Source organism: Oncorhynchus clarkii, chromosome 20 (genome assembly GCF_045791955.1).
Source record: "Oncorhynchus clarkii lewisi isolate Uvic-CL-2024 chromosome 20, UVic_Ocla_1.0, whole genome shotgun sequence".
NCBI classification, from domain to species: Eukaryota; Metazoa; Chordata; class Actinopteri; order Salmoniformes; family Salmonidae; genus Oncorhynchus; species Oncorhynchus clarkii.
The window spans coordinates 64,659,776-64,803,954 of record NC_092166.1 but is presented as its reverse complement, the minus strand read 5'-3'; the positions used below and the strand labels follow the sequence as shown (position 1 = coordinate 64,803,954).

The following is a 144,179-nucleotide window of genomic DNA, read 5'->3' as shown; positions in this document are numbered from 1 at the left end:
AAGTTCCACCTCAACCCAGAGTCAGTGAAAATAACATTATATTGAATATGTTTGGCCTAGAATTCACTGTTGCACTATTTTTATTTAATTTTGTTGGACAGCTTTGCAAGAGTCTAGCCATTTTTGAGGTAGCAGTATCCAACCGTATCAGTGGATCACCAGTTTTGCTGTAGCGCTGCAGTAGGATGTTTGGCAGTCTATTGATGTCTTGGGCTGACAGTGTTCTTTCCCTGTACCTAACTCGTATTTATGGTCTTGGCCAGACGTGGCTGAGTGTTTGGCAGTCAGTTCCTGATGACAACGATCATACACTTGGGTGCTCTTTGATTTTCCATCCTTTCCACCTGTGCTTTCAAAGAGACCCATCTCCTTTGATCTCAGCCTGTGAGACTTGGAAAAGCCGCCATAGCCACTGGCCCAGTGTCAACCAAGGGTTCTGCTTTTCTGAGAGCTTATTGTTTTAGTGCATATATTAACTTCTTCCTGTGAGGTCTGGTCTACCAGCCAAGCCTCAATGACGTTAGAATACGTTTTGTCTGCCACTTGTGCCAAAGGCTCTGTGGATGTGGTGTTTTATGTCACAGATTCAGAACTGATTAGGAATCCTCTGGCTTTTTCTAACTTGGGGATGTTTTGTTCTCCTAGGTTGCCTACGTTGTTCCTGTCAGAGTGTGTGCTGGTCTACATGACTCCAGATCAGTCATCCAAGCTGGTGAACTGGGCCTCAGTCACCTTCCACACAGCCATGTTTGTCAACTATGAGCAGGTAAAGGATGAACAAGATCAGACTCTGAACTATGGCGAGATAGAATGCCTCTGCTGATTCCATCTATATTGCTGAGAGTCTCTGCTAATTATTTCTCTCTCTTTCTAGGTGAACATGCTGGATCGTTTTGGCCAGGTGATGATTGAGAATCTTCAGCGTCGTCAGTGTAATCTGGCTGGAGTGGAGGTGTGTCAGTCACTGGAAACGCAGGTACAGCACCCTCAACCGTACAGCAACTTTACAACAACACTTTAAAACACCTTTGTATTAGATCAGAAGTGACGTTACAGAATTAGCTAAATAAATCTGAAGGCAGCAGTGACTATGGAGCACAGTTAGATAAGGTTCACTTTGTGATGCAAACACGGTGTATACACGCTGAGTGGGTGTGATTAGAAGACTACAATTGTGTATTTACAGCAGCTGTGTCAGTCTCCAGATCTCTGTCTGTGGATCCAAACTTAAGGTCTCAGGGCCGAAGACTTATGAGGTCACTTGGTCAAGAGTTTCGCTTCCTTTTGAAAGTTTCACAGTCATAATGACTTAAATCCTTTGCTTGTAAATATTCTGTATTGAAACTTGATCAAATGTCACCCCAAACATATATATGTACTCAATCATGACAATTTAAACAACAAATCCCAAGTGTTGATTTTGTGCAAGACATGTCCTGAAGTGAAACATGCTTGCATTTGTAGAAGGAGCGCTTCCTAAAGACGGGCTGGGAGAATGCAGATGCTCTGGACATGATGACTGTGTACAGTGTTATACCTCAGGACGACGTGGCAAGGTAAGACACTTAAGTGTTAATGCTAGAGAAGCCAGTGTTTTGGAGGATATATTGGCACGGGTGTTGTTAGTCGAGGGCCTGCAAACCGTGCCGGTATATCCTCCAAACACTGGCTTCAAGGGCATTATTCCTTTTATACAACATATTCAAATAATGATGTTTTCAATCAAAATGTTATTTTGATAAATTGATTCATACAATTTCATCCTTCCACAAGAATCACTTTTATAATGTTTACATATTTTGCATCACTCATCTCGTGTGTGTATATACTGTATTCTATTCTACTGTATTTTAGTCTGCCGCTCCCACATTACTCATCCAAATATTTATATATTCTTAATTCCATTCCTTTAGATTTGTGCGTATTGTGAAATTGTTAGATATTACTGCAGTGTTGGAGCTAGAAACAAGCATTTTGCTACAACCGCAATAACATCTGCTAAACATGTGTATGTGACCAATAAAATTGTATTTTATTTATATAGTCCCGAAACAAATATACGGTTGCAACCCAATCTGACTGGTCGTTCGTTCTATTGGTTCGGTTGCCAGAGACGCGGCCCAGTCGTTCAGTCTTTTCGTTCTGTATCTACAGACACGACCCAGTCGTTCGTTCTAAATGTTCCATTGCTATACCTGCTGGCAACTTTCTTATCCCTTGCTGGTTAACATAGTCACGTCCAACAGTGCAGACAGAATAACAACAGTAGCTGCATTTGTTAAAGCTGTTTTCTAGTGACATTTATTTGGATACATCCATAACAATGAGCTAATGAGGCACGATTTTACCTGGCATAGAAAATGTGCTCTCTTGTCAGGACACTGTTCAGAGGACACAGCTGACACAACTTCAAACTGAAGCAGGAAAGACTACAAACTAGCTGCACTTCGTTTCATTTGACCTTTTTTCGATTGTATATTCTTTGTATATATATCCATAAAATGATGCCAGCTGATTGCTTTAGACTGGCTGAGAAACACTGCCTGCCTCTCTCGTCCCGACCCCTACACATTCATTACTATGGGACAGTGGGGAATCTAAATTAGAACATTTCGGAGAGACCGACAGCAAGGTTTATACAAATCTCCGCTGTTGAAAACTAAATGTTAGTCTGAAAGAAATGTGAGATAATGAGATAATGTTAATACGTTTTTATAGTGCAGATCAAGTTTCTAACTTCCCTGGCTGGGCTGATGAGACAGTGGATTGTGCAGTCAGATGGAACAGAGTAAATAGGCATTTTAACGTCAAAGATTTAGCCGGTGGTAACTTGTGGAATAGACACCGGCTGGAATGCGCTTTTAACCAATCAGCATTCAGGATTAGACCCACCTGTTGTATGAAGTCTTTTCAATACATTAGGCATCATGTTATTTCTCCGTTGTCAGTTTCACATTGTTTAGCTCAAGTTTTTTAATGTAATTTTTTTTCCAACTCTTTATTTAGTTTCTCCATCTTTTTTTTAATACAGAATAGAGCGTCTGGAATTTCTGGATGAGAAGGAACTTCTGCAGCAGCTCCTCCAACATTACAGTATCTGCTGGGCCACCAAGGACAAGCTCAAGCTAGGTACATATGGGTTAGAGTACTGCCACAAAGTTTATTTTTAAGTCTTTACATTTGGATACAGAACGTTGTTTTTAATTTATATCACTGTTCTTTATAAGATCACCAATGACACTATTGTCTGCTTGTTCCAGGACTCTCACAAGTTGCTTTCTGAACCTGGACTGTGGACCGACTGTCTTAAGCTTGTTTCTCTGTGATCAACACCACCATGTAAGGAAGAAGGAACCCGTTAACATCAGACTCCAGTCCTGTCTGTCTTTGCTTCAAATAAAGTCTGGGAAACTTCTGGCATCAGTAGAATTCTACTTAATGTGTTTCCTTTGCATCCCATAAGTGCACCCACGGCCTCCCAGCATGTTTTTGGGAAAGAAAAGATAAGTTTGTGCTGGAAGTGTGATATGACTGACAAGACTTTGGAAAGGACAGTATCCCTAGACTTCATTTCATTGTTTCTAATGTACCTTCAGACCACATTGAGAAGGTTTGCTGGATGTTGGAGAAAGTACGAGCCAGGTACCGGTCAAGTTTTTAATGTGCCATTGTGTATGTATTATTAAAACTCTAAAAATGTATTGCCAAGACCGATAGTGTCTTACGAATAGAAATGTAAAGTTAATACATTGAATGCACTTAAAGATTTCTTTGATTCAATTAGGAAATTGCTGGATTTAAGGTAGCAATAGATACATTTGCATGTAACAAGGATTCTAGTCAAAGAAATAGGAGTGGCATTTTCAATCAGAGCAAACTCATTTCAAGTTCTTGCAGGTGATACAACAGTACCAATGACACGACAATGCAGGTCTAGAGGTTGAATAAAGTTGTTAATATTTGTGTTTGAAAACCTGACCTCCATTTCATTACCTATGGTCAACAGACTGCATTAGATGCCATGAAAGTCGATGTCATTTCCACATTGAATAGTTTGTCACCCTCTGAGACCCTTATGTCCTTCTGGTCAGATCCTGTGTTTTACAGAGAAACATTAACCCAATATGACCTTGTGTACAGTGTGGTATGGATACAGATAGCAGCACTAGAGCACTGAAGACAGTGATAGAAGAGAGATGTTTTTAACACATATACAGTGTCTAGTTAGTCTACACACCCCTTGCACAGTCTTCACATTTTGCTGCCTTAAAACTTAACCCCAAAAATGGATTAAATTACTTTTTTCCCTACCAATGTACTCAACACTACAAATTATAGAACATTTTCCAAATGACTTGTAAATAAATAAAAAGTAGTGTGACATACAGTGGGGTTTGAACATTTGTACACCCTTCATAGAGATGAGCAATAATCACTGCATAAAATATTTCAAACATTGAGCTTTATTGAATGCTCATAATATTGTGGAATTGTTTTCTACTAATATAATTTCTCAGAGAAAGAAATTTTGTTTAACGAGTTATCTTTTTTTCGTCAAAGGGAGGGGGGTCAAAATGATTGACACCCCTAAAGAGTCTTATAAAGTAGTTATAGTTCAGTATTTGGTCGCATATTCCTATCACACAACGACTACAAGCTTGTGACTCTACAAACTTGGATGCATTTGCAGTTAGTTATGGTTTTTCATCTTATTTTGTGCCCAATAGAAATAAATGAGTAATTTGTGTCACTTTTTTAGAGATTAGAATATGTTTCTAAACACCATGTGGATGCTACCATGATTACGGATCATCCTGAAAAATCGTGAATAATGATGAGTAAGAAAGAGGTCAAAGATCATATCCCCAAGACATGCTAAACTCTCACAATTACCAATAACGGGAGGTTAGCATGGGGGTATGATCTTTGAACTCTGAAACACAACCAAAACGAAATGCAAATGCATCCAACAAGCTTAGAGTGTCACAAGTTTCTATTCATTGCATGCAACGAATATGGGACCAAATACGTTATTTATAAAAATCTTTAGGGATGTCAATCATTTGAACCCCTACCTCTTCGGGAGAAAAAATATATTACTTGAGCAATTGTATTAGTATACCATCATGTAATTTCACAAATTTATCATACAATATCTCAGTATTTGAATTATTTATTTTATTGAGTCATTATTGCTCATCTTTATCAAGGGTGTTAATAATTTCGAACCCCACTATATTCATTGTTTTTGTCAAAATTGCTCAAGCTCAGCAAATTTTGTTGGTCATTGAAGGACAGCAATATTAAAATCTTGTCTTTGATTCGCACACCGATTTATGTCAGGACAGAGACTGGAACATTCAGGAACACCACCTATTGGAAAGCCATCTGGTGTGTCTTTGGCATTCAACTTTGTGTAATTGTCCTGCAAAAATAAATTCAGGAGGCATGGTTTCTTTAAACGTTTTATCTGGACTTTGCTACTTTCATATTTATTTTGATCTTGACAAACTCCACAGTCCCTGCCAATGGCAAACATACCCATAACATGATGCTGCCATCACAATGCAGGAATATGGTTGTACATGGTTGTTGTACATGGTCCTTGACAACGACAACAAAATGTCCCTCTGGTGCCAGAGTCATGAATTAGCCACAACTGTCATTGGCAGGATACTGCCTGCGGCTGACGTTGGTGACTCACCACTCAGGCAATCAAAGTATTTTAAATTGCAAGGCAATGGCTACCACGGTGAAGCAGGAGCGGAGCCCATTAAGGATCCGTAGGCAGGGGCAGGCTGGGCCCAGAGAGGAGGTCAGGAAGTTTCCCAGGTGCAAGGGACAGAGGGTATTTTAGTGCAGGAGGAGGGCAGCCACCCAGAGGAAACAGCAGGCCCCCTGGGTCAGGAAACAGTGGGCCCCCCAGTTCAAGGGGCTGATAGAGATAGAGGGCCTAGAACTAGGGTAGGAGGTTTAGCGCGTAGCTGACTGCTTGCTGACTGAGGCTGGAGGCAGCTGACCAACTAAAGGCAGAGAGTGCAGACCTAGTGGGGCAGAGAACCTAAAGCCTGGCGGAGCAGCGGACTAGGGGCTGAGTAAAGCTGGAGACAGCGAAACTAGAATGGCTGAAGGGTGGGAGCCTACTGTTGTGCTGAAAACTTTTGTCCTAACAGGAAAACTCTCTGGGCTAGGAGAGTGGGAAAACTCTGGGCCTACTTGGAGAAACTGGAAGCTCAAACACTAGGGTGACAGCTGTGATTAGGATCCCGATTACTGAATTGTTTTATTCTGTTAAGTGAGTGTGGAAGAGGTGAAAAAATTATTGACAAGCCACCTGGGTCAATGACAATGACAAGCCACCTGGGTCTGACAACTTGGACAGAAAATTACTGAGGATAATAGCGGACGATATTATCATCCTATTTGCCATATCTTCAATTTAAGCTTACTAGAAAGTGTGTGCCCTCGGGGCTGGAGAGAAGAAAAAGTAATTCCGCTTCCTAAGAATAGTAAAGCCCACTTTACTGGTTCAAATAGCCGACAATAAGCCTGTTACCAACCCCTAGTAAACAAACAAATTGACAACAGACTTTTAGCACGCTTATAGGGAAGGACATTCAACATGCACAGCACCTACACAAATGACTGATGATTGGCTGAGAGAAATTGATGGGGGGCTGTTTTGTCAGACTTCAGTGCAGCTTTTGACATTATCGGTCATGATCTGCTGCTGGGAAAATGTATGTGTTTTGGCTTTACATCCCCTGCTATATTGTGGATGAAGAGTTACGTGTCTAACAGAACACAGAGGGTGTTCTTAAATGGAAGCCTCTCCAACATAATCCAGGTAGAATCAGGAATTCCCCAGGGCTAGGCCCTTTACTCTTTTCAATCTTTACTAACGACATGCTACTTGCTTTCAGTAAAGCCAGTGTCTATGTAAGCCGATGACCCAACACTATATACTTCAGCTATTACCAGGGTTGGGTAGGTTACTTTCTAAATGTAATCCGTTACAGTTACTAGTTACCTGTCCAGAATTGTAATCAGTAACATAACTTTTGGATTACACAAACTCGGTAACGTAATCTGAGTACATTCAGTTACTTTTAAATTACTTTCCCCTTAAGAGGCATTAGAAGAAGACAAAAATGTATGTTACCAATTGAATGACATCTGTGGCAGGATAAATCAATGTTAAAGTTCACCTAACTGGCCATATATGGATGTAAAATGTTAATTTATGGATTGGTTATATAGGCTTCTTCTAACCTATCGCTTTCTACTCCATATAATATGACAAAATTATATCTTTACATTAAAAACCAAAGTCTATCAGAATTCCAGTCATTCCAATAAAATGTTATACACCTTGATCTTCAAGACCAGGACTTGGAAATATGGAAGTATAGATTAGCCAAATTGTTTTACCTGAGCATAACCCCAAAACTATGGACTTATTAGCCAGTCCTACTCTGTTGTTTATGATTTTGTTGTCATAGAGGATTTATAAACATATGGAATCACGTGGTAACCAAAAATATATTTTATATTTGAGATTCTTCAAAGTAGCCACCTGCTGCAATGATGACAGCTTTGCACACTTTTGGCATTCTCTCAAACAGCTTCACGAGGTAGACACCTGGAATGCATTTAAATTAACAGGTGTGCCTTGTAAAAGTTAGTTTGTGGAATTTCTTTCCTTCTTAATGCGTTTGAGCCAATCAGTTGTGTTGTGACAAGGTAGGGGTGGTAAAAGACCAAGTCCATATTTTTATTTATTTAACTAGGCAAGTCAGTTAAGAACAAATTCTTATTTACAATGACAGCCTACCAAAAGGCCTTTTGGTAGGGGGCTGGGATTAAAAATAAAATATAAATATAGGACAAAACATACATCATGACAAGAGAGACAACACAACACTACATAAAGAGAGACCTAAGACAACAACATATCACGCCAGCAACACATGACAACACAGTATAGTAGCAACACAACATGACAACAACAACATGTTAGCAACACAACATGGTAGCGGCACAAAACAGGGTACAAACATTATTAGGCACAGACAACAGCACAAAGGGCAAGAAGTTAGGGACAACAATACATCACGCAAAGCAGCCACAACTGTCAGTAAGAGTGTCCATGATCGAGTCTTTGAATGAAGAGATTGAGATAAAACTGTCCAGTTTATGTGTTTGTTGCAGCTCATTCCAGTCGTTAGCTGCAGTGAACTGAAAAGATGAGTGACCCAGGGATGTGTGTGCTTTGGGGACCTTTAACAGGATGTGACTGGCAGAACGGGTGTTGTATGTGGAGGATGAGGGCTGCAGTAGATATCTCAGATAGGGGGGAGTGAGGCCTAAGAGGGTTTTATAAATTAGCATCAACCAGTGGGTCTTGCGACAGTATACAGAGATGACCAGTTTACAGAGGAGTATACTGTAGAGTGCAGTGAGGAGTCCTATAAGGAGCATTAGTTGCAAATCTGATGGCTAAATGGTAAGGAATATCTAGCCGCTCGAGCACACCCTTACCTGCTGATCTATAAATGATGTCTCCGTAATTTAGCATGGGAAGGATGGTCATCTGAATCAGGGTTAGTATGGCAGCTGGGGTGAAAGAGGAGCGATTACGATAGAGGAAACCAAGTCTAGATTTAACTTTAGCCTGCAGCTTTGATATGTGCTAAGAGAAGGACAGTGTACTGTCTGGCCATACTCCAAAGTACTTGTATGAGGTGACTACCTCAAGCTCTAAACCCTCAGAGGTAGTAATCACACCTGTGGGGAGAGAGGCATTATTTTTACCAAACCACATGTCCTTTGTTTTGGAGGTGTTCAGAACAAGGTTAAGGGTAGAGAAAGCTTGTTGTAGAGCATTTAACACAAAATCCGGGGAGGCCAGCTGAGTATAAGGCTGTATCATCTGCATATAAATGGATGAGAGAGCTTCCTACTGCCTGAGCTGTGTTGTTGATGTAAATCAAGAAGAGCGTGAGGCCTAGGATTGAGTCTTGGGATACTCCCTTGGTGACAGGCAGTGGCCTGTCAGAGACACCAGACACCTGTCAGAGACACCCCTCAGAGACACCAATACTCCTTAGCCGGCCCACAAGAATGGAATGGTCTTCCATATCAAAAGGTTTGGCCAAGTCAATAAAAATAGCAGCACAACATTGCTTAGAGTAAAGGGCAATGGTGACATCATTGTGGACCTTTAAGGTTGCAGTAACACATCCATAACCTGAGCGGAAACCAGATTGCATACCAGAGAGAATACTAATCGACATCATGAAAGCCAGTCAGTTGATTATTGACAAGTTTTTTTCAACACTTTTGATAATCAGGGCAAAATAGAAATAGGCCTATAATAATTAGTATCAGCTTTATCCCCCCCTTTAAATAAAGGACAAATCGTGCCTGCCTTCTATGCAATGGCAACCTCCCCAGAAAGGAGAGACAGGTTAAAAAAGGTTGGAGATAGGCTTGCCGATTATAGGGGCAGTAACCTTAAAGAAGAAAGGGTCTAAACCATCTGACCCAGATGTTTTTTGGGGGTCAAGTGTCTGGAGCTCCTTTAGCACCTCAGACTCAGCGACCGCCTGCAGGGAGAAATGTTGTAGCGGGGCAGCGGAAAAAAAGAGGGAGGAGCATTGGAGCTAGTTGCATTAGAAGTGGTGGGAGATGAGGAAATGTTGGACTGGTACGGAGGCATGGCGGAGTCAAATAGGAATCCTGACTTGATTAAAGAGCTCAGCCATCTGCTTCTTGTCAGTAACAACCAAACCATCAACTTTAAGGGACATGGGCAGCTGTGAAGAGGAGGGTTTATTCTCAAGGTCTTCAACCGTTTTCCAGAACTTCTTGGGGTTAGACCCACAGAGAGAGAACTGCTCCTTAAAGTAACTAACTTTGTCCTTTCGGATAGCCTGAGTGCACTTATTTTTCCTTTGCCTGAACGAGAGCCAGTCAGCCGAGCCTTTCTCCAAATGCAATTCTTGAGGTGGAGTAACTCTGCAAGATCACGGTTGAACCAGGGGCTGAACCTTTCTTTAATTCTCATTTTCTTTATGAGGGCGTGTTTGTTAACAATACCACTAAAAATATAAAAAAAGAAGGTCCACGCGTCTTCGACAGAGGGGATCAAGCTGATTCTAAACCATTTTACAGAGGCCAGTTCATGAAGGAAGGCTTGCTCATTCAAGATTTTTAGCAAGCGCCAATGACAAATCAGTAGTCGTTTCACTGAGCAGCCATTACGAAAACAGAATGTAAAACAGTGATCACTAAAGTCATTACAGAAAACGGCAGACTGATACCTATCAAGATTATTTGTGAGGATAACATCAAGAAGAGTAGCCTTTTCTGAGTGTTAGGGAGTCCCATTGCTTTAGGACTTGGTCAGGTGGTTTAAGCATGTCCCAGTTTAGGTCACCTAGCAGGACAAATTCAGACTTAGTGTAAAGGGGCCAGGAGAAAGCTTAGGGCAGGTAGAGTAGAGGCCGGTGGTGATGGAGGACGATAGCACCCAGCAACAGTCAACAAAGAGCTATTTGAAAGTTTAATACTTAAAACCAGCCAATCAAATTGTTTGAGGACAGACTTGGTGGAGACAACCGAGCACTGAAGGTGATCCTTGGTAAAGATTGCCACTCCCCCAAGATCTGTCTTGCCGAAAAAGGTTATAACCAGAAAGGTTAACATCAGTATTCAAAACACTCTTCCTTAATCATGTCTCAGTAATGACCAACACATCTGAATTGGAGCTGTGAACCCACACTTTCAATTTATCAATTTTAGGAAATAAGCTTCTAGTGTTAATGTGCCGAAAACCAAGCCTTTTACGAGAGCAGAAATCAGTGAAGCAGATATCAGAGCACAAGTCAGAATTGTGGCTAACAACAGTAGATGGGCCAGGGTGTACATGCACATTTCCAGATATCATCAACAGTAATACAATGAAGGCACGGCATAGGACAGTGAGTGCTCTGCAGTGCTGATTTATGACATCTGAATGTGCATCAGATGGCAACAAGATCATATTGTACAGCAATTTCATCAGGTAACATGAATACAAAGCCGGCGAGAGGTGGTTAGAATGGGATGGGAGGTCAAAAGACTGTGTAACCAATAGAGTCCCAAGTGTGCGAACAAACATAGTCTGTCCCACGTTTGGGTAAAGAAAGTTTGTAGTCAACAAAGCATGCAGGAGTCATGAGGCAAATATCGAAATAGCAAAAATGCAGACCGGTGGAAATCTGCCCTTTGATCTGATGAGTCCAAATGTGCGATTTTTGCTTCCTGGTCTTTGTGAGACGCAGATTAGGTGAAGGGATGATCTCTGCATGAGTGGTTCCCACCATGAAGCACCGAGGAGGAGGTGTAATGGCGTGGGGTTGGTTTGCTGGTGACACTGTCTGTGATTTATTTAGAATTCAAGGCACACATAACCAGCATGGCTACCACAGCATTCTGCGACATGCCATCCCATCTGGTTTGTGCTTAGTGGGACAACCATTTTTTTTTCCAACAGGACAATGACCCAACACACCTCCAGGCTGTGTAAGGGCTATTTGACAAAGGAGAGTGATGGAGTGCTGCATCAGATGACCTGGCCCCCACAATCACCCGACCTCAACCCAATTGAGATGGTTTGGGATGAGTTGGACCGCAGAGTGAAGGAAAAGCAGCCTGCTACATTCAGATATTATAAATGTTTAATTTTGTCAGAAAGTCATTTTTAGTTGAAGCGTACTGTTAGCTACTGTAGCTAGCTAATCTCAGCTGGCTGACTTGCTAGCTAACGTTGTGTATGATCTGTGTAGTAATATTATTTGTATCTCAGAGCCATTTGTACACAAGTTATAGCCTAATGTTAGCTAGCTAGCTAAAAAATTTAACCTGGTTGCAGGACAGTAACGTTATGAGTTGGGATTATGGCTCATTGTTTAGCTAGTTATCCAGCTAGCTACATGTCTAAACAAACTATGCAAGTAACCATTGCCCTGTAACATTTACACTTTCTGTAGCACTCACACCTTCTGTATCACTCACAAACATAAGCTATTTTCTGTAATTGGCTCGCCATGAACTTATGATAAATAATGATCTTGTTGTGAGTTTATTTTCCTGTAACAATTAATACAAATGAGCAAAAGTGAAGACGTTGTCAGCTATATGAAATGGTCATTATTTGAACTGGCTAGCCAGCTAACTTAACGTCAGCTAGCTAGCTAACAAGCTAGAAACTAACCAAAACTTTGTTTAGAAAGTTGCTTTTAGTTGCCTGGTTTTCTAGATTGACATATAATACATTTATTTTAAAACAGGTGGGTTAATTGGTGTTAAAATACACCAGTTACGCTATTTTGGACGACCTGGCTGTTGATGTCATGCAGCCTGTAATTTTTGTGTTAATACTTTTTCATAATGACAACGACAAGTTTGATGTCGGACGACAATAGAATGTTCAGGTTACTGTGACAACTATCAATAGACATAGTATAAACTAGCCTTTAGTCTTGAAATCTTTGGTTGTTTAGTACATGGCCTCACATGTGCATACTTAAAGAGATGGGTGAGGCTAAGGCTTAAGAGAGTATGAACAATGCTGAATGGGTGTAGACAAAGGAGAGCTCTCCAGTAGGTGTACCAAAACAATCAAGGGCCATCTTTTCAAAAGTGGGGTTACAAGTTTATCAACTTTCAAAGCAGAATTACTTTCCCCATTGTTCCTCGACTGTAGTGTATGATGTAGCATTTTCTAGCTCCGAGTCTCTAAAAAAAATCTAATGTTTCTATATAAGACTGCTTTCGAGCTGGTCGGTCACATATTTGGTGACTGTCATAAGAAGAGTTTTCTATAAAGAACAAATCGACAAATCTCTGAACCATTTAAGTTATCAAGAGGGACAAGATAGGGATGCCCTTTGTCCAGTTATTTATTTGCTTTAGCCACGGAACCCCTAGCCTCAATAAATAATAACTCATGGCTCAATCGTTAAAAGCGCACAGAGCATCATGAAGAACAAGGAACACACCAGGCAGGTCCGAGATATTGTTGTGAAGAAGTCCCCATCTCCACAGAGGAACTCTAGAGCTCTGTCAGAGTGACTATTTTTGGTCACCTCCCTGACCCTTCTCCCCTGATTGCTCAGTTTGGCCAGGCCACTAGCTCTAGGAAGAGTCACGGTGGTTCCAAACTTCTTCCATTGAAGAATGAAGGAGGCCACTGTGTTCTTGGAGACCTTCAATGCTGCAGAAATGTTTTGGTACCCTTCCCCAGATCTGTGCCTGGACACAATCCTGTCTCTGAGCTCTACGGACAATTCCTACAACATCATGGCTTGGTTTTTGCTCTGACATGCACTGTCAGCTGTGGGACCTTATATAGACAGGTGCGTGCCTTTCCAAATCATGTCCAATCAATTGAATTTACCACAGGTGGACCCGAATCAAGTTGTAGAAACATCTGAAGGATGATCAATGGAAACAGGATGCACCTGAGCTGAATTTTGAGTCTCATAGCAAAGGGTCTGAATACTTGTGTAAATTAGGTATTTTTGTTTTTTATTTTTAATACATTGGCAAAAAAATATCTAAAAATCTATTTTTACTTTGTCATTATGGGGTACTGTGTGTATATTGATGAGGATTTAAAAAATATACATATATTTTTTGACAAAATGTGAAAAAAGTCAAGGGGTCTGAATTCTTTCCGAATGCACTGTATACATATTTTATAAAATATGTGTAAAAAATATATAATTTCTGCGGGAGCACTGATGTTGGGCATTTAGGCCTGGCTTGCAGGTGTTCCAATTCATTCCAAAGGTCAATGGGGTTGAGGTCAGGGCTCTAGAATGTAATTGTATGCTGTATCGTTAAGATTTCCCTTCACTGGAACTAAGGGGCCTAGCCCGAACCATGAAAAACAGCCCCAGACCATTATTCCTCCTCCACCAAACTTTACAGTTGGCACTATGCATTAAGGCAGGTAGCATTCTCCTGGCATCCGCCAATCACACATTTGTCCGTTGGACTGCCAGATGGTGAAGCGTAATTCATCACTCCAGAGAACGCGTTTCCACTGCTCCAGACAGTTAGGCTGCACCCCGCCACCAGCCTAAGAATGATCCCCAGGGCAACGTGCTGGAGAGGTTAAGTTAATACTCTGCCCGGTTTCTACAATAGAGGGGTAGTTGCTGGCCTTTTCACCACTCAATCAGTTTGGAGAAGAGGTTGAGTTTGTCATATTAGTAACAGTTGGCAGCTCAGGGCTCACAACATAACGGATTTTGGACACAGATGAAATGATAGGACTTGTGCACAACTGAATACTTATAGTAGCATACTGTGACATGGTTTCATAGCCATGTGAAACTGTTGTGGGGGTTGTGATTTCTTTCATTGACGAGGGTCTGCTAATACAGGACTAGAACAGGCCCAGTGCACTACTTTTGTATACTTGTACTCACACACTCCCACAGGTCTGCTTTCCACATCACACACACTCCTGATTCAATGTTAGTTAAATACAGTGAGGAAATTATTCGTATTCCAGCAGTCCTGTCTGTTCACCCTGAGCCAGTGGCACAGCGCTGAAGGTACATTAAGGGGATACTCTGAGCACTCAGGATACGGTTACACTAAAACACACCAGGATTATCTGGGTATGGCAACTTGGATGTCTCTCTATACTAACTACACTGTCATTCAAAAGATGCCAATTGGAAAGAAGTACAGAGTAGCTTAGCCTTGCAGATCTTTTCTAGAATTAGAGCTAGGCACTATGAACATTGTTTCTCCCCATAGAATTAGAGTTTGTAGAACGGATGGACATTCCAATTCAACGCTATGTTCCATTCCACAATCCACATGTGGCATTCTAGGTGACTTTTGATCCTTAGACCAGAGCAGAGAAAGATTCCCCAGTCTGAGATATTATCTTGGCTGTGTCTCAAAACTTTGCAATTGCTTCCTTTCCAAGTCACCTTTTCTCCATCAGCACTGAAAGGACTGGATAGGTTTCCAACTTGTTCTTTCACCTATCATTATGTTCTGCCAGATCAGAGATCATGGCAGTAGGAACATGAAGCTAGTTAAAACCATTAGAGCCACAACCGTTGCGTGTTGTGCAATGTGTATCATCTCTGGTCATGTGTTCACTCAGAGAAGCCAAGGAGACCTTCCGTACCATCCTGTGCTGGGCTCTCCCCTAGCCCATAGCTAAATGTTATATTCATACTCCCACGCAGTACCCCTCACACTTCAGCCCCACGTAATGATAACAGGCCAGGGCCCGGTTTCCCAATAGAGATGGAATTTAGGTGTTTTAAGGATGCATCTTTCCTACAACGGCCGAAGATGTAACATGCGTTTCCCAAAACACCATGCAGAGAGAAAGGTAGCTAAGTGCGTCGTTAGAGAATATGTCGGTACTGATAGGATCAAAAGAAAGGGAGCGCTGCTCTCGGATCAGCTTTCTCAATTCAGATCTTTCCTTAACATTATAATTATTTCAAAACGCTGATCAGCTCCTGGAGAGATAATATCACCTGGCTGCAAATATTGAGGGGGCTTATTCTAATGATTACTCAATAAAAATTCACTGAATCACAGATTTGGCACATCATTGCGCACATGTAAGGCTACACATCATGAAATATATTGAGACAAATTAGACAGTGGCCTACAAGTAGCAAAATAAAACTCAATTGATTGAACATTAAATGTATTTCAATATGATTAAAATAGGTGTCACGCCCTGGCCATAGAGAGGCTTTTTATTCTCTATTTTGGTCAGGCCAGGGTGTGACTAGGGTGGGCATTCTATGTTCTTTTTTCTATGTTAGTATTTCTTTGTTTTTGGCCAGGTATGGTTCTCAATCAGGGACAGCAGATATCTTGTGTATAAAGTGATGCGGGAGAGCAAACAAAGCATCTTACGACACACTTTGCTGTTCTACAAGTGGTCTGAGGCAGGCGTTAGATTACGAGTGTTTTCAAGTGCAACATTAATAACGATGGTTTTGGGAAACCACTCAGATATTAAACGATGCTCCTACGAAGGTTCAAATGATGAACCTAGCCTTAAGATGCTTTTGGTAAACCTGGACCTGGCCAGACAACAACACTGGCTGTGTATTCTACTAGCTACAAGGCAGGGCAGTCCTCCTTTTCAAGGATACTGTTACAGGGAGGTTCTATATCTCTCTCCATGGATAAAAGCCTATGGAATTAGTGATTCGTTGACAAGATATTGCACTTATTCAATGGGCTGCTCTCAAGGGTAGTTCCATTACTGGTGATTGGGCAAGGGGCCCTAGACTATGTTTGAAAGTGAGAAGAGACATTGAAGCACTATCGTGTCACACTTATCTCAAGTATTAGACACTATCTTGTTTAATGCATTAAATCTTGCTGACTGTGTGTAATTTTGTATGCCAAATGCAACTCTAGACAGTTTGAATTGGCAGTTTCAGTTTTAGTCTGAGGGAAAGTGGAATGGAAGCGTGACTCCATTATTTTATTGTGTGAAGTGTCCCCTCCATAAGTACTAGAGGTGAATCAATCTGGATCAATCTGGTGTTGGAAACTTCTGGCATCAGCAGAATTCTACTTAATGTGTTTCCTTTGCATCCCATAAGTGCACCCACGGCCTCCCAGCATGTTTTTGGGAAAGAAAAGAGAAGTTTGTGCTGGAAGTGTGATATGACTGACAAGACTTTGGAAAGGACAGTATCCCTAGACTTCATTTCATTGAATCCATTTGTCTGAGATTTCACGGCCTGTTTCTGGGGTGGCAGGGTAGCCTAGTGGTTAGAGCATTGGACTAGCAACCGGAAAGTTGCAAGTTCAAATCCCCGAGCTGACAAGGTACAAATCTGTCGTTCTGCCCCTGAACAGGCAGTTTACCCAATGTCATTGTAAATAAGAATTTAATTGAATAAGAATTTGTTCTTAACTGACTTGCCTAGTTAAATGAAGATAAAATAATGTACCTTCAGACAACATTGAGCAGGTTTGTTGGAGAAAAGTAAAAGCCGGACACCGGTAAAGTTTTTAGAATTTAGAAATCAAATCAAATGTTATTGGTTAGCATATGTTAATGCGAGTGTAGCGAATGTAGCGAAATGCTTGTGCTTCTAGTTCCGACCGTGCAGTAATCTACCAATTCCCCAACAACCACAAATCTAAAGGGATGGAATAAGAATATGTCCATATGGATGACCGAGCAGCATAGGCAAGATGCAATAGATGGTATAAGATACAGTATACATATGAGATGAGTAATGAAAGATATGCAAGTGGCATTATTTAAAGTGACTAGTGATCCATTTATTAAAGTGGCTAATGTTTTGAGTCTGTATGTAGGTAGCAGCCTCTCTGAGTTAGTGATTGCTTTGAGATAGAAGCTGTTTTTCAGTCTCTCGTTCCCAGCTTTGATGCACCTGTACTGACCTCGCCTTCTGAATGGTAGGTGAACAGGCAGTGGCTTGGGTGGTTGATGTCCTTGATGATATTTTTGGTCTTCCTGTGACATTGGGTGCTGTAGGTGTCCCGGAGGGCAAGTAGTTTGCCACCAGTGATGCGTTCGGCAGACTGCACCACCCTCTGGCGAGCCCTGCAGTTGAGGGTGGTACAGTTGCCGTACCAGGCAGTGATACATCCCAGAACGATGCTCTCAATTGTGCATCTGTAAAAGTTTGTCAGGGTTTTAGGTGACAAGACAAATTTCTTCAGCCTCCTGAGGTTGAAGAGGCGCTGTTGCACATTTTTCAACACACTATCTCTGTGCGTGGACCATTTCAGTTTGTCTGTGATGTGTATGCCAAGGAACTTAAAACTTTCCACCTTCTCCACTACTGTCCCGTCGATGTGGATAAGGGGGTGCTCCCTCTGCTGTTTTCTGAAGTCCATGATCATCTCTTTTGTGTTGACGTTGAGTGAGAGGTTGTTTTCCTGACACCACACTCCGAGTGCACTCACATCCTCCCTGTAAGGCTGTCTCGTCATTGTTGGTAATCAAGCCCACTACTGTTGTGTCATCTGCAAACTTTGTGATTGAGTTGGAGGCATGCATGGCCACGCAGTCATCGGTGAACAGGGAGTACAGGAGGGGGCTGACCACACACCCTTGTGGGGCCCCAGGGTTGAGGATCAGCGAAGTGGCGATGTTGTTTCCTACCTTCACCACCTGGGGGTGGCCCGTCAGAAAGTCCAGGACCCAATTGCACAGGGCAGGGTTGAGATCCAGGGCCTCAAGCCTAATGATGAGCTTGGAGGGTACTATGGTGTTGAATGTTGATCTGTAGTCAATGAACAGCATTCTTACATAGGTATTCATCTTGTCCATATGGGATAGGGCAGTGTGCAGTGTGATGGCGATTGCATCGTCTGTGGACCTGTTGCAGCGGTATGCAAACTGAAGTTGGTCTAGGGTGGCAGGTAAGGTAGAGGTGATATGATCCTTGACTATTCTATTAAAGCAGTTCATGATGACAGAAGTGAGAGCTACGGGGTGATAGTCATTTAGTTCAGTTATGTTTGCCTTCTTCGGTACAGGAACAATGGTGGCTTGAAGCAAGTGGGGACAGCAGACTGGGATAGGGAGCGATTGAATATGTCTGTAAACACACCAGCCAGCTGGTCTGTGCATGCTCTGAGGACGCGGCTAGGGATGCCGTATGGGCCAGCATCCTTGCGAGGGTCAACAAGTTTAAATGTCTTACTGTAACGACGTTCGTCTGTAGGAGGAGAAGCGGACCAAAAAGCAGCGTGGTGGTTACTCATGTTCTTTAATGGAAAATGAACGATACATGAAATAACTTATCTACAAAACAACAAACGGAACATGAAAAAACCTATACAGCCTATCCTGTGACAACAAACACAGTGACAGGAACACTCACCCACCAACACACAGTGAAACCCAGGCTCCCTAAGTATGATTCTCAGTCAGAGACAACTAATGACACCTGCCTCTGATTGAGAACCATACTAGGCCGAAAACATAGAAATGCCCCAAAACATAGAAAAACAAACGTAGACTGCCCACCCAACTCACGCCCTGACCATACTAAATAAATACAAAACAACGGAAATAGAGGTCAGAACGTGACAGTACCCCCCCCCCCAAAGGTGCGGACTCCGGCCGCAAAACCTTGACCTATAGGGGAGGGTCTGGGTGGGCGTCTGTCCGCGGTGGCGGCTCTAGCGCGGGACGCGGACCCCACTTCACCATTGTCTTAGTCCGCCTTATTGTCCGCCTCCGTGGCTTACTCACCATGACCACCCCTCTCAATGACCCCACTGGACAGAGGGGCTGCTTGGGACAGAGGGGCAGCTCGGGACAGAGGTGAAGCAGCTGCTCGGGACAGAGGGACAACTGCTCGGGACAGAGGGGCAGCTGCTCGGGACAGAGGGGCGGCAGCAGCTCGGGACAGAGGGGCGGCAGCAGCTCGGGACAGAGGGGCGGCAGCAGCTCGGGACAGAGGGGCGGCAGCAGCTCGGGACAGAGGGGCGGCAGCTGCTCGGGACAGAGGGGCGGCAGCAGCTCGGGACAGAGGGGCGGCAGCTGCTCGGGACAGAGGGGCGGCAGCTGCTCGGGACAGAGGGGCGGCAGCTGCTCGGGACAGAGGGGCGGCAGCTGCTCGGGACAGAGGAGCGGCAGCTGCTCGGGACAGAGGGGCGGCAGCTGCTCGGGACAGAGGGGCAGCTGCTCGGGACAGAGGGGCAGCTGCTCGGGACAGAGGGGCAGCTGCTCGGGACAGAGGGGCAGCTGCTCGGGACAGAGGGGCAGCTGCTCGGGACAGAGGGGCGATAGCAGCTCGGGACAGAGGGGCAGCTGCTCGGGCGGCCCCTTGCTGACTGGCGGCACTGGCGGCCCCTGGCTGACTGGCGGCCCCTGGTTGCCTGGCGGCACTGGCGGCCCCTGGCTGACTGGTGGCACTGGCGGCCCCTGGCTGACTGGCGGCACTGGCGGCCCCTGGCTGACTGGCGGCACTGGCGGCCCCTGGCTGACGGGCGGCACTGGCGGCCCCTGGCTGACGGGCGGCACTGGCGGCCCCTGGCTGACGGGCGGCACTGGCGGCTCCTGGCAGACGGGCGGCACTGGCGGCTCCTGGCAGACGGGCAGCACTGGCGGCGCTGGGCAGACGGGCGGCACTGGCGGCGCTGGGCAGACGGGAGGCTCAGATGGCGCTGGGCAGACGGGAGGCTCAGATGGCGCTGGGCAGACGGGAGGCTCAGATGGCGCTGGGCAGACGGGAAGCTCCGGCAACGCTGGAGAAGAGGAAGGCCCTGGTAGCGCCGGAGAGGCGGGAGACTCCGGCAGCGGCGCCGGACAGGCGGGAGGCTCCGGCAGAGGCGCCGGACAGGCGGGAGGCTCCGGCAGCGGCGCCGGACAGGCGGGAGGCTCCGGCAGCGGCGCCGGACAGGCGGGAGGCTCCGGCAGCGCTGGAGAGGAGGAAGCCCCTGTAAGGATGGGCCGGAGAGACAGCCTGGTACGGGGGGCTGCCACCGGAGGGCTGGTGCGTGGAGGTGGTGACGGATAGACCGGGCCGTGCAGGCGCACTGGAGCTCTTGAGCACCGAGCCTGCCCAACCTTACCCGGTTGAATGGTCCCGGTCGCCCTGCCAGTGCGGGGAGGTGGAATAGCCCGCACTGGGCTATGCAGGCGAACCGGGGACACCGTGCGCAAGGCTGGTGCCATGTAAGCCGGCCCAAGGAGACGCACTGGAGACCAGATGCGTAGAGACGGTTTCATGGCACTTGGCTCGATGCCCACTCTAGCCAGGCCGATACGCGGAGTTGGAATGTACCGCACCGGGCTGTGCACCCGCACTGGGGACACCGTGCGCTCCACCGCATAACACGTTGCCTGCCCGGTCTCTCTAGCCCCCCGGTAACCACAGGAAGTTGGCTCAGGTCTCCTACCTGGCGTAGCCATACTCCCTGTTAGCCCCCCCCCAATACATTTTTGGGGCTGACTCTCGGGCTTCCATCCGCTCTGCCGTGCTAGTTCCTCATAATGCCGCCTCTCTGCTTTTGCTGCCTCCAGCTCGGCCTTGGGGCGGCAATATTCTCCTGGCTCTGACCAGGGTCCTTTCCCGTCTAGAATTTCCTCCCAAGTCCATCTCTCCAAGTAGTGCAGCCTCTCCCACTGCTGCTTTTGCTGCTGCTGCTGTTGCTCCTCCTGCTGCTGCTTTCGCTGCTGCTGCTGTTGCTCCTGCTGCACCAGTCGCTTCTCCTGCTGCTGCTGTTGCTCCTCCTGCTGCTGCTTTTGCTGCTGCTGCTGTTGCTCCTGCTGCACCAGTCGCTTCTTCTCCTGCTGCTGTTGCTCCTCCTGCTGCTGCTCCTGCTGCACCAGTCGCTTCTCCTGCTGCTGCTGTTGCTGCTGCCTCTGTTTACCACGCCGCTTGGTCCTTATTTGGTGGGTGATTCTGTAACGACGTTCGTCGTGATTCAGTAACGACGTTCGTCTGTAGGAAGAGAAGCGGACCAAAAAGCAGCGTGGTGGTTACTCATGTTCTTTAATGGAAAATGAACGATACATGAAATAACTTATCTACAAAACAACAAACGGAACGTGAAAAAACCTATACAGCCTATCCTGTGACAACAAACACAGTGACAGGAACACTCACCCACCAACACACAGTGAAACCCAGGCTACCTAAGTATGATTCTCAATCAGAGACAACTAATGACACCTGCCTCTGATTGAGAACCATACTAGGCCGAAAACATAGAAATGCCCCAAAACATAGAAAAACAAACGTAGACTGCCCACCCAACTCACGCCCTGACCATACTAAATAAATATAAAACAACGGAAATAGAGGTCAGAACGTGACACTTACTTACATCAGCCACGGAGAAGGGGGGCCCACAGGGTTTGGTAGCCACGTCGGTGGCACTATATTATCCTCAAAGTGGGCAAAGAAGGTGTTTAGTTGTCTGGAAGCAAGACGTCTATGTCTGTGACGTGGCTGTTTTTTCTTTTTGTAGTCCATAATTGCCTGTAGACCCTGCGACATATGTCTTGTGTCTGAGCCATTGAATGGCGACTCCACTTTTTCCCTATACCAACATTTCGCTTGTTTGATTGTCTTGCGGAGGGAATAAATACACTGTTTATATTCGGCCATATTCCCAGTCATCTTTCCATGGTTAAATGCGGTGGTTTGCGCTTTCAGTCATCTATCCACGGTTTCTGGTTAGGGTAGGTTTTACAGTCACAGTGGGTACAACACCTCCAATGCACTTCCTTATAAACTCACTCACAGAGTCAGCGTATTAATCAATGTTATTCTCTGAGGCTGCCCGGATCATTTCCCAGTCCATGTGATTGAGAGTGAAAAACTCAGCAGCGTGGCAGTTCTTGTCCTTGTCATATGAAGAGAAATAATCAAGATAAATTATATATAAAATGTATCGGTGCTCGTCAGATATTGGACATAAACATTACACAACAAGTTGGAAATTGCAAATTGAACAATGAGTGGTTTGGAAGTTATCAGTGGCTAACTGCAAGCATTGTAAATCAATCACTAGCCTGCTATTCAGTTGAGTGGGTGTTTGGTCCAAGTCTGGGTTTAAGGGTCTCTTTTCCAAGCTTAAAAGGGATAAACATTCAACATTGGCCTTGCTGTAAATCCAGCATGACTTCTGCCGCGCTCAAAACTACTGGAAACTCTGAACTGGGAAAGCTCAGACTTCAGTGGGTTCAAGACAACTGGGAACTCGGGAAAAAACCAGCTCCGACTGGGAAAATAAGTTTTGAACGGTCATCCAACTCAGAATTGCAAGTCGACAATTCATGCCGCTTTCTATAGCTCAGACTTGAAGATTCCTGACGTCTTTATGATTTGACCTGTTTTTTTTTCAGAATTCCCAGTTGTCTTGAAAGCACCATAAATCCAGATAATGCCAGAATGCCAGCCAAGTGGCGCAGTGGTCTAAGGCACTGCATCTCAGTGCACAAGGCATCACTACCGTCCCTGGTTTGAATCCAGGCTGTAACACATTTGGCTGTGATTGGGAGTCCCATAGGGCGGTGCACAATTGGCCCAGCGTCGTCCGGGGTAGGCCATCATTGTAAAGAATTTGTTCTTAACTTACTTGCCTAGTTAAATAAAGTATAAATAAAGGACTGCCCTGCCACCTTCCTGTTCAAGTGAGCACATCACAACAAGGTGAGTCCAAAATGCATTTTATGCTGCTGCATAAATTATGTAATATGCCAGGGAGATATGTATACTGTAGCTAAGAAAGTAATACTACGTGTATGTTGTGTAGTAAGCTGTTAGTAGCCCATGTGCCTCACCCTAATAATTTGGTCTCTTTTCCCTCATCATTTAGCCTACGCTTCTGACTTGGTGATACACATGTAGCCTATAGCCTGTTTTAGAGAAATGCTATCATTGAATATTGTAATAGTTTCATTGTCTGCTTATTTGCCCCCTTTATTTATCCTATGGTTCTGACTTGGTGTACAGGGTGAATACTGTAAGAATGGCCATGTTCTGAATTCTGTCGCTGTACATTTCAAAAGTGCTGAACAAATAGTTATATTGACAATGTCCATCCTAGCTCGCTCATTAATGTCTTAATCGAAATTGCAGATTTCCTCTTATCTACTCGTCATCCAATTATGCCATAGTTTGTACATCTCAATTGTCAGTGGAAACCATATTCGTTTAAGCAAGTCAGCCAAATCAGCTATCTTTTTTTAAAGGCAGTAAATGAGGCTGAATGAACTGTTTTGCTGCCAGACAAGGCTCCGCTTATAGTCAGGTGTAGTAGTGGTAAGGTGTTGGGACTGCTGTTGGGGACAGCTTTATGTAGGCCCTAACAGTTTGTGGGCACCGTGTGTCACTATTATAGTGCAATTCTTGTCTTGTTTAGTGTTGTGTTGTGTAGTGGCTTTGGGGAGTTTGCCCCACCAAGATTTAGAAATGCTAAAATCGCCGCTGAACCCATAACATGATGCAGACACTATTATGCTTGAAAAAATGTAGAGTGGCACTAAGTAAAGTGTTATATTGGATTTGCCCCTAACATAACACTTTGTATCAGGACAAACACTGAATTGCTTTGTGAAAATGTTTTTGCAGTATTATTTTAGTGCCTTGTTGCAAAAAGGATGCATGTTTTGAAATGTTTTTATTCTGTACAGCTGTCCTTCTTTTCACTCTGTCAATTAAGTTAGTAATGTGGAGTAACTACAATGTTGTTGATCCTTCCTCACAGCCATTAAACTCTGTAACTGTCTTAAAGTCACCATTGGACTCATGGTGAAATCCCTGAGCGGTTTCCTTCCTCTACGGCAACTGAGTTAGTAAGGACGCCTGTATCTTTGTAGTGACTGGGTGTATTGATACGCCATCCAAAGTGTAATTAATAATATTCAATGTCTGCTTTTTTTACACATCACAAGGGGTTGAATACCTTTTGACTCAAGACATTTCAACTGTTAATTTTAAATTAATTTGTTAACATGTTAAAAAACAAATTCCACTTTGACATTATGGGGTATTGTGTGTAGGCCAGTGACCAAAAAAATCTTAATTGAATGCATTTTAAATTCCGGCTGTAACACAACAAGATATGGATAAAGTCAAGGGGTGTGAATACTTTCTGAAGGCACTGTAGATAGTGCTGCTGAGAACATGTTAAATGGCCTTGAATACTTACAACATAACCTCTGCTTATTAACCTCTATTAGGCCTAATTAAAGTTATTAAAGCTAGAGTCCTTAATTGAAAGAATAACAAAGAATATTCCCTGCCTCTGCTTTGGTAAAAAGCTAAGGGATTGGCCTGAAGAACCACTCATAGACAGAGCTATGGATGCAAGGACTGACCATCCATCATATCAACATTTTAGTTTTAACCTTGTTTTGAGGCTATATAGTGTTTGTTAAGATTTACTTTGTTTACAAACTTTGGAGTAAAACAGGCTTGTATGTTGGGTTCTTAAGGGGGACTTCAGTTGAACTAAGCTCATGAGGCATTTGTAAGTTATATTCTTCAAAAGTCGATGGGTACATATTTGTAACGGTCGTCGTCGTCTGATGCGGAAGAATCGGACCAAAGTGCAGCGTAGTAAGTGTTCATGACTTTTATTAAACTGAACACTGAAACAAAATAACAAAGTGCAAAACGAAACCGAAACAGTCCTGTCAGGTGCAGAACACTAAACAGAAAACAACTACCCACAAAACATAGGTGGGAAAAAGCTACCTAAGTATGGTTCCCAATCAGAGACAACGATAGTCAGCTGTCCCTGATTGAGAACCATACCCGGCCAAAACAAAGAAATACAAAAGATAGAAAAAAGAACATAGAATGCCCACCCCAAATCACACCCTGACCAAACCAAAATAGAGACATAAAAAGCTCTCTAAGGTCAGGGCGTGACAATATTATTAATTTATACGTTCAAAATAGATGTAGCAACAACAGATTGCCCCTTTAAGTAGGCAAGTAGGACAATTCAACGCACTTGATATTGTTCTTTAGCAGCTATGCCTACTTACTAGGCTAATTATGAACACGATTTATTACCGCTGTGTTTCCCTGATAAGCTAATCCTCGTCTTTCCATCATCAATGCTTCATCCACTACAATAACCACTAACACTACGGCTATTACTATACTCAGAAATTGGGATGTGTGCCAAAACATGTCACCATATTAAGGGGTGTTGGCGATATGAATACTCCCACACATATCCTGAGACCACCCCAATATGACGGTCCTGCCTCTCCTGTCTGCACTTTTATCACGGCATGTATCATGCTCCGGCTGACCACTTAACAGAGCAGGTGTATGTGACACACAGAGAGCAGCAGGAGTCAGCTGAGCAACATGTCCGTGAAAGAGTCAAAGACAGAGCTCTTCACCGTAGCTGACACTGACGCTGTGGAGTCAGGGCCAGGTTCAGAGGTTTTCAACTCCAGAAAGCTAGTTACCACCTTTGAGAGATATATCCAACCGTGCTTGGCTGAGGTGGTGGGATGCGCCCTTTTCATCTTCGTGGGATGCGGATCTGTTATTGAGAATGACGGCGTTCCGGGGAGCCTCCAGCCTGCTCTGGCTCATGGGCTGGCGCTGGTGATTGTTATCGCTGTGCTGGGAGAGATCAGGTGAGGACATGCTGACACCTGTTTACATCTTCCTCCTCTAAGGTCAGAAAGTATTAGGATGTTTTTATGAATGATTTCAACTTTGGGATAAAATAGAATTTTGTTCACATGAATTGAGATTTATAGCTGTAATACGTGTATGAATCTCTTTTGTCAATGTTTTACATTTTTTCAATGTGATTGTACACCTCCTAATTATTTCGGAATCCAGCGGTGGCCACTTCAACCCAGCTGTGTCTGTGAGTGTGTGCATCAGTGGAGGACTGGACGGCATCCTACTGGGGCCATATATACTCTCCCAGATGGTGGGGGGAATGATTGGGGCTGGCTTGGCAAAGGTAAGGGGGCTTTCACACCAAGTTTTTTTTTTTGAACTCTGAAGCGATTAACCCCTAAATTTGGTTAGATTGGACAGGTGGGAACACTAACCGTACTGGGGTGTAAACCAAATAACCCACCGGGCACAAACTGGTTGAATCAATGTTGTTTCAACGCAATTTGTCAATGTATTGTGACACGGAATCTACGTGGAAAATACATTGGTTTTTGAAAAAAGTAATCATGATAAACTGTTGTTTTCAAGATTCACGTCTCCATCAAAACCAAAAATCTAAATTAAAGAATAGGAATAAATCAAACTTTAAAGTGCAATGAAATTTTGATTTGATTTTGTTCTGTTCTCTGGATTTTTGGTTGCGATGGAGACATGAATCCGTCATATCAGTTATTAATTTGTAGACAAACTGGAATTAAAGCCAGACTGAGTCAGTGGCACAGAAGGAACTATCCAAGCAGAAGATACATCTCCTTTAAAATGTCGATATTTGGTTGTGTTGACAACCAAACATAATTCAATATCGCTTTCGAAATACAATAAATAGCCAATTAACTTGTAAGCAAGTTGTATGTTGTATTCTCCAACTCAAGCAAAAATAAAAGGTAAAGAATGGGATTAAGCCAGTGGCTCAGATGGAACTATCCATGCAGTAGATACATCTCCTTATAATGTTGATGTTTTGTTGTGTTGTCAACCAAACACAATTCAATATTACTTTTGTAATACAGTACAGTGCCTTCAGAAAGTATTCACACTTTTTGATTTTTTTTTTAATGACTACCTCGTCTCTGTAGTGTCCCTCAGCCGAGCAGTGAATTTCAAATACAGACTCAAAGAAGGGCACCTATTGGTAGACGGGTAAAATGACAAAATAAATGACATTGAATGCACTTTTGAGCATGATGAAGTTATTCATTACACATTAGATGGTGTATCAATACACCCAGTCACTACAAAATGCAGGCATCCTTCCTAACTCAGTTGCCGGAGAGGAAAGAAACCGCTCAGGGATTTCACCATGAGACCAATGGTGATTTTATACAGTTACATAGTTTAATAGTGGCTGTTATAGAAGAAAACGAATGGAGGATGGATCAACAACATTGTAATTACTCCACAATACTAACCTAAATGACAGAGTGAAAATAAGAAAGGCTCTACAGAATAAAAATACTCCAAAACATGCATCATTTTTGCAAAAATAAAAATAATTTGTCAAAATGTGTCAAAGAAATATGTCCTGAATACAAAGCGTTATATTTGGGGCAAATTCAACACAACACATCACTGAGTCCAACTCATCACTGAGTCCAAATCATATTTTCAAGCATGGTGTTGGCTGCATCATGTTATGGGTGTGCTTGTCATTGGCAAGGACTAGGGTGATTTTTTTTAGGATAAATGGTTCAGTCTGCTTTCCAATAGATACTGGGAGACAAATTCCCCTTTCAGCCGGGCATTAACCTAAAACACAAGGCCAAATCTACACTGAAGTTGCTTACCAAGAAGACATTGAATGTTCCTGAGACACCCCAAAACATCTTCCTCTGGTATGGCCTATGATGCTAATTTCCACATGGCTTACCCTGGCAACAATTTAGAAATCAGTTTGAAATAGTCTAGCTATAGCTTTTCCTTTCCTCTTTTCAACAATATAAATGAATTGTTCAAGGATAGCCTACTCCTATAATTCAAACAATTAAAACATCAAGACATGTATGTTTTACTTTCAGCTCATGTAAAAACACAGAATCCATGCTCCTCAATATTTAGATATGCTAATATGAATTGACCAGATGACCTCTTGCAAATAAGTTCCACACATTCATTCTAAAATGACTAGGTTACAGAGCACCCTCTCGATTGGAGTAATAGGCTACGTTAGTACCAACCAATGATAAGAGAACCAGCTCCAGTCTCCCCTATTCACTGCACTTGGCAGGTATTATAGAGCAGCTATCGCTCATGTTACAAAGCGAATGCAATATGAAGATTGGGACACAAACGTGTTGCTCCATATGATCATAGATGGATTTAACGTGAGCATTTCTGTCCAATAAACAAATGACTTGCATCACACATAGTTTTGTATAGCCTACATATTTTAGTTTGTTCGACATTTGGCAATGTGAAACCAACTGGACCAAATGACCAAAACACAATGTGGCAAATAATCAAACTCTGATTCGAACGATAGCAAACAAACATGTTTTGAGAAACAGTCTCCATGTGCTGTTTTCTTGGAATAAAACACGTGAATGATGTACATCTTTGTTCAGCTTGGATATTAAAATAGGCCTAATCATTTTTTCAAAAGCATTCGGATCTATGAAGAAACAAAAGACCTTCCGATTGTGTTTAATAAAAGGAAATATAACCCAATGTAATCCCAATCTAATCGTACAGATGTTGTGATATTCCTCAGGCAGCATCCTCCACCATCAGCTATGCCAGTGCAGCAGGGGGAGTGTTCAACGTGGTTAAAACCAGCGGAGCGATCGGCAGTGCCACCGTAGCAGAGATAGTCATGACCCTCTTCCTGTCCCTAGTGGTCTGTATGGGGGCTGTGAACGGCAGGACCCGTACACCACTGGCCCCACTCTGCATCGGGCTCACTGTGACTGCTAACATACTGGCTGGGTAAGGGCTGAGGAAAATCTATGGAGACCCATGAATGTCAATAGATACAGATTGTTTGGAAACACCTGAGGCCTACAGTATGTAATGCATTGTCATGATAGATGGTTTAGATTTAGATTTAATAGGATCACCGTTAGCTGACGCCAATGGTGACAGCTAGTCTTAATGGGATCCGACATATAAAGAAAAATACATTACAGACAAAATACTTTACAATTTGCATACATTTTAAAGCATTAACATGTAGCGTGTGTGTGCATCTATCAGTTCTACATACATATCAGGACATACACACAGCAAGTAGGTCACATGGAGGAGAGGTGTTGCTTTATTTGTTTTTGAAACCAGGTTTGCTGTCCACTTGCGCTATATATGATGGAAGGGAGTTTCATGCAATCATGGCTCTGTATAATACTGTAAGTTTCCTTGAAAAAAATTGCTGGACCTGGGGACTGTGAAAAGACCCCGGTTGGCATGTCTGGTGGGGTACGTGTTTGTGTCAGTGCTGTGTGTAAGTGGACTATGCAAACAATTTGGAATTTCCAACACATTAATGTTTCTTATAAAATCAAGAATTGACGCAGTCAGTCTTTCCTCAACTCTTTGCCAAGAGAGACTGACATACATAGTATTAATATTAGCCCTCTGAATACAATGAAGAGCAAGACGGTTCTGGGCCAGCTGCAGCTTAACTAGGTCTTTCTTTGCAGCACTTAAAAGAAATGACTGGACAATAATCAAGAAAATATAAAACTAGAGCTTATTACGGACAGACCTCTCCCCATCTTTACAACCATTGAATCTACAGTATATGTTTTGACAATGACAGTTTACAATCTAAGGTAACAGCAAGTAATTTAGTCTCCTAAACTTTTTCAACAGCCACACCATTCATTACCAGATTCAGCTAAGGTTAAGAACTTAGGGAATGATTTGTAACAAATACAATGCTCTTAGAGATTTTAGAGATGTCGAGGACCAGTTTATTACTGGCCACACATTCCAAAACAGACTGCAACTCTTTGTTAAGGGTTTCAGTGACTTCATTAGCTTTGGTTGCTGATGCATATATGGTTGAATCATCAGCATACATGGACACACATGCTTTATTCAATGTCAGTGGCAAATCATTGGTAAAAATAGAAAAGAGTAGAGGGCCTAGAGCACTGCCCAGTAGTACACCACACTTTACATGTTTGACATTAGAGAAGCTTCCATTAAAGAAAACCCTTTGAGTTCTATTAGATAGATAGCTCTGAATCCGCGATATGGCAGATTTGAAAAAGCCATAGAACACAAGTTTTCTCAACAATAGGTTATGATCAATAATATCAAATGCTGTACAGGAATCTAACAGTACAGCTTCCACATCTTCTTCTTATCAATTTCTTTCAACCAATCATTAGTCATTTGTGTCAGTGCAGTACATGTTGAGTGCTTTTCTCTATAAGCATGCTGAAAGTCTGTTGTTAATTTGTTTACAAAGAAGTAGTATTGTATTTGGTCAAACACCTTTTTTTCCAACAGTTTGCTAAGAGCTGACAACAAGCGGATAGGTATGTTGTAGAACCAGTAAAGGCCGGTTTATTGGGTAGCTGAATGACTTTGGCTTCACTCCAGACCTGAGGACAAAGACTTTCCTCTATGTTCAGATTAAAGATATGACAGATGGGAGAGGCTCTCGAGTCAGCTACCATCCTCAGTAGCTTTCCATCTGTTGGCAATGCCCGGAGGTTTGTCATTATTTATCGACAACAATCATTTTTCCTCCTTTCCCACACTAAATTTGCAACATCAAATGGTTTGGTGATGAATGGTGTTTTGAAATGACAAGTGTTCGCAGCAGAACAGTTTCGATACTATTTCTGCTGTGCTATTTGTTGTTATCGACAACAACAAGAAATGTCACAGCAGAAACAAAGAGGGCATTGCCATTGACATCACTGCCTCCCTGATAATGATTAATTATATGAATACATTAATTGATCTAATGTAATGCATAGTTCTATCAATATAGTAACCAGATGTGTTTGTCCCATTGATCTTTCAGAGGGTCAGCATCTGGAGGGTGTATGAACCCAGCACGGGCGTTTGGCCCTGCAGTGGTAGCTAACTACTGGGAGTACCACTGGATCTACTGGGTGGGACCGATGGCAGGGGCCCTTATCACTGGCAGCTTGGTCAGGTAGGATACAGCACGCCCAGCTTTCATTACCCATTTATAGATTGTATTACCTTTAGGCCATAGATTATTGCCTAAAATAGGCACTAAAATGGCACTGCATTTCCATACGTTTTCAGCATGTTATAGTCATACTGAATACAGTCACTAGGAGAATATTTCTTCATCGCATTGTAATTAATGTATTGTTTACTATTATTTAGTTCAGATTTTTGTACACAGGTTGTTGTTGGGAGACCAGAAAACTCGTCTTGTTCTGAAGTGAATGTACCGCCTCGGAGCAACGGGAGCCTTTTTGACAATGTGTTTGCCATGCTTTTTTTTTAAAAACAATGTCATTGTCTTCCCAAGTATTGTATTGCCCTCTATAGCTTGCAGAACCTTTGAAGTTCCCATCTTGTCGTACACATCATATTGTATTGAACTGTAGTGAACTATAAAACAAAAACTGTTTGCATAAATACATTACATTCAAACCTATGATCACTTCTGGCCATTCAGTCCATCAATCATTGTTGATATGTTTGGTTCAAAGTTCTTAAATGGAAAACATTAATAGTTTATGGCTATTTTATTACATGATAGGTGGTGTAATAACTTCCAGAACTCAACAGAGGCATTGAACTCACTGACCAAATTTGGTCAAATCACACTTCAGCTTGCATGCATATATATATATAATTTATTGACAATAAATGCATCCCTGTCTATGACAGTGTCTCAAATGTAAAATATGTCGATATAGAAAGCGTTGTGAGTAGGTGACCTTGTCAATGTCCTCCCATTTAACTTTCCGATTGTGACATAGTGACCTTTATCAAGACACTTCTAACCTCTGGCAGCCGTAGCCAACTTAGCAACTGAAGTTTACCCTTATCGATTTGCAAGGCATGAACATGACGTTGCCTCCCTCTCATGCTGTCTTGTAAAGCTGTTGAGCACACTTCAGGCTAAGAAGTCCTTTGTTGAACTGGTATGAACTGCCTCTATCAGAATGAGGTCAAGGAGCAGAATAAAATATGTCTAGAAATTGCCCTGCTAAGGTTTATGGTCAGTGGGTCAAACAATGAGGCAATATCAATATAGACCGCCAGTGATTATAAATTGTCAAGACACTATCAAAGTCGCTCACTTGTATCTCAGACACTTCAACTAGACAGTCAGACGGACAGTCAGATTTACTCTTGAGGTCCGGACAGACACAATGGGAGTTGAGAAAATGGAGCTGGATGAGGGACACTCGACTCTGATGAGTGGCACCAAGAAGCCTCCCCCGGTTCGGCCTCCCAACACGTTTGAGCGCATCATCCAACCCTGCCTGGCAGAGGTGGTGGGAACCATGTTCTTTGTCTTCATCGGGTGTGTGTCGGTCATTGAGAACGTTGAGTCTGCAGGCAGGGTACAGCCGGCGCTGGTCCATGGCCTGGCTGTGGCTGTCATGGTGGCATGCATGGATCAGATCAGGTAGGACTCACCTGTACTGCTCTGGTTGATCTTAACTGTGTGATCTTACCTCACCTGGCTTTTTCATGCAACTTAAAGCTTTGCTTGCAGCAAGCTAATGGTCTACTGTGCAGATAACTATTTCTTATTTTCTCAAGATATAAATTGGAATAAAATGTATTTTGGATAAAAAATTATCTGAAAAAATATATGTATGAAAAATAGTTTGTTATAGAAGCAAATCATTTTATACAATTGAATTTGAATAATTATATCAGTGTGTAGGCTTTTTCAATGCAGCTTACTAGATCCTTCTCTTCATGCAGTGGATCCCATTTCAACCCTCCCTTCACCATTGCCATCTACCTGTGTGGCGGCATGAAACTGTTCATGGTTGTCCCATACCTTATCAGCCAGTTATTAGGAGGGGTGCTGGGAGCTGCCATGTCAAAGGTCAGTTGAGTTATTAATGTTCACCTGCGGTAACCTCTAATGAACAGGTTCAGTGGTACAAATGGGGAACAGCTTCTAATTCTATAGTGGAAAGGTTCATCTCTTCCACCAGCCGGCTCTCATTGAGCCTGGGGACAAAATCAGGGAAAGGCATTCTTATAAAGTTAAGAAAATCAATCAATCAATTATTTGTATAGGCCTAGAGCTTTTATGAATACATTTGTCACTAATGTGAAGTGGTGTACTGCTGTGCTTACCTCCTGCAATATGCAGGTCAGCAGTTGACTGATGTATACTGTCCCTCAGATGATGACATCAAAGGAGAACTATGCCAACGCCACCGGAGCGGCGTTTACTATCCTCCATACAGAGGACCAGCTGGCGGGAGCCATATTTGGAGAGATCGCCATGACGTGCCTGGTTACCATGGTAGTATTGCTAGGGGCGGTCAATGCAAAGAGCAAAAGCCCAATGGTGCCTTTCCTGGTAGGCTGTACTGTCATCATCAACATTCTGGCAGGGTGAGTTGAGAGAAGATATTTATTGAATTGTACAATATTTAAGAATCCAATATTACCTTTTTAAGCCTGCCCTAAGAATTCTAGACTATTGCAATACCCACATGCTCAGAATTCACCAATAGTCAGTTTCAGACATATTGCCAAGTTTGTATCATGTGCCAGATAATATCCCCTTTACCAAACAGCATCTCTGATTTCTCTAAAGTTGGCGTTGACTGTTATCCTAGATATTAGTACTTAAGCACTTAACCTGTCTGTGTGCTGGTGCAGGGGGGATGTGTCTGGGACCTGTCTGAACCCAGCCAGGGCTCTGGGGCCAGCGGTAATGGCCAACTACTGGACCTACCATTGGGTTTACTGGGCTGGTCCTATCACAGGAGGTCTACTGGCAGCAGGACTAGTGAGGTGAGAGACACAGTAGATAGGCCATCACATAAAATATGTTCAAACCTGTAATGTGTTTTTTTTTCTTTTTTCAAATTCCATACATTTACATTTACGAAAATATATACATCCTTCTACAATGTACTTGATATCCTGCATACTATAGATCAAATTTTGCAGTAGCAAGTTGACTTTGTAAAGGTAAAAAGTTTAATACAGAGCTTTCTGGATACAGGTGGTTATGTAAAACTGCAAAGGCTACTAGTACCAGGGGCTAAAAGACCAAGGCCAATAGCATGGTGGCTAAAGAGCATGGCTAAAACACAAATGACCATAACGCAAAATATGCTTCTGAGTCTCAAGACTATATAATCATTCTGAATTAATAAAAAATCGGTGCCTTCCGAAAGTATTCACACCACTTGAGTTCCACATTTTATTATGAAACACCCTGAATTTAAAATGGATTAACTTTAGATTGTATACTACTGGCCTACACACAATACCCCATAATGTCAAAGTAGAATTATGTTTTTACACATTTTTCCAAATGAATTAAACATGAAAAGCTGAAACGTCTCGTGCCAAACCTTTTTCATGGCAAGCCTAAATAAGTTTAGGAGTACACGTTTGCTTTACAAGTCACATAATAAGTTGCATGGACTCACTCTTTGTGCAATAATAGTGTTTAACACAATGTTTTTATGACGACCTCATCTCTGTACCCCACACATACAGTACAATTACCTGTAAGGTCCCTCAATCGAGCAGTGAATTTCAAACACAGATTCAACCACAAACACCAGGGATGTTTTCTAATGCCTGCAAAGGGCATCTGTTAGTACACGAGTAACAAAGATACATGCGTCCTTTCTAACTAATTTGCTGGAGAGGAAGGAAACCACTCAGGGATTTCACCATGAGACCAATGGTGACTTTAAAACAGTTTCAGAATTTAATGGCTGTGATAGGAGAAAACTGAGGATAGTTCAACAACATTGTAGTTACTCCACAATACACACCAAAATGACAGAGTGAAAAGAAGGAAGCCTGTACAGAATTTTAAAAATCCTAAATGTGTGCCCTGTTTGCAATCAGACATGATTGTAAAACTGACAATAATTTGCCAAATAAATTAACTTTATGTCCTGAATACAAAGTGTTATGTTTGGTGCAAATCCAACACAACACATCACTGAGTACCACTCTTGAGATTTTCAAGCATGGTGGTGGCTGCATCACATTATGGGTATGCTTGTCATTGGCAAGGACTAGGGAGGTTTTAAATAAAAAGAAACGGGATAGAGCTAAGCACAGGCAAAATCCTAGAGGAAAACCTGGTTAAGTCTGCTGTCTAGCAATGATCAACAACCAACTTGACAGAGATTGAAGAATTGTAACACAAGGCCAAACATACACTGGAGTTGCTTATCAAGATGACATTGGATGTTCTTGAGTGGCCTGGTTACAGTTTTGACTTAAATTGTCTTGAAAATCTGTGGCAAGACTTGAAAATGGCTGTCTAGCAATGATCAACAACCAACTTGACAGAGCTTGAAGAATTTTAAAAATAACTATGTGCAAATATTGTACAATCCTGGTGTGCAAACCTCTTATAGACTTACAAAGAAAGACTCACAGCTGAAATCACTGCCAAAGGTGCTTCTACAAAGTATTGACTCATGGGTGTGAATACTTATGTAAATGAGTTATTTCTGCATTTAGATTTCAATACATTTGCAAAAATTTCTAAAAACATGTTTTCACTATGCCATTGTGGGGTATTGTGTGTAGATGGGTGAGAGAAACAATATAAATGTCATCCATTTTAAAGTCAGACAGGATGTAACACAACAAAATGTGGACTAAGTCAAGGGGTATGAATACTTTCTGAAGACATTGTATATATGACACTGATACAACTGTAAGTTGAACTGTCTAACAACAGTTAGACTTCTGCTACTTGGTCATGTTGTCCGGAACAGAGAGTGGTGTTCAGCATTTTAGCAAGTTCAAGGTTGGATTGTCAGTTCCTGAGGCCCAGAATTCTGTCCTGACATCTGTGTCAACGGGATTTATGGATTAAACACTTTTGTACATTAGATGGTTTTAAGTTATGTGTAAGCAATTAGGCAAGCTATTCATATTAGGCAGACTATTCATATTAGGCAGACTATTCATATTAGGCAGACTAATCATATTAGGCAGACTATTCATATTAGGCAGACTATTCATATTAGGCAGACTATTCATATTAAGCAGACTAATCATATTAGGCAAGCTATTCATATTAGGCAGACTATTCATATTAAGCAGACTAATCATATTAGGCAGACTAATCATATTAGGCAGACTATTCATATTAAGCAGACTAATCATATTAGGCAGACTAATCATATTAGGCAGACTATTCATATTAGGCAGACTATTCATATTAAGCAGACTAATCATATTAGGCAGACTAATCATATTAGGCAGACTATTCATATTAGGCAGACTATTCATATTAAGCAGACTAATCATATTAGGCAGACTAATCATATTAGGCAGACTATTCATATTAGGCAGACTATTCATATTAAGCAGACTAATCATATTAGGCAGACTAATCATATTAGGCAGACTATTCATATTAGGCAGACTATTCATATTAAGCAGACTAATCATATTAGGCAGACTAATCATATTAGGCAGACTAATCATATTAGGCAGACTATTCATATTAGGCAGACTATTCATATTAGGCAGACTAATCATATTAGGCAGACTATTCATATTAGGCAGACTATTCATATTAAGCAGACTAATCATATTAGGCAGACTAATCATATTAGGCAGACTATTCATATTAGGCAGACTATTCATATTAGGCAGACTAATCATATTAGGCAGACTATTCATATTAGGCAGACTATTCATATTAGGCAGACTAATCATATTAGGCAGACTATTCATATTAGGCAGACTATTCATATTAGGCAGACTAATCATATTAGGCAGACTATTCATATTAGGCAGACTATTCATATTAGGCAGACTAATCATATTAGGCAGACTATTCATATTAGGCAGACTAATCATATTAGGCAGACTATTCATATTAGGCAGACTAATCATATTAGGCAGACTATTCATATTAGGCAGACTATTCATATTAGGCAGACTAATCATATTAGGCAGACTATTCATATCAGGCAGACTATTCCTATTAGGCAGACTATTCATATTAGGCAGACTAATCATATTAGGCAGACTATTCATATTAGGCAGACTATTCATATTAGGCAGACTAATCATATTAGGCAGACTATTCATATTAGGCAGACTATTCATATTAGGCAGACTAATCATATTAGGCAGACTAATCATATTAGGCAGACTAATCATATTAGGCAGACTGTTCATATTAGGCAGACTAATCATATTAGGCAGACTAATCATATTAGGCAGACTAATCATATTAGGCAGACTAATCATATTAGGCAGACTATTCATATTAGGCAGACTATTCATATTAGGCAGACTAATCATATTGGGCAGACTATTCATATTAGGCAGACTATTCATATTAAGCAGACTAATCATGTTAGGCAGACTATTCATATTAGGCAGACTATTCATATTAGGCAGACTAATCATATTAGGCAGACTATTCATATTAGGCAGACTAATCATATTAGGCAGACTATTCATATTAGGCAGACTAATCATATTAGGCAGACTATTCATATTAGGCAGACTATTCATATTAGGCAGACTAATCATATTAGGCAGACTATTCATATTAGGCAGACTATTCCTATTAGGCAGACTATTCATATTAGGCAGACTAATCATATTAGGCAGACTATTCATATTAGGCAGACTATTCATATTAGGCAGACTAATCATATTAGGCAGACTATTCATATTAGGCAGACTATTCATATTAGGCAGACTATTCATATTAGGCAGACTAATCATATTAGGCAGACTAATCATATTAGGCAGACTAATCATATTAGGCAGACTATTCATATTAGGCAGACTAATCATATTAGGCAGACTAATCATATTAGGCAGACTAATCATATTAGGCAGACTATTCATATTAGGCAGACTATTCATATTAGGCAGACTAATCATATTAGGCAGACTATTCATATTAGGCAGACTATTCATATTAAGCAGACTAATCATATTAGGCAGACTAATCATATTAGGCAGACTATTCATATTAGGCAGACTATTCATATTAGGCAGACTAATCATATTAGGCAGACTATTCATATTAGGCAGACTATTCATATTAGGCAGACTAATCATATTAGGCAGACTATTCATATTAGGCAGACTATTCATATTAGGCAGACTAATCATATTAGGCAGACTATTCATATTAGGCAGACTATTCATATTAGGCAGACTAATCATATTAGGCAGACTAATCATATTAGGCAGACTATTCATATTAGGCAGACTATTCCTATTAGGCAGACTATTCATATTAGGCAGACTAATCATATTAGGCAGACTATTCATATTAGGCAGACTATTCATATTAGGCAGACTAATCATATTAGGCAGACTATTCATATTAGGCAGACTATTCATATTAGGCAGACTAATCATATTAGGCAGACTAATCATATTAGGCAGACTAATCATATTAGGCAGACTATTCATATTAGGCAGACTAATCATATTTGGCAGACTAATCATATTAGGCAGACTAATCATATTAGGCAGACTATTCATATTAGGCAGACTATTCATATTAGGCAGACTAATCATATTAGGCAGACTATTCATATTAGGCAGACTATTCATATTAAGCAGACTAATCATATTAGGCAGACTAATCATATTAGGCAGACTATTCATATTAGGCAGACTATTCATATTAGGCAGACTAATCATATTAGGCAGACTATTCATATTAGGCAGACTATTCATATTAGGCAGACTAATCATATTAGGCAGACTATTCATATTAGGCAGACTATTCATATTAGGCAGACTAATCATATTAGGCAGACTATTCATATTAGGCAGACTATTCATATTAGGCAGACTAATCATATTAGGCAGACTATTCATATTAGGCAGACTATTCATATTAGGCAGACTAATCATATTAGGCAGACTATTCATATTAGGCAGACTAATCATATTAGGCAGACTATTCATATTAGGCAGACTAATCATATTAGGCAGACTATTCATATTAGGCAGACTATTCATATTAGGCAGACTAATCATATTAGGCAGACTATTCATATTAGGCAGACTATTCCTATTAGGCAGACTATTCATATTAGGCAGACTAATCATATTAGGCAGACTATTCATATTAGGCAGACTATTCATATTAGGCAGACTAATCATATTAGGCAGACTATTCATATTAGGCAGACTATTCATATTAGGCAGACTAATCATATTAGGCAGACTATTCATATTAGGCAGACTAATCATATTAGGCAGACTATTCATATTAGGCAGACTATTCATATTAGGCAGACTATTCATATTAGGCAGACTATTCATATTAGGCAGACTATTCATATTAGGCAGACTAATCATATTAGGCAGACTAATCATATTAGGCAGACTAATCATATTAGGCAGACTATTCATATTAGGCAGACTATTCATATTAGGCAGACTAATCATATTAGGCAGACTATTCATATTAGGCAGACTATTCATATTAGGCAGACTAATCATATTAGGCAGACTATTCATATTAGGCAGACTATTCATATTAGGCAGACTAATCATATTAGGCAGACTAATCATATTAGGCAGACTAATCATATTAGGCAGACTGTTCATATTAGGCAGACTAATCATATTAGGCAGACTAATCATATTAGGCAGACTAATCATATTAGGCAGACTAATCATATTAGGCAGACTATTCATATTAGGCAGACTATTCATATTAGGCAGACTAATCATATTGGGCAGACTATTCATATTAGGCAGACTATTCATATTAAGCAGACTAATCATGTTAGGCAGACTATTCATATTAGGCAGACTATTCATATTAGGCAGACTAATCATATTAGGCAGACTATTCATATTAGGCAGACTAATCATATTAGGCAGACTATTCATATTAGGCAGACTAATCATATTAGGCAGACTATTCATATTAGGCAGACTATTCATATTAGGCAGACTATTCATATTAGGCAGACTATTCCTATTAGGCAGACTATTCATATTAGGCAGACTAATCATATTAGGCAGACTATTCATATTAGGCAGACTATTCATATTAGGCAGACTAATCATATTAGGCAGACTATTCATATTAGGCAGACTATTCATATTAGGCAGACTAATCATATTAGGCAGACTAATCATATTAGGCAGACTAATCATATTAGGCAGACTATTCATATTAGGCAGACTAATCATATTAGGCAGACTAATCATATTAGGCAGACTAATCATATTAGGCAGACTAATCATATTAGGCAGACTATTCATATTAGGCAGACTATTCATATTAGGCAGACTAATCATATTAGGCAGACTATTCATATTAGGCAGACTATTCATATTAAGCAGACTAATCATATTAGGCAGACTAATCATATTAGGCAGACTATTCATATTAGGCAGACTATTCATATTAGGCAGACTAATCATATTAGGCAGACTATTCATATTAGGCAGACTATTCATATTAGGCAGACTAATCATATTAGGCAGACTATTCATATTAGGCAGACTATTCATATTAGGCAGACTAATCATATTAGGCAGACTATTCATATTAGGCAGACTATTCATATTAGGCAGACTAATCATATTAGGCAGACTATTCATATTAGGCAGACTATTCATATTAGGCAGACTAATCATATTAGGCAGACTATTCATATTAGGCAGACTAATCATATTAGGCAGACTATTCATATTAGGCAGACTAATCATATTAGGCAGACTATTCATATTAGGCAGACTATTCATATTAGGCAGACTAATCATATTAGGCAGACTATTCATATTAGGCAGACTATTCCTATTAGGCAGACTATTCATATTAGGCAGACTAATCATATTAGGCAGACTATTCATATTAGGCAGACTATTCATATTAGGCAGACTAATCATATTAGGCAGACTATTCATATTAGGCAGACTATTCATATTAGGCAGACTAATCATATTAGGCAGACTATTCATATTAGGCAGACTAATCATATTAGGCAGACTATTCATATTAGGCAGACTATTCATATTAGGCAGACTATTCATATTAGGCAGACTATTCATATTAGGCAGACTAATCATATTAGGCAGACTAATCATATTAGGCAGACTAATCATATTAGGCAGACTATTCATATTAGGCAGACTATTCATATTAGGCAGACTATTCATATTAGGCAGACTAATCATATTAGGCAGACTAATCATATTAGGCAGACTAATCATATTAGGCAGACTAATCATATTAGGCAGACTAATCATATTAAGCAGACTATTCATATTAGGCAGACTAATCATATTAAGCAGACTAATCATATTAAGCAGACTATTCATATTAGGCAGACTATTCATATTAGGCAGACTATTCATATTAAGCAGACTAATCATATTAAGCAGACTATTCATATTAGGCAGACTAATCATATTAGGCAGACTAATCATATTAGGCAGACTATTCATATTAGGCAGACTATTCATATTAGGCAGACTAATCATATTAGGCAGACTAATCATATTAGGCAAACTAATCATATTAAGCAGACTAATCATATTAGGCAGACTAATCATATTAGGCAGACTATTCATATTAAGCAGACTAATCATATTAGGCAGACTATTCATATTAGGCAGACTAATCATATTAGGCAGACTATTCATATTAAGCAGACTAATCATATTAGGCAGACTATTCATATTAGGCAGACTAATCATATTAGGCAGACTAATCATATTAGGCAGACTATTCATATTAAGCAGACTAATCATATTAGGCAGACTAATCATATTAGGCAGACTATTCATATTAGGCAGACTATTCATATTAGGCAGACTATTCATATTAAGCAGACTAATCATATTAGGCAGACTAATCATATTAGGCAGACTATTCATATTAGGCAGACTAATCATATTAGGCAGACTAATCATATTAGGCAGACTAATCATATTAGGCAGACTATTCATATTAGGCAGACTAATCATATTAAGCAGACTAATCATATTAGGCAGACTATTCATATTAGGCAGACTAATCATATTAGGCAGACAAATCATATTAGGCAGACTATTCATATTAGGCAGACTATTCATATTAAGCAGACTAATCATATTAGGCAGACTAATCATATTAGGCAGACTAATCATATTAGGCAGACTAATCATATTAAGCAGACTAATCATATTAGGCAGACTATTCATATTAGGCAGACTATTCATATTAGGCAGACTATTCATATTAGGCAGACTAATCATATTAGGCAGACTAATCATATTAGGCAAAAATATGTGCGTATGTGGTGGTCGTCGATCTTGGTCGTTGTCTTGGCATCCTGGCCGCCCCCCAAAATACCTTATGTTGCTAGTGTGATATCTTTATCCGTGTCTAGTTTCTGTTGTGATTTTGAGTAAAATATCCGCTTTTCTTTTCCAGACTTGTGCTTGGAGATGAGAAGACACGAGTCATCATGAAGTGACATCCTACTCTACATGTCCTGTGCAAGTCACTTACCTTTTTGTCATATTATAAAGCTTTTTTTTCCTAAGAAACGTGAATTTAGACTGGAATTTCTGTTTAATTTGAAAGACTATGAATCTGGTTTGTAAATGTCAGCAGATAGGAGATGTCATATTGTACTAATATAACTCTTATTGTACTCTCTGATTCCAGTTTGCTTTCGTGCTTTTCCTTTAAATTAAAAGATAAAGATGTGGATGCCCTCTAAAGATGATTGTAACTGCAAGCTGATTTGCCGTGCTGCAAAAGCACCCCCCCCCCCCCGTTGGGCATGATCCAACTGGTCCATTTGTTGTTTCATTTTGTATTTCTGGATGTATTGGTCTCTGGCAACAACACAAAACCAGCGCTAATAGCATTGTGCAGATCGGACCATATGGCGCTGCCCGCTGTGTTGGTGATTTAATAGCAAGACCGCACGTCAAACTTCACCTGGGCGGCGCTGTTTCAGCTGCTGAAATTGACCTCTCTTTTAATGACGCATTATAGGCCTACTACAGTATTGGGCTTACTTAGCATTCATCACCACCAATGTACACCCAAATAAAGCATATAAATATGCTTACTTACATGTTTGATTGCGTATATGATTTGCTTAATGAAAAATATTGCGATATTTTCATTATTTCTCTATTTTTGTTTGCTTCGAAGTAGGTCTACCAAGAGGCACACTTTTGAATAGAGTTCAATATCATATAGTTTAATTTACTGGTAGACCTAAAGCTATTCATCATAAAACAATTTTGGTATATTCTCACTTCGACTTTTCTTAGCTCATCAAGCCTTCTCATCAAACAACATTAACAAAGTCAAAAGAAACCAACAAAACGTGTTGTTTTTGATGCTGTTGCGACTGGACAGAGACATCTCTCCAGCCAATCCTAGTCGAGAGAATGGAGGGAAGGGGCTTGTAGTGGTACCACCTGCCCAGAGCGGACACGACCAAGGACAATAACTTCTGGAAAGATGCTCTGGGAGGATGGGAAGTTGTTGCACATCTTCCCAGCGACTACCACGGTCAGAACATCAGCCAGCAGCTAGAGCACAAGAACGTTGCCAGCCAGTATGGCAATAGAATATTTAGAACGAACGACTGGGTCGCCTCCATAGATACAGAACAAAAAGACTGAATGACTGTGTCACGTTTCTGGCAACCGAACCGATAGAAGGAACAACCAGAAGTCTTGGGTAGCAGTATATGATTATAAATAATCATATATAATAATACAAAATACATATTTAAATACATATAGTAAATTGTTTAATACAATATAGCAACCCCTTGTGTTTAGTTCAAAACGGCTATATGGTTGATGTTCTGGCTCAGTATGACCTATACAGTAGCCTAAGTACAGTAAGTAGGCTACAGTGAATACAGTAAGTACAGTAAGTACAGTAAATGTACAGTTACCCATCAAAATGTTAAGAATAGCCTACATCAAAAACAGACAGGCTTTTATTTCATTCTACTATTGTAAGGCAACCAATGTGATAAATCTAAAAAATGACATAAAAAATTAAATGTTTGTTATCTATTATTTTTATCTAAATACTTTTTTTGTTATTTGAATCATTATTAATAAAAAATATATATATATATATATATATATATATATATATATATATATATGTGTTAATCTGAAGGTTTCCACTCATAAAATACAGAAGTCTATGCTACATCTATTTTAATAATTCAGAAATACTCTTTATTGTGGTAATTTTCAATACATTTAATTCATTTATCTCAGTGTATTTGTTAGTTTCTTAAATTGTTGAAGTGACTGTATTACAATTTCACATGAGCTTTAATTCGTGTTGTTTGCTTGGAATTCCACACTTCTTTCGCAGATATATTTCCCGACATCTTCTTAGTAGGCCTATATTTGAGAAACTGGGAGGTTGCGGCTGTTGGCCTATTCATGTAGGCCTAGCACAAAAGATGTCTACAACAGAATAGTTTTACAAGTCACGTTGATCTACTACAGTCCTAGTAAATGAGGTATAAATTCCCCCTCTAAATTATTATGTAAAGCGCTTTGAGCATTCGAAAAACACCCAGCATGCACTACCAATCGAATTTTTGTTATTAGTATAGCATAGCTATTAATATTGATTATAAGTCATTTTGCGATCATTTCAATTTATTGGGATAAGTAGTATTGTAATTTAATAGTGTCATTCATAACATTTTTTGCTATTTTTTTTTAATGAAATTAGTAGAAAGTATTTGCTTTATAGTTTGTGACTCCAATTTTTTTAATCTCTTATTGTCGACTATGACATCCTCTTTTTATAGCTAGCTAACTCACAAACATGCTTTTTTTCATTTGTATTTTTTTTACAAAAGTACGAAGAAAGACCATCGAAACTTTCGATTTCATTGATTGCACTTTTTATTTCTCAGTAAAGAAGACCTTTTATTTCCACACTGAGGACCACATCGGGTGTGAGTGCTGATTGGTCTTTTAGCGGTACTTCTCGGCCAGAGCCAGGGCCACCAGGGCGAGGAACTTGTCCACCGCAACATGGATCTGAGGGGTGAACTCCTCGGCGAACAGCATGGACAAGACCACCATGATGCAGTGGGACAGAATCTGACGAGGGACAAACAGAGCAAAGAGTCCGTTTGATTATGCTGAGAAAAGTGCAATGACACCTTCTGCAAACGTTATAGGTAGGCTAATACATGGCCCATACGCCTATAGAGCATATGGTTACATTGGCTATAGTTTGTGAAAATTACCTTGAAGTTGACGGGGTCAACTCTAAGAACGAAGGCGTGCAGCTCGCTCAGGTTCAGAAGACCACCGGCCAGGTCATCGATCTTGCTCACCGCCTCGTACACGCCACCCATGACCGTGATGCCGTGCTTCCTAACCGGAGCGCCGTTGGGGCTCAGGTCCTTCCAGTGGGCGAAGTAAGACTTGGTCTGGGGGTACACCACGATCAACCTGCATGGAGGAAGGATAGAAATGATTGCTTAGAGTAAGTGGTAATTGTTCTGTCGAGCATATCAATACTCAGTACCAATAACACTCTGTATCTGACAAGTATCAGCCATGCAGTCAATTTCAGGAACTGGTTTGTATTTTTTTTTATTCATATAGGCCTGTTAGATCCTATTATATTATAATTGTTTAATACAATAATGTCTAATACAATTTCCATAAATCGAACGAGTTTAGATAGACTCCACCCCGTTGTAGCCTAACTGATGATAAAGTATCTCCATCTTTACCTGGCGAGAGCCTCGGCGCCGATCTCGTCGGACCGGCTGGAGACTTTCGCAAAGAAGTCCTTGACGATTACTTTTTCCTTCGCTGACAGGCTCATTTTGGCAAGAGGTTCTGCTGTACCACACAAGATATTCAGAGGATGAATGAAGCTTTAGAAGGGTCTGCAGTTAGACGGATCCCGACACCTATTTTATGGCCCAAGACACACATGTCACCAAACCACACCTCTACTCGTTTTCTATTGGCTATGATGAGATAATTGAGTAAAATTATGGAGTGAGATGGGGCATCAGTTCTGTGAATTTAGGGTGTTGTCTTGCCTTATCGCTTTAGGCTATGTATGGTAACACAACACATTCTTACGCGTTTGACATAGACATATAGGAGTAACCAAGTTCATTGCTATGCGTTGCCGCTCTATCTATTAGAGCTAAATATAGCCTAGAAACACTTCTTTAAAAATGTATTCTACTTTTTTTGAAAATAGGGACTTTGATATCTTACGACGAAACAGATATGATCTGTTATAATGCAATAATATATCTTACACAATATAACGATGGCGAAGACTTACTGCTGCTTGCTATTTGACAATAACCCAAGTATGACAATTGATCTGTTCTTATAAAAATAGATGATACTTTGCACCAATTTCTACTTTCTTAAAATGGTGCACAATTAAGAAGATAGAAAAGTGACCGTTTTATAATTGATTGAGTTGCTAACAGAGGAGTGGTGACTTGATATTAACAGATGGGGGAAAAAACAGAATGAAGACCAACATTCGCTAGGTTCTCAACGAATATAATGATTTCTAGAATGAAAGTGGCTGGTATCGTGATACTGAGGAAAGGAAATGTTATGTAACTGTCTTTATGAATGTGTTATGTATGTGGCAGCTGCCATCTCCTACACTTGCCTGCCTATGTGATGATGAGGAATACTCTGCTTGGGAACAGTATAGCCACAGTGGAAAGACATATGGTTGGTTATACATTTTATTGGGATGCTTTCATGAAATAATTGTAAAACGCATATATTCGCCTTTCACTCATAGACCTTCTGAGATCGTGTGTGGGCCTACTGTATGTGCTTAAAGATAACACTACAGATGTAGGATCTTTATTAGATCACCCTTTTGCCGGATAATTTTCCTGCAATGCAGGAATGCCAAACTTGTAGTGCATTTGAGGTTTAAAAATGCTTCTGAATTTTAGAATTTCAGACTTGATTTTCCTTTACGAAAAATGTATCAACCTCTAAAAAAATGTCCATGAATTATAATCCACATAATAATTCATATTTCCTGTTTGATGCGGGATAATGTTTCCTGCTGTAGCAAACTGGTTCAAAATAAGATCCTACATCTGTACGTGTTGCCATTCTTATCTTCTAAAACCCCACGTATGTCACAGCTGGAGAGGCCAGGGCCAGCTGCTGCAGGGGCTTGCATGGAACAGGTTGCTGTGGATCACGTCATGTAGGCTACCGTAATCATATAACTCATGTATGGATCTGGTATAGGAAACTTGAATATTTCCCCTTATGGACAATTAAAAATTGTGGCAAATATGTAAAACGTATTTAAAAAATGAATATGGGGCAGTTTCCTTCACCAAACCGAATAGCTTTTGCTATATGTAGCCTACGCGTAAGTGGATGTCAATTGTATCAAACAAAACGAAAAACAATTTTAGCAGGGGATTAAACATTTCTGGAATTATAGTGTTTTGCATGACGGATATCAATATGACAACAACTACAGTGAAATAATGCCAATTTAAAGTGAAAACTTTGACAAATGCATATTAACTGTTAATGGCTCAAAAGACAATAATGCATTTATTTTGACAGTACATTTTTGGGGGGGCGCGTTCCCTCCACGGTGCATTGATATGCGTTTTATAGCCCACTGTTTCTTCTCAGTAAAGAAATACACATAGGTGCATCACTTCGTAGTTTTGTTTTTGTATGTTTTATGTATTAATAATAAAATGAATGTTTGTCACGTGTTTTATGGCCAGCAACAGCCTGCACAACTCTGTAGAATGTTGACATCCATTCGCTAATTTGATCATGATGTCAAATGTATTATGCAATCACGGTTGGGGAGTAATCCGTTACATGTAAGGGAATATAAACAATTTGTAAATGTAATCCGTAACGTTACCAGAATGGAAGACCCAGAGTCACCTCTGCTGCAGAGGATAAATTCATCAGAGTTACCAGCCTCCGAAATTACAGCCCAAATAAATGCGTCACAGAGTTCAAGTAGCAGACACATCTCAACATCAACTGTTCAGAGGAGACGGACTGAATAAGGCCTTCGTGGTCAAATTGCTGCAAAGAAACCACTACTAAAGGACACCAATAATAAGAAGAGACTTGCTTAGGCCAAGAAATATGAGCAATGGACATTAGACCGGTGGAAATTTGTCCTTTGGTCTGATCAGTCCAAATTTGAGATTTTTGGTTTCAACCGCCACACGTGTGGGTGAACGGGTGATCTCTGCATGTGTATTTCCCACCTTAAAGCATGGAGGAGGAGGTGTTATGGTGTGGGTGTGATTTGCTGGTGTGCTTTGCTGGTGACGCTGTCTGTGATTTATTTAGAATTCAAGGCACACATAACCAGCATGGCTACCAAGCATTCTGCAGTGAAACGCCATCCCAACTGGTTTGGGCTTAGTGGGACTATCATTTGTTTTTCAACAGGACAATGACCCAACACACCTCCAGGCAGTGTAAGGGCTATTTGACCAAGACGGAGAATGATGAGAGTGCTGCATCAGATGACCTGGCCTCCGCAATCACCTGACCTCAGCCCAATTGAGATGGTTTGGGATGAGTTGGACCGCAGAGTGAAGGAAAAGTAGCCAACAAGTCAAGACTGTTGGAAAAGCATTCCAGGTTAAGCTGGTTGAGAGAATGCCAAGAGTGTGCAAAGCTGTCATCAAGGCAAGGGGTGGCTATTTGAAGAATTTAAATATAAAATATATTTTAGTTTGTTTAACACTTTTTTGGTTACTACTGTCACGTTCTGACCTTAGTTCCTTTGTTTTGTCTTTGTTTTAGTATGGTCAGGGCTTGAGTTGGGTGGGTTGTCTATGTTAGTTTTTCTATGATTTTCTATTTCTGTTTTTGGCCTGGTATGGTTCTCAATCAGAGGCAGCTGTCAATCGTTGTCCCTGATTGAGAACCATATTTAGGTAGCCTGTTTTCAATTGTGTTTTGTGGGTGGTTATTTTCAGTCTTTGTGTGTCTGCACCAGACAGAACTGTTTCGGATGTTTGTTTGTTATTCAGTGTTCAATTTTTTTCATTAAATAAGATGAACACTTACCACGCTGCGCTTTGGTCCTCTCCTTCTTCCACCGACGACGTCCGTTACAGAACCATCCACCACAAAAGGACCAAGCAGCGTGGTAACGGGCAGCAGCAGCAGCGATCGCAGGACTCCTGGACATGGGAGCGAGATCTGGACTATATCACAACTTGGGACGAGATAGACAGGTGGTCGGTCGACCCATGGAGAGTGCCGGAGCCCGCCTGGGATTCTCTGGAGCAGTGTGAGGAGGGATACCGGCGAATGGAGTTGGCACGACGATGTAGGAAGCCCGAGAGGCAGCCCCAAAAATGTATTGGGCGGGGGCACACGGTGAGTGTGGCGAAGTCAGGTAGGAGACCTGCGCCAACTCCCCGTGCTTACCGGAGAGAGAGAGGAACCGGGCAGACACCGTGTTATGCGGTGGAGCACACGGTGTCCCCAGTGCGTGTGCATAGCCCGGTGCGGTACATTGCAGCGCCTCGTATCGGCCGGGCTAGAGTGGGCTTCGAGCCAGGTGCCATGAAGCCGGCTCAGCGCATCTGGTCTCCAGTGCGTCTCCTTGGGCCGGTGTACATGGCACCAGCCTTACGCATGGATCAGCCTGTAGTGTGGTTTTCCACTTTAATTTTGAGTGTGACTCCAAATCCAGACCTCCATGGGTTGATAAATTTGATTTCCATTGATACATTTTGTGTGATTTTGTTGTCAGCACATTCAACTATGTAAAGAAAAAAGTATTTAATAAGAATATTTCATTCATTCAGATCTAGGATGTGTTATTTTAGTGTTCCCTTTATTTTTTTGAGCAGTGAATGTTTAATTGTTACCCGATTAAATTAATATTGCAACGACAGTGGTTCGATAAAGAGTTACCATCTCCAGAGTTAAACTCTAAAGTCTTTACCTATCACATCTATAAACAGTCAACTTATTAATCATAACCTCGTATCATCATTCTGAACATTTGTAACCTTGCATCTGCAAAAACTAGAGCTTTACTTGTGATTCAGTACTACGCACATTGGTTTAATTTTAACAACCTGGATGCTTTTTAAAGAAGAGATTGAGAGGGATAGAGACACTTAACATTGCCACATTCAGAAACTACTCTCACCTACAATAACCATACAGGGGCAAGAAAAAGTATGTGAACCCTTTGGAATTACCTGGGTTTCTGCATAAATTGCTCATCAAATTTGTCCTGATCTTCATCTAAGTCACAACAATAGACAAACATAGTGTGCTTAAACTAATAACACAAAAATTATTGTATTTTCTTGTCTATATTGAGTACATCATTTAAACATTCACAGTGTAGCTTACAAAAAGTATGTGAACCGCTAGCCAATGACTTCTCCAAAAGCAATTTGGAGTCAGGAGTCAGCTAACCTGGAGTCCAATCAATGAGACGAGATTGGAGATGTTGGTTAGAGCTGCCTTGCCCTGTAAAAAACACTCACAAAATTTGAGTTTTATGTTCACAAGATGCATTGCCTGATGTAAACCAAGCCTCGAACAAAAGGCATCTCAGAAGACTGAAGATTAAGAATTGTTGACTTGCATAAAGCGGGAAAGGGTTACAAAATTATCTCTTAAAGTCTTGATGTTCATCAGTCCACGGTAAAACAAATTGTCTATAAAGTTCAGCACTGTTGCTACTCTCCCAAGGAGTGGCCGTCCTGCAAAGATGACTGCAAGAGCACAGCGCAGAATGCTCAATGAGGTTAAGAAGAATCCGAGTGTCAGCTAAGGACTTACAGAAATCTCTGGAACATGCTAACATCTCTGTTGACGAGTCTACGGTACGTAAACACTAAACAAGAATGGTGTTCATCGGAGGACACCATGGAGGAATCCACTACTCTCCAAAAAAACATTGCTGCAGGTCTGAAGTTTGCAAAAGTGCTCCTGAGTGTTCCACATCTCTACTGGCAAAATATTCTTTGGACAGATGAAACTACAGTTGAGTTGTTTGGAAGGAACATACAACACTATGTGTGGAGAAAAAAAGGCACAGCACAGCAACATACCAACTGTAAAGTATGGTGGAGGGAGTATCATGGTTTGGGGCTGCTTTGCTAACTCAGGGCCTGGACAGCTTGCTATCATCGACAGAAAAATGTATTCCCAAGTTCATCAAGACATTTTGCAGGAGAATGTTAGGCTATTTGTCCCAAAACACAGAAGTAAATCAACAACTGAATGGCTTCAACAGAAGAAAATAGACCTTCTGGAGTTTCCCGGTCCTGACCTCAACCCGATTGAGATGCTGTGGCATGAACTCGAGAGCAGTTCACACCAGACATCCCAAGAATATTGCTGAACTGAAACAGTTTTGTAAAGAGGAATGGTCCAAAATTCCTCCTGGCACTTTTGCAAGTCTGATCCGCAACTACAGAAAACGTTTCGTTGTGGTTATTGCTGCCAAAGGAGGGTCAGCCAGTTATTAAATCCAAGGGTTCACATACTTTTCCCACCCTGCACTGTGAATGTTTACACGGTGTGTTCAATAAAGACATGAAAACGTATAATTGTTTGTGTGTTATTAGTTTAAGCAGACTGTGTTTGTCTATTATTGTGACTAAGATGAAGATCAGATCAAATTTTATGACCAATTTATGCAGAAATCCAGCTATTTCCAAAGGGTTCACATACTTTTTCTTGCACTGTATATTTTGCACACAAACCCGCTTTGAGCAAGAAATCGTTTATGTTTTTACGTGAAATGCCTGGGTTCACCTGGGATCACTCGATGAACGGGCCAGCCTTGGAAATTGGGTTGGGCCTTTTCGCGGCATGCTTGTAAGGCTCTGAATGTCCGAAATGGTTTCAACAACATTTCTACTGTTGTCCTTCGTAGTTGTCTGGTATCCGGTGACTTGTCTTGTAGTCCTGAACAGAACTACAGAGTTGATTTTCCTTCCATTCACTCTTGAAGATGCTTCTTTGAAGATGGTCTAGCCAGCCGTATCGATGTTTTCTCAGTGGGGTGATGAGGGTAGCATAATACGCTAGTTTGAACAGAGCAACAGGATGGTCTTACTTAAATTCGCTTTCAAAGATAACTTAATTAGGACAGCTAATCAGCTGTACCAGTGATTGTCCAGGAGGTGATTTTATCGTCTCCACCTTGGGTTGACATTCAAAGTTTAAACCATTTTAAACGTGTAGCTGCCGCATCACGTTTTTTCTGGTTCAATGTGTTAATGTCTTATCCCATAATGTATACCTTTTGCTCGAAATGGGCGGTTCCAGCCGGAAGACACGCTCTCTAACCTCACGTGTGTGGGGGTAATTATTCACTGTGCAAAGTTATGGAAAACAATTGTCTGTTATAGCTTCTCTAGTCACATCCTCTCTTAACAAAAACACTTTAATAATTTTTCATATTACAGTACATGCACAAGCCTTTGAATGGAAACTTCAGCTATGTAGTGTGTGTACTTTACAGTATTTCCTTTAACGTTTTTAATGACATCACAAAATAACAAACAACATGACATTAGTGTTATATAGACCGCCTCTGACCATTCCCCACATTTTACTTTAGAAATATTGTTCCAGTATTCGCTTTTGAACGTGTTAGAGTTTCAGCGGGGAAAAGTCTGTTGAGACAAAGCACATTCCTTTGGTGAATTTGGAGAGCACAGGCCTGGATCTTCTCTCTTGATTTACATCAGGATGTGAGTTGTTAATCCCCATTAGTTATTTCCTTCACCCTCTATGGGTGAGAGGGGGTCTGATTGAAGTTATTCATTGCAAACCTGATCTGACATATTTGGATTCACATGTACAGTCATGGATCTAGGCAGTATCTTAGGCAGACGTTAATTAATAATGCACAACACTCATGCAATACATCAGTACATTTCTTTCCCAAATGAGCGGCTTTGTGGCACTAATTGGTGGTTGTATTGGGAACTTGTTTTTGGCAGAATAAAAATACAAACAAAAAGATCTACAAAATATAGTTACCACACCTTAATCATCTAATTGGACTCTATTCTATATACGTCCATGGTCTTGGCTAAATGACTGTTTTGTCTGTGATATCTAAGGTGATCCTACTTAGTGGTGTGTTGCTTAGGGCACTATCCTAAGTTGATAACTACATGATAAGGCTACAGCTGTAAGGCACTAGCTTCGGACAGTCTACAGGGATGATATATGGACCTCTGGGAAGAAGCTGGGGATTAATGTAGCTGTAGAGTCAAAGTAGCTTCAGGGTCGATTTACAACTTTACCAAGACTGGTATTTTGCTCAGACCCTTAAGTGGTTTTAGTATAAATCCTCATTAAATGTTATGTTGTGCATGTGCGTTTATGCTTGCAGAAACTTGATGCTTTTTCCTGAGATGGCCGCAGTGCTTGTGGAAGTGTCTGAAGGACAAGAGAATTTAATCTTAGCTACAGTACCACATGACCCCAAGAAGGAGGGAAGTTGCTCACTCACAGAGACTGCTTGCTGGAAATCATGAAAATAATAGTCTATCAGGTGTGCTGATTGTATGTGCTGAGATATCGTAGTATCTGCTTGAGTCAGATTCTGCACCAAGAGGTATCGAAACGTCTTTTCCCCAAGGGGTCCTGTTGACAGATAATCCTTGTGGATGACTATGTTGCAGCCAGCGTTAGGAAAAGACAGTGTGGTCAGTGGAGACGACATGGTTACATGTGACCACAATTGGCTGTTTTTCAAATCCATCAGTGGGACCAAACGATCCATCAAGTCTGCTCCGAGTAGCAGTGGTTCAGTGTTGAGGCTGGTAACCCTACACAGGGTGAACAAGCGATACATCTTGGAAGTGTAGTTTCAGCATGAGTCGCATTGTGAGAGGCGAGGTAGTCTGAGTGAAACCTCTGAGTCTAGTGTCGCATAACTCCATTTTTAACCAACGTTAAGCTGAGTTCACAGCCATTTTGAGATCATTGAACAATGTTTGAGGGATGAGCGATATTGTCGAGCATGAATCAAATAGCGCATCACGGGTTAAGCAGTCCTCCAGGACTGTTTCCAGGTAGCGACTTTCAGAGTTACGTTTGGTGGTCATATTCCCCACAAAGTGGTGTGATTGTTCGCAACTGCGTGATATGACATTTGTGTTCATGGTGAAAACAGATCGACTTATTGGCGGTTGAGTGGAATTGGCTATTGCGATGTTGTTTACCTCATGGATTATGACATTTTTATCTGTGCTACCAAAGTTGGTTTGTTCATTATTTTATCGGATGGGCACCCACTAGGGTTTTGAGTGAAAGTGGGGGTTATTTGGCTGTTTATGTCATCACTAAAGGTGTTAATTTTGGCGGATCTGTTCTCTGCCAATTCCACGCCTATTCATGGCGTCTTATATTTTTCCTCTTACTCTATTTTTACCTCTTCTGTACTTACCTTAGAAGATCTTCTAGAGAGTATTGGTTTATGTTTTTAGCGTCATTGAAAGATTTGTTACCCTTGTGCCCTGGCACTTTGTGTGGGTTGAGTTCAGGAACGTAGCGATCAGGTTGATTGTACCAGTAGTCGTTTTGCTAGCGACGTTTTTTATAGTTACTTTGACCACGGGGGTTGTTGGTGTCGTGGTTTCGTGGTAGACACCGTTTTGTGTCATCTCTCACCGCTCCTATTCCTGATGACGCACCATCTAACTGCAGTGAGTGCTCCTGTTCAATATTGAAAACCAAGATGTTAGGGCTCTTAGCGCTGCTCACTTTTGATGCCTCAAAAGCTGTGCTAGCAAGCTCTCTGAGTTCTGAGATTGGCAAACCAATGTGGGCTGTAGGACCCAAAGTAGTTAATGAAGTTGGAATACATGTTCGACAGAAACATTTGTTTGAATGGTAATAGCTCTTCCATTCCTGTTTCAGTGAGTAGGCCAAAGGAAGCTAAACGAAGCCTATGATAGTGTGCTTGAGGGTGTTCATTCCGTGCTTGTTTGACGGTGTTAGCCAGCGAGCTGTCGTGTTTGCGAATCGCAGAACCACTGAATTCTATTTTCAAAGCCGTGGCAAGTTTCGCATAGTCGTTTTGCACGTTTTGCTGTTGTAGACGGATTAACCTTGTCATGTGTCTATTCCACGTTCGCTTCAACAGGTAAAGCCTGTCAGTACCCGTAGTGTTCGGTTAGCCATCCAAGGCGTCCTCTATGTCTGCTAAGAACATCACAGTGTTGTTTGGCTGTCGCAATTTCTGCAGTTTTTTTCCGCTTATGGCTTTGTGATCTAACGTTCTCAGCCCTTCGGCATAGTTTGGGTTTTCATCGCAACTGAGGTCAGCGATCAATCTTTCCATGGGTGAGGGTTCACTTATTAACGGGGGAATGGGGGGGCACACCCTCTGATAGCTTGCTCATTATTATTATTATTTTGTAAAGTTTGGGTTTTGACTCGTTGGAACCTGCAAAAACAATTTTAATCAGTTTATAGATGTTAGTGAATCATCAATACTGTATCAGTAATGTGGAAGCTGGACTTCAATGAACTTGCAAAAGCAAATGTTATATATTTTTTACCTTTATTTAACTAGGCAAGTCAGTTAATAACAAATTCCTATTTTCAATGACAGCCTAGGAACAGTGGGTTAACTGCCTTATTCAGTGGCAGAACAACAGATTTTTACCTTGTCAGCTCAGGGATTTGATCTTGCAACCTTTCGGTTTTTAGTCCAACTCTCTAACCACTAGGCTACCTGCCACCCCAGGTAGCCTAGATTTAGCAATGTTAATTATTAATCACACATGTATAGGCTATCTGGGAATTAAACTTTAATTAACCTGAAAGTGTCGCTGTATCTAGGTTAAGATTGACAAGTATAAAATGTTTCATAGGTTGGAACAAGTTAATTGGTACTTAGCCGAATGATTAACCTGGTAAAAAGGTTTGTTTGGCAATGTTACTTCCTTGTTAAATCGAATGAGACAACGATATCCAATTAGTTGCGATATTATAAAGTGTAACCAGTTGTTATGGATGTGAGAAGACGTTTTGCCCTCACATTGGATTATTTTATTTTTTTAACAATTGTTGCAGATTCTTCACCACAAGGGGTCACTGACCCTGAAGATGGAAATCACACGAGATTCCAGCCAAGGCGGGACTTTGGTCGCTCCAAATCGTGGGATTTACGCTGTAAACAAATAAAATGGCTTCTCTCTGTTTGTTAGCTTACCTTCTAATACAAGCTAGCCATCCTTGTGCAAGAATGTTCAGTTCAAGCACAAAAAGGTCCCCTTCAATTCGGGAATGGGGGTTTACTAATGACGTCTCACGTTCAACCCAATCGGTGTTTCTTGCTAGCAATGTTACCGGAATACATAAAGAAATACCTGTCGTGTCTACTCATGCTCCTTACGCACGAGAGACAGCGAGATAATACTTTCTTGGGACAATCTAATATATGCTTTCAAATTTCCTTAATCGGCCTGCCTTTTGTCCTAGCTCTGGAAATGAATAATTCACCCTACACACTCTGACCCCTGTCAGGTATACAACACTGGAGACAATCTCTCCCTTGGGCGCCATCATGTTGTGACTGGACTTGAACACTAATCTGAAGACTGTTATAGTTCCTAATGATTTAATTGTTACATGATTCATTTCATTGGGTAACAATTTAACATAGTTAGTTTATCAGATACATAACAGTCTTCAGAATAATGTTAAAGTCAAGTCATGACATTCAAATGTCTCACTGGTGTTATCACTGGTGTTATCACTGGTGCTATCACTGGTGCTATCACTGGTGCTTTCACTGGTGCTATCACTGGTCCTCACTTTTGTTACTGCTGCTGCTGGTAAAACCAGTGATTGTCACTAACACCATTGAACTTTTTGTCTACGTAAGTTATTATCACAGTTCCTACAAATATGCTAGCAACACAAATAAGCATAGAATTTTATTACAGTATCTTGACCAAATGCTACTGTGTTAATTTTGTCAGGTATGGCCCACTTAAGTTCATCAAAGAAGCAGAAGCTATACAATGCAGGGAAACTTCAAAAATACCCCTTTTGTATTTCAATTGAGTGTCAATAGGGGAATTGTAACATATTCCATTACATTTTCTGTTTTAAAATGTAATAAATGGTTGAAGGTGCTTTGAATAATCATGTGACAAGTCATTGGTTACATTATGTGCAGTATAACATGTGTTTTGAATATATGGTATTTTTACCAACCTAAATATAAGATTATTCAAAAGTAAACATAATAAGGATAGAATTACTACATTTCGATGTAACTTTTTATTTCTCAAAGAAGAAGAGCATTATTTCCACACTGAGGACCACATCGGGTGTGAGTGCTGGCGTGTTGGTGTGTGTTGGTGCTGATTGGTCCTTTAGCGGTACTTCTCGGCCAGAGCCAGGGCCACCAGGGCGAGGAACTTGTCCACCGCAACATGGATCTGAGGGGTGAACTCCTCGGCGAACAGCATGGACAAGACCACCATGATACAGTGGGACAGAATCTGACGAGGGACAAAGAGAGCAGAGAGTCCGTTTGATTTTACTTAGAAAAGTGCAATGACACCTTCTGCAAACGTTATAGGTAGGCTAATACATGGCACATACGCCTATAGAGCATATGGTTATATTGGCTATAGTTCGTGAAAAGTACCTTGAAGTTGACGGGGTCAACTCTAAGAACGAAGGCGTGCAGCTCGCTCAGGTTCAGAAGACCACCGGCCAGGTCATCGATCTTGCTCACCGCCTCGTACACGCCACCCATGACGGTGATGCCGTGCTTCCTAACCGGAGCGCCGTTGGGGCTCAGGTCCTTCCAGTGGGCGAAGTAAGACTTGGTCTGGGGGTACACCACGATCAACCTGCATGGAGGAAGGAGAGAAATGATTGCTTAGGGTAAGTGGTAATTGCTCTGTCGAACATATCAATACCATTTTGTTTCTGATAAAGAATGCATTGAATGATCAATTATGCAGTCAGTTTCAGGAACTTGTTTGTATTATTAAAAATCCATATAGGCCTGTTAGATCATATTCTATTGGAGTTGTTTAATACAATAATGTCTCATACAATTTCCATAAATCGAAAGTAGTTTAGATAGACTCCTCCCCGTTGTAGCCTAACTGATGATAAAGTATCTCCATCTTTACCTGGCGAGAGCCTCGGCGCCGATCTCGTCCGACCGGCTGGAGACTTTCGCAAAGAAGTCCTTGACGATTACTTTTTCCTTAGCTGACAGGCTCATTTTGGCAAGAGGTTCTGCTGTACCACACAATATATTCAGAGGATGAATGGAGCTTTAGAAGGGTCTGGAGTTAGACGGATCCCGAAACCTATTTTATGGCCCAAGACACACATGTCACCAAACCCCACCTCTACTCGTTTTCTATTGGCTATGATGAGATAATTGAGGAAAATTATGAAGTGAGATGGGGCATCAGTTCTGTGAATTTAGGGTGTTGTCTTGCCTTATCGCTTTGGGCTATACATGGTAACGCAGAAAATCCCTATGCGTTTGACATAGGCGTTTGGAGTAACCAAGTTTATCGCTATGCGTTGCTGCTCTATCTATTAGAGCTAAATATAGCCTAGCAACACTTCTCTAAAAATGTAGCCTCCTTTTATAGAACAAGGACTTTGTTATCTTACTATGAAACACATATGATCTGTTATAATGCAATAATATATCTTACACAATAAAACGATCATGAAGACTTACTGCTGCTTGCTATTTGACAATAACTTAAGTATGACAATTGATCTGTTCTTATGAAAATAGATCATCATTTGCACCAATTTCTACTTTCTTAAAATGGTGCACAATTAAGAAGATAGAAAAGTGACCGTTTTATAATTGATTGAGTTGCTAACAGAGGAGTGGTGACTTGATATTAACAGATGGGGGGGGGGGGGAACAGAATGAAGACCAACATTCGATAGGTTCTCAACGAATATAACGATTTCTGGAATGAAGTGCTTGATATTGTGATACTGAGGGGATGGTATGTGGTATGTATGTATGTGTTTTCTACACCTGCCTATGTGATGATGAGGAATACTCTACTTGGGAACAGTATAGCCACAGTGGAGAGACACATGTTTATACATTTTATTGGGATGCTTTCATGAAATAAATATAAAACGCATATATTCGCCTTTCACTCATAGACTTTCTCAGATCATCTCCGGGCCTACTGTATGTGTTTATAGATAACACTAGGTGTTGCCATTCTTATCTTTATAAAACCTCACATAGGTCACAGCTGGACAGGCCCGACCAGCTGCTGCAGGGGTATGCATGGAACATGTCGCTGTGGGCAGTGGTGGAAAAAGTACTCAATTGTCATACTTGAGTAAAAGTAAAGATACCTTAATAGAAAATGACTTAAGTAAAAGTGGAAGTCACCCAGTAAAATACTACTTGAGTAAAAGTCTCAAAGTATTTGGTTTTAGATATACTTAAATATCTAAATTAAATAGAATTGCTGAAATGTACTTAAGTATCAAAAGTAAAAGTATTAACCATTTTAAATTCCTTATATGGTGTAGGAATCTTGAAACTCATCCCCGTACATACAGTAGTGAATAAAAAACTTTTGCCAATATGCAAAACTTTAAGATTTTTTTTTATATGGGGTCGTTTCCTGCACCAAACAAACTAGCTTTTCCTAAATGTAGCCTACAAGTGGAGGTCAATATCAAACAAAACGAAAAACAACCTGAACAAGGGATTAAACGTTTCTGGAATTATACTGTTTTTCATGACGGATAACAATATGACAACAGCTACAGTAAAGTAAATTGAAAGTAAATACTTTTGACAAATGAATATTAACTGTTAAAACTTAAACGACAATAATTTATTGGTTTTGACAGTAAACAAAAAATAATCGTTGAAGTTGCGCATTCCATCCATGAAGCAGTGATGTGCGTTTATAGCCTTCTTTTACTTCTCAGTCAAGACATAGAGGTGTATCCCTTCGCAGTTTTGTTTTTGTATGTTTTATGCATAAATAGTCATGTTAATGTTTGCCACGTGTTTTACAGCCAGCAACAATACAATTCAGCCTGGCCAACTCTGTAGGCTTGTAGGCGATATGCATCCATTCACTAACTTGTTCATGTTGTCTAATGTATTATTGAATTCACATTTTTATAATGTGTAGATCTAACATCTATATATGAAATAACCATTAAAACTTTTACATGTTTTATTAGCTATTCTTAAAGTGTAATTTGTCTAGGTTTGTATGGATATAATTACGCACGCGTAAAATAAACACACATGATCAACAAACAGATGCTTATACGCTTATTTTATTTATTCATTGAAGAGTGAAACACATGAGCACACAGGCTGTCTCCTCGGCCAGCTATATGGAGACTGACTCTAGTGGTACTGCCTGCCCAGAGCAGACACCACCACTGACAAGAACTTCTGGAAGGATGCCTGATATTCGGGGGTGAATGCGTTGCCCATCTTCCCAGCGATGACGATGGTCAGACAGTCAGACAACAGCTGTGAAAGAGAACAAACCACAGCAGAAGTGATATGTTTAGAATGTATTTTCGGGTAGCTTGATCGAGTGGACTTCAATGTTATTTTGTCGCCTATCTTACCTTAAAGTTGTCGGGATCCACGTGCAGTTTCTCGGAGTGCAGAACGCTCAGCTCGGCGTATGTGTTCTTGATGTCGTTCATGTTCTTCAGAGCTCTGTCCAGACCGTGCAGCACCGTGGTGCCGTGCTTAGCAATCATAGGGTTGTTCATGATGGCCTCTGCGTTGTACAGGTTGCCGAAGCCCCCGAAATACCTCTGGGTCCAGGGGTACACGATCAGACACCTGAGGGGAGCGGAGAGAACAGTGTGAGGCTGAACAACAACAGAAAATGACGAAGAAGATTAAAATTAGGGGGACTAACAATCAAAGTTAAAGTAAACCAAAGTTTCTTGTCTTACCTTGACAGGGACTTTTGGCCAATTTCGTCATAGTCTAGTTTGGAGAAGATGTTGGAGATGGCCGCGCGCTCTTCATCTGTCCACTCAACCATGTTGCTCGTGATGATTTAGCTTAGGTTCTAGTGAGAATAGGGAATAGGAATCATGAAAAAAAATCGGAAATATCTTTAGTTTTATGGTATTTGTGCACTCCGCCCCCAAAACGAAAAATGTAATATGATTGGTTGGAGATAACCCATCTTGCTTTAGATAATACATAGTTGAACATTGTCGAATAGGTCCTCCTTAAGGTGGATTTCCGTGAAACAGCAAAAAACATTTCAGGAAACCAAATATAGATTCTGAGGGTAACTCTCATGTTATAGCCGATACATACAGTGCCTTCAGAAATTATGCACACCCTTTTGCTTTAATTTGCTTTTTTGTTGTTGCGTTACAGCCTGAATTAAAATGGATTACATTGAGATGTTGTGTCACTGATCTCCCCACACTACCGCATAATGTCAAAGTGGAATCTTGTTTGTAGAACTTAAAAAAAATAAAAAATAAAAGCTAAAATGTATTGAGTCAATAAGTATTCAACCCCTTTGTTATGGCAACAATAAATAAGTTCAGGATTAAACATGTGCTTAAGAAGTGACATAATAAGTTGCTCGGACTCATTCCGTGTTTAATAATAGTGGTTAACATGATTTTTAAATGACTACCCCATATCTGTACCCCACACATACAATTATCTGTAGGGTCCCTCAATTGAGTTGTGAATTTTCACATATTCAATCACATAGACATGGGAGGTTTTCCAATGTCTCCCAACGAAGGGCACCTATATATGGGTACAAATTAAAAAAGCAGATCCTGAATATGTTTTGGAGCATGGTGAAGTTATTAATTACACTTTGAATGGTGTATCAATACACCCAGTCACTACAAAGATACAGGTGTCCTTCCTAACTCAGTTGCCAGAGAGGAAGGAAACTGCTCAGGGATTTCACCTTGAGGTCAATGGTGATTTTGAGACAGTTACATAGTTTAATGGCTGTGGATAGGAAAAAACTGAGGATGGATCAACAACATTGTATTGACTCCAATATTAACCTAAATGACAGAGTGAAAAGAAGGAAGCCGGTACAGAATAAAAATAGTCAAAAACATGCATCCTGTCTGCAACAAGACATATCAGTAAAACTGCAAACTTGAAATTAAATTGTTGTCCTGCATACAAAGCATTATGTTTGGGGCAAATCCAACACGCATCACTCAGTAACTCTCTTCATATTTTCAGGGATGGTGGTGGCTGCATTACCTTATGGACATGCTTGTCTAGGGAGTTTTCTTGGATACAAATAAACTGAATACAGAGATTAATTCAACTTTCAACAGGACAATAACCTAAAACACAATACCAAATCTAGACTGGAATTGCTTACCAAGACCACGTTGAATGTTCCTGAGTGGCCGACATACAATTTTGACTTAAATCGGCTTGAAAATCTATGTCAAGAATTTGAAATGGCTGTCTAGTAATGATCAACAATCAACTTGAAAGATTTTGAATAATTAAAAAAATAATAATGTGCAGTTATTGTACAATCCAGGTATGCAAAGCTCTTAGAGACTTACCCCAAAAGACTCACAGCTGTAATCTTCGCCAAATGCGCTTCTACAAAGTATTGACTCGGGTGTGAATGCTTATGTAAATTATATATTTCTGTTTTTCATTTTTATAAATGAGCTAAAAATTCTAAAAACAGGTTTTCACTTTGTCATTATGGGGTATTTTGTGTAATAAATTAGATTAAAAAAAAAAAAAAAGATTTTGAATTTAGGCTGTAACACAACAAAATGTGGAATAAGTCAAGGGGTATGAATACTTTCTGAAGGTACAGCATGCAACACAATCGAAAATATCCATATGGCTGACCTATTTAATAATATAGGCAGGCCTACGTTACTTTCGCCATCATTTTGTGGTTGTGAATCATTTTGATTGCATTTGAAAGAGTTCGCACTGATAATCATTAATAAGTCAAGATCTCCCTTAGTTATGATTGCACAATAAGTATGTAGGCTATGGCATTGGCATGGCATTGTTTTCATTGTAACCCACCCTCCTGATAGTGTACTTCCATAGTTGAAATAACAAGGGCAACGTGATGCCATCGTTTGAGATTTCATTAGGCCTAATTAAAAGAGTTACAAATAAACGTTTAGTTACAATCCTCACATTGGGACCAAGTTTCCCCATCCTCTGACTTGTTATTTGCAGCAAACATCTGTGTTATCTCCCACAGCAGGACACTCCCATTTTTGACTCCAAATGAAGCTCAAAAAGGAAAAACCTCGAACGTCATTCGTGCCATGATTGACATTCGTGCGTGTAATTTTAATTACATTTATTAAATGTGGCAATAGTCACAATTTTAACCAGTGATGAATACAACATTTGCCAAACGGAGACACAAATGATAGCAAGGTTATTTATTATTTAGATGTACATACGTGATAGGCCTCACATAAGCCCTATGCGCCTCATTTGCGCTGTAATATATTTGCATCCTTGCACGATTCACCGTTTCTTCTACAATAAGATGACATTGAAAAAAACTTAACTTTTAACATTTTTAACTTCAAGTAAATAAAATGGCCTGTACTAAATTATTCAGAATTCTAATGAATTTGGTTGGAGTCAGGTGACTCTCGTTTGATGTGTACTGTAATTTATCTCAACTGTAGTAAGTTGCAGCTGCCTACAAAAAAAAGCCATTCCTCCAGAACGTTCTGTTCCATTGCAGTCCGTTGTAAAGTGCAAGGGTGCCAATATATTAAGCGAAACTGTATAGCTACAAGAACATCAAAATATTACTTTACGCAATGATAGTCCACGTGGAAATATCTCCTTTAATTTAGCACAATACAATTTGGCTTTCTGCCAAGGACATTGAGTGTCCATGTGCCACAATCATGTCAATAATGATCATAATCATCATGTCAATAATACAATGTATTTTTAACACACTTTATGCTTGTGATTTCAACAAATTATATACACTTGGGATCAGTACCGATTTTAGCATGTAAAAAACATTTGGGACGCATTCCAGCAAAGCCACGACACAACACAACACTAAACAATACACTAATTGCACTATATCACTGCTACACCTGGCTAGCGGAGCCTTGTCCGGCAGCGAAACAGTTAATTCAGCCTCATTTACTGACTTGCTTAAACAAATGTGGTTTCTACTGACAATTGAGATGCACAAACTATTGCATAAGGTGACAAGCAGATAAGAGGCAATCTTTAATTTCGATTTAGACATTAATGAGCAAGCTAGGACGGAAGTAGTCAATATAACTACTTGTTCAGCACTTTTGAAATGTACAATGACAGAATTCAGAACATGGGCCGTTCATACAGTGTTCTCCCTGTACACCAAGTCAGAACCGTAGGATAAATAAAGGGGGCATATAAGCAGACAATGAAAGCTCTTACAATATTCAATGATTAAATTTCTCAAAATCAGGTTATAGGCTACAGTACATGTGCACCACCAAGTCAGAACACTAGGCAAAATTAAGAGGTGAAAATAGACCAAATTATTAGGGTGAGGCAAATGGGCTACCAACAGGTTACTACAACATACAATTTGTATTACTTTCTTAGCTACAGTATACAGTACCAGGCAAAAGTTTGGACACACCTACTCATTCAAGGGTTTTTCTTTATTTGTACTATTTTCTACATTGTAGAATAATAATGAAGACGTCAAAACTATGAAATAACACATATGGAATCATGTAGTAACCAAAAATGTTTTAAACAAATCAAACTATATTTTATATTTGAGATTCTTCAAAGTAGCCACCCTTTGTCTAGATGACAGCTTTGCACACTCTTGGCATTCTCTCAACCAGCTTCACTTGGAAGGCTTTTCCAACAGTCTTGAAGGAGTTCCCACATATGCTGAGCACTTGTTTGCTGCTTTTCCTTCACTCTGCGGTCCAACTTGTCCCAAACGATCTCAATTGGGTTGAGGTCAGGTGATTGTGGAGGCAGGGTCATCAAATTTTGTCATCAAACTTTGTCATCAAAGTCTGACATTCTCTGGATTTATGGTGCTTTCAAGACAACTGGGGGGAAAAAAAGAAGATTCAATCACGATGACGTCAGTGATCTTCAGGTCATAGCTCTAGAAAGAGGCCCGAGTTCCCGATTTACAATTCCGAGTTGGATGAAAGTTCAAACGTATTTTCCCAGTCATACCTCGTTTTCCCCAAGTTCCCAGTTATTTTGAATTTACTAAAGTCAGATTTTGTAGTTCCAAGATAACAGTTGTTTTGAGTGCAGCACAAATCATGCTTCATTGACAGCATGGCCAATGTTGAATGTTTATAATTTTAAACTAGGAAAAGAGACCCTTAATCTTAGACTTGGGACCACAGCCACTGAATATCAGGCTAATGATTGCTTTGCAATGCTTGCAGTTAGCCACTGATTCCTTCCAAATTTCTCATTGGTGAACTTGCAATTTCCAACTTGTTGTGTAATGTTTATGTTAAAAGGCCGATGAGTACCGCTACGTTTTATCTTTAATTTCTCTTCATTATTTCTCTTAATATGACAAGGATTAAAAATGATTTGTCAGTAGATTGTCGACTTGATTCATGATGATGACTGCTAGCTAAGATTTTGAAAGTATGATGTTGACATGATCAGTCCAATCAAAGCTACTGTAGATATAAGGTGATTTCACGTCATTTTATCTGTGGCCAATGACCTTGAGCCTTCTTGGATGTGCACTTCTAATGTAACTCTATGGCAGCACCCGAGGGGCTTGAATTGTCGAGCTCTACCCTTAGACTTGGTGGTGATGTAGTGTCCCCATGAGTGACAGAAAACTGAGCCAATCAAAGCGCAACGCTCCGTATTTTCTGCTGGCTTGCCCCACCTGTCACATCTGCTCCTGCAACACCCTCTACTGCTCATCCTGTGTCTCCTTGACCTGCCACCACTCCCCCAGTACTCTCTCCCTCTCTCTCAGTGTGTGTGTGATTGTGTGGGCGGAGACAGGTGTGCTGGAGTCAGAGCAGATCCCCAACAGCTGCAACCTGTTCCAAAATCAAGACCTCTACAAATACTGAGCCCTGCCACTTCCACGCTGCCAGATCATAATCTCTGCTCAGTCAGTCTATGTTGCTAGCCATTTGTTACTATTCAGATCCTGTTATTCTGTTGTGCCTTGCCTGACGGTGTTTTCCTCTCCACTACAGTTCTGCCCACTCTGACTCGGGTCCCTGGAGGTGAGAGTGGTTACTTCATCCCAGTCTCCTCGTCTCCGTCTGCTCTTGGGTTCCCCTGTTCCACTCCGCGTAACAGTACGATCTGGCCAAAGAGATGAACCCGGCAGACTCTGCTACTCTCCACCAAACACTCGTCGGGCTAAAGGTACCCTACTCGAGCAACATGACCAAGCATTGAAGACCCTTCTGGAGTACATCAAGGAGTTTTAACAGAGCCTGTCTGACCTACAGGGCTGACCCATCGCCCAGAGCTCCAACCAGTTCTCCTACACTCGGGACCGTTTGTTCTGACTCCCGAGCGTTACGATGGCAAACTCTGAGCTTGCAGAGCCTTTTTGGTATAATGTTCACTAGTATTTCAGCAACAGCCCTACTCTTATGCTAGCAAATGGGCCAAGTTTTCCTTTCTGATTGGCTGCCTCCATGGAGCAGCGCTTTCCTGGGCCACGGTGGTGTGGGAGAGACAGTCCCCCATCTGCTTCTCCTACTCCAGATTCACGGAGGAGATTAAGAAAGTCTTTGACCACCCGGTCTGTGGTAAGGATGCCGCTAAACGACTCCTGTCCCTCCGTCAAGGCCCCCATAGTGTTGCTGAGATGGCATGTGAGTTCCGCACCCTCGCCTCTGAGAGCGGCTAGAACGAGGAGGCCGTTCAGGGAGTGTTCCGGAACACGCTTACTGAGTCCCTCAAGGACGAGTTAGTGTCCAGGGATGAGCCTGATGAACTCATCTCTCTCACTATCCACATCGACAACCATCTCCGTGAGCGTTGGAGGGAGAGGGTAGGTAGGGTTGCATGTCCCATAACATCTGCTTCAGTGCCTTGTCCTCCTTCTCCGACTGCATCCCATTCCCAGGCTCGTCCAGATCCTGAACCCATGCAGCTCGTCCGGGCCTGTCTCTCTCCAGAGGAGAGGCAATGACGAATCGCCGCTAGGAGCTGCCTATACTGTGGCCAGGTTGGTCACTTTGTCTCCACTTGTTCCCTGCGTCCAGCAAAAGAGGGGGCTCGGCAGTAGTGGGGGATATACTGTTGAACCAAATCGCCTGCCCATCTTCCCCAAGGTCCCTGCTTGAAGGCAACCTTGTGTGGCAGAGCCAGGCTTTTCCTCTGTCTGCTCTCATCGATTCGGGCACCGACGAGAGCTTCCTGGACCGAGGTGTCATTACCCAGTTGATTCTGGACACTGTCCCACTCGATTCACCCCTCGATGCCAACGCTCTCAATGGACAGCTCCTCGCCCGTGTCTGTGAGAGAACCGTCCCTGTGTCTCTCTGGAAATTACCAGGAAAAGATTGATTTCCACATAATCGACTGTCCTTACTCTTCCCTGGTTCTTGGCCATCCATGGTTAAAGCTACACAACCCACAGATTGACTGGACTGCCGGAAAGGTAACCACTTGGAGTTCATTTTGTCACTAATTGTTTACATTCTACCCTTCCCCCTGCCTTGTCTGTGCCCCAGTTCATTCCAGAACCTCCGGAACTGTCATCAGTTCCTCTCGAGGATCACGATCTAGCTCCTGTGTTCAGAAAGCATAACGCCCTTTTGCTGCTTTCTCATCGGCCATACGACTGCGCCATTGACCTCCAACCTGGAGCTCCTCTCCCCAGTAGCCGGTTGTTTAACCTCTCTCGTCCTGAGCAAGAGGCTATGGAGAGGCCAGGATTCTCTGGCTGCAGGTCTACTGCACCCTCCAACTTGAAGCAGCTACAGTATTTTCTGGGGTTTGCACATTTTTACAGACGTTTCATCCGCAACTACAGCCATCTGGCAGCACCTCTCACCACTCACCTCCACCTCCACTCCGTTCCACTGGACTCCTGAGGCAGAGGCAGCATTCCTGGAACTCAAGCATCGCTTTACCTCTGCTTCGGTCCTTACTCAGCCCGACCCAGAACTCCAGTTCATCATAGAGGTGGACGCCTCTGACACCGGGGTAGGTGCTGTTCTGTCTCAAAGTTCCCCCTCTGATCAGCAGGTCCACCCATGTGCATTCTTTTCCTGTAAGCTCTCACCTGCAGAGAGGAATTTTGACATCGGAAACCGGGAACTCCTGGCAGTTACCCTGGCTCTGGAGGAATGGCGTCACTGGCTGGAGGGCTCTGTACTCCCCTTCATCGTGTGGACTGACCATAAAAACCTGTCCTATATCCAGACCGCCAAACATCTCAACTCCCGGCAATCCAGGTGGGCCTTGTTCTTTGGTAGATTCAATTTCACTCACTTATCACCCCGGTTCGAAGAATACCAAGCCTAATGCCCTCTCTTGCCAGTTCACCACCGACAACACGGGTACCGAGCCAGAAGCCATTGTGCCATTCACCTGCATCGTTGCCACCGTCACCTGGGAGATCGAGACCCGTATCTGCCAGGCTCAGCAGAACCAGCCTGACCTCGGGTAATGCTCTGTATGTTCCAGATTGTGTTCACTCTGATGTTCTTCAGTTGGGCAATTCTACCCACCTCACGTGTCACCCTGGTATGAACCGGACCCTTGGCTTCCTGCGTCAGCGCTTTTGGTGGCCCACCATGGTGAGAGATGCCTGGGAGTTTGTCTCAGCCTGTTCGATTTGTGCCCAGAACAAAACCTCCACTAAACCCACTGTCTCAACCCCTCTCGCTCCAGCCTCAGCCTCCGCACCTAGTTTCCTGCAACCCGCCCGAGCTTCCCCTGACCTGCACTTCATCTTCCCCGTGTTTCAATAGATACCTTGGTTACTTCATCCCAGTCTCCTCGTCTGAGTCTGCTCTTGGGTTCCCCTGTTCCACTCCTCGTGACACCATCACAGAAAGCACTGAGTTAGGCTGAAACACCTGCATTTTGGAGCTGCCTTACTCAAGACCATGTTTGTATGCGGCTTTATTAAATATTGTTTGCTAACTGATGTGACACGTATTAATGCCAAAATAACATGCAAAACAGACAAGGCCCCCCCCCCCCCCAAAAAAAAATATATGACGGGTCGCCACTGCTTGGGATGTATGGTCCTCAGCAGATGGTTTAGTTTACACATTTCTATACCCAAAGGGAACTCTGTCACAACTAACTGACAGAACTTAATACAGCTGAACAAGTAACGATTTCCTCCTTATTACAGAGTTAACGACACAAGCACTCAGGTGTTTCTGTCATGTTTTATTACAAAAGAAAAACACACAAATAAAATACTCTAAGTTAATGGAACAGCAACATTTGGTTTATATGATGGGGCTATGATGCTCCTTATCTGTATTTCTCTGCAAGGACGGCTGCGAAGGCCGAGAGGTACTTGTCCATGGCAGCGTGCGCGACAGGATCGAACTCATCACCCATGTGAGCGGCCAAAGTCACGAGGATACAGTGACAAAGAAGCTGTGAGGGAAATAAACAAAACACAAAGGGAAAAAATCATAAAATAAACCACAAGTGCACTTGTTAAATTTCCTTCATAGATTTGAAATGAAATTATTGGTATAAGAAATATGGTGGAAACTCCCAGTCTATGCCAACACCAATTTGTGGGGAGTAGTGAATGAGTGCACAATTCAAGGAGTAAAGATTATTAGGAGACAATGAGTGTGTTCCAGCAGATGATAAGTAGGGATAGGGATGTTCTAGGGCTAATATCTGATGGAAAAGTTAATCAAGAGAAATAGGGAAGGCACCTTGAAGTTGCAGGGGTCTATTCTCAGTTTGTAGGCATGCAGTGTTTGGAGCGGTGCCAGGGTGACCATCATCGAGCTGATGTCTTTGGAACACTCAGCTATCGCGAGAACTATCTTCTTCCCGTGGGAACGCAGGTGTGGGGACCGTGGTCTGATGTCCAGGTGGGCGAAGTATGTTTTCGTTCCGGGAAAAGTCGTCATCATCCTGTGATACAGTGATAAAGTATAGGTCTGCAAGTGGGCATTATATTTGTGACTGACAACAGGTCTGTTGTTGCCTCCATTCCCACCAACTTTGGGTAAATAGACCATGAACCCAATTTAATTGCAAAATTATTGTAACAGGCTAACCATATAATAAACAAAAATGTAACAAAAAAACATACGTTTTGTTGTCATTCAAATACATGACACCTTTCACAAATACATTTTCCAATAGCAGAAGCAAAGACAGTTTTTGCCAACGAAATGTCTTCGTTTTAACACCGTTTAGCCTACCATATCGAAAGTGCCATCTTATCAGAAAGGAAGTTAAGTTCAGATTTGTGTGTTGCTTGTATGTTATTTACAATTAACTTAGGCCTACCTTAGAAGACATTCAGCTCCGATGTCGGAAGCCACGGGAATCATTTTGTCCCAGATTTTAGCGATCAGCTCTTTTTCTTGGTCTGTGAGCATATTGTAACCCGTTGCGCTGGTGCTATGCGTAGAAGTTGAATGTCTGGACGGGCGCACGGCACAGGTTGCGTAAAGGTGTTAGTCAACCATTTTTTTGCACCAGTATAACCCGTCAACGTGATTTGCTTGCATTTTTTTCTGGCAGTATTTACAACAATTGTCTAAATGAGGTAAAATAAATGGTCATTTGCGGCGGTCGTTTGCGGTAGGCCTACTCCTTGCTTCGAGTTGTTTTCCTTCTGAATGCTGAGGAGAGATAACCACTTAAGGGTGGGCAAGTTGCGCAGAAGACCCAACATCTTCTGATATGCGTCATGTGGTCTACTGGGGGCCTCTTTTGACACACACAGTTAACTTGACCAACTTGAACATAAGAAAATGATAATGTATTGAAGTGAAATGTAAGTCTACTTAAGCCTAATGCATTGTAATAAAATGGACTTAAAATGCACCGAATACAGTGGTTTGGGTGAATGTGTGATGTTGCAGTTTGTGTGTCACAAAGTTACCCTACCCTTTAGAAATTCCTTGCTATGGTTACTGATTTTGACCTAATCTCTGGTCCCTTTATCGTAATCTATACATACCAGCCAGGGCCAGGCAACTGACTTGGCCGTGACACATATTGTAAATATATTCATGTATATGGGTGATTCTACAGAAGTGGTGTAATTGCTGTCCCACTTCCCCCAAAAAAACATTTTATAAAAGTGTCCAAATGTAGATTGTTATTGCCTTGGAATGAATTAGAACATATCATGATGAAAACAAACATTGTTAAATGAATATAGTACAAAGCCATTGTTTATACACCTATTTCTATTCCGAAGTGGCTGGCCCACAGCGACTCTTAAACTTCATGTTTGAAAATAAATACAAATCTGAAACCATGACTTGTTTTAACACTATTATTTCAATAGAACACATTGAGGCGTTCTATTACCACATTGAAAGATACAAATCTTATTAGTGTTTTGTTTATTTTTAAACATCTTTCTCTGAAAAATGCTGTCCCAACTTTTGATGACACTACCGAAACAGACTTTAGCTGACTGTAGAATGAATGTGCCTTAAGCCACACCCCTACAAATATCACCAGGTGATGGGATTGCACCCTTCTCCAGCATGGCCACATGGCAAGTAATCTGTCTGCAATCATTTTGGAGAAAATAAGTGAGCAAGTTGGTAAAGCTTCATGTATTTTTCAGAAGTGTCACTACCGAACATTAATATTTCATGAAATACGTAAAGTATGGTTTTGGGACTAAAATATGTTTGCTGTGATGTACATCTGTCCAAATGAAAACTATCCAGCCATATGCTAGCTATTATCCAAACCGAAATGGTCACAACCTAAACAATTGACACAATATACATTTACAGAGGTCTCACCTTTGTATCTATGCCATTCTGGTGTCTGTGACAGCCTCGATGGCACTGCCTGTGCTATTTTAAAGTTGCCAGTGCCATGAACTACCAACTGATCTACAAGAGTACTACCATGTCAACTCAAATCCAATTTTATTGGTCACATACACGTGATTAGAATATGTTATTGTGGGTGTAGCGAAATGCTTGTGCGTCTAGCTCCAACAGTGTAGTAATATCTAACAAATTAAACATATACCCAATACACACAAATCTAAGTATGAATGAATTAAGACTATATACACATCGACAAGCGATGTCAGAGCAGAATGGACTAAGATACAGTAGAATAGTATACAGTATATACCGTTGAAGTCTGAAGTTTACATAGTTTATTTGTCTGAGTTTAAATGTTTCACAATTCCTGACATTCAATCCTAGTAAAAATTCCAATTTACCACCACAAATCACCACTTTATTTTAAGAATGTGAAATGTCAGAATAATAGTATAGAATGATTTATTTCAGCTTTTATTTTTTTCATCACATTCCCAGTGGGTCAGAAGTTTACATGCACTCAATTAGTATTTGGCAGCATTGCCTTTAAATTGCTTAACTTGGGTCAAACGTTTTGGTTAGCCTTCCACAAGCTTCCCACAATAAGTTGGGTGAATTTTGGCCCACTCCTCCTGACAGAGCTGGTGTAACAGTCAGGTTTGTAGGCCTCCTTGCTCGCACACGCTTTTTCAGTTCTGCCCACAAATTTTCTATAGGATTGAGGTCAGGGCTTTGTGATGGCCACTCCAATACCTAGACTTTGTTGTCCTTAAGCAATTTTGCCACAACTTTGGAAGTATGCTTGGTGTCATTGTCCATTTGGAAGACCCATTTGCGACCAAGCTTTAACTTCCTGACTGATGTCTTGAGATGTTGCTTCAATATATCCACATAATTTTCCTGCCTCATCACGCCATCTATTTTGTGAAGCGCACCCGTCCCTCCTGCAGCAAAGCACCCCAACAACGTGATGCTGCCACCCCCATGCTTCACGGTTGGGATGGTGTTCTTCGGCTTGCAAGCCTCCCCTTTTTCCTCCAAACATAATGATGGTCATTATGGCCAAACAGTTCTATTTTTGTTTCATCAGACCAGAGGACATTTCTCCAAAAAAGTACGATCTTTGTCCCCATGTGCAGTTTCAAACCGTAGTCTGGCTTTTTTGTGGCGGGTTTTGGAGCAGTGGCTTCTTCCTTGCTGAGCAGCCATTCAGGTTATGTCGATATAGTACTCGTTTTACTGTGGATATAGATACTTTTGTACCTGTTTCCTCCAGCATCTTCACAAAGTCCTTTGCTGTTGTTCTGGGATTGATTTGCACTTTTCGCACCAAAGTACGTTCATCTCTAGGAGACAGAAAGCATCTCCTCCTTGAGCGGTACAGCGGCTGTGTGGTCCCATTGTATTTATAGTTGCGTACTATTGTTTGTACAGATGAACGTGGTACCTTCAGGCATTTCGAAATTGTTCCCAAGGATGAACCAGACTTGTAGAGGTCTACAATTGTTTTTCTGAGGTCTTGGCTGCTTTCTTTTGATTTCCCCATGATGTCAAGCAAAGAGACTGTTTGAAGGTAGGCCTTGAAATACATCCACAGGTACACCTCCAATTGACCCAAAATTATGTCAATTAGCCTATCAGAAGCTTCTAAAGCCATGACATCATTTTCTGGAATTTTCCAAGCTGTTTAAAGGCACAGTCAATTTAGTGTATGTAAACTTCTGACCCACTGGAATTGTGATATAGTGAATTATAAGTTAAATAATCTGTCTGTAAACAATTGTTGGAAAATGACTTGTGTCATGCACAAAGTAGATGTCCTAACCGACTTGCCAAAACTATAGTTTGTTAACAAGAAATTTGTGGAGTGGTTGAAAAACGAGTTAAGGACTCCAAGCTAAGTGTATGTAAACTTCCGACTTCAACTGTACATATGAGATGAGTAATGCAAGACATGTAAACATTTTTAAGTGACTAAAATACTGTAGAAGTATAGAAAACAGTATGTACATATGAGAGGAGTAACACCAGATATGTAAACATTATTAAGTGACTAAGATACCATAGAATAGTATAGAGTACAGTATATACTGTACATATGAGATGAGTAATGCCAGACATTATTAAATTGACTCGTGTTCCATACCTTTAAGTGGCCAGTGATTTCTACTCTATGCCTATAGGCAGCCATCTCTAATGTGCTGGTGATGGCTGTTTAACAGTCTGATGGCCTTGAGATAGAAGCTGTTTTTCAGTCTCTCGGTCCCAGCTTTGATGCACCTGTACTGACCTCGCCTTCTGGATGATAGCGGGGTGAACAGGCAGTGGCTTGGGTGGTTGATGTCCTTGATGATCTTTTTGTTCCTTCCTGTGACATCGGATGCTGTAGATGTCCTGGAGGTCGGGTAGTTTGCCCCCTGTAATGTGTTGGGCAGACCTCACCACCCTCTGGAGAGCCTTGCAGTTGCAGGCAGTGCACGATCGTTGTAATATGAATCGGACCAAAATGCAGCGTGGGATATTTCCATCCTCTTTATTTGGAAGTGAAACACACAGAAAACAATAAAGCACGAACCGTGCCGCTAATGTAGTGGTTGCAGGCCACTATACATAGACAAGATCCCACAACAAACAGGTGGGAAAAGGCTGCCTAAATATGATCCCCAATCAGAGACAACGATAGACAGCTGCCTCTGATTGGGAACCATACCAAGCCAACCTAGAAATAAAGAAACTAGAATGCCCACCCTAGTCACACCCTGACCTAACCAAAATAGAGAATATAGGATTTCTAAGGTCAGGGCGTGACACTGAGAATCCTGCTGGCTTTACCAAAAGAGTATCCCGAGAGAGCCATGTTTCTGTGAAACAAAGTGTGTTACAGGCCCCGAGGTCTCTCTGGAAAGAAATCCTTACGCCAAGCTCATCAACTTTGTTATCCAAAGACTGAACATTAGCAAGTAATATACTCAGAAGCGGTGGGTGGTGTGCGCTCCTTCTAAATCGAGCCAGCAGGCTGCCTCGAGTGCCTCTCCTCAGCCGGCGATGTTTTAGGTCGGCCTCTGGAATAAGTTAAATTGCTCTGGGGAGAGTGAACAAAGGATCTGCTGCAGGGAAGTCATATTCCTGGTCGTAATGCTGGAATTTCTGGTGACTTTCTGCCACTCTAATATCCAATAGTTCCCCCCGGCTGTATGTAATGACACAAAACATTTCCTGAGCTAATAATGTAAGCGCGCACCACCGCTAACTAGCTAGCCATTTCACATCGGTTACACAAACATAGACATATATAATGTACTGTACTGTGCTCTACAGTACTGTGCTCTACTGTACTGTCCTCTACTGTATTGTACTTACTGAACTATACTCAACTTGACTGTACTGTACTGTACTAAACTATAATCATTAACCCAGGAATCCCCAACCAGATGAATCCTTTAAAATGGTGGAAGGCCTCAATTGCAATGTCTATACTAAAAGGGGTTATATCCATTAAGAGTCCTCTATCTATCTCTATGATTGACACTTGACTGTTAGTCCCCTGTATTTTTTAAACATTTATTGAAGAAAAAAAACATCTGAAAGGTACATCTACATTAAACACTTAGATCATTATTTGTATTTTGGATTATTTGTAGAGTTGTTGAAGGAAAGGGACATCCATAAGGTGCCAACATGCTGAAAAGTACATCAGATAGTCAGAGAAAAATACAATAAAATGTACATTTTGGGAGTAAAACTGGGCACACATTTGTTTTCAGAGATAGCCCAGAATTGGTTTCATTATCCACAACTCACCATCCAGAACCAGATTTCCATGACAACATCATACCAGTGAAAAGGCAGAAAGACACAGACAGAAAGAATTGTGTATTTTATTGATCGTCATGAATATGTCAATCACATGCCTCATTCGATATGGTGTTAATTAAGTAAGCAATTAAGTTCAGAATGTATACGTCAGGTCACAACCAAAACAATGTCACTACTAAAACACCTGATATTTTACTACAATGAAGATAGGAAAAGTGGCAATTGAACATCTAACAACATAATTAATTAGATGCATAAGTAATTAAATCAATCAATATGTTTCAGACTAATAAAATCAACACATAAATGTTGCATGCTAATACAATGTCTAAGACGAATCTGTAATAGAAGGTTAATGAAAATGATCACTACTGTGCATGGTTCTCCCTTTACTGCTACTTTTACACTATGTTTCAGTAGTGACACATTTATTGGGGGTGGTAAGGAATCAGGACAAAATGTCATATATGCAATACAAACAAACTGTGTGAGTAGTAAATATGTCTATCTGATTTGGGAGAATTAGGATACAAATTAGCAATTTTTTTTCAACCCTGTATTTTTACCCCTTCTGTAGAATAACCTATATATGAGCCTTACTACATGTCTCTATATCGGTCTTCAACCCGAGCCAGGTTGTAGTAAAGGTTTGCTTGTCTTCTGGATCAACAATGCGCCATCTAGTGGTTAAGATATTTGCCCTGCCCATGTTTCAAGGTTCCACAGCATGTTTAACATCTGCATAAGTCCAATTCAAGGGTACCAACAAAACATATTACAATAAAACCAACATCCAAGAGAGCTTGCAACATCTTGTAGGATCAAAGTCTTTATTCTACAGTAGTGTACAGTAGGCTATACATAGGCTTTACATACTGTACTCATACGATGGGTACAACAGCAGCCCAGGGTTAGATCTTATACTGACATAAATGGAGAAAACAACAAATAAGCTGCTCTTAGATACATTTATGTGTGTATTTGTTTCTTTATTTACTATAGAACCACACACTTTTTGTTAAAACCAGATGTACCTATTTTGCATTTGTCTGTATATCTATGGTTGGAACTCCAGTGGGCATGGCCCAGGTATGGGAGAAGTCAGCCCAGGTTTCTCAGAAAGGGAGGGGGCTGATAAAGGCCTACAGCTGCCCCTATCAGCAGCACCAGACTGGGGCTCTGTTCAGGGCGGGGCAGGGGGCCAGGGAGCTGTGACGCACTGTGTAGAAGTAGGTTGAAGTCCCAAAACACAGATCTAGGATCAGATTACCCCTACCTACAATTCTAACCCTAACCCCTAGGGAGTTTAAACATGATCTAATCCTAGATCAGAGGTTAGGGCAACTTCTACATATGTTTACAGGCAGAAACATGAGTTAGCAGAAAGAGGGATCTCTCTGCTACCCTAACTACAGAGCATGGGATGAGCCAGATGAAACAATAACATACTGTTATGTTTCTATTTACTCAATATTGGCTTCTAAATTAAATTAAAAGGTTATTACAAAATAATGACATAATCCTGACTAAATAGCAACTTAAAAACAACAAAATAATGACTAAATATCCAATGCTGTCAGACAGAATATGTAGATGTTTCTGGTTTGTCATCTGTTTAAATGTTTCCTCAGTCTGAAAGCACAGTATCCATATCCATGAGAATAGAGACCAAATCGCTTGACAAAAATCCATATTCTTCCTGTAACATTGAGTTAAGAAATCCCTTACAAGTTGGATGAGCTGCTGTTCCTGGTCAAGATGAGAATTCCATTATAAGCTAGTTTTGCCTTTAGCATTGTATCTAGCCCCTCCACATTGGCTGTCTGTCATCATTTCATGCCAACCAATGCCCAGCTGAGCCTGGCCCTGTCTGCGTTTAATCAGACCCCACCCTCCAACACTCTCCAGAGTACTTTCCATGCACTGAAAGCCAACCCCAGACTTCATGTCAAACCTACATTCACGGTGTGTTTTGTGTTTCATAGATAGTGGACAGATCCCTGGTGAAATAAATTAATGAAATACAGAGATGAGTTATACAGATGGTACAGATGTCCTTCACGCAGACTCTCACGTCACTGTTTTCTCATCACATCTCAAGCTACTGAACAGAGACGGTCAAAATTAACTCACGGAAACACATAAAGACAGATGCATACAGTAGCTTCTAGATGTTTTAAAATGCATGCTTCAATTGTTGTAATTCAACCATGGTTTTAGGCCTCATAAAAGTTAGCTAGTAATACCTAGTGATCTAACTCACATCCGGCTGATGTTTGCCGGTGTTCTGAATTGTTTGGCACTCAAGCTTTTAGTTTGATTTTAGCTCAATATTATTTTAGCCCAATCTACAACCTTTTTTATTTAATTGTATAATTGTATTACCTAATCCTAATGTTTAATACTATGTTTCATCTAACACTCTGTCGTAGCATTTTTATCCACACTGTTTTAGTTGCAGTGTTAGCCATCACCTGCAGCGGAGTCTGCCTGCTCCTGCCTGTAGCTCGTAAACCTGCCAAGATGGATACAGTCATGAGCCCACTTGACCCATCAACCTGCATGGAGAAAGAGGACAGCCATGAGATGAGTGCTGCAACATGGTATTGTTGTTAAAAAAAACTGCACTTTCATGAGAAAAAAAGTCTCACTATATTTCCCTGCTGAGGGAGGTTTCTGTTGTACCTTTCAGGTCAAGGTCTAGCTTTGCTGCCTTTATTAAAGGCATGAAAATTAGCACACTTTTTAGTGAATAAGGTGCGATTTGGGATGCAAGGACAAAGTGCAGTTACAATGAGTGTCCAACAGGTGACACCATTGTGTTAGACTTCCAAGTCCTTGACAGACCTCTGCTCGGCATATCGCTGGTGTATGAGAATAGTCCTCTCTCCTCCGTCTACATAATTATATCTGTCTAATTTAAGTATAAGAGTTGCAGGCAAATAAGACTTATTACAGGAATGGAGATGGCTCTCTGTCGTAAACACAAACTAACTCTCCCAAGGGGCTGTAGCAAACACAAAACAGCAAGTGGAATATCAGAGAAAAGAAAGAGGGAGTGATGGGACATCTGTGAAGATTTTCAGAATGAGAAGCAGACAGGAAGGATGTTGGTGACTGATCCATAGGAGGTTAACCCTGACCTCGGTCATGCAGCCGGACACAGAATAATCAGTGTGCACAGCAAATTGGTGATATTTCAGTGTAACATTTCTAGTGTTGATTCAGGAAAGGAAATAACTCTGTAAAAGTGAAATTAACACTCCGTGATGTAAAATAACCATCCGAGTTGGGGTTAGCAACCAGAGTTATTGTTTAACACTGTGGAGAGTAAAACAGTTCCATCAAAACCACACCCATCATTATCATATTTCCCAGCATGCTCTACTGCAAGTTGAATCGTCTTTGTTTTTAATATATGTGTACATTGATTGATTGATTGATTAATCTTATGCTACACAAAGATAAATAACATTCTTAACTAATCCAATCAGTTAGTTAGACTTGTTTCACCCGTTATTGAAATGGTTGTTCCGGTTGAAATGTTTTTTTTAAATCAAGTTTCCTAACCCTAACAGTCATTCTGAATGCAGGTTGCAGTTTAATACAAATTCCGACTGTTGGATATCCTAACTTTGGCTGGATTCCAATAGGAATTACACATCATTTTGCCAGCCAGTATAATGTGACTTGCAAACTAGGAGTTTCCTAACAAAGCTGTGTTAGGGTAAAACCAATCCATCACTTAGGCCAATATGTCAGGCCTTATGATATATGTCATGTATAACGTATTGATAACATTTGCCTAGGAACTCACTTGATGAAAGCCACAGGTATTTAAAAGGAAAGAATTCAACAACAATGTCTCTGTCACTAACAGTTATGGGTGTTAACTCTACAATTTACACCATACAGTGTTAAAACAACACTCAACAATTATTTACTGTAACATTACAGGTGTTCATTTACAACACTGAGAAAGTGTAACAGCTTCAGCACTAAGACAAATGAGTCCAGTTGAATTTAAATTGAGTGTTATGTTTTACACTGTAGGTGTTGCGTAATACTCTACAGTAGAGCTATGCAAACACCACTATCAAGTTCCTTTGAACACTTTAAGAGGAACATGGGGAACCCTGCAACAGAGTTATATATTTAACACTTTCAAATGTGTTATTTTAACACCAGTACAGTGGGACTCAAAAGTTAATTGAAAATAATGTACAAACACACACACACACACACACACACACACACACACACACACACACACACACACACACACACACACACACACACACACACACACACACACACACACACACACAATCAGTGGTGAGAGCGTGCTATGCATTCTCTTAGCTCTTCCTGCATCATAGAGGGAGTGTGAAGGAGGAGGAGAAGGAGGAGGACTGAACAACATCCAGCTTTCCCCTAATCAAGATGACTATCTCACTATTGTGTTGCTGTTGGATGGGTTGGGTCTGTTCATACTGTAGCCAGGGCCTAGAGCCGTGTGTTGACATGAAAGAAACAGGTGGAATGCATTCTCTCTCTCTCTCTCTCTCTCTCCTCGCTCTCTCTCCCTCTCTCTCTCTCTCTCCTCGCTCTCTCTCCCTCTCTCTCTCTCTCTCCTCGCTCTCTCTCCCTCTCCTTCTCTCTCTCTCCTCACTCTCTCTCTCTCTCTCTCTCCTTCTCTCTCTCTCTCTCTCTCTCTCTCTCTCTCTCTCTCTCTCTCTCCTTCTCTCTCCTTCTTTCTCTCTTTATCTTGTTTTCTCTCCTCTCTCCCACTCTCTAATTATCTCTCTCTGTAACTGCGTTCCCTGCCTGGTCTCTCCTTTAGTGAGAGGTGAGGTGATACCTAGTTTTCTGTGTCACCTGGCGACCTCAGTATCTGTCAGGTGATGACTCATCTCATTGTCCACCCATGAGTGACTAAATGTGCTAGTCATGCATCGAAAACACAAACCCACGCAGCCCACTTTGAAAGCTAAAAATAGACTTTAAACGTTAAGATAGGTGGGACCTAGCCCATTCATAGACGCTAAGTACCTTCAGCATCTATTCATGAAGGGATTGTATGGCCGTGGGAGTTTTGTTAAGAGCCCCAACTCTTAACATGCACCGCTTGCGGTAAGTTTTTGGAAACGCATCTTTCATATCAATGAAAAATACCCCACAATTAACTCAAGGTTAAATTACAGGGCTAGGGTTACTGTTCCCACATTGCCAAATTTCCATGTTACAGCGCTTGTTTACAAAAGACAGACGGAAGACAGAGATGACCACCTGTGCTAATTAACTATCTATTAACTACTAACACCTGTGTGTAAGCGTAACTGGGGAGGAAGTGTAGCGTAAGTGTAGTTCATCGGCTGGAGGCACACAGCTGTATGGATCTGACCTGCTACAGTAAGTGTATGTTTTTATTTGAAAGATTATTTGTCACTGATATGAAACATAGTTCCTTCCATATGATTTGAAAAGTGTATCACAAGCGATGATTATTAAAGTTTCTAAACGTTAAAACAGAGCGTCGTGATTGTGAGTTCACATCGTCCCACTGGTAAGCAGTGCTTATAGCTGAGAACCCTTGGGATAAGGCAGAATGCCTTGGGATCTTGAGAGCAAGGTGGGACCCACAAATAAATAACAGGAATTTAGTTGAAACAAATAACAGGATTTTAGTTGAAACAAATAACTGTAATACTTGGTGGTTTGGTCCAGCCCTTTCTTATTGGATTAACACTTTATTTTGAACTGTTATACTGAGGAGGAGCACTGAGGTGAAGTGTCTAGAAAGCTTTAGCAAACGTATCTCTGTACAGTAACTTTTAGAATGGAAGAATTATACTCCTCTAATTTACAGAGAAAAAAACATCTCAATCTGTTTTTCTCCACTATATCCTGTAAGCCTTCACTCCATCCTGACCGACATAGATTGGACTGAAAGCTCATTTGTTCTGCTTGTGCATTGTATTCAGCTTATTCAAAAGGGAAGTGGCTTTCTGAATTTCCTGCACGTAGTTTAGGGCTCACACAGGCTACAAAACAATTAAAAGGGAGTGGAAAGGCCTGCATGCCTTATAAAAGCTATTACACGGTTAAATTTGCTCTCCCTCTCTCTCTCTCTCTCTCTCTCTCTCTCTCTCTCTCTGTCTGGCATTCTATCTCACTGTCCTTCTCTTTTCTCAGTTAAGGTGTCTATACAGAGAGAGAGAAAGAGAGTGAGTGAGAGAGAGAGAGAGAGAGAGAGAGAGAGAGAGAGAGAGAGAGAGAGAGAGAGAAAGAAAGAAAGAAAGAAAGAAAGACAGACAGAGAGTGAGTGAGTGAGTGAGTGAGTGAGTGAGTGAGTGAGTGAGTGAGTGAGTGAGTGAGTGAGTGAGTGAGTGAGTGAGTGAGTGAGTGAGTGAGTGAGTGAGTGAGTGAGTGAGTGAGTGAGTGAGTGAGTGAGTGAGTGAGTGAGAGCGAGCGAGTGAGTGAGAGAGAGAAAGAAAGAAAGAAAGAAGTTGAGGGAGAGAGAAATGGAGAGATGAAAAGAGAGAGAGAAGAGTGGGGAAAAAGCTTTAAAAATAACTAAACGAGGTGGTGTCCCTTGAGGATTATTGACTCTGGGTAATACATTTACATTTGAGTAATTTAGCAGACACTCTTGTCCAGAGCGACTTACAGTTAGGGCATTCATCGTAAGATACCTCGGTAAGACAACCACATATCACAGTTGAAGCAAGTACATTTTTCCTCAATAAAAAAGTCAGGGCGGGATTCTGCCGAGAAGGTAGTTGCTCTGTTAGGTTTTAATGTAGTCTGGTAAGTCTCTCAGACCCTAGCTACTATCTACCCTGCAGCCATAATATCTCTTACATATGCTTTTCATTAACATCTGAAGCCGCACTTTATAATAAGGAAATATTTTAGGCTAGCGTTAGGCCACAACGTATTTGAAATGATCTAATAATAAATGGATGTGACTGTGTAAAAGCTGACTTGTAGAATACATTATGGTCGTCCCTTGCTTGGACTTCTGGTTGGTTTCATCTCGTCCCTTCTGTCACCACTGGCCCCAGTATTTTATGGGTCTGACAGTAGACGGTTAGGCCATGAATGTGGCTGCTTGTGATGACATGACCATACACTATTCAAAAGACCAGACCAGACAACCCCTGGCATGCGTGTGTGTGTGGGTCACACACAATGACAACGGCTGAGAAACAGGTACCATAAAGCATGAGAATGCTCCCCTCTGCTCCCTCTCTGACCTCTGTGGGTCTTTGTTATTCCAGTTGAGCTGCGCTCCACTGGGACTGACTGGCCTGTCCAAGTGGCTCTGTCTCGTACTTCCCAGACGTGGCCCTCCAACCACCGTAGTGCCATAAACCATCAGAAACTAGAGTTCTCTCTCTGTTCTGGCCAATTATCTGAGCAGCAGAGGTTCCCAGTAAATCTATTGTATGATAACAGGACATACTCCACAGACATTGGAGTGCTCTGGTTAATTATGGCATGTCTGTGCTTGTGTATACAGTATCTGTGTGTGCATTTGTATGTATACTGAACAACAATACAAACGCAACATGCAATAATTACATTGATTTGACTGAGTTACAGTTAATATGAGGAAATCAGTCAATTGAAATAAATTCATTAGGCCCTAATATATTGATTTCACATGACATAAGCTTTTTGTGCGTATGTAAAATGTCTGTGATCTTTTATTTCAGCCTATAAAACATGAGACCAACACTTTACATGTTGCGTTTATATTTTTTGTTCAGTGTATATGTGTAGTGGTTGGTGGTGGTGTATGTGTGTAGCCACACTGCAGCAGCCCCAGTGCCCCAGCTCTCTGACCCTGTATTCTGTGAAGTGCTGCCAGAGCTGTTTCCTGCCCAGAGCCTCAGAGCTCCGGCAGGAGGAAGGGAGCTTTGAAGCGGTCTCACAGCGGTGTGTTACCGAACATCAGGCATCCCAAAACAGGTCTGCAGGGAGGAAGTAGAATGCACACACACACACACACACACACACACACACACACACACACACACACACACACACACACACACACACACACACACACACACACACACACACACACACACACACACACACACACACACACACACACACACACACTCAGCAGTCCTGGGGGTATAGATGCTAGGATGTAAAGAGGTTTAAATCATATGTTGGAAGTCTCCCTGGTTCTTTATATTTAGGTTCTGACAAAGTTCGCAAGGTCAACCTGATGATTGGTTGGGCCTGTCTTCATAGGGTAATAGTATAACAACCTGTTATGAGATGTATTTTACTTTATAACTATTATTTTCTTTGACTGTCCCACAGTCTCAGTAGATGTCAGAGCAAACTGCTTGAGAGGCTCAATGTGATTTACATTTCACTAGAAATGAGTCTGCGCTGTATTACCTATGATTGTATCACCCTGTCAGTGGATGTTAAAGGAAATGGTTGGAGAGGCTCTTGAAGTATTTATACAGTGAAGAATTAAAATATTTATACTGGATACGGCCACTCTTTAAGATACAATATTTGTGTTACCGTGCAGCCAGGATGGTATCATGCTACAGAGCATTTGGAGACGGTCCCTGGCTGATGTTGATAATTTTCTCTCTCTCCGTGCCATATCCATATTTTTCTCTCTGAGAAACATTCTCTGACACCTGCTCCAAAAGCAGTCATGCACCCAATGTACCTGACAGGCCTGTAGAGACATTAAAACAGATGTTATTCTTAACAAGCAGATGTTTGTTTTCCCGGGACACAAGCAGATTTTTTAATTGGATCAAGTCCCTGCTTTGCCTCTGTCCTTTCTTTCTTTCTTTCTTTCTTTCTTTCTTTCTTTCTTTCTTTCTTTCTTTCTTTCTTTCTTTCGCAAGCTTGTCTAACTATCTTAGCTGGCATGTTTGCTGGCCAGTGGCGGCCCGTCATTCAGGGAAGGAGGGGACAGGGCCCCACCTGTTTTGAGCCCCACATTCAGCAAGCACCAAAACAATTATAGAAAAAAAAAAGAAACTACATTTGTTTAAGCAAGTCAGCCATATCAGCTATGTTTTTTAAAGGCATTAAATAAGGCTGAATGAACTGTTTCGCTACCAGACATGGCTTGCTAATAGCCAGGTGTAGCAGTGGTAAGATGTTGGGACTGCTGGCATGCATCACACTTTCTTGGACGGAAAAGGACCCTGGACGCACTTTGGGGAGTATCGCCGTCCGAAGGAGGAGATTGAAGCAGCAAAGGCGGAACGGCGACGTTACGAGGAGTTGGAGCAGCGATGCAGGAACGAGAGGCAGCCCCCAAAATATTTTTTGGGGGGAGGGCACACAGGGAGATTGGCAGAGTCAGGGTTCAGACCTGAGCCAACTCCTCATGCTTACCGTGGGGAGCGAGTGACCGGTCATGGTGGGCTATGTACAGGTGCAGTAATATGTGAGCTGCTCTGACAGCTGGTATTTAAAGCTAGTGAGGGAGATACAGTGGGGCAAAAAAGTATTTAGACACACTGAACTCTATCAGAGAAGTAGTTGATGAACCAGGTGAGGCAATGATTTGAGAAACCAAGACTGTCGAGTCTGCCGATGAGAATGTGGTGATTGACAGACTCGAAAGCTTTGGCCAGATCAATGAATACGGCTACACAGTAATGTTTCTTATCGATGGCGGTTAAGATATTGTTTAGGACCTTGAGCGTGGCTGAGGTGCATCCATGACCAGCTCTGAAACCAGATTGCATAGCAGAGAAGGTATGGTGAGATTCGAAATGGTCAGTAATCTGTTTGTTGACTTGGCTTTTGAAGACCTTAGAAAGGCAGGGTAGGATAGATATAGGTCTGTAGCAGTTTGGGTCAAGAGTGTCCCCCCCCTTTGAAGAGGGCGATGACCGCAGCTGCTTTCCAATCTTTGGGAATCTCAGACGACACGAAAGAGAGGTTGTACAGGCTAGTAATAGGGGTGGCAACAATTCGGCAGATAATTTTAGAAAGAAAGGGTCCAGATTGTCTAGCCCGGCTGATTTGTAGGGGTCCAGATTCTGCAGCTCTTTCAGAACATCAGCTGACTGGATTTGGGAGAAGGAGTAATGGGGAAGGCTTGGGCGAGTTGCTGTGGGGGGTGCAGTGCTGTTGACCAGGGTAGGGGTAGCCAGGTGGAAAACATGGCCAGCCGTAGAAAAATGCTTATTGAAATTCTCAATTATAGTGGATTTATCAGTGGTGACAGTGTTTCCTATCTTCAGTGCAGTGGGCAGCTGGGAGGAAGTGTTCTTATTCTCCATGGACTTTACAGTGTCCCAGAACTTTTTTGAGTTAGTGTTCCAGGAAGCAAATATCTGCTTGAAAAAACTAGCCTTGGCTTTTCTAACTGCCTGTGTATAATGGTTTCTATCTTCCCTGAAAAGCTGCATATCACGGGGGCTGTTCGATGCTAATGCAGAACGCCATAGGATGTTTTTGTGTTGGTTAAGGGCAGTCAGGTCTGGAGAGAACCAAGGGCTATATCTGTTCCTGGATCTAAATTTCTTGAATGGGGCATGCTTATTTAAGATGGTTAGGAAGGCATTTAAAAAAAAATAACCAGGCATCCTCTACTGACGGGATGAGAGCAATATTCTTCCAGGATACCCCGGCCAGGTCGATTAGAAAGGTCAGCTCGCTGAAGTGTTTCAGGGAGTGTTTGACAGTGATGAGTGTAGGTCGTTTGACCGCTGATCCATTACGGATGCAGGCAATGAGGCAGTGATCGCTGAGATCTTGGTTGAAGACAGCAGAGGTGTATTTAGAGGGCAAGTTGGTTAGGATGATATCTATGAGGGTGCCTGTGTTTACGGCTTTGGGCAGGTACCTGGTAGGTTCATTGATCATTTGTGTGAGATTGAGGGCATCAAGCTTAGATTGTAGGATGGCTGGGGTGTTAAGCATGTTCCAGTTTAGGTCGCCTAGCAGCACGAGCTCTGAAGATAGATGGGGGGCAATCCGTTCACATATGGTGTCCAGAGCACAGCTGGGGGCAGAGGGTGGTCTATACCAGGCGACAACGGTGAGAGTCTTGTTTTTAGAGAGGTGGATTTTTAAAAGTAGAAGTTCAAATTGTTTGGGTACAGACCTGGATAGTAGGACAGAACTCTGCAGGCTATCTTTGCAGTAGATTGCAACACCGCCCCCTTTGGCAGTTCATTCTTGTCTGAAAATGTTGTAGTTTGGGATGAAAATTTCAGAATTTTTGGTGGTCTTCCTAAGCCAGGATTCAGACACAGCTAGAATATCCGGGTTGGCAGAGTGTGCTAAAGCAGTGAAGAAAAAAAAAACTTAGGGAGGAGGCTTCTAATGTTAACATGCATGAAACCAAGGCTATTACGGTTACAGAAGTCATCAAAAGAGAGCGCCTGGGGAATAGGAGTGGAGCTAGGCACTGCAGGGCCTGGATTCACCTCTACATCACCAGAGGAAAAGAGGAGGAGTAGGATAAGGGTAAAAAAAAGCAATGAGAATTGGTTGTCTAGAACGTCTGGAACAGAGAGTAAAAGGAGGTTTCTGGGGGTGATAGCTTCAAGGTAAAATGTACAGACAAAGGCATGGTAGAATGTGAATACAGTGGAGGTAAACCTAGGTATTGAGTGATGATGAGAGATATACTGTCTCTAGAAACACCATTGAAACCAGGAGATGTCATCGCATGTGTGGGTGGTGGAACTAATAGGTTGGATAAGGTATAGTGAGCAGGACTAGAGACTCTACAGTGAAATAAGCCAATAAACACTAACCAGAACAGCAATGGACAAGGCATATTGACATTAAGGAGAGGCATGCTTAGTCGAGTGATCAAAAGGGTCCAGTGAGTAGTGAGGTTGGTTGGGGTCACGGTGATTCAGACAGCTAGCCGGGCCATCGGTAGCAAGCTAGCATAGGATGGAGGTCTGTTTTTAGCCACCTCGTGCGTTTCCGTCGGTAGGATTAGTGGGGTTCCGTGTGGTAGAGGGGATCAATCCAATTTGCAAAAAAAAATAGATATAGTTATATAGGCCCAAGAAAAAGGAAAAAAAATGTCCGATAGGTCTATTCAGACAGCAGCCGATAAGACAGCTAACTATTAGCGGACCGCAGATGGGCGTTCAGGTAACGTCGCGACGGAGGAGCCAGCTGGATAACTCCCTCGGGCAGATAACGTCGGTAGTCCAGTGAAGGCCCGGTGGGGCTCCGCGTTGGCAGTAAAATGGGTCCGGATAGGTGATTGTAGCCCAGGAGTGACTGATGGAACTCTTCAGCTGGCTAGCTCCGGAATAATTGATGTTTGCTCCGGAATCGACGTAAGCTAATAGTCACACGGATAGCAGCTAGCTATCTGCGAGATCCAGGTTTAAATGTCCAGAGCTTGCGGTTGAAATCCGGGGACATGGAGAGAAAAATAGGTCAGGTATGTTCCGGTCCGAGCCGCGCCATACAAAACTGGCGATCGTTTTTCGAGCTAAAGGATAGCTGATGACCACAAACCGTGGTTAGCTGAATGCTAACGATTAACCAGTAAAGAAGCTAACTAGCTTCTGGCCAACTTCTGATTAGCTTCTGGTAAGCTTCATGCTAGCTTCTGGCTAGCTTCTGGTTAGCTTCTGGTTAGCTTCTATGGCGGATTACAGATTTGAGGTAAATAATACTTTCTTTAAAAAAATATATAAATTGGTGAGGCGGGTTGCAGGAGAGTGCCGGGCTACTGGGGGTATCCAGCCAGGACGAGTTGTGTCAGCACTGCGCTCCAGACCTTCGGTGCGCCTCCACGGTCCAGTGTGTCCTGCGCTGGCTCTATGCCTCCAATGCGCAGTCATAGCCCAGTGCGTCCTGTGCCAGCTCTCCACATTCACCGAGCTAAAGTGAGTATCCAGCCAGGATGTGTTGCGGTAGCTCCACTGCCAGTACGTCTCCTCAGTCCAGTGAGACCTGTTCCGGCGCCACGTACTAAGCCTTCAGCGACGGTCCCCAGTCCGGAGCCTCCACTTATGATCGGTGGTCTGGTTCCTCCGGCGATGATCAGCGGCCTGGTTCCTCCAGTGAAGGTCCATGCACCAGGGCCGCCACCAAAGCGGAGGGATCTGTGGGCGGAGGGGGGTCTACGTCCCGCACCAGAGCAGCCGCCGTGAAGGCACCTTTGGGGGGGTACTGTCACGCCCTGGCCATAGAGAGGTTTGGTTAGGCCAGGGTGTGACTAGGGTGGGCATTCTAGTTTCTTTATTTCTATGTTGGTGTGGTTCCCAATCAGAGGCAACTGTCTATCGTTGTCTCTGATTGGGGATCATAGATAAGTTGTCCTTTTTCGTTTGGGTTTTGTTATTTTGTTCGAGTGTTTTGAGTAGAAAATGTATCATGAACACTTACCACGCTGCCCTTTGGTCCACTCATTCCGACAAGAGCCGTGACATACATAGAATTAAGCATAATGATTATGGCTCTAGATTGCAGAAAAAACATGTTTCAGTGTTTAGGAAAAATGCTACAAATTATACTTCTGGATCATTACGTACTTTGTACCACCTCATATTTTGGGGTTGCATGATGCCCTTGAGTGAGTCACACAGTGATTGGTCATGATGACGAGTAACAGTGATCAGGTGAATAGATCAAATGTGGTATTCTGCTCTCAGGTGTTATCCACATCGATGGGACCGCAGTGGAGAAGGTGGAAAGCTTTGAGTTCCTCGACGTACACATCACTGACAAACTAAAATGGTCTACCCATACAGACAGTGTGGTGAAGAAGGTGCCTCTTCAACCTCATGAGGCTAAAGAAATTTGGCTTAACACCTAAAATCCTCACAAACTTTTACAGATGCACGATTGAGAGCATCTTGTCGGGCTGTATCACCGCCTGGTATGGCAACTGCACCGCCCACAACCGTAAAGATCTCCAGAGGGTGGTGCAGTCTGCCCAACGGATTACCGGGAGCAAACTTCCCGCCCTCCTGGACACCTACAGCACCCAATGCCATAGGAAGGCCAAAAAGATAATCAAAGACATCAACCACCCGAGCCACTGCCTGTTCACCCCGCTATCATCCAGAAGGCGAGGTCAGTACAGGTGCCTCAAAGCTGGGACAGAGAGACTAAAAACAGATTCTATCTCAAGGCCATTAGACTGCTAAACAGCCATCACTAGCACACGAGAGGCTGCTGCCTATAGACATAGATTAGGAAGCACTGGCCACTTTTAGAAATGGATCACTGGCCACTTTAAACATGTTTCTGTATCTAATATTACTTATCTCACATGTATAAACTGCACTCCACACTATTCTACGGTATCTCAGTCACTTTTAAATTGTGTTTACATATTGCATCACCCATTTCATATATACAGTATATACTGTATTGTATTCTATACTACACCACTGACTGTGAAACAGCCATCTCCAGCACATCAGAGGCTGCTGCCTATAGACATACAGTTGAAGTCAGAAGTTTACATAAACCTTAGCCAAATACAGTGCCTTGCAAAAGTATTCGGCCCCCTTGAACTTTGCGACCTTTTGCCACATTTCAGGCTTCAAACATAAAGATATAAAACTATTTTTTTGTGAAGAATCAACAACAAGTGGGACACAATCATGAAGTGGAACGACATTTATTGGATATTTCAAACTTTTTTAACAAATCAAAAACTGAAAAATTGGGCGTGCAAAATTATTCAGCCCCTTTACTTTCAGTGCAGCAAACTCTCTCCAGAAGTTCAGTGAGGATCTCTGAATGATCCAATGTTGACCTAAATGACTAATGATGATAAATACAATCCACCTGTGTGTAATCAAGTCTCCGTATAAATGCACCTGCACTGTGATAGTCTCAGAGGTCCGTTAAAAGCGCAGAGAGCATCATGAAGAACAAGGAACACACCAGGCAGGTCCGAGATACTGTTGTGAAGAAGTTTAAAGCCGGATTTGGATACAAAAAGATTTCCCAAGCTTTAAACATCCCAAGGAGCACTGTGCAAGCGATAATATTGAAATGGAAGGAGTATCAGACCACTGCAAATCTACCAAGACCTGGCCGTCCCTCTAAACTTTCAGCTCATACAAGGAGAAGACTGATCAGAGATGCAGCCAAGAGGCCCATGATCACTCTGGATGAACTGCAGAGATCTACAGCTGAGGTGGGAGACTCTGTCCATAGGACAACAATCAGTCGTATATTGCACAAATCTGGCCTTTATGGAAGAGTGGCAAGAAGAAAGCCATTTCTTAAAGTATATCCATAAAAAGTGTTGTTTAAAGTTTGCCACAAGCCACCTGGGAGACACACCAAACATGTGGAAGAAGGTGCTCTGGTCAGATGAAACCAAAATTGAACTTTTTGGCAACAATGCAAAACGTTATGTTTGGCGTAAAAGCAACACAGCTCATCACCCTGAACACACCATCCCCACTGTCAAACATGGTGGTGGCAGCATCATGGTTTGGGCCTGCTTTTCTTCAGCAGGGACAGGGAAGATGGTTAAAATTGATGGGAAGATGGATGGAGCCAAATACAGGACCATTCTGGAAGAAAACCTGATGGAGTCTGCAAGGCAATGATCCAAAACATAAAGCAAAATCTACAATGGAATGGTTCAAAAATAAACATATCCAGGTGTTAGAATGGCCAAGTCAAAGTCCAGACCTGAATCCAATCGAGAATCTGTGGAAATAACTGAAAACTGCTGTTCACAAATGCTCTCCATCCAACCTCACTGAGCTCGAGCTGTTTTGCAAGGAGGAATGGGAAAAAAATTCAGTCTCTCGATGTGCAAAACTGATAGAGACATACCCCAAGCGACTTACAGCTGTAATTGCAGCAAAAGGTGGCGCTACAAAGTATTAACTTAAGGGGGCTGAATAATTTTGCACGCCCAATTTTTCAGTTTTTGATTTGTTAAAAGAGTTTGAAATATCCAATAAATGTCGTTCCACTTCATGATTGTGTCCCACTTGTTGTTGATTCTTCACAAAAAAATACAGTTTTATATCTTTATGTTTGAAGCCTGAAATGTGGCAAAAGGTTGCAAAGTTCAAGGGGGCCGAATACTTTCGCAAGGCACTGTACGTGTATTTTGGGTATAAATTGTGAAACTGTTAGATATTACTTGTTAGATATTGCTACACTGTCACGAGCTAGAAACACAAGCATTTCACTACACCCTCAATAACATCTACTAAACACGTGTGACGAATACATTTGATTTGATTTGAGATTTTTTGATTAGACAGAAAAAGTAACCCAGATGTAAAGGAGGACCGTTAGACAGAACAGAACACGAATGGACACCCTGCCGTAGGAGGGAGAAAAGAGCCCACCTGGATAGGGTTTTGCCAGGAGGGGTTCTGTGGTGTTATTCTTGGCTTCACAGGTTAGGGTATCTAGTATCTGTAGGTATCCATGGCCCATCAGAGGTGAGGGGCTGCAATGAGTTTTAAAGGATAAGGAAAAATATAACATGCTCTCACAACTACATGAACCATATATGGCTGGCTCTCTATGGTAGAACGGTGTATTCTATTTCCTACTCACGCATAAAGAAGACGCACGCGCGCCTGCTATAGCGCGGGCACACCGGTTGGCGGTGACGTTTGACAACGCTCGGTTTCTCTCCAGGACAGCACAGTCAACCTCGCGTGTCAACCGTACAGACGGACTGAAATTCCCCGCGGAATTAGCCGAGCCGATTCGGAGACAGCCAGCCGTGGGAGAATGTCTCTGTTAAGGCAACGAAGAGGACACGGTTTGTGAGAGTGACAGAATCCCCTCCTTTCGGATGCAGTTATAAAATAGGTTATATTGTATATGTCATCCTGCAGTTGCATGATTGAATCATGAAGTGACTTGATTTACACGGTATATTGTTCATCGGAGTGCGACCAACAAGGTGGAGCAAGCTGTTGAGGACCGGAGCATTTTCAGTAAGGTAGGTGTTCTGGCAATTATGAGACCATGCATGCTTTGGTAGGCTACTGTAAAAAAAAAAGTGCAGAGAATTACAAACTTAACATTTTGAGTTTTCTACTGGAGATGCCAAATCTATGTTATGATGCACATTGTATAGGCTATTCGAGGGAAAATAGGATTTGAATAATGAGAGAGAATTGCATTTGGCCTCAATCCAACACATTTAAATTGTTCAAAACATGATTTCGACTGTACAGCCCACGGTGACAAGCCGATAGTATTGCATCCGTGATGCTGTAGCATACACGCTTAGAAGTAAAGGAGCCAGGGCCGAAGAACCTTTTGGGTCTTTGAGGAACTTCTGTGTAAAGATGTATTTAATTTCACTTGGCAGTGCAGTTTTTCAAAATACACTATAAGTATAAATGTATAAAAGTATAAACGCTTGACATTAAGACAGGTTTCTGTCTGTCTACTGCCCCATCACTGTCAAACACACGCACGCATACGCACACACACACACACACACACACACACACACACACACACACACACACACACACACACACACACACACACACAAACACACACACAGGTCATTGGGGTGGGATCCCCAGACTTGCCTGAGGGAAGTCAACTATGATCTCATGTATTTATTTTGAGTCTTGTGAGGCAGGAAAGGCCAACATGATTTCCATATCCTCTACCTTTACTTTTACTGTCATTCTCTATTCCTTCTCACTGAATGTCTGATAGGGAGTTTTGGATGTAGGGACCATTGGATTATGATTTGGGAAAGAGCACCAATACTATTACCGATAATCCTCTTTTCTGCAAACTACCATTTCATAATCTCAATTTTATTACATCATCAATTGAGATTAGATCACACTGTGGCTGACTGAGTTATGAGATAAACAACACAATACCAAACTAAATCTGCTCATTACACTTCAGACTGTGTCATGCCAACTCTACATTCTTAGAAAAAAGGGTTCCAAAAGTCTGTCCCCATAGGATAACTATTTTTGGTTCCAGGTAGAACCCTTTGGGGTTCCAGGTAAAACCCTTTTTTGTTTCATGTAGAACCCTTTACACAGAGGGTTTAACATGGAACCCAAAATGGTTCTACCTGGTACCAAAAGAAGTTATCCGATGGGGACAGCCGAAGAACCCTTTTAGGTTCTAGATAGCAGCCACTGTGGGAGCCAGTCGCCAGAGAAGTTCTGTTCATACTGTAGCCAGGGGCCAGAGAAGTTCTGTTCATACTGTAGCCAGGGGCCAGAGAAGTTCTGTTCATACTGTAGTCAGGGGCCAGATCCGAGTGTTGAAATGAAAGAAACAGGTGGAATGCCATCTCTCTCCCTCTCTTTCTCTCTCTCTCTCTCTCTCTCTCTATCTCTCTCTCTCTCTCTCTCTCTCTCTCTCTCTCTCTCTCTCTCTCTCTCTCTCTCTCCCTCTCTCTCTCTCTCTCTCTCTCTCTCTCTCTCTCTCTCTCTCTCGCCTTCTCTCTTTCTCTCTCTCTCTCGCTCTCTCTATCCTCCCCCTCCAATCCATTTTTGTGCTATTGATGTTTCCCTGGGTACAACTGAGACATGTGACCAGCACAGGAGACAGGTCATTGGGGTGGGATCAACAGACTTGCCTGAGGGAAGTCAACTATGATCTCATGTATGTATTTTGGTTCCAGGTAGAACCCTTTACACAGAGGGTTTTACATGGAAATCAAAAGAGTTCTACCTGGTACCAAAAAGGGTTCTTCAAAGGGTTCTCCTATGGGGACAGCCGAAGAATCCTTTTAGGTTCTAGATAGCAGCCACTGTGGGAGCCAGTCGCCAGAGAAGTTCTGTTCATACTGTAGCCAGGGGCCAGAGAAGTTCTGTTCATACTTTAGCCAGGGGCCAGAGAAGTTCTGTTCATACTGTAGCCAGGGGCCAGAGCCGAGTGTTGAAATGAAAGAAACAGGAGGAATGCCATCTCTCTCTCTCTCCTTCTCTCTCCTTCTCTCTCCTTCTCTCTCTCTCTCTCTCTCTCTCTCTTTCTTTCTCTCTCTCTCTCTCTCCTTCTCTCTCCTTCTCTCTCTCTCTCTCTCTCTCTCTCTCTCTCTCTCTCTCTCTCTCTCTCTCTCTCAGTCTCTCTCTTCTCTCTCTCTCTCTCTCTCTCTCTCTCTCTCTCTCTCTCTCTCTCTCTCTCTCTCTCTCTCGCTCTCTCTCTCTTTCGCGCTCTCTCTCTCTCTCTTTCGCTCTCTCTCTCTTTCGCTCTCTCTCTCTCTCCCTCTCTCTCTCTCTCTCTCTCTCCTCTCTCTCCTCGCTCTCTCTCTCTATCCTCCCCCTCCAATCCATTTTTGTGCTATCGATGTTTCCCTGGCTACAGCCGAGACATGTGACCAGCACAGGAGCATTAATAACTTGGAACATTCTCATTTTCCCACCTGTATATGTGAGCATCTGGCTGGTGATATATTTGAGGCAGGTATTAGCCAATCCCGTAGAATATTTGCTGATTAATTATTTATTTAACCTTTATTTATTTTTCAATTGTGCCCTGTGTTATAACAAACAAAATCCCAAAATTCTATACAGAATTTACCCCATTCTCCCAACATGTGAGAGACAGGGTCAATTTCCTCTTATCCATCTTGCAGAAGGATGATAGTATCCCATGGAGAGATAAACTGACCCATAACCTCAACTGTTTGTTTTGGTTTCCTGTCTGACAGGAAGTGACTTCTGATGACTCAAGACTTCTCTGTAAAAGTAGTTATTAGTGGACGTCGTTATGGTCCTTCCATAGACTGACTCATCGAACCATCTGAATCATTTGGTCACACTCATTAAGAGTGCATACATGGTGCATTACGTATGGTGTTACATGGTGCATTACGTATGGTGTTACATGGTGCATTACATATGGTGTTACATGGTGTATTACGTATGGTGTTACATGGTGCATTACGTATGGTGTTACATGGTGCATTACATATGGTGTATTACGTATGGTGTTACATGGTGTTACATGGTGCATTATGTATGGTGTTACATGGTGCATTACGTATGGTGTTACATGGTGCATTACGTATGGTGTTACATGGTGCATTACGTATGGTGTTACATGGTGCATTACATATGGTGTTACATGGTGTATTACGTATGGTGTTACATGGTGCATTACGTATGGTGTTACATGGTGCATTACATATGGTGTTACATGGTGTATTACGTATGGTGTTACATGGTGTTACATGGTGCATTATGTATGGTGTTACATGGTGCATTACGTATGGTGTTACATGGTGCATTACGTATGGTGTTACATGGTGCATTACGTATGGTGTTACATGGTGCATTACATATGGTGTTACATGGTGTATTACGTATGGTGCTACATGGTGCATTATGTATGGTGTTACATGGTGCATTACGTATGGTGTTACATGGTGCATTACGTATGGTGTTACATGGTGCATTACGTATGGTGTTACATGGTGCATTACATATGGTGTTACATGGTGTATTACGTATGGTGTTACATGGTGCATTACGTATGGTGTTACATGGTGCATTACATATGGTGTTACATGGTGTATTACGTATGGTGTTACATGGTGTTACATGGTGCATTATGTATGGTGTTACATGGTGCATTACGTATGGTGTTACATGGTGCATTACGTATGGTGTTACATGGTGCATTACGTATGGTGTTACATGGTGCATTACATATGGTGTTACATGGTGCATTACGTATGGTGTTACATGGTGCATTACGTATGGCGTTACATGGTGCATTACATATGGTGTTACATGGTGCATTACGTATGGTGTTACATGGTGCATTACGTATGGTGTTACATGGTGCATTACATATGGTGTTACATGGTGCATTACGTATGGTGTTACATGGTGCATTACGTATGGTGTTACATGGTGCATTACGTATGGTGTTACATGGTGCATTACGTATGGTGTTACATGGTGCATTACGTATGGTGTTACATGGTGCATTACATATGGTGTTACATGGTGCATTACGTATGGTGTTACATGGTGCATTACGTATGGTGTTACATGGTGCATTACATATGGTGTTACATGGTGCATTACGTATGGTGTTACATGGTGCATTACATATGGTGTTACATGGTGCATTACATATGGTGTTACATGGTGCATTACGTATGGTGTTACATGGTGCATTACGCATGGTGTTACATGGTGCATTACATATGGTGTTACATGGTGCATTACGTATGGTGTTACATGGTGCATTACATATGGTGTTACATGGTGCATTACATATGGTGTTACATGGTGCATTACGTATGGTGTTACATGGTGCATTACGCATGGTGTTACATGGTGCATTACATATGGTGTTACATGGTGCATTACGTATGGTGTTACATGGTGCATTACATATGGTGTTACATGGTGCATTACATATGGTGTTACATGGTGCATTACGTATGGTGTTACATGGTGCATTACGTATGGTGTTACATGGTGCATTACGTATGGTTACATTGCTTATTACAACGATGTTCCTATATAAAAGCTGGTCGATAGAGTGCTGGGGGTTTGAGACATCCCAAACCCATGCTGTTTCTGTTGTCAACATGATTAGTTGACAACAGATGGGATATGCCTTTTTTTCCAACACGATACTTAGCCTGAAACATAACACACTGGTCTTACACTGGACTAGGGCCTATCCTGCATGCACCAACAGATTGAAGGGCATGAAATCCAATGGTTCCCTGGAGGGAAATTCCAGTGAATGACACAACAGCTTCCGAATTCCTCTTTACAGCAGCAGTACTTTGGAATCAGTTATGCAAAGTGTTAACGCATTATGAAGGGTGTGGCTTGGTCGTGAAACATGCTCACATGTTGTTTATTATACTACAGAGAGAGAGAGAGAGGTAGCGTGATGGAGAAAGAAAGAGATGGGGGGAGAGAGAGAGTAGATAGAGAGAGAGAGTAGATATCCATCTAACCTTTTCTTTGCTCTGTTACATATTGGTGTGTCCCCTTTTCTAATTACAGCATCAACTTCAATCCCCCTACACACACACAGCAGCCATGGGAAGCGTGTCTGGGCATGTTTTCTGCTAGGCACAGTAGGCAGTAAATCAAATCAGTGATGGTATTTATCATGTTTATATCAGGGCTGATGCTGTTGTGCCATCCTGACCTGTCACCAGCGAAGCTGCTGCTGTAGTAGCAGCATTAGTAGTAGCCAGTAGTAATTTGGGCGGTGCTTATATTTGTCCATAGAAATGTTTTTTTTTTGCATATTCCAACTTCCCCTAAGACACGGACAGGGAGCAATTGGGATTAAGTGCCTTGCTCAAGGGCACAGCAATAGATTTTTCACCTTGTCTGCCCTGGGATTCGAACCAGTGACCTTTCAGTAGTAGTAGTAGTAGTAAGTCAATATCAGTTTACTGTTTCCTCACCTGTATTGTCATCTCACCTGGCTCCATGTGACGATACTGGTTAGGGTCAGTTCCATTTTAATCCTGTCAATTCAGGAGATTGAAAAAGCACACATTTTAAAGATCATTTTTCCTATTCGTATTTTTGGTTGGGAATGATTTGAAATGGAGTCGACCCCATCCCTGCTGGTAAGACTTTATGTTGACATTATCATAACACCATTATGTAGTATGCTTTATATTAGAAGGTTCAAGGAAAGTGTTGCTAGGATATTTCAGTGAATTGGTAACCCGGCCGGGATTTTGCAACTCTCTGCAATTGTCAGTCCAACACCTTAGCCATTACACCCAAAGGTATGAACTTCTTACACCCTTCCCTCTGTGAAGGGAGATTGGCTTTTCCATCAGATGATAGGAATATGACAGCACTGGCATTTACTGGGATTGTTGCTGTAAAACCATTTGTGGTGGTTGCTGTTTGTGTGGGCTTCCCACAGTATGACATGACCAAGATGTGATCTGCGATGTGATCTGCGATGTGATCTGAGATGGTCCTCCAAGATGTGATCTGAGATGATCCTCAGTGATGATCTGGGATCTACTGCTATGGAGGCTGGGGGCAACAGCAGTGGTGTGGGAAGAGTAGATAGATAGATAGATAGATAGATAGATAGATAGATAGATAGATAGATAGATAGATAGATAAATAGATAGATAGATAGATAGATAGATAGATAGATAGATAGATAGATAGATAGATAGATAGATAGATAGATAGATAGATAGATAGATACGTTTCATTTAGGGAGATTGCTGTAGGTTGGGGGGGATAGGGTTATATTTTGGCTAAGATGTGGATTTTGCAGAGAGAAAATACATGTAAATGTAGGTGTGTAATGGAGGCTAGAATCCCCCATAAAAATCTCACCAAACTTGAGTGGTTGAATGGAAAATGCTTCACCAAAGTGTAGTCACTTCTTTCATTGATGTCAATTAACATGGATGATGTCAGTGCTGTCACAAAGGCCAAAGTTATTCTTGGTGACTCCAGACTGAGTGCTCCATTTCAAAGCAGCCACAATTATGACATTCTTCATTCTCCTCTCTAAATATTCTTTTCAGTGTCAGTTTTCTCCCTCTCCACCCTCTTTTCTCCAATGCAGCATCTGTGCGCAATTACCATTAGATGTTTTTATCCAGTGCGAGCCAACAGAGGAAGCTGTTATGTCTAAGTCACAGCATGTGGATGGTCCATAAGAGCTCTATTCATCAGAGCAGACTAAAGGCCACACATTGACTGTGACAATGGTCTTCACTTCCACCAGCTAGCTGAGACAAAGGAGTCTTCCATAAGGAGATTGGCTCTCTCTCTCTCTCTCTCTCCCTCTCCCTCTCCCTCTCCCTCTCCCTCTCCCTCTCCCTCTTTCGGTCTTTGTTATTAACTATGGGACTGTGTCATCTATAGATCTGTCATCTATCACATTCCCAGCAGACATCAGAAAGCCGTTGGTGCCTTTGGCACAATGACAGTGTACAGGCTAAATATCCATGGCACATGGGGCACATTTTCCAGCGAAAAAATAAAGTGACATTGGAATGGCCCGGTGAATGTCTGTGTTGGGCTTTTATGAGTTCATTAATAGATGTATTCGTTCGTGATAGATTCATTGAACTCGTAAAACTGCAACTGCGTGTCCTCTGAAATGTGTGTTGGGCCCCCAAGTCTCCTCCAGTCTCACTGCATATTAGTCAAGCACTAGCCGCTGGGTGTCAGTATCAAAAACAGCATTGTTGAACTGGAGGATGGGAGCAGATTGACCGCCGTTGTAACTGTCATTTACAGTGTAACGTGAGTGTAGAAGGTAGACCAGGCAGCAGCCGGAGTCCATTTGAATATTACAAATATGACACCATGTCATAAAGTGGTGAAAGGTCAGTGGAGTTGTGTCTCCTTCAGGTTGAGTTACAGGTGGATCCTTCCTGCTGCATCATAGCGAACCAATGTAATGTAGGATTAGAATTGATTCACACCGTCATTAGTCAGTGGGCTCCATGAAGCTTATAGCAGCTTAGAGACAGTGCTCTCAGTGGATGTGTACCCCTATGAAACTGCAGCTAATGCTTCATAATTCCCTCTTTGCTAATGGACACTATGGGCCGTTACCTCTGGTGTGTTTCTGATAGGCAAACAGCTCTCAGAGTTCCATTCCGGAATGGAATGAAGCAGAATTGGAATACCGACTCCCAATCCATTCTGAGCTTGTTCCACACGGTCTTTATGGTATTGGATGCCATTTTGTTGTCAGGTGATAGGACTGTTGGCTTGAGACTGTGATATGTGAAGCCACATCACGGTAGTGCACTATATGGAAAAGTGTGCCATGCATTTGAGCCCTTAGTCTGCCGACTGACTGGAGTGGGTAGTGGTGACAGCGGAATAGTGTTTATTTCCCCAGGCAGTTTGTTCAGTGCCAGTTGGAGAAGAGACCAACCCTCAGACTCCTAACTGTGTCTGTATTCTCTCCTCTCCCCCGAGGGACCGCTTTGTGGTAGGTCTGGCTATTTCCTCCCTGCCGCTCACTCTTTCCCTCTCATTCTGGGTCTCTGTTGTCAACTCACTGTTTAAAAATGACAAACTGACAGACGGGAACCAGGCTATGCCTTTTGCTGTGCCTTCTGCTCAGGCTTTTGAAGTAACTTGGTATGATGTTGGGGAGAATTGTAACTTTTTATTTCAAGGTTTCCTGGCAGTCAAATATGCTGTGATAAGATATTGGAAATGTTGGAACTGCAGTGAGTTTTCACTAAAGGATTTTTTTATATATATATTTTTTTGTTTACATTATTTCTGAGATATCTTCATAAACTTAGAACAGTCATTTATATTTCTAAGGTATGCAAATTGAGTGAATGTTATCTCAATAAGCTTGATTTAGAAGCAGACCTGACACAATCATGTTAGTGCAGGAATAAAGCAGTGCCTTGTGTGGGCTTTCCTTTGGCCATAGAGAGGCTTTTATTCTCTATTTTGGTTAGGCCAGGGTGTGACTAGGGTGGGCATTCTAGTTTCTTTATTTCTATGTTTTGGCCAGGTATGGTTCTCAATCAGGGACAGATGTCTATCGTTGTCTCTGATTGGGAATCATACTTAGGCAGCCTCTTTCCCCACCTGTGTTTCGTGGGTAGTTATTTTATGTTTAGCTGCCTGACAGAACTGTGCACGTTCGTTTTTCTACATTGTTGTGGTGTTCGGTTTATTAAATATCACAAACGCCTACAACGCAGCACCTTGGTCTCATTCTTCAACCCACGAGAGTCGTGACACTTTAACTCAGAAACTAACTGAGTTAAGGGGATACTGCGATATTCTGGCAATGACTGGAAGTCTACAGCTACGATAGCGTATGCAATGGAAATGATGTCTGTGAGTTATCCAGGGGAAGAGACCCATGGCCAGGGAGTCCGAGGGCTCTGGAGGGAGGGATGGTGGGTCCCAGTAGAATTACCACCATGCTTCTCTTTCTTCTCTCTTTTCTTCTTCCTCAATGTGTCCTGTGTTTTTCTCCACCCCACCCCCTTTGTATGTCTTCTCCTCCTGTTCATGTTCTCTCCTCTCCTCCTTCCTCTCCTTCCTTTTTCACGGCTTGGTGATCCCCTGAGGGACTGAGAGCTTGGCTGATAACCAGCCTCTTACACATGCTGTCAGAGTGACATTCGGAGCTCCAGCAGGGCTGGAATCCTCCTGCAATCCTGAATACAAATAGTGTTTACTACTGTATATAAATGCCTGGTGTGCACTTTTTTAGGATCGAAGGAAAACCCGCATTCACTGTAAATGGTCTTGAAAGATTCGACCTTGTAACTAGTGAGACCGTTTCGGTTTGTCGAATTCGGGGGTTCAGCATAGCAAGCCTGTACACGTCTGTGATTTTGACATACAGTATTAAACCAGCCCAGGACAATGAATGACTGAAACTGTTGATGTTTGAGGGCTTAATTTATGCGTGTGAATATTCTCTATTGGACTACTGAGAACTCTTATTGTGAAAACAGCTGGTCTTTTGCTACGCCTGCATTTTCATTGCTATGGCTCAATAACAGAGTCCTAGGGGGTGAGTTTCCCGAAAGCCTCGTGGCTGAATCAGGCTGGCAGAGTGGTTTTGGTTCTGTAGCTGTACAGCCATGCCACACCATCACGGTTCACCAGAAACAGAACTGAGTGGGATGAAATGGGGTGGAACGGCCTGGTCTCTCAGGAGGAATGTGAGGTATTTCCGGGCATGTGCACCACAGAGTGTCGAGCCAACCAGGCGGTGCGCCATGACTATCAAGGGCACCACTACCACAGGACTTCTGGTATGGTTAACTTACCCTGGTCAAATAAAGGTTGAGAATGATCTGTGCTAGCTTGGTGGTGGTTTGTGCAGTAGAGGACTTTGATTCTACCTCTACTTCCCTAGCGATACATAATGCATTATAGACCGGATCTTAACTTGAGGAATGCACACAACAGCCGTTCTCATAAATCTTGTATTGATGTGCATGGGATTTGGTTTTAAATTCGAGTTATGCATATACATTTACGTCAGGATTGGGCTTTATGAAAAAAGAGAGGAAGTCTTTAGTCAAAAGCTTATACTTCCCCTTGTTTCCTGGTTGACCACTGGGTCTGAGAGTTGAGGCAAATAGAATGGGCCCGTAATACCAGATTAAACTTGGTGACATATGTCAATAGTGGAATGAGTTGGAATACAAAAAAGATGACTGTATTTTCTCTTTATCAGATCATATTTTGGATTGGTTTTGTTCTGCTGGGGATGATGACGGTGTGGGCGGTTTATGGAACAGTTAGGCCAAAATGTAGGTAAACCTTAGTGGAGTCAAACTAAAATGTGACCTCTTGTTTGAACTTCTTAAAAAATCCATAAGTTCTCTTTCCAATATGATAAGGAGATGAACTACAAATACTCATTGGCACAGAGTGTACCCTCTTCTTTACTGTAGGTCAGGGATGGGCAACTGGCCGCCTGCGGCCCGCGGCAACCCTTTTGTATTCCCGCGGACCAATTAAGTCAGGGTCTCAACTTACTGTTGAGAGTTAGAATAGTAGAAGACACAAGGTGCCATTTCATATATTCTATTTATCTATTGGTCAGTGAGTCTAGCGGCCAGCTATCTAAACTTGTAGTTAGCGTGGTCGAATGACCAAACGGGGCGGGGTCCATTGATCATCAGCTATCATATTAAAAATGACGAACATTTGCCTCCACCCTATGACAAAATGTATATAGAATTGCAGGAAATGTGTTAGGAAATTGCAAACTCTTCTCTCCGCCCCATGGCAAAATGTGTAGAATTGCAGCAAACTTGCTTTAAAATGGCAACATTTTCTCTGCGCCCCATGGCAAAATGTGTAGAATTGCAGGAGATTAACTTTAAAATGATTTTCGCTGTCACTTGGGGAGGCGCTAAAATGTTAGTGGTGTTTTTTTTTTGGGGGGGGGGGGGTATGGTTGTGGGTACGCAGACCCACAAGCCACTGCTGCCCCTCATAATGAGTTCAGTTTCTTTGTGGCCCCCACCCCCATCAAAGCAGCCCATCCCTGCTGTAGGTCATACTTTTATTGTGCATTCATTCTGTGGCTGTTTTCTCTGTTATACTCACTGTTGTTAGGTAGATGTGTTTTTTGCACAACACAACAAACACAACACAGCACCACTCTGCAGAAAGGAAGCAACAAAATGAGGTCATCCATCGCTGGAGAACACACACACAAAGAGATATGACTGTAACATCTGGCACAGATCAAACCCACTACACAGACCTCTGATGATGTCACGGGGGGGGGGGGGGGGGGGGGGGGGGGGACATAACTAGGACTTATCTAAGAGCAGATGGCGGGTTCGCTGGGGTTCGATTTTTCCAACACATCAAATATTGATTTCAGCCAAAGATTCATAACACACGAGTCCATTTACATGACACAAGAGAATAAATATCATCACTTTTTGAACTGAGATGATATCAGGCCCATTGCTTTGTCCATGGGGCATAAAGCATAAAATGCAGAGCTCCTCTACAATACTCTGTCAAGCTGAAATGAGAAGAGGTGATATTGGGCTCTGTAAGGTTACACTGACCTTATCCTGAGTTCTAAATCGAGCGATTGTTCCGCATAAAAAAAAGAAGCTATTTTGAGATGCAGCATAACACAGTCGGTGAAGGAAGTGTCAATTATAATGTCAAACACAGCTTGGCATTTCTGTACTCGAGCAAGGAAGGTTGAAATGAGAGAGGTAGAAAAAGAGATGAAGAGAAAAGGAAGGAAAGATGGGGAGAGAGAGAGAAAGAGAGAGAGAGAGAGTAGGAGAAAGATTGGTTTGGAAAGTGCAAGGCTATTGAAACAGACACAATGAGGAGTAGCTTGAGCTCAGTTCAACCCCAGTACTGTCCGGTGCAAAGCTCTTTCCATGAGCACAGCAAAGAGGGTAGGAGAGGACAATGTTTGGACAACTCTTTTATGCAATGTGACATTCTGTTTAATTTCAGCAAGATGTGTCTGGAAGAAATGTCCCTGAATGCAAAACAGGCCTAAGTAGTTGATATTGGGCAGCGTAACTGTAGGAAAAGATCCAGCTGCTTCTCCAAATCCATCCATATACTGTAGTTTACAGTATTTTGTGGGTCATCATTGTAAATGAGAATTTGATCTGGCCTAGTTAAATAAAGGTTCATTATTATTATTTTTTAAGTAGTGAAATCAGCACTTGCATAACACAAGAGCAAATCCATTCAAACACTTTCATTCAGTTTCATTCAGTGATAACTCATTTCCATTCAGTTCCTTTTGACTCCTGGTGCAGGGTGACTTCCTGGACATTCTTTATGTTTCTCACCCGTCCAATCCATGTCCTGATCTCCTGCCAGGCTGACTTATTATCACGTGGTCTACTGCAGGAATAAAGCCTGTCCGTTGGACCTTAATCTGCTTGTCTCACACACACACACACACACACACACACACACACACACACACACACACACACACACACACACACACACACACACACACACACACACACAGATGGAAAAAACTGGAAGAGGGATAGAGGGATCATGGAATAGAAACAATGTGTATGTGTGTTGATTGCTGTTTTGCGTCAAAAGGGGATGAGAGAAAAAGGGAGTGTTTTCGTTATTTTCATTTTACCTCTCGTACTGCTAACTTCTGACTTAGGCCATAACCGCAGTTTGTGTGCGTACATGCAACTGTGTGTGTGCCTATGTTAGCGTTTGTGTGCTTGTGTATGTGCGTGCGTGTGTGCGGCCATAGGATATGGTCATATTGTTCTGGTGAGATGCTATTTGTAGGAGTGTGTTTACTCTCTCTGTCTCTGAAGGAGCACACAGGGTTCTAGAACCCGCCACAGAATGACCTTCAGAACACAGCCAGCTGAGGGATAACTCTTTATGTGCTGCTTTTCTCTGAATTCTTACCGTAAACTCCATTCCCTTGGGTTTGGAAACACACCCACTCTGACTGCCTGGCTGGCTAGTGTGTCGCTGCTGGTATTGAATAGCACACCGCTTGTTGGACTTGGCTTCAGTGAGTCTCAAGCCTCAAGAATCAATGATGATATAATAGACGATTGTTCTGTTAATGATTTCATGGCAAGACCAACGACTGTAATTTCCCTTCTGAGAAATATTTCAAAATGGACCTGAAAACCATCCACATCTGATATCTCCTTAAATGGTGGTTGTCTGTTCAGTCTTACAGATGCTGCATTCAGATGTCCTTTTCATGATCATCTCATGTTTAACTCTTATTTAACATTGGCTCTAGGACTTATTTTCCAGATCATAGTTAGATCTCACATTGTCACCACACAGACATAGGACAGCCTCAATACTCAATCCTGTTGATCAGCCAAGACCACCCTGCTGAATGGATGAAGGATTATGTGGATACAAGTTTGCTTACATCATATCTTAGCTCTTGACACATGGCAAACAATCTATTAGTCAACTGCTTCAGTGAGGAAGACCTGCTTGTCTGGAGACAGTGTGGGTTTAGGTTTGATTCAGTGGGTGTGCTACTGTATGTGTACAGTATACCAATCAACGACTCTCTGTGGTTCTTCTATCCACAGGATTCCTTAGTAGTGTATGTTTGTATGTGTGGAGTGGAGCCCCTAAGTATACTAGGATTGAGTCAGGCTGATCCTTTGATGCAGTGGTTCTGGTGCTGACGCTTGTGTGTGTGTGTGTGTGTGTGTGTGTGTGTGTGTGTGTGTGTGTGTGTGTGTGTGTGTGTGTGTGTGAACATCCTCAGGGGTGTTCAAAGACGTAGTGTAAGTACTCGGGGCTCCTGAGGGGCGCAGCACTCTAAGGCACTGCATCTCGGTGCTAGAGATGACACTACAGACCCTGGTTCGATTCCAGGCTGTATCACAACCGGCCATGATTGGGAGTCCCATAGGGTGGCGTACAGTGTCGTCCGGGTTAGGATTGGGTCGGGGTAGGCCGTCATGGTAAATAAGAATTTGTTCTTAACTGACTTGCCTTATTTTTTAAAAATAAATAAATAAAGTACAACATTGAGTGGGGTTGGATGAGGAGAAGTTTTTGAGGCAATCAACGCCCCCTTGTGGGAAAATATACTAGTACAAAGTCTTAAAAAACACACAGTCCATGGAAATCATAGGTCTGCTTTGATATAAGCATTTCGCTACACCCGCAGACAGTGGACACAGGGCAGGCTGTGTCCAGACGGGAAGACAGACAGTGGACACAGGGCAGGCTGTGTCCAGACGGGAAGACAGACAGTGGACACAGGGCAGGCTGTGTCCAGATGGGTAGACAGACAGTGGACACAGGGCAGGCTGTGTCCAGACGGGAAGACAGACAGTGGACACAGGGCAGGCTGTGTCCAGACGGGAAGACAGACAGTGGACACAGGGCAGGCTGTGTCCAGATGGGCAGACAGACAGTGGACACAGGGCAGGCTGTGTCCAGATGGGCAGACAGACAGTGGACACAGGGCAGGCTGTGTCCAGACGGGCAGACAGACAGTGGACACAGGGCAGGCTGTGTCCAGATGGGCAGACAGACAGTGGACACAGGGCAGGCTGTGTCCAGATGGGCAGACAGACAGTGGACACAGGGCAGGCTGTGTCCAGATGGGCAGACAGACAGTGGACACAGGGCAGGCTGGGTCCAGATGGGCAGACAGACAGTGGACACAGGGCAGGCTGTGTCCAGATGGGCAGACAGACAGTGGACACAGGGCAGGCTGTGTCCAGACGGGAAGACAGACAGTGGACACAGGGCAGGCTGTGTCCAGATGGGCAGACAGACAGTGGACACAGGGCAGGCTGGGTCCAGATGGGCAGACAGACAGTGGACACAGGGCAGGCTGTGTCCAGATGGGCAGACAGACAGTGGACACAGGGCAGGCTGTGTCCAGATGGGCAGACAGACAGTGGACACAGGGCAGGCTGTGTCCAGATGGGCAGACAGACAGTGGACACAGGGCAGGCTGGGTCCAGATGGGCAGACAGACAGTGGACACAGGGCAGGCTGTGTCCAGATGGGCAGACAGACAGTGGACACAGGGCAGGCTGTGTCCAGATGGGCAGACAGACAGTGGACACAGGGCAGGCTGGGTCCAGATGGGCAGACAGACAGTGGACACAGGGCAGGCTGTGTCCAGATGGGCAGACAGACAGTGGACACAGGGCAGGCTGTGTCCAGATGGGCAGACAGACAGTGGACACAGGGCAGGCTGGGTCCAGATGGGCAGACAGACAGTGGACACAGGGCAGGCTGGGTCCAGATGGGCAGACAGACAGTGGACACAGGGCAGGCTGTGTCCAGATGGGCAGACAGACAGTGGACACAGGGCAGGCTGTGTCCAGATGGGCAGACAGACAGTGGACACAGGGCAGGGTGTGTCCAGTTTGGAGGGCACGTTGTCTGTTTGTGTTAGACTGGCTGGCAGCATCACCTGCATTAGGATCAGCCAACATCCAATAATGAAAATTACTCCAAAAAGCTGCTTCATGTGCTCTGCTCTGAGTCAGATCACTGGGTTTATCTGTAATACGGCTGCAATGTGTGTGTGTGTGTGTTCTGAACTTCTGTCTCAGATCTCTCCTTCTCTCCCTGTGTCTCCAGCTGGCAGGCGTAGCACGGTAGGGGGCGGTAGAGAGCATGGCTGAGCCAGGCCAGCCCCAGGAGAGCAGCAGTCTGCAGAGGAAGAAACCTCCATGGCTCAGAGTGGACATCCCCCCACAGCTGTCCCTGGATGAGCCCTCAACATTCATACAGGTATGATGACACATCTCTTTCTCTCTCTCTCTCTCGCTCGCACACTCACACACACACACACACACACACACACACACACACACACACACACACACACACACACACACATATACACACACACACACACACACACACACACACACACACACACACACACACACACACACACACACACACACACACATATACACACACACACACACACACACACACACACACACACACACACACACACACACGTTTGTTTTACAATACTTGTGGGGACCAAACAATTGATTCCCATTCAAAATCACATTTTTCCTAACCCCTATTTTACCCTTAACCAAACCCTAAAACTAACCCTAACCCCTAACTCCTAACCCTAACACCTAACCCCTAACTCCTAACCCTAACTCTAACTCCTAACCCTAAACCCTAACTCTAACCCCTAACCCTAAACCCTAACCCTAACTCCTAACCCTAATCCCTAACTCTAACCCCTAACTCTAACCCCTAACTCTAACCCCTAACTCTAACCCCTAACTCTAACCCCTAACTCCTAACTCTAACCCCTAACCCTAACCCTAACTCCTAACCCTAACTCCTAACTCCTAACTCTAACCCCTAACTCTAACCCCTAACTCCTAACTCTAACCCCTAACTCTAACCCCTAACTCTAACCCCTAACTCTAACCCCTAACTCTAACCCCTAACTCTAACTCCTAACTCTAACCCCTAACTCCTAACTCTAACCCCTAACTCTAACTCCTAACTCTAACCCCTAACTCCTAACTCTAACTCCTAACTCTAACCCCTAACTCCTAACTCTAACCCCTAACTCTAACCCCTAACTCCTAACTCTAACTCCTAACTCCTAACTCTAACCCCTAACTCTAACTCCTAACTCTAACCCCTAACTCCTAACTCTAACCCCTAACTCTAACTCCTAACTCCTAACTCTAACCCCTAACTCTAATTCCTAACTCTAACCCCTAACTCTAACTCCTAACTCTAACCCCTAACCCCTAACTCTAACCCCTAACTCTAACCCCTAACTCTAACTCCTAACTCTAACCCCTAACTCTAACTCCTAACTCTAACTCCTAACTCTAACCCCTAACTCCTAACTCTAACTCCTAACTCTAACCCCTAACTCTAACCCCTAACTCCTAACTCTAACTCCTAACTCTAACCCCTAACTCTAACTCCTAACTCTAACCCCTAACTCCTAACTCTAACCCCTAACTCCTAACTCTAACCCCTAACTCTAACTCCTAACTCTAACCCCTAACTCTAACTCCTAACTCTAACCCCTAACTCTAATTGTAACCCTAAACCTAAAAAAGCCTTTTTCCTTCTGGGGACCAGCAGAATGCTTTCCTTGTTTTACTACCAACAGGTCCCCACAAGGAAAGTACACACACACACACACACACACACACACACACACACACACACACACACACACACACACACACACACACACACACACACACACACACACACACACACACACACACACACACACAGGTAGAACACTAGAACACACACCCCACACACATTCATACATACATGTACAGTTGCTGTAATCTGGCCTAGACACAGGTTCAATACAGATTCAATACAAGCGTACAATAGAGACCAGCTACAGTAAGTCCACTCAGCTGTTGAGGTGCAATGTATTCTTGTTGTCTGGTGTGTGTCACAGCCGGTGAAGAGGCAGGGGTTCCTGCGCAGTGTGAGCATGCCTGGCGAGAACATACAATCAGGCATCGCAACCTTTGACCCCAGCAACTATCTCCAACCCCCCTTGCAGCGCCAGCCCTCCATCACACAGACCATCAAGAGGTGAGACCACACACACGCACACGTGTATCACACAACACACCTTCCACTCTACTTGCTTCTGCATTCCCTGAATATCTTTTCTAAATAACACTTTTACTAACTGACTCTTACTCTTTTCCAGCTGATCTGAACTTATACTCTTTTCATTTCCCTTTTTACTCCTCTCCTTTATTTCCCAATCTCTCTCCTTTCTCTTGGTGTCTCTTCCTTCTCCTTCCCCGTCTGCCTACCTGCCTCCCCGGCTTTCCTCGGTCTGGTGTGTGTATGTGTTTAGTGAGAAGAGGGTGCATTTCAAGCGGGTCAACACGGTCCCTCCTAAGGGCCAGAGGGGCCCCCGACGGGTGTCTGTGCTGCGCAGGCGCTCCTGTGTCCCCAAACTGGTCACCCGCCGCCGCTCGTCCATCCCCAAACAAATCATCAAGTAAGAGTGAGAGAGGGGGGAGGGGATGAGGAGGGATATGAAGAGAGAGAAGGATGAAAGAAGGAACAAGGGAAGAGAGAGAAGAAACAGATTAAGATAATGTGTCAATACGACAATGTAAGAATCCTCACTACGACAATGTAAGAATCCTCACTACGACAATGTAAGAATCCTCACTACGACAATGTAAGAATCCTCACTGCGACAATGTAAGAATCCTCACTACGACAATGTAAGAATCCTCACTACGACAATGTAAGAATCCTCACTACGACAATGTAAGAATCCTCACTACGACAATGTAAGAATCCTCACTACGACAATGTAAGAATCCTCACTACGACAATGTAAGAATCCTCACTACGACAATGTAAGAATCCTCACTGCGATAATGTAAGAATCCTCACTGCGACAATGTAAGAATCCCCTGATGATATAACGCAAACTTCCAGCAATTCGCTCACCAAATCATGTGTTTAAGGATGAATCGTCAGAGCAACACGCAGGGACCACATCTGCTGTGTGTTATGTTTTCATGTTTTTGACTGTGTTCCATGACGCATAGAGGATGCATTCACACGTTCCACCCACCACCCCTTATGCAGACACACACTCACACACACATACAATGACTCATAAAGAGTAGCTACCTGGCCTCCCACATCAAGGCCGCTGTGAATCCATCGGAGCGCCATGTAGCTGGCTTGTGTGTTCAGCTCATTGTGTGACAGTGGGCCAACACCAAAGACAGCTACCTCTTCAAAGGCCTGCCTGAACCTTCGCATTCGAAAGGTGGAACCACGGTGTGTGTGGTCCAGTTGGCTCCAGTAGGACTCTATCAATAGCATGACAGTAGCACACTGAGGGGCACTTGTACTGGCAGGCTAAGGCCTGTGAGAGGGACAGGAATGTCAGCAATGCTAACTTTCTATTGACAGCTATTGTCACACCTATGGAGTTATATTCATAGACATGATGATACAGTATGTGACTGACTGAGTTTGAACCCCCGTGTTAGCAGTGTGTCTGTTACAAGACTGTGTTAGCCTGCTGAGCGAAAGGCAGTAGTTAACCTTTTTCACACCTCACACTAAGGTAGTTTCCTCATGATCATGCAAGGGGTTCATGACTTTGCTGCGTCAACCTTGTGTGCATTCTTTCTCTCTCTCCACCCCCCCCTCTCTCCCTCTCTCTCTCCCTCATTCTCTCCCTCCCTCCCTCCCTCCCTCCCTCCCTCCCTCCCTCCCTCCCTCTCTCTCTCTCTCTCTCTCTCGCTCTCTCTCTCTCCCTCTCTCTCTTCCTCATTCTCTCTCTCCCTCTCTCTCTCTCTCTCCCTCTCTCTTCCTCATTCTCTCCCTCCCACTCTCTCTCTCTCTCTCTCTCTCTCTCTCTCTCTCGCTCTCTCCTTCCCTCTTCTGTTCTCTCTCTCTCTCTCTCTCTCTCTCTCTCTCTCTCTCTCTCCCTCCCTCCCTCTTTCTGTTCTCTCTCTTTCTCTCTCCCCCCTCCCTCTTCTGTTCTCTCTCTCTATCTCTCTCTCTCTCTCTCTTTGTCTCTCCCTTTGTCTCTCTCATCCTCTCTCTCTCTCTCTCTCTTGTTGAGACAGGTTCCACACACTCCCTCCACCGCCTGATATGTACAACCTACCTTGTTTTTTCTCTCCTTCTAATCTCTCTCTTCCTGGGAAGTGCTGGTATGTTAGTGGGAGCGTTGGCCAATTTACACAAACTCCCCAAACAGGGGGGGGGGTAGGGGGCAGAGAAAAAGGGAGAGAGGAGGGGTTAATAGAAAGAGAGGGCTGAGAGAGAGAGAGAGAGAGGGAGAGAGAGAGAGAGAGAGGGAGAGAAAAAAAGAGGGAGAGGCATGTAGAACTAAGTGTGTTAGGGAGGTGAGAACAGAGATTCACAGAGAGCAGATATGTAGAGCCGTTGTCCATTCCCACTGAGGATCAGGCAGCTAGAGAGGATTCATGGAGATACAGGCGGAAAGATTTCACAACCTCAAGTTCAGAGAGACAATCTTCTGTTGAATTAAAAGGAATCCTGGAGAGAGAAGACCGTTTTGAGGAAAACTGGATACTCAATTCTTCCAAGCACAGTAGACGGATCACAGATCATAGCCTGGAGGTTATGGAACTGAAGACAGCAAATCCCTGTAATAGATACAGACTAGAATATCACACTGCGTCAAGATTGTCTCAAGTTCAGAGAGCAAGTCTTCTGTTGAATTAAAAGTCTGTTGGATTCTATTTCCAAGCACAGTAGACGGATCATAGTGCTGCAGGAGAAAGACAATTATTTCGGAGTCACACTGGAGTTCAGCCAGCTTCTAGACGACACGTTCTCTTAGTGTGATCCGCTGGTCGGAGGAACATCAACTTGGCCAGGCCGTTTGATTGACCCCCTCTCTGGGAAGAACATACTACTGAATGGAAGTACATTTCACATCATCACCCAGTGGATGTATAGCAGCTCTCAGCCTCAACGGACCTTCAATTATTCTCACCAGCTGTGAACCAGAGGGTGACTTGGGGTCAGACGTTGGACAGGAGTTAGGGGTGAGACCAGGACATTATGTGGTTGTGTCTCCAGGCTGCTGTAGCTCTGTGTGAGCCAGAGGCATGACCCTACCTGCTTCCTGGGACTGGGATGGACTGGACAGGTAAGAGGACTTTGGGGGGACAACATGGGAAAGTCTGGACAGGTAAGAGGACTTGGGGGGGTGGGCAACATGGGAATGTCTGGACAGGTAAGAGGACTTGGGAGGGGGGGCAACATGGGAATGTCTGGACAGGTAAGAGGACTTGGGAGGGGGGGCAACATGGGAATGTCTGGACAGGTCAGAGGACTTGGGGGGGGCATGGGAATGTCTGGACAGGTAAGACAGTGTGGAACTGGGTAGAGGAACATGTGGGAAACAGGAGGGAGGGAGGGAAGGAGTTGGGAAACAGGAAAGAAGAGAGGGAGCGAGAGGGAGGGAGAGGAAGGAAAGAAGAGAGGGAGCGGGAGGGAGGGAGAGGAAGGAAAGAAGAGAGGGAGTGAGAGGGAGGGAGGGAGAGGAAGGAAAGAAGTGAGGGAGCGAGAGGGAGGGAGAGGAAGGAAGGAAAGAAGAGAGGGAGCGGGAGGGAGGGAGAGGAAGGAAAGAAGAGAGGGAGCGAGAGGGAGGGAGAGGAAGGAAAGAAGAGCGGTCAAGGGGAGGGGAGATTAGAGGAGAGGATGTCCAGCTGTGCAGGGATCACTGACAGTGTTTTACAAAGGAACTGTTTATCTTTAGATTTTTCATAGTTGAGGGATGCTTGTTTCTACAATGTTAGGTGCTCCAATGTGACGCACATGTAATAGAACAAGGGAAATAGAACATGCATGGATCAGTGTGACATAAATAAGGATGTTCAACCCTCACTAAATGTCTCCCCAAGCTACACATGACCTTTGTCTGTATGTCTCTGGTAGTGGAATAATACCAAGAGCTTCTGGCTCTACTGGCAATAGCTGTTGATTGTTATGATCTCTGCCGGTCTCAGAATGATTGGAGAAAGTGGTAGCATTGGCTATCCTTATAGGGCACTACTTTCTGTTGGCATCTTTGTCTTTCTTTGAGTGGCAGATTTATTGCTTTGTGTGTGAATAGTCAGCTAAGCTTCCCCTTCAGAGGTAGATAATGATTGTGAATGAAATAGTACACTGTGTGCACCAGCCAACCCTACCTTTAAGATATCAAAAAGCCTATTGGTGTAGGGTGATGTAGTTTCAATCGTTGTCGCTTGGCAGACTGGTGTACTCATGAACCAGTTGTTGTTGTGTTATTTAGTGTGGGTGTGACTGTGACACGCACACACATCCACACACAATCACGCACATTCAAATGCCGACACGCAAGCGTGCACACCAGGGTTTCCGTTAGCCGGTAATAGCCAGCTTTTGGCCTATAAAAAAATAGAAAAGCCGTTAAGTAAAATTGCCGCCGGCCAATTGTCAGGGGAAGAAGAAAAAATCCCATTGCGAAATAATTCCTTTTAGCCTATTCCTTATTGGAATTACCAGTTGATGTAAATACATTTGACTGGTCTATTGGTAGATTTGCATAATTTTGTGGAATTAAATGTGCGCTTGTGAAGGCTACATTCGTTATGTATCTTATTTACACTACATGACCAAAAGTATGTGGACACCTGAACATCTCATTCCAAAACCATGGGCATTAATATGGAGTTGGTCCCCCCTATACTGCTATAACAGCCTCCTCTCTTCTAGGAAGGCTTTCTACTAGATGTTGGTACACTGCTGCAGGGACTTGCTTCCATTTAGCCATGAGCGTTAGTGAGGTCGGGTACTGGTGTTTGGCGATTAGGCCTGGCTCACAGTTGGTGTTCCAATTCATCCCAAAGGTGTTTGATCGGGTTGAGGTCATGGCTCTGTACAGGCCAGTCAAGTTCTTCCACGCCGATCTCGACAAACCATTTCCTTATGGACCTCGCTTTGTGCACGGGGGCATTGTCATGCTGAAACAAAAGGGCCTTCCCCAAACTGTTGCCACAAAGTTGGAAGCACAGAATTGTTTAGAATGTCATTGTATGCTGCAGCGTTAAGATTTCCCTTCACTGGAACTAAGGGGCCTAGCCCGAACCATGAAAAACAGTCCCAGACCATTATTCGTCATACACCAAACTTTACAGTTGACTACGCATTCGGGCAGGTAGTGCTCTCCTGGCATCCGCCAAACCCAGATTCCTCCGTCGGCTTTCCAGATGGTGAAGTGTGATTCATCACTCCAGAAAATGTGTTTCCACTGCTCCAGAGACCATTGGCAGCAAGCTTTACACCACTACAGGCAACGCGTGCCATTGCCGCATCAGTGGAGGCTGCTGAGGGGAGGACGGCTCATAATAATGTCCGTAATGGAGCAAATGGAGTGGCATCAAACACATGGAAACCATGTGTTTGATGTAATTGATACCATGACACCTATTCCGTTATGGCCATTACCACGAGCCTGTCCTCCCCAATTAAGTTGCCACCAACCAAAGGTTGCTGCTGCAGGACCTCAAACGGCAACTGAAGGTAGGCTTCATCAGCGCGTCACACACCAATGAGCTGGAGGCAGTAGGCTATGCATTTTGAAAACGTCCTTATTTGAAACCTGAATGTTTAAATACGTATTATGAGGCATGTCTTACCTTGCTTCAAAGTAGCCTATTATATCTCCTCTCTTTCTACATTTCTAACAGGTATTTCCATCTCTGTCACATGAAACCACTTGACAACCGTGTTCATTGTGGAATGAACATTCACGTGTAGCCTACTGCCTTGTGCGCATTGCTATGAAGAAATAATAGTTCATCAACATTTTAAGCTAAACATTCTGATCTGTTGCATCAGACTCATTGTTTTTTTTTTTTTTGATGTAGCCTAGTCCTTCTGGTTGTATGAATTTGGGATCTATCGTCCCCCAACTCCCAGAGTGTTTGGAATAGGCTATTCCTCGACAAGTTGACCAATAGATTAGGTTAAAAAAAATCTATGGGGGATAGTAGATTGACATAGGCTAGTGATTTTGCTGTTTCTAACACATCTTGTTGACTGAGGAAAAGTAAATGTGGCCAGTTATTCTTACATCTTCAAATTAAACATCAGAATTCAGTAAGAAGCACCTCACATTGTTGCATCCTCCACTTGCACTTGTTCTGTTAATATGAATTACCATCATCTAAATGTGATTTCTGTTATTCTGAGCACCGTGGGTGGACGCCCTAATCAGGTTACGAACCCAATGCATTTGGGTCTGGCAGATTTCTCAAATGTCCGGTAAATTAAAATGTTGCCGGTCAAATGACCAGCGCCACATTTTCCTAACGGAAACCCCGGTGCATACACACACGCACAAACCTAGTGAATCAAGGTGTTTATTTTCCTAGAAACAACCTTCCACAGAGTAAATTAGTCTTCCCAGAACCTCATCTCACAGAGTGTGTTTAACTGGAAAGATGGACTGCATGTGTCACTCTGTTTTCTTCTTCTGTGGTGTTTACGTATCCTGATACCCTGAGAGCCTCTCTCTGTCAATCACCACCACTCAGTCTACCCCCCCCCCCCCCACCCTCCTAAACCCTCTCAACCACCATTCCCTCTAAGCTGCTCGTGTGCACGGGACTGCCATGCGGCTTAGAGGGACTGCCACGCAGAAGAAATATCAGCCTGGGCAGAGAAGTAAGAGATTGAACTTCACTCAACTTTGTAGGGTTTTCACCGTTAATTAACACGATCAACGTTTCACTTTACTGTGGGAATTGTGATCGAATCAACGCAGTATTTGCCCCTTTCAATGCAACATACCGAAACGAAACTAACTATGAAATATATATTTTTTTAGGCAGAACGCATCGGAGTAGGATTCTATTGCACTGACAGGCACGACTCAGGCCTGTACTCTACACAGACTGGGGCGCCATAGCCAATCAAAGCTGCAGTAGGCCTATGTGCAAATGGACATTACCATATTTGGATCTGTGCCATTCACTTTGAACTGGACTGTTTTTACAGCATGAGCAGTCATGAGTAGATTGTTTGAGATCAAAGCGAGAGCTGCATGTAGCCACGTGTGCACATTTCTTCATATCCTTTGCTAGTTACTGAGTTATTAGCCCAGTTATAGATAATTTGTAGTTAGCAATGGGGGAGTGGTTGCTTCCTACAAGAGCACAAAATGTGTGCATTTCTAGCCATCTTTGAATAGTAAAGAGCTTTTTTTTGTCTTAAAGGGGCAGTGTTGTATTTTGAGACAGGATTGAATAAGCTAAGTAGCCAATAGCCAGCCAATAATGATGCATTTTATTTTGTAGAGTGCTTTCTTGCATCAAACAACACAAAAAAAATTCAGTCAACTCCTTGTCTGAAGGCCAAGTGGGATAAACAGGTTAATGTCATGCTCTGCATGCAGGCCTACATTGAACACCACACATTGGCTGCTACTGTAGGCTGAATGATATAACAGCTATTTCCATGTTAAAATGTTATGGGATGTGTTTTTGATGATAGGCCACTCTGGCAGGCCTACATTATGATCAAACAGCCACATTAGCCTACTTGAACACTGTTCAATTGTAACTTAAAGCGGGTACAGCCTCAGTGCGCGCCAGAAGTTGCACAGAATTTTCACAATGTTCAAGTTTGCACTCAGCAGACCTGAAATTTGCTCAGTGCCTAAAATAATTTGAGGGAACATTGTTCCCAACCTAAACCTGTGACCCCTCTTAAAACATTACTCCCTCCTGGGAGGAATCTCCCTCCCTCTCTCCCTGACGGTGCGCAGCCTTAAAAGGCTTCCCCAGCTGGCTGGTTTCTCTCTAATGATGGAGACTGTGTTATTACTGAATGTCCTCTACTGTAAACACTCCTCTACCCTCTGACCCGCATCCTTCACAGAACACTTCTTCTCCTGATTTACACACTCTGAGACACTCCTACATATACAGAGGGTCACTAGGGGAAGACATACACATGCAGTATAATGCACACACACACACACACACTAATACTAATGCATACACTCACACACGCACACACACACTAATACTAATGCATACACTCACACACACACTAATACTAATGCACACACACACACACTAATACTAATGCACACACACACACACACACACAAAAAGCAAAACAAAGGATTGATTACCGTACTTCTATATTTCCCTCAACCCTGTCTTGTGGATTTGGCCACAGGTTCTCATCCACATCACAATGGATGTTTTCATTGGCCAAACATCTTGGGAAGAATCTTTGGGCGAATCCAGGCCTGACACTGGTCTGCCGTGATGTCATTGCATGCATCATCCATGGCCTGGAGAAGGGTGGCTTGTTCGTGAGGGCGCCTATCATATACAGTGGGGCAAAAAAGTATTTAGTCAGCCACTAATTGTGCAAGTTCTCCCACTTAAAAAGATGAGAGAGGCCTGTAATTTTCATCATAGGTACACTTCAACTATGACAGACAAAATGAGAAAAGAAAATCCAGAAAATCACATTGTAGGATTTTTAATGAATTTATTTGCAAATTATGGTGGAAAATAAGTATTTGGTCAATAACAAAAGTTTATCTCAATACTTTGTTATATACCCTTTGTTGGCAATGACAGAGGTCAAACGTTTTCTGTATGTCTTCACACACTGTTGCTGGTATTTTGGCCCATTCCTCCATGCAGATCTCCTCTAGAGCAGTGATGTTTTGAGGCTGTTGCTGGGCAACACAGACTTTCAACTCCCTCCAAAGATTTTCTATGGGGTTGAGATCTGGAGACTGGCTAGGCCACTCCAGGACCTTGAAATGCTTCTTGCGAAGCCACTCCTTCGTTGCCCGGGCGGTGTGTTTGGGATCATTGTCACGCTGAAAGACCCAGCCACGTTTCATCTTCAATGCCCTTGCTGATGGAAGGAGGTTTTCACTCAAAATCTCACGATACATGGCCCCATTCATTCTTTCCTTTACACGGATCAGTAGTCCTGGTCCCTTTGCAGAAACACAGCCCCAAAGCATGATGTTTCCACCCCCAAAGCATGATGTTTCCACCCCCATGCTTCACAGTAGGTATGGTGTTCTTTGGATGCAACTCAGCATTCTTTGTCCTCCAAACACGACGAGTTGAGTTTTTACCAAAAAGTTATATTTTCAGATGGCCCTGGACATGTACTGGCTTAAGCAGGGGGACACGTCTGGCACTGCAGGATTTGAGTCCCTGGCGGCGTAGTGTGTTACTGATGGTAGGCTTTGTTACTTTGGTCCCAGCTCTCTGCAGGTCATTCACTAGGTCCCCCCGTGTGGTTCTGGGATTTTTGCTCACCGTTCTTGTGATCATTTTGACCCCACGGGGTGAGATCTTGCGTGGAGCCCCAGATCGAGGGAGATTATCAGTGGTCTTGTATGTCTTCCATTTCCTAATAATTGCTCCCACAGTTGATTTCTTCAAACCAAGCTGCTTACCTATTGCAGATTCAGTCTTCCCAGCCTGGTGCAGGTCTACAATTTTGTTTCTGGTGTCCTTTGACAGCTCTTTGGTCTTGGCCATAGTTTAGTTTGGAGTGTGACTGTTTGGGGTTGTGGACAGGTGTCTTTTATACTGATAACAAGTTCAAACAGGTGCCATTAATACAGGTAACGAGTGGAGGACAGAGGAGCCTCTTAAGGAAGAAGTTACAGGTCTGTGAGAGCCAGAAATCTTGCTTGTTTGTAGGTGACCAAATACTTATTTTCCACCATAATTTGCATATAAATTCATAAAAAATCCTACAGTGTGATTTTCTGGATTTGTTTCCCTCATTTTGTCTGTCATAGTTGAAGTGTACCTATGATGAAAATTACAGGCCTCTCTCATTTTTTTAAGTGGGAGAACATGCACAATTGGTGGCTGACTGAATACTTTTTTTGCCCCACTGTACCTTCCACCTCCATGTGGAGAAAAATTCCTCAATCGGGTTAAGGAAAGGAGAGTATGGGGGTAAGTACAGGGTGGTAAATTGTGGTTGGGCCTGAAACCATGCTTGCACCATTTGAGCATGGTGGAACCTGACATTATCCCACACAATGACATAGGTCATACCATCAGCTCTACAGACCTGATTTAGCTCATCAAGGACGGTTACATCCGAACAGCGAATCATGTGGCTGCCTGCAACTCAATATATAGAGTATATAGATTAGAGAGCTTTAGATGTTGTTCGACCAAACATTAGAACAGACAAGATGAGTAATCTAAGCAACTTTGACTGTGGTATGATTGTTGATGCCAAACATGGTGATTCCAGCTATCTCAGAAACAGCTGCCCTCCTGGGATTTTTACGCACTACAATCTCTAGAGTTGACGGAGAATGGTGCGATAAACAAAACACATTCAGTGAGCGGCATTTCTGTGGGCAAAAACACCTTGTTAATGAGAGGGGTCAGAGGAAAATGTCTAAACATGGAATATTGTTTGTCAGTTTCCATAAAACTGCATTAAGAGTAACGCAACAGTTACTTATCATTTTGAGCAGTTGTATCAATTGATAGTGAGATCATTGTAATGAAATGAGTAGACAGTCATCTCAGATGTAATGTGTGAATTGCATTGAACAGGTGATTTTAGTTCAATGAACAAATGATCTTAGCTTTATGTGTATTGTATCCAAGCAATTGGAAGAAGTGTTAAGAGTTTTGAAAAATGTGCATTTTGATCATTGGTTGTGAGTTTTGTGTCTAGAGTTTTGAAAAATGACATCAAGGTTCTGAAATTAGTGCCAAAGTGGTTGTAAAAAACTGTAATACAGACACTCACACTAATACAGACACTCACACTAATACAGACACTCACACTAATACAGACACTCACACTAATACAGACACTATTAATACAGACACTCACACTAATACAGACACTCACACTAATACAGACACTCACACTAATACAGACACTACTAATACAGACACTCACACTAATACAGACACTCACACTAATACAGACACACACTAATACAGACACTCACACTAATACAGACACTCACACTAATACAGACACACACTAATACAGACACTCACACTAATACAGACACACACTAATACAGACACTCACACTAATACAGACACTCACACTAATACAGACACACACTAATACAGACACTCACACTAATACAGACACTCACACCAGTACAGACACTACTAATACAGACACTCACACTAATACAGACACTCACACTAATACAGACACTCACACTAATACAGACACACACTAATACAGACACTCACACTAATACAGACACTCACACTAATACAGACACACACTAATACAGACACTCACACTAATACAGACACTCACACTAATACAGACACACACTAATACAGACACTACTAATACAGACACTCACACTAATACAGGCACTCACACTAATACAGACACACACTAATACAGACACTCACACTAATACAGACACTCACACTAATACAGACACTCACACTAATACAGACACACACTAATACAGACACTACTAATACAGACACTCACACTAATACAGACACTCACAATAATACAGACACTACTAATACAGACACTCACACTAATACAGACACTCACAATAATACAGACACTCACACTAATACAGACACTCACACTAATACAGACACACACTAATACAGACACTCACACTAATACAGACACACACTAATACAGACACTACTAATACAGACACTCACACTAATACAGACACTCACACTAATACAGACACATACTAATACAGACACTCACACTAATACAGACACTCACACTAATACAGACACACACTAATACAGACACTACTAATACAGACACTCACAATAATACAGACACACACAAATACTAATGCATACACACACTCACACACTAATACTAATACACACGCACACACTCACACACACTAATACTAATACACACGCTCACGCAGGCACACGCACACACTAATACTAATGCATACACTCACGCACGCACACACTCACACACACACACACACACTAATACTAATGCATACACTCACGCACGCACACACTCACACACACACTAATACTAATGCAGACACTCACACACGCACACCCACACTAATACTAATGCATACACTCACACACGCACACACTCACACACACACTAATACTAATGCAGACACTCACACACGCACACACACACTAATACTAATGCATACACTCACACACGCTCACACTCACACACACACTAATACTAATGCATACACTCACGCACACACACACTCACACACACACTAATAGTAATGCAGACACTCACACACACACACACACACACACACTAATACTAATGCAGACACTCACACACGCACACACTCACACACACACACACACTAATACTAATACAGACACTCACACACGCACACACACACTCACACTAATACAGACACTACTAATACAGACACTCACACTAATACAGACACTACTAATACAGACACTCCTAATACAGACACTACTAATACAGACACTCACACTAATACAGACACTACTAATACAGACACTCACACTAATACAGACACTCACACTAATACAGACACTCCTAATACAGACACTCCTAATACAGACACTACTAATACAGACACTCACTCTAATACATACACTACTAATACAGACACTCCTAATACAGACACTCACACTAATACACCCTACTAATACAGAGACTACTAACACAGACACTCCTAATACAGACACTCACACTAATACAGACACTCACACTAATACAGACACTACTAATACAGACACTCACACTAATACAGACACTCACACTAATACAGACACTCACACTAATACAGACACTACTAATACAGACACTTACACTAATACAGACACTACTAATACAGACACTACTAATACATATATCCACTAAAAGAGGAAAGAGGGCTTATCTATAGACTTTATTCTCCCAGGTCCTTTTTGTCACTGGGTTTGATGTGTGTGTGTGTGTGTGTGTGCGTGTGCGTGTGTGTGTGTGTGTGTGTGTGTGTGTGTGTGTGTGTGTGTGTGTGTGTGTGTGTGTGTGTGTGTGTGTGTGTGTGTGTTTGCGTACATGCGTGTGTGTGCATGCATTGGGGCTGTATTGTGTGTGTCTGAGCATGTTTTTGTGTAAGTGGCATGTCATTGGTACTGTAAGGCACCTATTTTGCAGCTGGAGTTGACTTCCACTCTGTGTGAGTGGAAGTGATGTAATCCTGCTGTGCTCTGTCATTGTTTGACTGAGTGGTGACGCACAACACTAATGCCCTGGCCCGGTCAGTCGCTCCAAATATCTCAGGCTTTACACTGGGATAGGGTTTGAAATGGTGGAGCTGAGGAGAGAGGAGTAGGGAAACACACTCACATGGTGACATCAAATGGCCACACTCCATATACAAATAAACTACAAACCCACTACGTTGCCTGGGCTGTTTAATCTATGTCATTGTCATCTGTTTCTGTCTTTTCTGTGCACTCTCTGCAAAGAAAAGAGCCCACACTCAGCCCGAATACTGCCTCGTAGACGGAGTGTTTGTTTCATGCCATTTCTCTTTGAATTAAATTGGAACTTTTTCTACCAACTATTACTACCAAGTACAATAGTGAACTGAGATTCACCCTGACCTAATCTCCGTCTCTGTCCCCTCAGGGGCACGGCAGACTGGTTCGGGGTCAGTAAGGAAAACGACAGCACCCAGCGATGGAGGAGGAAGAGCCTGCAGCACTGCAACCTGCGCTACGGCCGCCTCAAGGCCCAGGTGATGAGGGAGATGGAGCTGTCCAGCCAGGACAACCTGTCTCTGACCAGCACTGAGACCCCACCACCCCTCTACCTCCCCCCACACCACCACCACCCCCACCACCCCTATGCCATGCAGCGGGTAGGGCAGAGCCGCCCACAGACATGCTATACATTCCTAGACTCTCTGTATATCTCTCTCTTTCTCTGTCTCTTGCCATACATATGTGCATATGTCATGTGTTGTGTTTCTTTACCCAATATCAATCCTATGTCTCTCCCTTGGGAACAATGATGTTATTCAATACAATTCCAAATAGATATCAGAATTGACATTTTGCTTGTTTGTGGTTTTTGTTTCTGTGATGTAAGCTGATGAGCGTATTAATACATGGAGTAATGCAACTATTAGAGGTCCATCACTATGGTAACCTGTGTATTGATATGACCGTGAACTTGACCTGTCATGTAGCCTCTTAGCAGAGCCCCATTGTTGTAACTATTCAAGTGAGTTCACCACCAAATAACCTAAAAGGATATTCTTGGCTCCGTGGTGTTTACAATCCCATGGGACATTACAGTGTCTGCCTCTGTGTGTGTAGATTGTGGACCCCCTGGCGCGGGGCCGTGCATTCCGCATGGTGGAGGAGGTAGATGGTTACAGCGTACCCCAGACCCCCATCACCCCTGGTGCCGCCTCTCTCTGCTCCTTTTCCAGCTCGCGCTCCGCACTCAACAGGTTACCGCGGCGACGCAAGCGAGAGTCGGTCGCCGTCATGAGCTTCAAGGCCGCCGCAGCGCTGGTTAAGGTGTGTCGCAAAGACATTGTCAACAGTGAGGATCAGAGTGTGTGTGTGTGTGTGTGCATGAGGATCAGAGTGTGTGTGTGTGCGCGCGTGTGTGTGTGCGTGTTTGTTTGTGTGTGTGTGTGTGTGCATGAGGATCAGAGTGTTTGTGTGTGTGTTTGTGTGAGTGTGTGTGCATGAAGATCAGAGTGTGTTTGTGTGTGTGTGTGCATGAGGATCAGAGTGTTTGTGTGAGTGTGTGTGCATGAAGATCAGAGTGTGTGTGTGTGTGTGTGTGCATGAGGATCAGAGTGTTTGTGTGTGTGTTTGTGTGAGTGTGTGCATGAAGATGTGTGTGTGTGTGTGTGTGTGTGTGTGTGTGTGTGTGTGTGTGTGTGTGTGTGTGTGTGTGTGTGTGTGTGTGTGTGCAGGGAGCAGATGTGTTTCCCGCATGTTTACCACTGTACTGTTGATGAATCATCCCCGATACTCCAGCAGCTGAGATAAAACAGTTCTAGTAACAGACACTGCTTTGATCTAACTAAATGCATCATTGGGAGTCACCTTGACTCATATTTACTATCTCAAGCCAAGTATGCAAACACCTTAGTCTCTGTAGTGTCAGTACCTCTTAGATGCTGACTGTCTGATATGACTCTGGTCATTGAACAGTTTCTGCTCTGTGTCTTTGTTAATGGTGGCACAATACAACGCAACTAAACACAGCAGAACCCTACTGGATTGCGTTGTTTGTTCTAGGCATTGATCTCTTTGCCCAAAATGGTTATTGAGAGACTTAATCACACAACCCCAGTTTACTGTAGCCTGCTTATGGACACACAAACGCACGCGCACACGCACACAAGCACAAACACACAGAGTATGTGTATGTTTATATCGTATAGGACGATTACCAATGTCAGTGTTATGTAAAAGTTGAGCTCAGGCTTGTATTGTAGGATTAGGCTTTGGTGTAACAGTACAGTACAGAGGCTGTTCCTCTCTCCTGTCCTGTGGTGTCAGGCAGGGTGGTGGGGGGCACATAGGTAGATGACTAGGCTGGGGAGGGAGACAATGTGGCACCCTATCCCAAATGGCACCCTATTCCCTATTATTTAGTGCACTACTTTTGACCGGGGCCCTGGCACTAAATAGGGAATAGGGTGCCCTGGTTAAAAGTAGTGCACTAAATAGGGAATAGGGTACCTTGGTTGAAAGTTGTGCACTAAATAGGGAATAGGGTGCCATTTGGGACACATACATTAACAGATGGCATTAGGATAACCCTGCTGTCAGTCCCGTCCTCCAGTCAGAATGCTCAGCTGTGTGTCTGTTAGCCAGTAGAATACTGTGTATTCTGGAACTGAAACATTGAACGCTGCAGGGCTAATCCCGCCTCAAGAGGTCAAAGCATCATAATCATCATGGCCACTGGCCACAGATGGTTGTCAGGAGTCAGAGAGGACACTGGTCTGGGGCTTTGGGGATGCTGTTTACCGGATGTGTTTTTGATCCCGGGTTGGGGTCAATTCCATTTCTATTTGAAATTGAATTCCCTTCTTGAATTGACGGAATTGAAATGGAATTGACCCGTCATGGTCTCATTGTCACACACAACAGTAATGTAATATCATGCAATAAATGTGCATCAGAGAGTATTTATTAGCGGTTACAACAAAGGTAATGATGATGACAACGTGATGATGATGACAGTGATAATGATGACGATGATGATGATGATGGTGTGTGTCAGGGCCGTACGGTGAGAGAGAGGGAGGGCGCTGCCCGGCGGTGTCGCAGGCGGAGCTTCATGCCAGTGAGTTTCCTGGAGGACGACACAGTGGACTTCCCTGACGAGCTGGACACCTCCTTCTTTGCTAGAGTGAGTAACACACACACATCCCATCACACATTCACGCACAGATAGCATACTCGCACAGTTCCTCCTGTCCCTCTTCATCTCTTTTCCTTCTCCTCCTCCTCCTGCTCCTCCTCCTCCTCCTCCTGCTCCTCCTCCTGCTCCTTCTCCTCCTTCTCCTCCTCCATGCAGGATGGTCTGAGGAGAGGAGATGAGGAGCTGTCTACCTATGCAGACGATGTGTTTGATTCTCCGTCTGAGGCCGCCATTAAAGAGGAGGAGTCTAACACAGCAGTGGATGAGAGTGACCTCACAGGTGGCGCCTTGGACAAGAACGAACTGGAGAGGAGTCACCTGATGCTGTGAGTGGAACACACAGACATCACACACGCAAGTTGTTGCTGCTACTGTAGCCAGTTTCACTTAACACACATCTCTCCCTCTCTCTCTCTCTCTCTCTCCCACTCCACTTCACTCCACAGGCCCCTGGAGCGGGGCTGGCGTAAAGGTAAAGAACCTGGACTGTCTCAGGTCCAGCCCAAGGTGCGTCTGCGCCAGGAGGTGGTGAGTGTGAGTGGGCAGCGACGGGGCCAGCGGATCACAGTGCCCGTCAAGAAGCTCTTCGCCAGGGAGAAGAGGCCCTACGGCCTAGGGATGGTGGGACGGCTCACTAACAGAACCTACCGCAAACGCATCGACAGCTTCGTCCAGCAGCAGATAGAGGACATGGACGACCACAGGTACACTTTATTGTCAATGAAGATTTTCAGATTCTTTCATTTCAATGTGGAATTCTGAACTTGCTACATTGCTATGCATTTGACTTCAACTCTGGCATGGTCACATAGTCGCACTGTCAAACATGTCTAAGATTTAATCACACTACAGGAGAAGAGCTCAGCCACATCTGTAGTGGAGGTCGGAGCTGTGTCTGAGGTTGCCCCAGATAAGATACAGTATGAGTCATCACGGATAATAGAAAGCACCTAATTTCTGTGACTGGCCTGGCCTCTAGATTAATAAACAAACCAGGACTGTGTGACTCAGTAACAGATGGTCGAGTCCCAGCACACCATGTGGGAAACAATGGTTTACACAGTTGTTGTCATACATTACTAACTCCTATCCTAGTGGATGCAGCTGTTGTCCGTGTGAAGTCCACGCTGACATACTGAGATAGTTTTTCTAACAGACGAGGCAAGCTGTTGTACTATGTGATATACCGTATTGATATTGTGTGTGTGTCTGTCTCTCTCTCTGTGTGTGTGTGTGCGCAGGCCTTTCTTTACCTACTGGATCACATTTGTCCACCTGTTAATCACCATCCTGACTGTTTGTCTCTACGGCATCGCCCCTGTGGGCTTCTCCCAGCACGAGACCGTCGACTCGGTCAGTACAGTGACTGTTATATAACGTAGTTTGCGTTATGAATGTTACAGTGATGGTTGTATAGTCTTTGCTACAATGTGATGCGTGATCCGTTGCGTCAATGTGTTATGTCTTTGCATGTCACTTCGTAAAGACGTCTGGCTTCTCCCCTGTCTCTCTTTAGGTATTGAGAAATAAAGGTGTTTATGAAAATGTAAAGTTTGTGCAACAAGAAAACTTCTGGGTGGGACCAAATTCTGTAAGTGTAACTTTTTTTTCGGCTAACGGACTTCATTTGATCATTTAAACCGATATGTCAGCTATGAGACTCTGTGTTGTATTTTAACAAACTGTACCCGATGGTAAGTCATAGCGCTGGTAGCATAACTCTCTGTTATGCTGCTCCCAAACTGAATCTTTTAATACAACTTTGGTGCTTAAGATGTTTATTAATACGGAGGGTTTCCGGCCCAAAAAGCACATCTCCGTTCTTGTTCCATGAGCATAAGGGAACTGTGTGTCACAGCTGGATGGGCTGCGCTTTCGCTCACAAAATCCATGCCATTACCAACCGCGTTACCGCTAATACCTGCTTTTCGTTGGTCTTACATCTCTCGATATGCGCTCCAGGGGTTGGAAGCAAAATACTTTTTGAACAGAACCATTATTTTCTGGGGGTTCTTTCCACTGTTCCGACCAGATTTACTTCACCAATCAGTGCGGATATAGCAGCTTGCTATGGAGCAGGCAGTCTATAGTTACATGTGTGATGGAAAGAAAAGTGTAGGGCATGAGATGCGACTAAACTTTTACGGGTGGGGAGAGAGCAAGAGAGGGTGGAGAAGGACGTTTGGCTTGAAGCACTGGGGATCTTGTTTTGACATGCACTATCTGAATTAGGCCCACAGAATAATACCTACGGAGGTGCAGCTTCTATGGAGGAACTTTGAATGTCTTTGATCTTCAGAGAAATGGCTTAATGTTGGACCTAACAAGCTTGTGTGTGCAGACCGGCACCAGAATTCTGAATCATGCTTGTAATGTCAGTAGGCTACAGGAGCCTATGCTTCAGAGGGGAGGGGCAGGTAGCCTAAACACGCACGCACTCTGACAAAGATTTTCTGCTGGCAGGCAGACACTGGAAGAAGTTTCTGAGAGACAGAGGGAGGGCTTTGCATAGCTGCTTTGTTGCGCTTTTTGTGGGACAAAAAAAAATGCCTGGAACGTTAAATAATGTTATTAACCGGTTCCCATGCTTTTAAAATAATGGTTCTGTTTCCCGGAAAAGTATAGATCACTTTTGTTCCCGGTTCTGATTCTGTTCCTTTTCAGTTCTGTTCCCTGAACTGATTCCAACCCCTGCTTTTGCGCTTGTTTTCAAGGACATACCACAAATATTCCTACCTCAGCGCAAGCTAGCTGATATTAGATAGGTAAATTGATATTAGACAGGTAAATTGATATTAGACAGGTAAATTGATATTAGACAGGTAAATTGATATGAGACAGGTAAATTGATATTAGACAGGTACATTGATATGAGACAGGTAAATTGATATTAGACAGGTAAATTGATATGAGACAGGTAAATTGATATGAGACAGGTAAATTGATATTAGACAGGTAAATTGATATGAGACAGGTAAATTGATATGAGACAGGTAAATTGATATGAGACAGGTACATTGATATGAGACAGGTAAATTGATATGAGACAGGTAAATTGATATGAGACAGGTAAATTGATATGAGACAGGTAAATTGATATGAGACAGGTAAATTGATATTAGACAGGTAAATTGATATGAGACAGGTAAATTGATATGAGACAGGTAAATTGATGAGACAGGTAAATTGATATTAGACAGGTAAATTGATATGAGACAGGTAAATTGATATGAGACAGGTAAATTGATATGAGACAGGTAAATTGATATTAGACAGGTACATTGATATGAGACAGGTAAATTGATATGAGACAGGTAAATTGCTGAACCTGGCGCATGTGGTGCAAAATGCCAGAGTATCTGTTTTTACATGCTGTAATGTCAAAACAAACTTGCGTTTGGCACTTGTGCTGCCGTAGCGCCAGCCGAAAATAGAGCCCCTTGTCTGTGTTCTGACTGTACACCCTCCCCCTGACCTGCAGGAGGCGCTAATCCACCTGGGGGCTAAGTTCTCCCCCTGCATGCGTCAGGACCAGCAGGTCCATGACCTGATCCAAGAGAAGAGAGGAAGAGAGCGGGAGTCAGCCTGCTGTGTGAGGAACGACCGCTCCGGCTGTCTTCAGACCTCACAGGAGGAGTGCTCTGTGAGTTACCCTGGTGTTCCACTACTGTTACAGTCATATTATATTTAATATCCTACAATCTGCAGCAATTCACCCCTGTCTCTCTCTCCCCCTGTTCTCCCTCTCCAGTCTACTCTAGCAGTGTGGGTGAAGTGGCCTCATCACCCCAGTGCTCCTCTCCTGGAGGGGAAGGTCCGTCAGCACGGCTCAGTCTGCCACCAGGACCCCAGGTAATAAACTGCTTCTCTCTCTCCTCTTCATCCATCTCCCTCTCTTCTTCTTTATCTCCTCTTCCCTCTATACATTATATGTTCTTTCCTCTGTTCCTCTCTTTTCAGAATATGCCTGGAGCCAGCCTCTGTGTCGCCTCATGAGTGGCCTGATGACATCACCAAGTGGCCAGTGTGTACCAGGTACAACCCAGGCAACCACACTAACCTCCCCCACATAGACTGTGCCATCACCGGACGGCCATGCTGCATTGGGACCAAAGGGAGGTGAGGACAGACAGTACCCTCCACAAACTGCACGGTAGTGGTGAATACTATATGAGTTTCCTCAACTGGCCCCTCAATTATTCTGATTTTCTTTTTTTTTAACTTTTTTTTTTACAATTATTGTTGGACATATAATACTGGAAAAGGGTTGGAAAATCAGCTCCAAGTGATTAACATTTTGGAAATCTATTCCAAAGTATTTTTACGCATAATATAAAGATACAGCTCTAGAAAAAATGAAGAGACCACTGCAAAAGTATCCGTTTCTCTGATTTTACTATTTATACGTATGTGTTTAGGTAAAATGAAAAAAAATATATATATTCTGTAAACTACTGACAATATTTCTCCCAAATTCCAAATACAAATATTGTAATTTAGAGCATTTATTTACAACTGGTCAAAATAACAAAAAATATGCAGTGTTGCCAGACCGTGTTGCCAGAATACGTTCGTATTCATTTCTAAACAACACAATACTAATGTTTTAACTTAGGAAGAGTTCAGAAATCAATATTTGGTGGAATAACCCTGATTTTCAATCACAGCTTTCATGCGTCTTGGCATACTCTCCACCAGTCTTTCACATTGATGTTAGGTGTTTTTATGCCACTCCTGGTGCAAAGATTCAAGCAGCTTGGCTTTGTTTGATGGCGTGTGACCATCCATCTTCCTCTTGATCACATTCCAGAGGTTTTCAATGGGGTTCAGGTCTGGAGATCGGGCTGGCCATGACAGGGTCTTGATCTGGTGGTCATCCATCCACACCTTGATTGACCTGTCTGTGTGGCATGGAGCATTCTCCTGCTTGAAAAACCAATCCTCAGAGTTGGGGAACATTGTCAGAGCAGAAGGAAGCAAGTTCTCTTCCAGGACAACCTTGTACGTGGCTTGATTCATGCGTCTTTCACAAAGACAAATCTGCCCGATTCCAGCCTTGCTGAAGAACCCCCAGATCATCACCGATCCTCCACCAAATTTCACAGTGGGTGCGAGACACTGTGGCTTGTAGGCCTCTCCAGGTCTCGCACCCACTGTGAGGATAATTTTTTCCAGAGCTGTATATGTGATTGTATAGTGATTATGTTTTAGTCATCTGTTTAGGCTTCTTGTGGTCAATCTGCGGTCTATAAATGATTTGTAATTATGTTCTGGCCTCCTGAGCATCCGCTCAAGAAAATATCTAGTTCATGATCCCTGCTAAATGACTTATTGAAACAATGAACTATGTTTTGAAAGTGTGTTGCTGAGGAGCCTGTACTTTATGCTGTTCAGTTCCCTCAGTCTTCACAGATATAGGTAGTTGATGTTGTAATGGATTGTCTTGTGTGTTCACTATTCAGGTGCGAGATCACGTCCAGAGAGTACTGTGACTTTATGAAGGGCTACTTCCACGAGGACGCCACTCTCTGCTCCCAGGTGGCCTGTATGGATGATGTGTGTGGCCTGCTTCCTTTCCTCAACCCCGAGATCCCAGACCAGTTCTACAGACTCTGGCTCTCTCTATTCCTCCATGCAGGGTGAGTAGTGTTTCTCTGTAAAGAATATTCATTAGAATCTTTTTTATGTGTCAATTTTTAAAGGGTTAAACTAAGAACATGAACAACTTCATCGTTAAGAACACTACAACAATATGGAAGAAAATGAAACGTATTCTACAAGAACCAATATGACTCCCTAAAAACACAACCCTATGGTACAATCCTTGGATAGCTTTTCAGAAATTACCAGATAAATTGGTCCACATGGAAAAGTAAAGGCATAGAATCCGTAAATGACTTTGTAACAGGAAATAGATTTATTTCCATGACAGAATTAAAAAGTCATTTTGGATTGACCAGTGTAGATCGTTTCAAATACATCCAACTTAAAAGTTACATATCACAAAATTTCAGTTTTAAATCTGTAAGACATCAGAGCAACATTGTGGGAATCTTATTTGAGTCAGAAAGGTATGTTCATTTGATAGGGAAGATATACAAAACCTTGCGTAGAGCATATCCAAATGACAATCTCTTAGAATTTTTTTTTCAAAAGAACTGATGTTGTCACAAGATGGAGGGAAAGTTGGAGCATAATTAAAGAAATGATGAAACGTACGCTCAATCCAGTATAAACGAATGTATAGCATTTATTATACAAGAGATAAAATTCACACATTTCAGAGTCGATGTCTCAAGTGTAAAACTAATAATGACTCAATAATCCATGCTTTCTGGGAATGCTATCAAGTCTGGAAGTTGTGGGCGGGGCTAGAAAGTTGGCTGTATTACAGGAAGTACTACAATGTAAACTTACTTTTGATCCGTTGGTCTGCATATTTGAAGACATGGAATATGGGGGTGTAGTGAGATACCTGGTGAGCTGGATGATTCTCTTCTCATCACTCATCTTGAAAAAACGTATACTAAATACTTGGAAGTCAATCAATCCGCCATCATTGACACAATGGAAAAATCCAATGATTTATTATTGAAATAGCATGAGCGACCGTGGTAAAATTTAAGGCCAAGTGGCAAACAATAATGCAGGCACTAGCGATTGGGGTGTAAGCATGCGGGTCCGGGCAGATGAGATGTAGTCATTGTTTGTGTGTGAGTTTGTTTTTAAAGTTTAAAAAAAGGGGGGGAAACTAAGATATATATAATACCAGTAAAAAGTTTGGACACATCTACTCATTCCAGGGTTTTTCTTTGTACAAATAAAGAAAAACTCTTGAATGAGTAGGTATGTCCAAACTTTTGACTGGTACTGTATATATGTAAAATAGTAAATGGTATTAGACAAGTTGTGTTCAATATGTTTAAACTTTGTCCTGCACAATGTCCTGCATGCTGTGTCAAACATCATGAATAAATTAGGAAGCTACTGTATTTGGGCAGAAAATCGTATTTTTGCGTCTCAAATGTTCTGTGAATGCGCAACCTGTAGACGTTTGTTTGTCTTGTGTATTGCGAGTCAGCTTTGTTCCAGGGCGTTAGTGTGCTTCACACATACCAGTCGACACACTAGCTCTGTTAACCACTGTTACTTGTGCAGCTAGTGAGTACATACTAGCTAGGCTCGGTAGCTTCTAATAATACATGTCATTTCACCACCCGTGCTGTTGGGGGCGGTAACGCATCATCCTCTCTGGCACCAACCTCCTGTCTCATGTTGTATGTCTCACAGTGTCTGTGGCGTGAAAATGCATCTGCTGGAGCCAGACCCTATTGGAAAATAATGTCGTTTGTAACCTGCTGAGACTCTCCATATCTTTATTTATTTGCTCATTTGTATCGCTGTAGGATCCTGCACTGCCTGGTGTCGGTGCTCTTCCAGATGACCATCCTGAGGGACTTAGAGAAGCTGGCCGGCTGGCTGAGGATCTCTATCATCTACATCGTCTCTGGCATCACTGGCAACCTGGCCAGCGCCATCTTCCTACCCTACAGAGCAGAGGTACAGTACTGTAGATTCACTGATCATATAGGTCTAGTGATATCACTGGTGTAATTATGGGATATGTGTTTGTTTATGATGCTATGCAGCCATACTAAACAAGAATCTCAAATGTCATTTATTTTGTTTTGTTGTCATTCCACTGGCTGTCCCTTAGGTGGCAGGAGGCTAAGTATTTAACTGCCAATATGACACAATGTGTGTGTCTCTCTTTCTGTTCTCCTGCTCCCTCTCCCCCTTCCTCCCCAGGTGGGTCCAGCTGGCTCTCAGTTTGGTATCCTGGCCTGTCTCTTTGTTGAGCTGTTCCAGAGCTGGCAGATCCTGGAGCGTCCGTGGAGGGCTTTCACCAAGCTGTTGTGTGTCGTCATTTTTCTCTTCTCCTTTGGCATGCTGCCCTGGATAGACAACTTCGCCCACATCTCCGGATTCATCTCTGGACTCTTCCTCTCCTTCGCCTTTCTGCCATACATCAGGTGAGAGCTGGTTTGATTTGGTAATATTTGGGGGATTTTTTGTGTATGTAATATAAAGCGCTTTGAACTACTTAAAAAAAAATAATAATGTGGCTCAGATGTAAATGGCTCAGGTGGTTCTGGGTTTGCGGCCTTATATACCTGAATATATTAGGTTTTACTGTAACTTTAAGTTACTTTGGGTAACATTTTTATATATTTTGTAATTACATTGAAATTAAATATGTCCTCAAGGTTATGCTATACCCTTTAATACACTTAAAACACTAATATTGATTTTATGATCTTATTCTCCTTATTTTTTCCAGTTTTGGCCGTTCGGACATGTACCGTAAGCGTGTCCAGATCTGTGTTTTCCTGTTGGTGTTCCTGGGTCTCTTCTCAGGACTGGCTGTACTGTTCTACATACACCCGGTCAAGTGTGAGTGGTGTGAGTACCTCACCTGTATTCCCCTCACTGACAAGTTCTGTGACAAGTACGACCTCAACGCCCACCTCCACTGACCAGGCCTTTGACTGTACAATTTCAATGACTAGAATGGACAATCTCAAAGAACTATAGCCTCACGCGCCAGGATAGCAGGACAAAAGGGTCGGCTGGTGAACAAGACTCTAAGCAACGTCACGGCATGGACCAGACCGGCGGCCATATTTGGTGTAGTATTCAGGACATTGGATGTGAAGATTGCCAATCTTGGAAAAATAACTGTTGATCTTAACAACTGTTGATCTGTCTCCATTTGATTTTGTTTATATGGACATTGCTAGCGAGTGACCTGTCACTTTCAAAGCATAAAGACTTAAAGAGAGAAGGGGGGGGGGGTTAAATGTGACTATTGCCTTGCCGCTGTTCTTATTAAAAACAGACACAACAGCACCACCTTGTGGCCGTCAGACCACATACAGCTGTGGAGGGAGTTTGTTTTGTATTTTTCTACACACGTCAAAAAGCTGACGAAAAGTTTATTGGATGACCTCAGACAGGGAACTATCTCACAGGAAAGAAAAGGGATTCCTGTAGTACTGTACGATGACTGCCTCTGGTGCCTTGGTTATTACTGCCATATCTAGGTCCAAGTCTCAAATGGCACACTATTCTCTATACCAGAGGTTCCCAAACTTTTTCACTCAGGCCCCCTTCCAGCGTTGGAGAACATCTCACAATGGCACAAGCATTGTTCATGACACCAAGTGTTCACACCCCTCTTGTTGGCAGAGAGTTGTAAACGCTTATTTCCTGCAATTATAGACATTTTGCAGAGCCTAATGTGTATTCATGTGATATTTGAGTAACTCAAAAATTACAACAAAATCTATGGGCTAAAAAACATTAGCTGACATGGGTTATTTATAAATAGGTTAGAAATAGCTCTCTAATGTATGCAATGACTGACATGACAAGAGGAACTAATGATGCACTACCCAATATCGAAAATGCACCTTTTGCATTCAACTATTACAAATTACAAGTGTTTTTTTTTTGTTGGGGGGGGCTGCCGACCCCTCACCCCGCCCCCCCTTTGGGTAACCACTGCTCTGTACAGTGAACTATATAGGGAATAGTGTGTCATGTGTGCCCTATATTACACTAGACAAAACACTTGTAGGTTAACATGTGTACTGCTGTCTAAGTGGTGGTGAGTGTTTGGAGGGTAGCGTTTTAGCTACCTGCTTATCTGTACCTGCCAATACAGCAACACAAACTGACGCTTTCTGTCTGTGTGTCCAATTTATTTCTGTTGTGTGAATGTGTGTGTGTGTGTGAGGGATCTGAAACTGTCTTATGCCTTGTTGCACATGCTTGCTTCCCCCAGTAGATGGCAGAGTTGCTTTGAGTAAATGGCTGCCATCAGGAACATATAACGTACACAAGATGCATGTCTGATGTCCTCATATACCCTTAAACAAACTTAGTCTGAATGGCTCTTAAAGTAAGATATATAATGCACACATTGTGTGCATAGAAACATTTCTAGTACTCTGTGTTATCCACATTGTCTCTGCTAGGGGATTTGTAGGCTAATGTCGACTACAGACCTATGTTGTTCCGTGGCTCTGGCCTCGTGATTTAAATGTGATATGTTTATCCCACACAACTCTTAATGGTGCACTTCAAGACATTTCTTTTGTCGCTGACTAATTCTCTCTGCCTCCCCTTGAGTCGCCAGCCTCTTCCCACGCATACACACACACACACACACACACACACACACACACACACACACACACACAGTCTGTAATTTATGGTGCACTTCAAGTCCTCTCTCTTTTGCCGTTGACTAATTCTCTCTTCCACCCCCCTCTCCTTGAGTCACCAGCCCTTACACACACACACACACACACACACACACACACTGAGTCTGTAATTCAAAGTTAATCAGTGCGTCGACTCCACTCAAGCCTCCTGTCGATAGAAAGCTGAATATGACAAACCCTTATTTGCAGCCAAGGTATAATAGCTAGGTAGTATGTTTAGGAGCTATTCCATGAATCCCACCTTACAGATGCTTCTCTGCCTGTAGACTGAATGCCATACTACTTTCACCCATCCAGCCCTTTTAGATGGGACTAGTTTAGGCTCACTTTCTCCTCTCAACTGAATGCATTTTCTACCGTAAACCTCTCCCCCTAAAAACGTCTCTCTCGCTCTCTTTGTTTTTCTCCCATTCTCTCTCTAAGACAGCTGAACAGCTGAGGCGGGCACACAGTGCTGTTAAACTCACCCAGCCGCTCTCTTCCCATCCTATCCTCCCCACCATCCCCTCCCTCTCCTCCATCCATGGCCCTATGGAGATGCTAATTTGATTTTAAGTGGGCAATACCCCTTCCTTTCCCTCTCCACATCAGCCGACTAGATGACCTCTGTCTGATTAGCAAACTGCACTGGGTCATATGGATCAAAGAGAAGGGGACATGCTGTCTAGCCTTTTTACCTCTTTCTCTCACTCTATCCACTCTAGTTAAGTAAATGTTTTATTCATTTTCTGTGTCTTATTTGGACTTTAGTCATTGGTCACCCTTTACAATACATACCCACTTTAATTTAACTAGGCAAGTCATTTAAGAACAAATTATTATTTTCAATGATGGCCTAGGAACAGTGGGTTAACTGCCTTGTTCAGAAAGACAGATTTGTCAGCTCGGGGATTTGATCTTGCAACCTTTCAGGTTACTAGTCCAGCTCTCTAACCACTAGGCTACCTGCTGGTTACTAGTCCAACGCTCTAACCACTAGGCTACCTGCTGGTTACTAGTCCAACGCTCTAACCACTAGGCTACCTGCTGGTTACTAGTCCAACGCTCTAACCACTAGGCTACCTGCTGGTTACTAGTCCAACGCTCTAACCACTAGGCTACCTGCTGGTTACTAGTCCAACGCTCTAACCACTAGGCTACCTGCCACCTACGTTATTAATCCCACCTTCCATAGAAGAATAACCATTGTGAAAATGTTATGTCTGTCTTTCCAATCCTAAGCCATTGTCTTACATCAGATAGTGCAACACAGTGTTGTAGTACTTGAGTCCAGAACTCAGACTTGATGTTGTCAGAAAATCTTTCTCCCTTGCTCAATTCACTGCAGTAGCTACTGTATTAGCTAGCTATCCTTACTAATGTTCAGCACCGTAAGTCAGCTAGCTTTCTACATTATTAAATGGAACTTCAAAGATTGCTAGACCGCAGCTTTTAGCCTATCAATGGACTCGCGACTCTACTTGGGACTCTATAGGACTCTGACTCAAACACTAGGGACTTGGGACTCTATAGGACTGACTCAAATGTTAGGGACTTTGGACTCAATTTGGACTCAAGTTGTTGGGACTTAGCGAACCATTGTATCGGTAGTTCATTTAGTTAAATTGCTACAATTGCAACTGCTCCAGCCTCTCTAACTTATTGTTTGTGTGTGTGCATATCGGAGGGATTGAAAATACCTTTCCGTCCCGTATAGACAAGTAAAGTAAATATTTGATCTCTTATAAAAGGGAATTTGAACTGCATCTCTTTTCATTCATGTCAATGTTCTAAATTGAACTTTACCTGCTGAATGAATAGAAACTGTAATCAATGAAATAACCCGCGGAAGACATTTACTGCAATCAGAAACGTCTTTCCCTGTTTGTCACACCGGCTAGTCTCTCCACCCACTGGTGCCCATTGCCCAGTAAACTCTTGTTATACTAGAAAGCACAACTTTGGCTATATCGATTCATTAAGGTTATTGGGAAATCGATGCAATCAGAACTACTTCACAAAAATTCAACAATCAAGTCTCTGCATGATAATTTAGTCAAATTGCTACAATTTAGGAGATAAAACTGAATTTCAACAGTATCCTTTTAACCATGTCAATGTTCCAAACATAACTTTGCCTGATTTGATCTTTGTGGCATAACAATATGCACCTGATTTGATCTTTGTGGCATAACAATATGCACCTGATTTGATCTTTGTGGCATAACAATATGCACCTGATTTGATCTTTGTGGCATAACAATATGCACCTGATTTGATCTTTGTGGCATAACAATATGCACCTGATTTGATCTTTGTGGCATAACAATATGCACCTGATTTGATCTTTGTGGCATAACAATATGCACCTGATTTGATCTTTGTGGCATAACAATATGCACCTGATTTGATCTTTGTGGCATACTGTAAGAATGCAGGTGATTAACTGAGAATTAAACATGCAGTGACATTATTCTGGAAAGAACATTAGATTCATGATGATATTTGCCAACCATTTAGTGGTGGAAGAAATAAATTGACCTCAACTGTTCAGCTTTTATTCAAGAACAACATATATTTTCATTCAGTTTAAGGTTAGGGTTAAACTAACCTACCGTAGCAAGCGTGAAAAGGCATGGATGGATGAAGGGATGGATAAATGGATGGATTGATAAATGAATAGATAGATGGATATATGGGCAGGCAGGTAGGTAGGTGGGTGTGCTACTGCCTCCCTGGCTGGAAAGCCGACCCTGAAACTGGACCCTGACAGCTGCTCAGCAGGTGGTCACTGACAGGCTCTCTCTCTTCATTGTGCCTGGAGCAACACACACACACAGACACACACACACACACCAGGCCCCCAGGCTCTTAGCCCAGGTGAGAGGGGTGGGAGGTGAGGGGGGTGGTAGAGGGTCCACAGTGCACCTGTCTGAGCCCACCTCCACCCCCTCCAATGACCCAGTATTATTGTGAATAATAATAGCCTGAATCACACTTGGCCTATCTGCCACCTGGGCTGTGACTGACTGGCCTACTTCCCCCTGGAAGAGAGAGAGGAGGGAGTTTAAGCACTAAGACAACACTGAGCTAAGCGTATCCATACTGGTTCTCTTTTCTCGGTTTGTTGTTCTTGTGTGACTGACTGTCCCCCTTCCCTCTGGCAGAGAGGAGACACACGGAGAGGAGAGTGTGTGTACTAAGAATCTGCATCTGCTCTTAAAAGGGTGCACATTCAAAAAACACCCTCCTGTCCTGCTGTCCCCCTCCTTTCCTTCACCCCTCACCTGTCAGCTCCAGAACCCGTCCTGCCAAGTCCCTGTGTCCCCCAGCAGCCCTACAGATGTCCCCCCCGGCCTTGGCCCTGATCCCCTAAGCCCCTTCTCTCTGGTCCTCTGTTTCTAATCACACACACAGAGAGGGATTTGGGTGCCCTTTATAGGACAGATGCATTATGGGTAAGGTCAGAGAGTACAGCGGACCTTATTTCTCTAATAGTTTATTTTCAAAAGATGAGAGCAGAGGCAAGGAGAAGAGAGGGAATCAGTGTACTAATGTATTCACATCCTTTCAAACACACAGATGATTCAGCACATCTCTGTTTAACCCGGTTAGAGGAAGTAGAAATATTTCCATCCATCATGGTGTATGACGTCACTCCAGAATGGAATGTCCACTTGAGCTCCTGTTCTAAAGAACTAGAACATCTTGTCCACCTGGGCTGTGTTCCACTGACTGTACTGTGTGTTGGGTCAATAGTTGTGAAGAAGCAGGCACCCAATTGTTATATTATGTGTCCTGTGTAAAACCATCAGTGAAAAGGGCAGGTAGAGATCTGCCTGGACTGAGGAGCGGTCCATATCCCTGGTCAGGCTTAATATATTGTCCCCTTCTGACTCAGCACTGGGAACAGAACAAACACACAAACACATGCATTCAAATTTATGCAGGCACGCAGACACGAACGGGTGCACACACGCAGGAAAGCTGCTGTAGATTTGGATGAATGCTCATATTATTATTATTTCTCTCAAAATCTTTTGACCTGTGGAAAATCACCCTACATCACTATATTGAATGTGGAAGGCCAGGATCAGCCAGTCCCCACCACTGAAAGTAGAAAAAAAGACATCTCTCTCTCTCTATTTCTGCTTCATTTAGGAAGAAATTCATTTGTTAAAAACTGTTCAACTATTTTCTTTCTCTCTCTTTGAGTCAACTACTCACCTCATTTTATGCACTGCAGTGCTAGCTAGCTTATGCTTTCTGTAGTCGATTAATTCTCTGAACCTTTGATTGGGTGGACAGCATGTCAGTTCATGCTGCAAGAGCTCTGATAGGTTGGAGGACGTCCTCCGGAAGTTGTCATAATTACTGTGTAAATCTACAGAAGTGGGTGAGAACGATGGTGAGAACCTAGTGAGAACTAAGTTTTGTATTGAAGTCAATGTACTCAGAGGGCGAAAGCTAGCTGTCCTCCGGCTACACCATGGTGCTAACAAACATAGTGCTGTTGAGGCTACTGTAGACCTTCTTTGCAAAATAGTGTGTTATAATAAATTATTTGGTGACGTGTGATTATATTTAGTATAGTTTTATCTAAAAAGGATAACTTTTTAAATGTTTTAATTTGTATGAAATTCACTGAGGAGGACAGTCCTCCCCTTCCTCCTCAGAGAAGCCTCCACTGTCATAAAGATATATATTTTTAACCACTAACCTGTTGATAAAAGTTTGTCAGAAGCTGATCCATCAAGTCAATTAATTAAGGCATAATTCTAATGATGTCATGTATAATTTTCAAACATTCAGTCACTTTTTGATATGTTGCTAACATTATAAAGGCAATATGAACTACAGGAGACAATGGCCTGTGCTTAAACAATTTTACATTTTATATCATCAGTTTACGTTGTATTACTCGTCTCTCCAGTAACTTCTCTCAGGCTAACATCCAAGACTAGCTAGCATGATGCTTGAAACCTATGCTGTTAAGTCATTAAATGCTGTTAAGTCATTAAATGGGTTAAGAAAATGACATGTGTTTGGAACCTTAACGGTTGAGGATTATAGAGCCGGTTTCAACCCTTTTCTTCCTGATGCCTTGACAAGCCTTGTGTTTATTGTCTTTGTCTCACTGTCTTTGTCCTTTCAGTGCAGCTAAAAGAGCAGGCACACTCTTTCTGTCTCTTTTTTTTACACAAACTGTCCAAAACATTGTAATAGGAACCACAATGGAAATAAATCAGACTTTTTTGTGATATACCTGTCATGTTTTTAAAACTGTGCATACATTTTAAAAACGTGTTTTTTTTAAACTGGAAAATAAAATCAATCAATAAACCTGTATTTACCTCAAGATGGTTTTTTAATGTCACATACACCGGATGGGGTGCAGTGAAATGTATTGTTTTGCAGGGTCTTTCTCAAGGCCAAATGGACAGATTGTTCACCTTGTTAGCTCAGGTATTTGAACCAGCAACAATTCAATGACTGGCCCAACTCTCTAACTGCTAGGCTACCTGCCACCCAACCAAGATCACTTCCCTAACCCCCAAAACCACAAGAACAGAACCCTTGTTATTAGGTCAGGGGGACTCTGTGTTCTATCCGATCTATCTCTGCGGTGGTTGTTTGTTGTCTCACCTTACCCTTTATCTTTCCTCTGTTTTATATGTGTCCTGCTCGTCCCCATTCCATTCAGGCCTCACTTACCATCACAATGGCCGCCCGGGGAGACCCTCTACCCAGCTATAGCCCAGGCCGCTGTGGGCTCCTGGCAGCTTCATTCACTGGGCCAATCCATTGTGAGCTGTAAAGGGGTGGTGGATGTCTGGGTTGAATGTATAGGGCCCCATAGTAAAGATTCAGACCACGCTTGTTGTGTCTGTGTCCTGTCTGGGACAGGATGGTGCTGCTATTGGTTTTATGTGCTGACTGTGCGGAAAGTGCACTCTTGAATGGACAGGAAAGCTGTTGGACTGCAATTGTGCAGAGTTAAATTTGAAATAGACAATGGAAGAATAAATTGCCACGTATGGTGCAATGTTGTTCCAATTCTTGTACTTAGTTTCGGTATTATAGCCATTGGGAAAACAACTGGTTTTGGTACTGAGTAAATGAACTAGGACTGTTGTAGTTCCGCCATGCATCAGGTTTCAGACAACCTTTCCTATCTTTTCAAATCTGCCAACAGATTTCTTTGTCTGAAGTGAATGCACATTCTAACATAATGGTTACGTTAGAATCTCTCTCTCTCTCTCTCTCTCTCTCTCTCTCTCTCTCTCTCTCTCTCTCTCTCTCTGTCTCTGTCTCTGTCTCTGTCTCTCTCTCTCGCTCTCACCACTAGGGTACTGACTCAGTGTGCTAATGGCATGAATGGGAAACGTGAATACAGTATAATGTTGAGTTGTGTGGGGGAGTTGAGACAAAGGGGTTAGAAGTGACTCCTTGGTGGGGTTTTGGAGGTCAGTCAGGCTGGTTTGAGAGTTTAGGCCTCTTTAGTAGCTGATGGAGGCAATAAATGATTGCTTAGTCTGAAGAGCCACACTCCATCCAAATCAAGCAAGTTGTAATTTTGTCGCCGGGCATCGACAGGGTCTGTCTGTGATTAGAGGAGTCTGTGTGTGTGTGTGTTTGTGTCCTCATGCCTCAGACCTTGGGAGGGCTGGCTGAGCAAGCCTGAGCTTGCCTTGGTGATGTCACAAACCCTGTCAGAGTTGAAGGATGGTGGCAGCGCTAGCTAGGATAATGTTTCCCTAGTCATGCATTATCAGAGCAAGTACACAAACCCCACGTCATAGTCATTATATATCTACCGAACCTGGGTGAAATGCATAACGTAAAAA

General features: G+C 42.6%; 8 protein-coding genes across 11 annotated transcripts in view; 4 read left to right on the top strand and 4 right to left on the bottom strand.

The window, feature by feature from the left end:
• The window catches only part of LOC139376723 (leucine carboxyl methyltransferase 1), a 6,131-nt gene extending 1,748 nt beyond the window's left edge, over positions 1 to 4,383 (top strand). Inside the window, exons 6-11 of the mRNA XM_071119600.1 lie at positions 1 to 20; positions 646 to 766; positions 875 to 976; positions 1,465 to 1,556; positions 3,032 to 3,129; positions 3,261 to 4,383. The exon at positions 1 to 20 is cut by the window's left edge and continues 83 nt beyond it. Coding sequence (XP_070975701.1) covers positions 1 to 20; positions 646 to 766; positions 875 to 976; positions 1,465 to 1,556; positions 3,032 to 3,129; positions 3,261 to 3,283 — 456 coding nt within the window. The 3' untranslated portion in view covers positions 3,284 to 4,383. The remainder of the gene's footprint in view (positions 21 to 645; positions 767 to 874; positions 977 to 1,464; positions 1,557 to 3,031; positions 3,130 to 3,260) is intronic.
• Positions 4,384 to 25,883: 21,500 nt separating this feature from the next.
• LOC139375645 (aquaporin 8a, tandem duplicate 1) lies at positions 25,884 to 31,680 on the top strand. The gene is made up of 5 exons (XM_071117447.1): positions 25,884 to 26,161; positions 26,373 to 26,499; positions 28,924 to 29,138; positions 31,189 to 31,323; positions 31,543 to 31,680. The coding sequence occupies exons 1-5, from the start codon at positions 25,884 to 25,886 to the stop codon at positions 31,583 to 31,585; spliced, it is 798 nt and encodes a 265-aa protein (XP_070973548.1). The 3' UTR covers positions 31,586 to 31,680.
• An 844-nt stretch (positions 31,681 to 32,524) lies between these two features.
• On the top strand, positions 32,525 to 42,805 carry LOC139375644 (aquaporin 8a, tandem duplicate 2). Its single transcript, XM_071117446.1, has 5 exons — positions 32,525 to 32,784; positions 33,090 to 33,216; positions 33,523 to 33,737; positions 34,008 to 34,142; positions 42,763 to 42,805. The coding sequence occupies exons 1-5, from the start codon at positions 32,525 to 32,527 to the stop codon at positions 42,803 to 42,805; spliced, it is 780 nt and encodes a 259-aa protein (XP_070973547.1).
• Positions 42,806 to 45,258: 2,453 nt separating this feature from the next.
• Positions 45,259 to 46,204, bottom strand: LOC139375643 (hemoglobin subunit alpha-2-like). The gene is made up of 3 exons (XM_071117444.1): positions 46,085 to 46,204; positions 45,590 to 45,797; positions 45,259 to 45,440 (listed from the first exon to the last, which is right to left on the bottom strand). Exons 1-3 carry the CDS (start codon positions 46,177 to 46,179, stop codon positions 45,312 to 45,314), a joined length of 432 nt encoding a protein of 143 aa, XP_070973545.1. The 5' UTR covers positions 46,180 to 46,204; the 3' UTR covers positions 45,259 to 45,311.
• Positions 46,205 to 57,745: 11,541 nt separating this feature from the next.
• LOC139375642 (hemoglobin subunit alpha-2-like) lies at positions 57,746 to 58,626 on the bottom strand. Its single transcript, XM_071117443.1, has 3 exons — positions 58,520 to 58,626; positions 58,024 to 58,231; positions 57,746 to 57,874 (listed from the first exon to the last, which is right to left on the bottom strand). Exons 1-3 carry the CDS (start codon positions 58,612 to 58,614, stop codon positions 57,746 to 57,748), a joined length of 432 nt encoding a protein of 143 aa, XP_070973544.1. The 5' UTR covers positions 58,615 to 58,626.
• Positions 58,627 to 60,670: 2,044 nt separating this feature from the next.
• LOC139376721 (hemoglobin subunit beta-2-like) lies at positions 60,671 to 65,415 on the bottom strand. Its single transcript, XM_071119598.1, has 4 exons — positions 64,310 to 65,415; positions 61,329 to 64,037; positions 60,990 to 61,212; positions 60,671 to 60,888 (listed from the first exon to the last, which is right to left on the bottom strand). The coding sequence occupies exons 2-4, from the start codon at positions 61,418 to 61,420 to the stop codon at positions 60,760 to 60,762; spliced, it is 444 nt and encodes a 147-aa protein (XP_070975699.1). The 5' UTR covers positions 61,421 to 64,037; positions 64,310 to 65,415; the 3' UTR covers positions 60,671 to 60,759.
• Positions 65,416 to 69,757: 4,342 nt separating this feature from the next.
• On the bottom strand, positions 69,758 to 71,223 carry LOC139376722 (hemoglobin alpha embryonic-4). The gene is made up of 3 exons (XM_071119599.1): positions 70,870 to 71,223; positions 70,284 to 70,488; positions 69,758 to 69,990 (listed from the first exon to the last, which is right to left on the bottom strand). The coding sequence occupies exons 1-3, from the start codon at positions 70,959 to 70,961 to the stop codon at positions 69,862 to 69,864; spliced, it is 426 nt and encodes a 141-aa protein (XP_070975700.1). The 5' UTR covers positions 70,962 to 71,223; the 3' UTR covers positions 69,758 to 69,861.
• A 21,608-nt stretch (positions 71,224 to 92,831) lies between these two features.
• On the top strand, positions 92,832 to 136,803 carry LOC139376720 (rhomboid 5 homolog 1b (Drosophila)). Of its 4 annotated transcripts, none has more exons than XM_071119594.1 (18): positions 93,016 to 93,135; positions 108,734 to 108,886; positions 110,574 to 110,713; positions 110,988 to 111,134; positions 124,295 to 124,403; positions 124,987 to 125,193; positions 126,923 to 127,051; positions 127,220 to 127,389; positions 127,510 to 127,767; positions 128,305 to 128,416; positions 128,580 to 128,654; positions 130,545 to 130,706; positions 130,815 to 130,915; positions 131,024 to 131,182; positions 132,526 to 132,702; positions 134,470 to 134,623; positions 134,873 to 135,096; positions 135,405 to 135,712. In XM_071119594.1, the coding sequence occupies exons 2-18, from the start codon at positions 108,770 to 108,772 to the stop codon at positions 135,598 to 135,600; spliced, it is 2,637 nt and encodes an 878-aa protein (XP_070975695.1). In that variant the 5' UTR covers positions 93,016 to 93,135; positions 108,734 to 108,769; the 3' UTR covers positions 135,601 to 135,712. The 4 variants fall into 4 exon arrangements, with proteins under 4 accessions (XP_070975697.1, XP_070975695.1, XP_070975694.1 ...); XM_071119593.1 differs by having other exon boundaries at positions 124,295 to 124,526; XM_071119596.1 differs by lacking the exon at positions 110,988 to 111,134 and having other exon boundaries at positions 92,832 to 93,135; positions 124,295 to 124,526; positions 135,405 to 136,803.
• Positions 136,804 to 144,179: the final 7,376 nt, after the last annotated feature.

Excerpts from the sequence above, each read along its gene's own strand:
- LOC139376721 (XM_071119598.1), bottom strand. The coding sequence starts at position 61,420 with ATGGTTGAGTGGACAGATGAAGAGCGCGCGGCCATCTCCAACATCTTC. Across the intron at positions 61,213-61,328 it reads GGCCAAAAGTCCCTGTCAAG|GTGTCTGATCGTGTACCCCT; the intron begins GTAAGACAAGAA and ends CGCTCCCCTCAG. Across the intron at positions 60,889-60,989 it reads TGGATCCCGACAACTTTAAG|CTGTTGTCTGACTGTCTGAC; the intron begins GTAAGATAGGCG and ends TCTCTTTCACAG.
- LOC139375645 (XM_071117447.1), top strand. The coding sequence starts at position 25,884 with ATGTCCGTGAAAGAGTCAAAGACAGAGCTCTTCACCGTAGCTGACACT. Across the intron at positions 26,500-28,923 it reads TTGGGGCTGGCTTGGCAAAG|GCAGCATCCTCCACCATCAG; the intron begins GTAAGGGGGCTT and ends GATATTCCTCAG. Across the intron at positions 29,139-31,188 it reads ACTGCTAACATACTGGCTGG|AGGGTCAGCATCTGGAGGGT; the intron begins GTAAGGGCTGAG and ends TTGATCTTTCAG.
- LOC139375644 (XM_071117446.1), top strand. The coding sequence starts at position 32,525 with ATGGGAGTTGAGAAAATGGAGCTGGATGAGGGACACTCGACTCTGATG. Across the intron at positions 33,217-33,522 it reads TGGGAGCTGCCATGTCAAAG|ATGATGACATCAAAGGAGAA; the intron begins GTCAGTTGAGTT and ends ACTGTCCCTCAG. Across the intron at positions 34,143-42,762 it reads CTGGCAGCAGGACTAGTGAG|ACTTGTGCTTGGAGATGAGA; the intron begins GTGAGAGACACA and ends TTTCTTTTCCAG.
- LOC139375642 (XM_071117443.1), bottom strand. The coding sequence starts at position 58,614 with ATGAGCCTGTCAGCTAAGGAAAAAGTAATCGTCAAGGACTTCTTTGCG. Across the intron at positions 58,232-58,519 it reads GGCGCCGAGGCTCTCGCCAG|GTTGATCGTGGTGTACCCCC; the intron begins GTAAAGATGGAG and ends TCCTCCATGCAG. Across the intron at positions 57,875-58,023 it reads TTGACCCCGTCAACTTCAAG|ATTCTGTCCCACTGTATCAT; the intron begins GTACTTTTCACG and ends GTCCCTCGTCAG.
- LOC139376722 (XM_071119599.1), bottom strand. The coding sequence starts at position 70,961 with ATGCTCACAGACCAAGAAAAAGAGCTGATCGCTAAAATCTGGGACAAA. Across the intron at positions 70,489-70,869 it reads GGAGCTGAATGTCTTCTAAG|GATGATGACGACTTTTCCCG; the intron begins GTAGGCCTAAGT and ends ACTGTATCACAG. Across the intron at positions 69,991-70,283 it reads TAGACCCCTGCAACTTCAAG|CTTCTTTGTCACTGTATCCT; the intron begins GTGCCTTCCCTA and ends TTTCCCTCACAG.
- LOC139376720 (XM_071119593.1), top strand. The coding sequence starts at position 108,770 with ATGGCTGAGCCAGGCCAGCCCCAGGAGAGCAGCAGTCTGCAGAGGAAG. Across the intron at positions 127,390-127,509 it reads GAGAGGAGTCACCTGATGCT|GCCCCTGGAGCGGGGCTGGC; the intron begins GTGAGTGGAACA and ends TTCACTCCACAG. Across the intron at positions 134,624-134,872 it reads TCCTACCCTACAGAGCAGAG|GTGGGTCCAGCTGGCTCTCA; the intron begins GTACAGTACTGT and ends CTTCCTCCCCAG.
- LOC139375643 (XM_071117444.1), bottom strand. The coding sequence starts at position 46,179 with ATGAGCCTGTCAGCGAAGGAAAAAGTAATCGTCAAGGACTTCTTTGCG. Across the intron at positions 45,798-46,084 it reads GGCGCCGAGGCTCTCGCCAG|GTTGATCGTGGTGTACCCCC; the intron begins GTAAAGATGGAG and ends TCCTCCATGCAG. Across the intron at positions 45,441-45,589 it reads TTGACCCCGTCAACTTCAAG|ATTCTGTCCCACTGCATCAT; the intron begins GTAATTTTCACA and ends GTCCCTCGTCAG.